The sequence below is a fragment of the Drosophila subpulchrella genome, chromosome X (assembly GCF_014743375.2).
Source record: "Drosophila subpulchrella strain 33 F10 #4 breed RU33 chromosome X, RU_Dsub_v1.1 Primary Assembly, whole genome shotgun sequence".
Classification (NCBI taxonomy): Eukaryota; Metazoa; Arthropoda; class Insecta; order Diptera; family Drosophilidae; genus Drosophila; species Drosophila subpulchrella.
The window spans coordinates 14,005,669-14,121,466 of NC_050613.1; the positions used below are offsets into that span (position 1 = coordinate 14,005,669).

Consider the following 115,798-nt stretch of genomic DNA (forward strand, 5'->3'; position numbering starts at 1 on the left):
TGGCAAAAAGGCCCCAAGCCGACACAATTAATTTCGGGTTAAATCATTAGAAAGAAGTTTGGCTTTTGGCCCGCAGGCACAAGAAAATGAGTGGTTTGTTTATGGAAACTTGAACGACTTCAGTAGCTTGGATGCTTAACAGATTAATGCAGTTAAAATATTTGATGATAACAATAGTACACAAATATCTATATTTTAGTATTGTATTTCTATTAATGCTAGAAACTCTAGTTCGTTTGGGATCTCTGGCAATTAATCCTCAATTTATTTTGAAATAATCTTAATTTTCAATTCGTGAATCCCCTTATCCCAATATAGTCCTTACTTATATAATTTCCATTATAAATATCTCCCCCATTTCGCTGTCTTCACAGATCGCTCTCAGATTTCATTCGTTTACTTGCCAAGGAGTTTCATTAAATTCCCGCTTGACTTTTATCTCATGGCTAATTATTCTTCTTGTTCTTCCTACTCCTTTGCTGAAAATGAACTTGGTGTAGAAAGAGAGGGGGCTAGATGAGTAGAAAGAGCCGGGGATATATAGCGAATCTAGGGAGCTCCTCTCATCTGTCTCATTTCGCTGTGTTTTCACTTTGTTTTTGTTTGGTTCCCTCATAAAACTCAAGTTGAAGAATCCTGACAAGATTGGGGGCTTTTCAAAAGAAGTAAGATATGTGGGGGGCGGGGGGATTCAGAACACCCCTCTCCCAACATTGTGAGAATGAGAAAGGGGGGTTCTTTGAGTGTCTGCCTCGATATTTACGACATGGCTGAGATTTCAAGTTGGCCAAAAGTTTGCCTCAAAAACTTCGTTGCCTTCAATTGTAGTTGCTCGTTGTTGTAGTTATTGTAATTGTTGTAGTTGGAGCTGCTTCTTTTGTTTTTGTAGTCTAGTTTAAAATTGTTGTAGCGACAGGCTTTTTGGTGTATTTGTTGGAGAGGAAGTTGTTGTTAAAAGTGTTGTTGAAAGTGTTGGTGTAATTGTTGGTGTACTTTCTCTTGTTGTTCTTGTTTTATCACTCGCATATGTTGTTGCTATATTTGTTGTTGGTGTACTTTTTGTTGTTGTTGTTGTTATTCTTGTTGTTGTTGTAGTTTAAATACTCCTTGTCTGACTACAAAGTAAATGATGCCTCCTGCTGCAATGGAGCCGCCAAGCCGCAACTTGTCGTTCATTCTCTCCCTTATCATCATGTTTTTAATTGTCGCACATACTATATATACATATTTATTTTTATAAATATACATGTCTGTGTGCGTTTTTCGGTATATAAAGCATACACCAATCCATCCCTGGCCACGCCCACACACATGTAATGCCATACGCCCACTTGTTTACCGCTCGCTGGCATTTTATTCGCCTACCCGTTTTCTGCATCTCTCCGCTTTTCTTCGCCGGAATTTTCTTCCTGGAATCAGGAGTGGGCGTGGCACTCCGCCCACCGCCCACCACCCTACGCCCCTCGCCAAGAATCTCAGTGTCTCAGCATGTGTATTTGCACTTGGCAACTTAACGCTGAGGTTTCGTTTTAATAAGTTTAACAAGTTTCTTGGCATAATTTGCGGTACGTCCTCCGCGTCACTCCTCCATTTTCTCTCAGTGGGCAAGACTTTCGCCAGCTCCGCCATCCACATCCACATCCACATCCACTTCCTGCTCGGCATTGCATTTTCCTGGCCCGCTGGCCGCGGGCTGCGAACTGTCGGAGGATTCTGCAACAGGTCCCAGCTCGAGAACCAAGTCTTGAGTTTCTCACGTAGCCAAACACGCCTGAAATGCGAGACCAGACTGGGAGGGAAAAAAACCAGAAAAACAATGGACACCACTGTGGGTCGAAATTAATGCTAAAAAAAACCCCAGGGCTAATGGAACTCTAGTGAGTATTATATGTCCTACCTTTAAGGGATTATGTTTGCACTGGATAATTGGTGGTAGTTCAAGCGGATTTTACATTTAAGAAAAAAACTAAAATACATTTTTAATATACATACCATAATTTTGGTTGATTAACTTGTAATCATGTGTTCTTTCAAAAATGCAGCGAACAAAGACCGTCATATTTTGACTTTGATAATATAATGTTGCATACTTTTAATCAACTTTATAATAGTACATAGATATCCTATTACTTGCCTACTTTTAGACACAATTGTAATATAAGTAGTAATAGATTACTTTTAGACACCTACCTTGAGGATACTATACAACCTGACGCTTTCTTTGACTTTTCTGTGGAAATCCTAAGCCTGCGGTCTTACTCTGAGTACCCAGCCTTAATCTCGCCTCTGGCCACACTGTGTTGGTGTTTTATAATTTGAAAGACGCTACCACCACACCATCCTTGGCTGTTTTCCCCTGATCCCGGATCCTGGATTCCTCACTTCCTCCTCCCTATTCCACTCCTTGTCGAACCAAGGGAAATTCCATGCGGCGAGCATACTTTTGTTCTTATCAGGCTGTCGGGCTGCTTTGAAGTCGCCTCCGCCGCCATAATTCAATTAAAATGGCAGCCGAGGTCCAAGGCAGCCACATCCTGTTCCATGCGACTACTGCTCCCACTCCTAATGTCCCGGCCCACCCACTCACTAGTACTTTGTTCCCGGCGAGGACAATGTTGTCGGCCGTCGGCAGGCGATTGGCTTTAAGTCTTTAAACCAATTGCATGAGGGGGCGGGTGAAGGGGGCTTCCAGTCGCACATAGGCTGCTCGGAATTTGCATGCAAACAATGACATGCATAAACAAGTAGCAGAAACAAGGACCAACGATGATGGGACGCCGACATCCTCATAACGGAGGAGCCACGCTCGGACACGCCGAATGCTAGATGGTGGATGGTGGATGGTGCATGGTGGATGGTGGATGGTGGATGGTGAAAGGTGGATGGTGGCTGGTAAATGGGAAATGGGAAAAACAGGAGGGCGGCTGGCGAAAGGAAAAGCCGGTCGGAAAATGGGGGAAAAGCGTCTGCATCGCATTTTGGCCATTGTCCTTGACCACACGCTCGGAATGGGGATGTGTCGAATTGCGGGCATCGCGCTAATCACAATTTTTCAGCTCCGACTAGAAATCACGGTGACTTAAAGTGATTTTGAACGGATTTATAAGGCACACATATGCAGCATATAAAATGCTTAATAGTTGGTACTATAGCCAACATTTCCATCTCCTATCTCAATAATTTGTATTGCTTTATTTTAATCTGGCTTAATGTTTTTAAAATATAATGCAAATAATCTCAACAAATGTAAGCTATATTTCCAAACAGTTATGTGCATGAATAAACCAAAAGATGTATTAATTTTTTGTATTTATGGTGAACATGATTTGTGGCTTATCGATAATATAAAATATAATTATGTTCAGCTGGTCGCAGTTTTCCGCTCTTAGCATCACTATTGGTCATATCTGTGCTATAGACTCGCAACGGGCCTATCAGATTCCACCCATCTTCCCTTCAAAGGCCCGGGATCGAGATTAGTTGGATGAATGATGACATCGGAGGAGGACACCTTTGATTCAGGTGATTGGGGGATAATGATAATGACGGCGGGACATGGATGGAATTCGATTTCCAATTTGGTGCGTCTGATTTCAGCCAGGGACCGTCGAAACAAAAGGATTGCAAAAAATATTAAAGCTTTAATTAAGTAACGATGTAATTTATCGGTCTATTGTAACAAGCAAAAAAGAGTCAAATAATTTCCGGTTAATTTTTTGCAGTTTTTGTTACTTAACTTTCTTCCCTCACTCACCTTTTTTCACATCAACTTTTCGTTATTTCACTCATTGCACTTGGAAAAAGGCCCCCACAACTTTCAATTCCCCTGCGAAACTTGAAGAACTTCAATATAAAATCCCTCGGCTGCCATGAAATTCAATCAGGACATCGGGGGGTGGGTTTAATGGTTCGACGGGTGGTTGCTACCTCCCAAAATTTCTAAGCCAAGCGGAACGCGCCAAAGTCGAGAGCTTAGCGAGAATTCAAATATGCGAGCTGCATACTTTTAGGGGCAGGCAAACAGTGCTTGTGAAAAAGCAGTGGCGTCGCTGGAAAGGGGGTGTTGGAAACGAGGGGGGAGGGGGGCAGGTGGAGCAGCAGGTTGAGCGCAATGTTTTCGGCATTAGAAGGCCACGTGGCCGCTGTGATTGTTGTTGCTGCGATTTTCAAATCAATTGGCAAACAGAACAACAAAAGCGCAAACACAAACAGGGAATTTAGTGTGTGCGTGCATGTGTGTGTCTGGCTGAGTGAATACTATTTGTCTGTGTGCGTGGGCACTGCAAGAAACTACGGGGCAGTTTTCTATGCAATTCTTTGTTATTTTCCGTATAATTTATTTATTTTTAATTTTTTTCTGGATGAGTGGCGTAAAGGTATTTGATATTTGTAAATAATTTACTTAGTGGTACTATATTTACAGTAGATATTGCTTTGATTTGAGGAATTAATTATATAGGTTAAAAATGGTGTACCAGTGGTGTTGTTAAACATTGTCTTAAAACCACAAAAATTTCATTATTATAAGCAAAATAAGTATGTTAAAACTTTAAAAATTTGTATAAAAAATGGGTATGTTTTTAATTTAACTCAAGGTCTCTAAGACTTGAATTTTTTGTATGTAGTTTTAAGTCATTTTAATTTTCTCCCAATTAAAATTAAGAAAAAAAGTTAATATTTTTATTGTGTTTATTTCTCTAAGCAGCCCAAACAATATTTATAAAATTATTGTATGCATTTCCTCGCTTACCTTTAATATTTTTTAAGTTTCCCTTCCAACCTCCGGTTTCTCGCAGTGCCGTGTGAGTTGTGCTTTGGCGGCATTTACTCGGTGCAGTAACATAAATTACCGCAGGCGGCGACCGCAGCGGATTCCCCTCCGCTGACCCACACGACATAATAAACGGGACAGGTCGCGACCGCCGAGGAGGGCGGCGGTGGGCGGCGGCGGGCGTGGGGGCGTGGCGGTCGAAAGGGAGGACCGCAGACGAGCCACTGCAACATTTTGCGGCTTGCAAATTATTTACTTAATTGCCAACGAAATGTGTCTAATGAGCCAAATGGCGAAATGCAATGAATGCCAATGCGAGGTCCTGGAAATGAAAATGGCACAAAGGATTACCGATGCGAATGAACACGGCCATAAAAGTCGGTCTGAAAAGTGGCCCGAAAATCGGAATTGCAAGGTGGGCAAACTTGGACCCTTTGAAATTATTATTTCGACTTTGTTTCGAAGATGATTCGATGGGTTTTGATACACCTATTAGATCAATTGATCTTTAATTCTTCTATCGGAGGGCATTTAAAGTTCGTTATTTCGCTGGCATTGTTTCGCTTTTATTCTTTGCTTAGCTGCAAAATAATTTCCGGTAGACAATGGACAAGCGAGAATCGAATTTTTCGGAACGTCAACGGCAAGGACGATATAAAGGAGTGACCAGTGGGGGACGGGGTTGCGGGGTTGCGGGGTTGGGGGTCATCGGAGCAGGACGACGTTCAAAATGGTCATGTTTGCATATGTCGCTTGCGCCCCTGCTGCACACAGGGGCGGCGAAAGGGGGGGTTTGGGGAGGCCTGCCGAGGGCGTGGCCATATCGAACATTAGCTAAAACTCAAGTGAGCCGCAACGAATTGAAACGAATCGAATTTCTAGCCGGGAACGATGCAAGGAATGTGGGGCACACCGAAAGAACCCCCCTCTTGAGCCCCTCTCAAATACCCCCTCTAAGCGCTTATGCACTGGAAAAAATTTCCAGCTTATTTACTTTAAAATAAGTTCAAGGAATTATATATCCTTAGCTTAATAATATTTTGTTACTCTGAAAATTAATTTATCACTTAAGTTTTTTTATATATTTATTCAGCATTTAGAAGGGTATTGTTAGAATGTTTTAAGATTAAAAACAATTCCCAGATGTATTTGAATTTTATATTATTTTCTTTAACTTGTGAGCTTACTTATCGTATACGCAATGTTAATGATTAGATAAGTGTTGTCTGCTAATATTTCATATACAACAGTTGGTGAATATATAAAACATAGCTCGCTTGAATTGCCAAGCTTATTTAAGGTAATTGAAATATTTTCTCGCAGTGCATTAGTGGGGCGCAGCATTTTGCGGCGTGTTTGTGCAGTGACAGCAACAGCGACAAAGTTGATTTATCAGTTTGCTGGCCATTAATCATCGCAGCGACAAGTTGGACAGCCAGCGGACCAGCTGGGGTCAAACACGCCCCCCTTTTGAGCCCCCTAAGCCCCCGCCTTAACCCATGTTGCCCATGGTCAACAATGTCGCTAACGCTTCAGCGCTTTGCCATTCTCCAGCTCGTCTTGTTTCCTTATTTTTTTCACCAAAATTTGGTAGATAATAAAACAAGTGCTGGTAGATAGATCGATTGGGGATTTTCGGGTGAGGCGGATGGCTTCCTAATAACCCAGGAGGACACTGGCTTAGCAGGTGACACCGCCAACGGCCCCGCCCACTTTTCCACTTCCGCCTCTCCGCCCATCGGACTGGCTTTGCATTAAAGCATTTTCTTGGCTGCATTTCAATTCACAGCACATAAATCGACAAATCGCCACTGGCTGCGAAACTTTTGCGGCAGTTAGAGGAGCCCTTCCTGCCCCTGAAATCCTTTTGTCCGCAAAATACCCTTAACCCAATGTGATCAGCAAGCTTTAAGACATTTTTAGTTCTTAAAGAGCAGACAAAATTCTTTCTTTCCAGAAAAACATTTTGTGAATATCAAGAAGACAAAGAACATATGTTGATCCTTGTTAAATATTTATAATTAAAAAGAAAGAAAGATAATTATGAAATAAGATTTAATGCCTAATTTATAATATTAGAACCACAACATATATTATTTGATTTCATAAAGATTTTTAGTTTTGTAAGCCTATTTCATTTGCTAAGTTAGGGCTTGAATAAACAATGACCGAAAATCGATGCAAGAATATTTGAAAATTGGCTAAACGGGTTAAATATCCTTCGTGTCGTATCCTAAGTTCTTGGCCATTTATCTGAGCTGCACAGGTGACACGCAGTGGAAAATGTGCAAAATTGCTGGACATATATATTGATCTGCTACGGCTGCTGCTTCTTCCCCTGCGCCTTAACCCTCTGTTGCCCCAACCCGAGGCGATAGATGTTAAACGGCCAAATCGATGGCAACACATGCGAGCCAAAAGCCAAAGGGAATTCGCTGCCATGGGAGTCGATTCCTTAGCTTGGCTTTCGCCGACATCCTGCTGCTTCTGACCCCTTCTTTTTCTGCCTTTCCCACCGTCCCTGGCAGCCATGCCCATGCCCAGGCCCCTCCCCCCGCCGGCAATTAAAGCGCCGCCAGTTAAAGCCGACAAAGCGAATGCAAACAAGGAAACCAGCCAGCGATCTTGGCCTAAACGGTATGGGAATGCTCTATATTTAATATGCGCTGACACTTATAATATCATTTTATAATGTTTTTTATTGTAATGGATATTTACCTACAAGACTTATAGTACTTGTCTATAAATACACACAAATTACAGTTTATTACTTACCTAAATAATACAAAAATAGAAAAAATAGTGGTTGCTTTACTTCATATTCCACAAAATATGAAAACTTTAATTCAGGAACTTAATTCCTATAAAAGTATTTTGAATTTAAACTTAAGAAATATATATTGTAATAGTATGCTACAATATGAGCTATACATATATATATATATAATATTGTAATGCATTTATATAAGATAATATAATTATGGCATTCAAATAAAAGAATCAAAATAAACTAAAGAAAACATGTACCCTGAACATGTACCGATCTTTGCCATTTCTTAGGGTGCTATAGTAAAGACCCCTTCTATAGGGCATATGCTAAACCAGCTCATAAACCATTTGTTATTCGTTGCCTGAAAAAATGTGGACTCCGAGTAAGTTATTTGCCACCCAGCGAGGGGCTCTGGTTTTAGTCAGTTAGTCTGGTGTTTGTGCTGTGTGCCGGGCATAAATAGCACATGGCTATATGTCCGTGTAGCCGTATAGTCGGGACCCATGGCTATCCTATCCTATGCCATCCCATCTCCCCTCGGCTGTGTGGATATTGCGTATGTTTACACAGGGCCACAACCACCGAAAAGGCAGACGAGTGGTGCGATTGCGAGTGGTGCAAGTGCCAGTGGGTTAGTGGAGTCACAGTCGCAGTCACAGCCAAATCTAACACCACACTTGGGCACTAGCTGCGTGGAGATGTATCTTTTGTGTGCTTTGTGTAATTTCAACTAATTGCTTAATCAATAAATACATAGTTCAATTACATTTATGACAGCCAGCCAAGAGGCCCGTCTCTGGGAATTCGCCCTATATCAAGTATATTTGGAGCTGTTTGTGATATAGAGAAGGCTCCCTGTTGATGTGTGTACAAGTCGATTTTCCAAGATAATTATAATAATAACAATAAGCCTGAATTATTCTCCCTTTTTAATGCCAACTATCCCTATATTAATATTTTTTTGGTATATAACATATGAATTTTATGATGGCATCATTTGATAAAAAACCCATTAACCCTTAAATTTTTTTTTTTGCTGTCTAAGTTGAATTCAATAATTCCCTTTATTTATAATATATGAATTGATTCTCTTGGTAAGGCACTAAAAAATATTTGTTGATCAATTACAATTATTTTAGTTTAACAGAATTAGCTTTCTGCATTCGTAGAACTTATATACTCTTATGTATTTTCATCCCAAATTTGTTGGGAAATTTGTTTACTATTTTATTTTTAATTTTAAAAAATGTCAATGGGCTCGTTGTATTTTTGTGCAGTACATGAAGCTGTCAAAATTTTAAGCTGAGCCATCTTAATTTTTGCCCCAGGCGTGTTGCCTTTAATTTTGGTAACGGTTTTAGTTATTTTTTTGCATTTGGCGAAGGGCGGACAAGGGGTTTTGGCCGTGTTTTTGGTGTGAGGAAGTTTTGGTCAAGCTAAGCGGCTTAAAATTTCGAGCACACCAGTTGGCGACGTCAAATGGCTGCCATCAACGGGGATTTTCGGGCCCGCGGACTTACCAATTCAATGAACCCGCCTCCCCCCGCGAGCCGGAATTTTCCAGCCCCCGGAAAATTCCCTAAACCCCCAGAGCAAGCCTTAGCCAAATGCGATCACACAAAAACCCAATTAAAAAGTTTGCATTTTTATGCCTCAGCCCCGCGGAAAAAAAAAATTGTTGCGCCAAAAGGGAAAAGCAAGGAAAATGAAGGGAAAGCGCCAGCGAAAAACGCGTGCGGAAAACTGTTTGTCAAATAATTTTTCACAGGCCAATCGAGAGCTTACGCTGGGGATGTGGTATGCTGATAAGGCGGCGAAATGATAGAGAGACAGGAAAAGTGCCGGAAAAGCGAAAAATGGGCGGCCCATTAGGTGGGCGGGGCCCAGTCGAAGAAAATATAAATACGAAAAATAAATGGAATTGTGACGTTTACGCGTTTTGCCAGCTTAGAGTGAGTTAATACTTTGGCACGTAGCGCGGAAAAGCGCGAAAAATGGTTGAAAAATCATGGGGGGGGGGGGGGTTGGTTTTGGGGGGGTAAAGCAGCTGTCACCGAGGCAGGCGGAAAGGCGGAAAGACATCTCCAACTTACTTTTCCCAATTTTAATTATTATACCCGTTACTCGTAGAGTAAAAGGGTATACTAGATTCGTCGGAAAGTATGTAACAGGCAGAAGGAAGCGTTTCTGACCCCATAAAGTATATATATTCTTGATCAGGATCACTAGCCGAGTCGATCTAGCCATGTCCGTCTGTCCGTCTGTCCGTCTGTCCGTCTGTCCGTCTGTCCGTCTGTCCGTCTGTCCGTCTGTCCGTCTGTCTGTCCGTCCGGATGAACGCTGAGATCTTGGAAACTATAAGAGCTAGGCTATTGAGATTAGGCGTGCAGATTCCTGAGCTTCTTACGCAGCGCAAGTTTGTTTCAGCAGAGTGCCACGCCCACTCTAACGCCCACAAACCGCCCAAAACTGTGGCTCCTGCAGTTTTCATGCTAGAATAAAAATTTTAACTGAAATGTATTATTCTCATCAATACCTATCGATTGACCCAAAAAAAGTTTGCCACGCCCACTTTTACGCCCACAAACCGCCCACAAACTTCAAAAAATCGTAAATATGAACGCGGATATCTCGGAAAATATCAAAGATAAGTAAATGGGATTTCAGATTTAGATTCCGTAGGCTTGAGCGCAGCGCAAATTTGTCACGCGAATATGCCACGCCCACTCTAACGCCCACAAACCGCCCAAGCCTGTGGCGCCCACAATTTCCATACTAGATAAAAAATTTTAACTGAAATGTATTGGTCTTGTCAATACCTATCGATTGATTCAAAAAAAACTTTGCCACGCCCACTCTAACGCCCACAACGCTTAAATCTGTCTACCGCCGGTAGGTGGCGCATTTCAATCTCGCTTTGCTGCTTGCATATCTCCATTTTCCTTTGGTCCCTTTAGCTGAGTAACGGGTATCTCATAGTCGAGGTACTCGACTATAGCGTTCTTCCTTGTTTTTCTTCTCGTCTTATTATTTTATTTTCGTTTTTTTGCCTTTTCATTTCATTTTGTGTCTTGTTTTATTTTCATTATTTTTTGTAGTGTTGTTTTTTGGGCCCTCGCTAGTTGTGTATTTTATTTTTACATTTTTAATTAAAACGCAATTTGCACTTACTTAGAAAATCATTTCGACTCTGTTTTCTTTGCTTTGTTTTTTATGTCTTTCATTGTTTATTTATCTTAGCTGGCTCACTTCGTCGCCAATATCCTTCTTTTGCTTCTTCATTATTTCACCAGAGGATTATTTATCCCTTGATTTTGCCGTAGGCATTTCAGAAAATTTAAATTTAAAGAATTTAATTTAAAGAACTTAATATTATTAGGTAAATGGTGTAGCTTAGAAATCGTAAGGTACGCAACCTAGAATTATAAAATCATAGAATGTAAATAGTAGATATTTCTAAGCTATTTTCAATGGCTTGTGATTTTGGCCCACAATTTGTTAATGAGCCATTTTAAGCATGGCAAAAATGTAGGGTGTTGAAGGCAGAGCCCAGTGGGCGTGGCGGGGTAATCACAAAATTGGCAAATGCAATAGAGGAAATTTCCAGCGGTTTATTACACTATTGGCCATCAAATAATCACAAATGCCAACAGCTCCATTCCCAAAAATGTTGGCCTTTTAATTGTTCGTTTGCCGAAAATGGTAAAATGTTTGAACACTGCGAATTTAGCGCTGAATGCGAGTGCATAATTAATATCGAGAGTTGCCACGGAAATCGGGGAATTCGGGGGCTGTCGCGGAACTGCGGACCTCTCATAATTCTCCTAATATATGGTCGGGTCTGTGGGTCCATGGCAATTGGTATGTGCCCCTTTGTTTTGCTGTATACATTATAAAATATATTTTATCTCATTGATCTGAGCATGCAGGCACGTCAAAAAATATATTATAATCTTAAAGTAGGGATTATAGTATGGAGATATTTTACAGATTTTATAGTCAAAATACTTTGTATATTTCAAACGGTAAGCAACTATATAGATCTTTCCTTTAAATTTTCCTAGCATTTTAAATATTTTTAAATATATAAAATTTGTATTAGTGTATTTGCAAACAATGGAAAATACCAGAGGTAAATTCCAAGGGGAAAGGTGCTATTCTTGCTATTCAAAATATCCGCGAACAGTGAAAAACAGGGAGAGTACGGAGTAAGTACAGATAGTATGATAACAATGACGCAGACTGTACATAACCGAACAATGGAAGGATAAACGGGGAGTTGCGAAACATGGAGGCACAATAAGAAGAGAATGAAATACAGAAATTAAATTTGAGTTGGAAAAAAATAGGCTGAAGTGTTGGGAACAATTGAAAAGCTGCTTTGGTTAAACTAAAAACAGGAAACGTTTATTAAAACTATGTTCTACACTTTATTGAAAAATACAGCATAATTAGTCCTTGGAAATATGTCAATCCTACTTTATCCTAGATCTATCCTCTGCTTCATTTGAAAAGCAAGCCAAGTCCTTTAAGCCTCTATAACTTATTTTTCTCAGCAGCCCTCTTAAGGGTTTACTTTCAAAATAAAGTAAATCCCTCTCATAAAGTGCTGATGATTTTCGGGGATCGTTCGCGAGGCGTTCAGCTCGGCAAACAATTTAATTAAAATATGTCAGTGAGCCAACCGAAAGGAAAGGCCCCACAACACCCACCCAGAACACAAAACAAGACGGGACAAAACAACAATTGTCGCTGGGATAAAATGGCAAATTGAAACATTTTGCAGCCGTGACAGAAACTGGTGACAATTTTGCGACTGGACAGGACGAAGGCCTCCTTTCGGTGTTGCCATAAAACTTTGCAGCCACTTGCTCCACATTTTGAGTTGAACCCCCTTCAGAGGACCATCCAACCCCCGTCTTGCTCCCCTCTTACTGCCGAATCACCATCAAGAAACCCCCTTTGTTTTTGCGTTTTTAATTTTGCTTTGTAACAATCTCTCTGTTACTTCCCAGGATCTCCAGCTCCTCATCCTGCTCCGCATCCTTGGCACTTCTTTATTTTTTCGCAATTGTCAACTGCCTGTCGGAAACGCCTTCCCTCAACCCCGCCCCCCTTCGACTACACCCTTGTGTTGTCTTCATTTGTGCAATCTTTTCTTTTTACTTCGCGTCGCCATTTGATAAGTTTGACAGCGGCTACTTCTCGGCCTCCCCTCGCTGCCAGCCACTCTTCAATGGCTACACTGGCAGAAATCGCAGAGTTGGGGGTTCTTTCAAAAGCTAGTTATATGTGCTTAAGATTGATGAACATCTTTCTCAACAGATTTAAGTCGACAGGATCTCTGAATGTTTTCCATTTATTTTTTTTATTTTTGTTATCCTCCTAAAATAATATAATAATAATATTTAAATTTATATTGATAAGAAATTAGCATACTAATTTCTGTGGAAAATAATAATATTCCATATTCCATCTCAATCTTTTAAAGCCACATTTTCTTTTTGGGCTTAAGATACATAAAGTACCTATACTAAAAATAGTATAACTTTCCCTTTAAAGATATCAACATAAAACTTATCAAATACTATTTTATCTTGTGCATATCTTCGTCAAAAAAAATCTTTCACATCGTATTACTATATCCAATATTCGTTATTAGAACAATAGAGGAAAATATGCCAAACTGTAATGTTTTTGATATGTTTTTGCTTATTGTTTCCTGTTTTATGTGTTGTATTTTTTATTTGCACCATTATAGTACATTTTAAAATGTAAAACATCGGCTTGCATTTTTGTTTATTTTTGTTGTTGTATATATTACGATTTTTTTTCAGTGCACCATTCGCTTTTCCCCCCTTGCAGTGCCGTCCCTTCGACACTCTTACTGCTGTGTATTGTTGTGCAAATAAGCAGCGCTCAGGCGTCAAACTGAAAATAAATGAGCCAAAAGTGGTGAGCGGCTAAGGGCCAAAGAAAGTGGCGGAGAAAGGGGGCCAAAGGGGTGGCGAAAGAGGGGTGAAAGCGGGGTGAGAGCGTGGTGATAATGGGGGACCGGGCAGCCAGGGGATTGTGGATGATATTCTTGTTGCTGAAGTGAAAACAAATTAACTATCTCACGCTGGGTTTTTGTTACCAGTCGGGAGACTCTGAGAACAAGAGAATAGGACGGGAAGGACGAGAGAGGACTTGCCAGGATGCGGGGACAAGGACGCCATCACTAGGCTCAGGAAAACAGGCAAACACTCGCCGAAATGGCTCCGAGGATTGTCCAAGATGACAGCTCTGTTGATTCAGCATTACGCTCGAAAAAAAAGAGACCTTTTGAGGGCAGGAATCCTGAGAATACGTCAATCTTGAAATATATGGATAATGCTCTCAGGACCAAAACATTTTAGCCAATGCCTCAAGTCAACAGGGATATAGGATAACTATAGCTGAACACCTATGTAATCCACACATAAGTTACACGTCATATTTGATCACTTCTTAAAAGGCCATCTAACCATGAATAACTTACTTTGAAATCATATTTGCATGACTGAAATAATATCTCAATTCTGCAATATATGTTCTATTATTATTGTATTTCATTTTAGTTAACACCAAACTACGTATCTAAAACAAGTTTATATGTTTTATACTTTATTATTCCATATTTATAAGCTAATTCTTGACAAATCTATTATCTCAAAGATTCCTTTTCTGCTAAATTTCAGTGTAATCTTAACATCTTGGACAGTGTTTTTTTTGCTCGTTCTATCACTTTCATTTCGTTTGTCTTTGGCACTTTGCCTCATTGCTCTGAGCTGTCGTATTACTCTATTACTTTCTTGAGTCCATAAAAAAGATGTCAAGAAATAACAAAGAAACTACTACATTTTTAAGTTAATCTTAACTTTAAGAAATTTATAACTGCTCAAAGAACTTGATAGAATTCTATCGATATGTAGTATTTTTATTGGATAAGCCTGTTTATTTTCGTTATAAGGGCATTTACAATTTGGTTTTGGGCCTTGGCTCGTCACTGCTCTTCTTTTGTTGTTTGCTGTCCAATTTCGGCGTTCGCGATTCGGTTTCTTTTTGTACTTTTTAGGGACTGCACCTGTTGATGAGCTGCAAATGAGATTTGGCAAACACTGAGGATGATGAAGCGAGTCCCAGGAACAAGATGACGAGAAAGTAGAAGTGGCAGCTGAAGTGGCGCTTTATGTGCACAATTTTATGCTAATGCCTTGCCATGGAATTAGCAAACAAATCCACGCACAACTTTAAGCCAGTTGACACACACACACATTTGTTGAGGGGAAAACGAGGGAAAATATAGGGTGCATGAAGGAGAAACACAAATAGAAAATATGAAGAGTACACGGAAAAAAAGAAAATTTAGTACTTAAACGATTTAAGCTATTAAAATAATACATACAAAAAATGTTACTATATTTAAGAATATAATGCTAAAATCACCTGGGCTTCTGAAATCGTTTATATAGGTGTCTAAAAGTATGCAATGAAAAATGAAACTTTGTCCGTACCCAAAATAAGTTGTTGCATACTTTAGGACACCTTTGTAAGGGATTTGAAAGCCCTAGTGATTTTTCCAAGAGACCCTAAATATATTGTTGCATACTTTTAGATACCTTTTTAAGTGATTTCAAGACCCTAGTATCTAAGCAAGACAGAAATATGTATTCATAGCTGCTTTTTTCCCATGTACTCACACTTTGAACTCAGGACTGCCGACTATCCAAAGGGGGATTTTATGGACGAGGGTGGTTGGGTGGTTGGGCTGCTGGGTGGTTGGGTTGCTGGGTGGTGCTGCCACCCACCCAAAAGACGAAGTCAACTCGCTAAGCCAGTTGGCACCAGTAACAATAACTTAACAGCCAGCAAACAAGGAAAATCTGCTACCGAGCCACCCCACCCCCACCCTCAGCACCACCCCCTCTGTCCCCTGCCCCACTTTTCCCCCTCGAACGTAACATTTCAATTGAAAGGATTTACATTCTGTTGTTATGCTTTTCAACATTTTTGTTTTACAGCTAAGGTCGCCCAAAGACAAGTCATAATTGTGTGGTCTGCAGTTTCTGTATCTGGATTTGGATCGGGATTAGGAGGGGCTGACTACAGCCAACAAGACAACCCCCAAATGGAGGGTTTGTCAGCCAGTTGTCCTCGGCTCCATTGTGTGGGTGAGAATATTCAAAAGTAATTGGGCAGTTAAGTGATGTCGAAGTGAAGTGCAAATAAATTTATTTAAATTGCAGGGGGACCCTAAGAGCCTGGAAATATGAATAGAATGGAAACTTTTAATGGATTTGCTCTATAAATATGTGATGGAAAAAATCGCATGTATTTTGTAAGATTCAATCGGCTTACTCATTTAAAAAAATATTATAGAACTAAACAGCTAACAACCAAATGAAGATATGGCCAACCAAGCAAAATAGGCCACTACTAAAACATCCAGTCCGTTGCCATTCGCACTTAATTTTCGAGTGATTCGACAAATGATTTAAATCCATTTTTCGACAGCTTCCGCGCTCTGTTGGCCATTAATTTGGCTCAGAACGGCTCATCCCATCCCAGTTCAGTTCAGCTCGCCCGGATTCATCCGAACTCGGCTCGAAAATTTAGCCCCGGGCCGCTCGACTGATTCACTCATTTATGCAGTTGCTTGTCTAATGGCATTTTAATTGTCTCATGCGAGTTGCCAGTTTGCCATGGCCACTGCCATCATCATCGGCTTGCGCCACCTAGCGGCGGCAGTCCGCACTCGCACCCGCACCCGCAAAAGTTCCGCCCACAAGTTCACAACCAGAAGTTTTTATTTCGAAAATAAACTCATTTTAAATACTTTTGCCAACAATTTGCCATAATTTGGCTCATTTCCTACAACACACGACGCTGCCAGCTTTGTCACCAGTGGTGGGGTTTCAGTGGGTTAAAGGGGGGCGGGAATGGGAAAGGGGGTTAAAGCGGTGACTACTGCAAACTTTTGCGTGTGCTGTGCCAGGGGGGGGCGTGGCAGACCCGCCACTCCGCCCCCTTTTGTTGCCTGCACATTTTGGCATTGTGTGTTAAGTTCTTAAGCGCTGCCAAAAACTTGAGCCCGTGCAGGCAACCCTAAGGCGGCAACCCCACAAATGCCACGCCCCCCTCCCGACTGCCGCCCCCCGTCGGTCATAAAATAGTTAAAATGCGACAGTTACGAGTGGGGCAATACCGACCCCGCGGAGACCCTCTAGAAAACTGGAGAAAGTCAGTAATTACTCGAAAATTAATCCTTTACAAATTACTTTAAAAAAATATTCTTTAAGACTTAAATATTATTTATTATTGCTTTTAGTTATAAATAATGGTTCGTTTTTTTGGCGAAGAAGCTATATTTTAGGTTTTATCATTTATAAATAAGCAACCTTTTTCAAATACAAAATAACTATTTTGTTTTTAAAAACCACTAATATTTCCAAAGATAGTCTTAATATAAATGAGTGTAGTTTGGCTATATAGACTAGAATCCATAGATTTTACCTACGAATACATAATTTATTAGTTAAATTTCAGCCAGGTGAACTTGGGCAAATATAGGTAAATTTATTACGGCTTTTTCCAGGGTATCGGGCATAAAAAGTGCCGCCTATGCAGTTATAACAAGGTGGGTGGCTGGGTGGTTGGGTGGTTGTGCAGTTGCTACTTTATTACAGGGCAAAAACCCAGTCCGGCGGAAGGAGCAGGAAGAGACATCTCATTCTTGTCTAAGGTTCCGTCGTTTTTTGGCCTGTTTGCATAATTTCCCAAAGAGAAGCAACAATTGGGGGTGGCAAGGGGTTAAGCCGGGGCAAGGGTGGGTTAAACACAGTGAGGAAATGTAGAAACATATGTAAAATATGGTTCATGAGTATATACTTTAATTGACTTTTAAACCACATTTGCGTTTCATAAAAAACGCCATTTTAATATTAACAAAGTGAGTATTAATTAGAAAATATTTTACTTATATGAATCGATAATTTATTATTGACATCAGCTATATTTGGAGCCATATAAGCTTTAAAACAAATAAATATTAAATGCAATTTCTAAAACAATTCAATTCAGCTGCCTTAACTCAAAAAGTAAATTGTTTTCCGTGCACTTGACTGGGTCTGGCTTTTATATATATATATATTGAACCATCTATCCAGCAGACACAAGGGTTCACTTCGGAAGAAGTTAGGAGCCCAAGTTGAAAGGAATAAGGGACAAAGGGGAGCAGGAAACAAAACGCAGGATAAGGGCAGGGATAACGAAAGGGGAGGGTGCTCCACACAATGGACTCCCTTATGTCTTCAAAAATTACATTTTAAGTTCTGAAATTACAATACAAAATTGAAATATCTTATTTCAGCGCTGCAGTTGGAGGCAATTTTTCATGCGTATAAAGGGGGAAGGGGGCAGGGGGAAGGACGAAGGACGAGGGACGAAAAGCTAACGAGCCGCATGGCAGACAAAACTTTGCTGAATTTATCAACGAGTGTGTGTATCTGTATCTTTTGCATTTATGAAAATGTAATAATAACAAAAGACGCAATGCAGACGCGGCAGAAGTAAACTGGAAACAAACACAGGACTTTCAGGACGACGGCGAAGGGGCGGCAACCAGGATGTGCGGCATATGTGTGCGTGGCAACCCTAGACAAACATATGGCTCACCGAATGCACAATGTATCTGCATCCGCAACTGCATCTGTATCTCTTTCTGTCTCCGTGTCGCCATCTCGCCAACTTCTGCTAACGAAATTTGCAACTTAAAAAATTTGTCAAAACAAATTATCATAAAAAGCTCATCAGTCGGCGGGAAGTAAGACAAGGGAAGGGAAGGTATCTCCAACAAGCCAAACAAAAGAACAATTAAGCCCAGTGTGTATGAGATGTAAGGTTCCCCAGAAAATATCAATAAATAGATCTTATGATAATCCTACAATAATTTCAGTGATCAAAAATTTAATATTATGTAAGGTGGCTTATACTTAGGAGGTAACAGTAGTAAATTATTAAATCATTAAGAAAGGTATAGTAAATTAATTTACATTAAAAGGAATATTGAATTATTTTAAAGAAATTCTAATTTTAATTTCATTAGGTATATTAATTACACACATTTACACAATCTTCACTCTTTAGAACATTTTAAATCTTTAAGATCTGTGACCGCATCCCAACTTCGGTTCTACTTGGAAATTTCAGCTAAAGGCATTAGGTGGGAATGTAATTAAATTGAACTTGCCCTGAAAGGGAAGCACTCAGAACGCAGCCCCAAAGTGAATTCAAATAAACCAGTGGGGGGGGATTACCTCTGCCCCCCTCTCCAGAGTTCGTATATATATATTTGGGAATATGTGATATCCCCTCGAAAGCAAATGAAACTTCAATTAGCAGCTCAAATCAAAGTCAGACATGTTCGGTCGAAGGACAAGCGGCATCAGGAACATCGGAGAATGACCCAAGAGGCCAAACCAAAAACAAAATATAAAAAAATAGTTACCTAAAAGTTAAAGCCGCGTGTCCAGAAAAGTTGTGGGCATTAAATTGATGGAAAAAAGAGGGGCACAAATGGGGGAAAAACAATATAAATGGAAGGGGTACTTTGGAGGGGGGCTTGAGAGTCTCGCTGCGATATTTTGCCTTTGATAGAAAAACAATTTTTCTACTCCATTTCACGCGTTCAAGGCAGAACCATAAAAGCTGGCCAGAAAGAGAGGGGGAGTTTGGCAGGAAAGAGAGGGGTATACTGGCGGAATCGTCAGCGTAAAGATGCCGCCAGAGCGATAAACGCTAGAAATGAAATAACAATAAAAACCACTTTTTTATATCGAACACCAAACTGAAGTTTAGTCCTCTCTTTCCAACACAGGCACACTCGCTCTTTCTCTTTTCCCCTGGCGAAAGTTGGTGTGTGTGTGTTGACCCAATTTACTTTGGCCTTGTTGTTGTTACCGTTCACTGGTTTCTTGCAGTGTACAAATTTCGATTTGCAAGCCAAATATCAGGCAGAAAATATATATATCACGCCATTGGCCACAATGATTGTAAGTTAGGGATGCGAGAAACGATCGATAAAAATGTCAAACTAATTGTCAAAAATGTAAATAAAATACTAATAATAATAAAACACTTCAAAAAATTCGAAAATATTAATACAGTATTTTTTTGATATCAAAATATAATATTATAAATTGATTAATAAATAATTGAATAATATTAATAATTTATTTTAATTTCCTTCTAGTGTGTTTACAATAATTATTAAAAACAATTTCTTGAAAGTCGTTTTATTATTGTTTCCCAATATTTGAAATACACCCACTGTACAAGCTGTAAGTCCCATTGTCTTGCTTGTCATTAGCAGCTCAATTAATTCATAAAGGGAAGCTGCCCACCCGAAATATATGTATCTACAAGTTCATTAGTTAGAACCTGCTGGCTTAATATTATTCCACACACTCACAAACGTTGTTCTTAGGACGGGTTTTTTCTAGCCCCTTCCACCCGAAAAGAGCGCTAAAAACTTTTGTCAATAAAAGAAAACATTAACAAATACAAAAAAAAAGAAGAGTTAAGACGGGTTTTTTGTTGATGCTTCTATTTGTTTGCCTGTTTGCCGACCAATTGTGGAGGCTGCTGTTTTGGCGGGGCTTAAAGGGGGTTACAAGTGGCCAAAAGCGGGGTGGCAGATGTCCAAAAAAAGCGGCAAGAGGGGCGGAAAACGTGGCGCCCAACGAGCGAATTCCAATTGACCTACAGCGCGTTCATTTGAAGTTCAAAACTTGACCATGAAGTGGCAGATGCTCAGCGGAAATCAAAACCGAAACTATGAGCCGGGGATTCATTCGAATAGCCACTTGTGCTAAGGTCGATGATGGGAATCACCCAGAAAAATTAGAGTCATTGAGAAGATCTAGCAAACAACTTTGTCGGGTTTATTTATGGGGTGTTTCAAGCGGGGTTCTTATAGACACGGCATTAGCCAGAATTTGTGTGTCATTCTGGAAATTGTTTCTCACTTTTTCATGACATTTTGAATATATTATTTTTATTTCACTAAACTATTCTACGTAGAACTTTTTTATAATATATTGATTTTTAAAAACACCTACGTACTTTAATAGCTTGATGGTACGAAGCTTGATAACCCTTTTAAATAGTGTTGGAAAATATAAAAAACCATATTCAAAAATATTAATATTATATTATTATATTGATTTTTAATATATTAATATTGATTTTTATTCAACTGACAGGTGGTCAGCAGATTGTCTCAGCTTAACTATCGATTATCTAAACACCATTTCACCGGCTGGCTTTCTCTGTTCATAAATTTTAAGTAATTCAAATACATGCTCGGATAATCAATAAGCCTTTCTCCCCGTGCCAAAAATCCCCGCGAAAGAGAAACCATCTAATGAGGAGGGGAGGCCCAAAAAAAAGATAGATTCGAATTTGTGATCGGGCAGGAAAAAACCAACATCGAAAAGTGATCAGTGTTTGTTTATTGTTCCCCGAAACGAGTTAAACGTGATTTCGGTTCTTTTTTCGGGGGTCTGTCGCATCGAACAATAGGCATATTGACGGTTGGGCGTCAAGTCGGACGTTAATTATTGATTAGTTTAAAGCCCGATTAACAAACCGGCATCGGGGTTTAGAACGAATCGGAACGTCCGACGCCCCACAACTTCCATCGCGCTCTCCGAAAAAGGTTAAAAACAAGAAAAATCAAGACAGGTACACGGAGAAAAATAGCCTATAATTGGAAATATTTTTGTTTTTAAGATGGTAGTGTTAAAAGTGTCCTTTGTAAAAAATTCCGGAACTGACAGTTGCTTATTAAACAAATAATACAAATGTAAAATTTATTTGAGCATGAAATATCTCTATATAAGTCAACTGTATTAGTATTTCCATTAAATTTTAAATGTTTTTTAGTTGTGCATAATTATAAATGAAAGCTAACAAGATTTAAATAAAAATAAATTGATTAAAAATAAATAGTATACCAATAAATAATAAATAATACATCATACAAAAGTATACAAAATAATTTAGAATAGAAAGATAAAATGACATTAGACTTCTCTAATAAAATGCTTTTTCAAAAAAATTCCATTAGAAAAATACAGTAATTTCCGAAATTTTTTAAATATTTTAATAATTGTAAAATTGTATATTTTTATATATTTTAATTAATTATTTGAATTAGACTTACAAATTGTGGATATATAAAATTCATTAATACTAAACAGTTATTAGCCCTTTTTAGAGCCTTTGAAACATTATAAAATCTAATTTTTTGGCGCGGGGATTGTGATAATTTAATTAGAGGCGAGTGCAGTTTTTTTTTCAGTGTGACAAGAGAGGCGGAGCTGCGGAGAAGAACCGGCGGAACAACAAACTGAACAGCGACACCGCAAAAAAAACACGGCGGAGAAACAATAAAAGTCGGCCAGCGGCCAAAAACGCGCTCATTGCGTGCGCTGTTTTCGCAACGGCAACGGAAAATTAGCCATCCGGTTGAGGTGCGAGCGAGACAGCGAGTGTACGGCAGCGGAATACGGATTGCCAGAGTAACGGGAAAAGTACGGAAAGTGCGGAACACCCGGAGGACAGGCGTACGAAATACGGAACACGGAGTGCGGATACGAAGTACGGATACGAAGCCAGGATGCGACACGCATTTGTTGGATTAATTGTGTGCTGGCTGGCAGTTTGTCAACCGCAAGGTAAATATTTTTCGAATACGCCACGGCATTTGCGGGGGATCGGGCATAGACAGGATAATGACAGGATATATACCCCACGCACACACACACACACACACACACGCACCTACACCCACATTAAGGCGCACACACATGGGGCCTTTGTTATTACAGTAATAATTGCAAAATTATCGCTGGATTTTGCGCCTACGTGCGTTGCATTGTCAACAGAAAAACAGCGAATAGTCTTTTGCAAAAGACGAAAGAGACAGAAACATTGGCAAAGAAAGGGATAGCAGAGGTGGAAAAGGAGGCATCAAAGGTCTAAGGGCTTATCCATGTTGTAACCACATTTTAAAGCTTATTATCTGCGACTTCGAGGGGATCAGAATATTTTGTACATTTATATCTGATGTAGAACCCATGTTGAGGACTTAGCACTTCAAGCCTTAACGACACAATTGGTTTTTAGTGTTAAAGTCAATGTTTTAGGACCTAGAAATATTATATTACCAAGTATTGAAAAACAAATGTTCGCTAATAAACAGTAGATACACATATTATTATCTGCGCTTTCGGGAGGATCACTCAATTCGATATATGTTCAAATTTGTATCAGTACATAAACATAATAGATTTGTCTGACCAAAATTCGTTACATCTTAGTATATCTAGTTTTTTAGTATTTTAGTCTGTTGTTATAGGACCTAAAATTATCATTTTACCAAATTCTGCAACAAATGGTTTTTTTTTCAAAAACAGTCAGCTTAAATGAATTTATCTTGTAGAGCCAATAAAAGACAATAATTGATCAGATGTATTTTTCAGAATATATGTATTTATAATTTATGCATGAAAAAATACTCGTATGAAAACGACAGAGATGCCAATACCCCCCTTTTGTTAGATATTTTAACATGAACACCATCTTTCGAGATGTACACTCAAAAACCAGTTAGAGATCTTTTCAGCTTTCGTCCCTTTCTCGCAGCTAGCCATTTCTTTCGTTTCTGTGCAATCTCACAATTTTTAAAACGAACAATGCTGAAAAAGTGTCGTGGAATAAAGTAGAATGGAATAAAATGTGTGGAAAAAGTTTTGCGAAAAGATTATAAATGCATAGTGTTTGGGGGATTTTGTTTACTTTTGACTGCTGTCAGTGCAACTTGCGGAACTTTCCACTGATGTTTGTTACCACTTTTTCACGCTCGCTTAGTTGCAAGTAAAAAACGCTGAAATGTCTTTTGCACTGACAATTGCATGAAACTCGAAAACCGATTACCCTCTGATGGATTTACTTAGAATTTGCATGCTTTTTGTCCGGCAATTTTTTATGAAGCTGTTTTAAGCTGCGAAGTGCATCATGAAAATTGAATTGGCTTTTTAAATAAAGTTTATAAAACAATTTAGATTGCTCATAAGATTTAAAAGCAAAACATTTGTCTCCTCCCAAGAAAATATCTCGAGCACTTACAAGTTTGATAAACAATCAACATTTAAAAATTTAACAACGTGTTTAGTATTGGTTCTGCTTATTATATTTAGTATTATATACAAGACTGATTATGTTTAAAAATTAAATACAAATTATGTGTTGTACTTTTATGTTTATAGTCAAAAGTATTATCAAGGTACAGCCAACATGGCGTATGAGCGTTAAATATTGCGTATACGCAAAAAGTTTCTCTTTAAAAAAATTAAGAAATGTTTTTATTAAGGCCTATATTTTTCCATTTTTTGTTGAAAAATTAAAAAGTGTTTCTTTGACTGAAAATATTTTAATTGATTGTGTGAATGTTTTTTATTGTTATTTAATAATATTGATGTTTATTATTATTTCATGTCTGTGCAGCTAACTGAATTGGTGATGTGCGAATAAAATCATATTTTCAGGGGTGGCCCACAAAAAGTGATACATATTTGTAGTTTGATATATTTTTAATAACATTTTGTACTTCCCCTTTCAGCTGAGGCGCAGTTCGGGGGCTTTGGACCACAGCAGCAGTTCCAGCCGCAGTACCAACAGGTATACCGCCAACCGCAGTTCCAACAGGTGTACCGCCAACCGCAGGCTTACCAACAACAACCTCTGGTCTATTACCAACAGCCCCAGCAGTTCCAGCAGCCCCGCCAGCGGCAGGGATCCGTCTCCAAGGCGAACACGAACGCCTACGAGCGGCAGGTGGACTTCGGGAACAACCTGGAGTACACCCAGGGTCTGTCCAATTCGCGGGCGGTGACCAAGCAGAATGGCCAGCGGTTGGTGACCAACAGCCAGGCCCAGACGCAGGACGTGGACCTGGGTGGCCTGCAGCTGGGCAATACTTTGACGAGGACCAGGACTAATGCCAATGGCCAGGTGTCGCAGGGCATTGCCGATCAGTTCCGGATCGGAAACCTGGGCCTAGGCGCCTCCCTGTCGCCGCAGAATCTCCAGAATGGCTTTGGCCTGCAGCGCGGTGCCGACGGTGACCTCCGCCTGGGTTTGGGGCTCCTCAATCTCGACCTGGACCGGAATGTGGCCAACACGAACACCCTGTCGCAGGCGCAAGTGAATGCCCAGGGCAAGGGCGCCAAGGCGGGATCGAGCAGTAACTCACAGTCGAATACCCAGAAGTATGGTGGTGTCACCGTCACCGACACACGCTCCAATTCGAATGCCTTTGGCAAGACCAGAAGGGGTCAGACCTCGGCCTCCGCCGGCGGATTTGGAGGCAATGCGGCCACCAATGGCCAGGTCTTCGGCGGTCCCTTCCAGCGGGTGGTGCGCCAGAGCAGGCCAAGGCCCAAGAGGAGGGCCCAGTTCGTGCCCTTTGGATATCCCGGTGGCGGTTTCGCCCCACGACCAGGACCCTTTGGGGTGGGTCTTCTGGACAGGCCGAGGAGGCAGTTCGGCGGGTTTGGCGGTTTCGGAGGTGGTCCCGGCTTCGGAGGAGGTGAGTTTTTGGTCATTTTTTATTAAATAAATAAAATATTTATAAAATATATTTTATTATAATATTTAAAAAATACATTGGCTTGCTTACCCTCTATTTTAGTTATGCCCCTCTTTCGATACCTTTAAAAATAGTTACATTTTTGTTTGAAAAATATATTTATATCTTTATTTTAACATCCTTTGCCAGACAAAACACTGATTTTTTAGGGCGAAAAGTAAGATCTACATAGTTGTGTTAGCTGAGTAACGGGTATCTTATAGTCGAGGCCTTCGACCATAGCGATTGTTCTTGTTTTTATATTAAGTAATGCAGTTGAAATGTTTTGTGTATTATAGTAGGTTTTTTGTATTTAATTTAATAATTATAATGAATTATGAGGAGGAAGAAATATAAATAAGGAATTTTTAATTCAGTATTACGATAGTTATAAATATAATAAATTGTATACTCCCTTTTTTGTGCAAGTGTATATTATTTAGCAATTGATAAAAATCATTACTTTGTTTCAGAGCATTTAGATGTTAACTTGTTATAAACAGTAGGAAATTGTATTCCTATTGTATAAGGAAGATAAGACAACACTGCGTCTTAGATATGTTATAAAATGTATTTTTAGCATTTATACATTTAAAATAGCTCTCGAAAAGTGTCTTCATCCCAGAGTTTCTCACATTTTAAACTATTCTGTAACCCACTCAGGTCAGGAATTCGGCGGAGGAGGCGGTTTCGGAGGAGGACCTGGCTTTGGCCAGGCTCCCCAGTTCGGTGGCTTCTACCAGCAGCCAGAACAGCAGCAGCACCACAAGAAGAAGGGCAACAAGAACCAGGCGCACGGCAATGCTAATGCCCAGGGAGGACCCGGGTTCAACCAGCAGGCCTCGACCCAGAACCACGCCAGCGACGGGAACACGGGGAGCAGCTCCATCAGCTCCAATCTGGCCCAGGACGGCAGCAGTGGCCAGGTGAGCTCGGCGAACACCAACACCCACCAGGGTCAGACAGCCAACGGGGGCTACGAGAGCGACCAGAACTCGCAGAGTCAGGCTCTGAACTTCAAGCCGGGCGAGCAGCAGGCCTCCAGTGCGAATGCCAACACCCAGCACACCCAGCAGGGCAACCGGGACACCTACTCCTCGAACAGTGGCTCCACCGCGACAAACAACAATATGTTCGGCTCCTCCACCAATACGGCCAACACCAACTCGCAGGTGGTGCGGGATGGCAACACCCAGGACGCGACCAGTGATGCCAATAGCCAGAGCATCTTCCAGGGCAACAATGGCCAAGGAGACGCCTCCGCCCAGACGAATGCCCAGACGAGCAGCCAGCAGGGTCCCAATGGATACGTGTCCAACTCGGCCTCCAGCAGCGCCACCGCCACCGCCCAGAATGGCCAGTCGGCCAATGCGAATGCCAACGCGAATGCCGGTGGTGCCGGTGGTGCGGGAGCGGGAGCCAATGCCGGTAGCTTCGGGGGCGGCGGTGGTGCCAACTCCGATGCCAATGCCGGTGGTTTCGGCGGCTTTGGCGGCGGTGCAGGAGCCAATGCCGGCGCCAATGGCGGTGGCTTCGGCGGTGGTGGTGCCAACAGCAATGCCTTCGGCGGCTTTGGCGGCTTCGGATTCTATGGACGTTAGTTTTAGGCATTAACTCTCCCTTAAAACAGCACACACCCTTTTTTTGTCACCCACGAAAAGCACGAGAATAAAAATGCATTTTGTTTATTTATACCACTTTTTTGAGCACCACGTTATTCCATTTTTTACCACAGCAGTTACACTTGTCTGCATATTTTTTATGAACCAAGTTTAATATTTCTGGGAATTACAAACAAGACAGTAGATATTCAGCTTTTAAAAAATACACTTTATTTGCATGAAAAGTTTTATTTAAAAAAAACAAAACTCACTCTATAGATTACAAAAAAATGTCATATTGAAATTCCAATAACATCAAAATGACCTCTTTAATATTTTCAATTTATAATTTCAGTTTTTAAAATTTATAGAAAATCCAGATGTTTCTTTTCAAGCGCTAAACAGATTTAAAGAAGTTGAAGTCTACAGTATGTTTCTTAAATGTTTTGTGCGTACTATTGTTCTCATTCAAGTCACATTTTATCTAGGTTTAAAATGGATAAGAAAGCACATTGTTTGGAGGATTGCACGAAAGTCACTTATGATAAATTTATCATATTCTTATTTAAACAATTATATTTAAATTTCGTAGTTCACCAACGAGCCCAGCAACAGATTCGCTTGCAGCGCTGGCAGCCACGCCCCCAAAATGGCAGTTCATCCCGGAGCTCCTCCTCATCGTCCTCCTCCTCGATAAACGATAACTTTGAGTACGTGTACTTCAACCACTCTTCGTCCCGCCTCGAAGATCTGCGGCCTGAGAATTCTGGCCAGGATTTGGGTGGGGCAGGGCTACCGCTTAACACCTCGGTGGATGCCTTTGGACCCTACGATAGTACCCAGCGTCAGGGGCGGACCTTCAACTTGATCTTCGACTGGATCAGTGGACTCTTCAACTCGTGCGTCTCGCCCTGCACCTTGGAGGCCTTCCAGAAGCAGACCTGCTGCGAAACCTATGTGGTGGATCCCTCTTATCCACCACCACCGCCTCCGCCTCCTCCACCCCCTCCTCCACAGACTTGCTGTGTCCCTGTGAGACCCAACTACCCCCCGCCACCCAGGCCATTGCCCCCTCCTCCACCACCCAGACCCCTGCCCCCTCCTCCACCACCCAGGCCACTGCCCCCTCCACCACCACCGCCCATGCCCTACCCCTACCCACCCAATTATCCCAATAGGAACACGCCCGTGGTGGTGGTGGCCACGCCCATCAACTGCTGCACCGTGTGCACATTCACCTACTACGGACCTCCGCCCTGTGGGCGGCTCTACAACAACAACAGCAGCAGCGATGGGAAGAGGGTCATCTATGTACCACCTCCCTACTATGGCTAAAAACATAAACTTACCCATAACTATGTATAAGTATTTTTTTCCACAATAAAACAAAAAATTAAGCCAAATATAATGATTTAAAAGATTTGTTTTTTATAAAAGAAGTGGTTGTGCCACACAAATCACTCGGGTTTTAAAATCACTTGTATAAGTGTCTAAAAGTATGCAGTGAATAATGGAAAGTAGTCTTTCTAAACGAATTCATATAACGTCTGAGCTTAAAAAATAGTGTTGCATACTTTTAGACGCCTAAAATGAAATTTGAGAGTTATTTCAAAATCGTTTATCACTTTTTTAATATTCAATATTTTTTATTTGAAAATAAAACTAAAATAAAGCTTTTAAATGGTGATTAAATGTAGTAGAGATGCAGACAGCTTTTAAATGAAAAATGTTTATAACATATAAACAGAACTTAAGATGTATTTAAGAAACCCCAAAAGTATGCTGTGAAACAAACCAGAAATAATTGTAAACTTTAAGTATTGAGATTGATGACTTTGAACTTTCTGGAACACCCTCTTCTTTGAGTGTAATTACTATTTTTAATTTAGAGGAAGCCATGGGGTCTTAAAATAGAATACAGTCGAGTGCTTTTTTAAAGTTTAAAACGGAAGGCTTTTGAGTGTGGCAATATTTTTACCGTATGTCTGTCCCATGAGGTTTTGTCCCTTTGTTTTGTTTGTTCTATGCCTGGCTAATTCGGAAAACGCTTGCATAATCTCCGCTGGGAGGGGGGTTTTGTTGCTTGGGGGAATCCTGTCAAAAATGCGGCAAATAAGACACACGACTGGGCCAAAGGGAGGGGAGGGGCTATATAGGTAGCTGCACTGTAAAAGAAGTAATGTCTAAATACCCTAACCATGATATAGGTCCCCTTGGAGGTTGCTGCATTAAAATATCTCAAATCGATTCTAAATGTGCTGGTAATTGTATATGCCTCATTTTATAAGATAAGTTTCATATTAAAATTATAAACTCATACATACTCATACTTAAATAATTTTTTTTTTGATTAGGGGTATTATTTTTAAAAACATTTCTTGATGTTCAATTAATTTTTTTTGGTCTGGATTCTTTCTTGATTCAATATATGAGTTTTTTAAACCACTGTGAAATATCTTTGATTTTCTTAAGGACATTCAACATTCGTGGTTATAGCTCAAAAGTGGCAGGTTAACGTGTCCCATCTTTCTGCCGCTTTTGTTGTGCGGCTGCCTTTCTTTGGGCCTCTTGTGCCGTTGACTTTTGCGCCTAAGCAAAATTTGTGCCATGTGTTTTGTGGCTGCTTTGTTTGTTGGCTCAAATTTGCTGGCAGGCTGCCACACGAGGACTCTTTGGGACTGCGATTTGGACTGGGATCGGTGCACCGAAACTGAAACTGAGACTGAAACCGAGGATGGGAATGGGGATGGGTATTAAGATGGGGATGAGGCACAGACAGGACATGTCACGTCAGCGGCACAAAGCCCGAGCACAAAGGCCTGATAACTGCAGTCGCCTGATAAGCAGCGCCCCAAACAGGGACCTTCCGCCCACTGAACGACACTCGAAAAAATAAGTGCACATTTTTCACTCACTATTTAGAATATAAAGCACAGAGAACGAAAATTGTTAGGATATATTGATCATTTTGATGAAATGTAGAATAATTTCTCTCTTTTCCTATTTCGGAGGGTTTATAATGATGCTGTCTTGCACCCAGAGTAATTCTGGTAATATCTTTATCTTTCCCCCATTTTGAGAGGATTATTAATTAAAGGAAATCCAAGGAATACCAATCCCTAATATTAAATTTGAATTATTCATATAATATCAAAATGATCCCTTTTTCTGTGTGGTAAGAATTATGGAAAAACTTGTGCCAAAGATGGGGTAAGAACGACTTAGTATTTGGGCACGGTCTCGGAGAAGGTTGTCTGATTTTTTTTTGTCAAACGCTTTTAGTATGCAATACAATGATTTGAAAAACTAAAAAAAAAAAGCTTCTGGCATTTTTTGGAATTTTTCAAATAATAAAGAGTTCTTTGTGACTCCAGTAGCGCCTCTATTTTAATTCAAGGTCCTACTGTTTAAATAGGTCGTATTTGTTATTAAGGAACCTTACTCGCCTTGCAGACTGATACTTCCCCAGCCAGCCCCAATTTCTCCCAGTGTGGCCTTTTTTCCTGGAGACCCACTGGAGACCCTTTGCCACCCGGAAACACAAGTCGCCCCTTTTGTCATTTCGCTCATAACGTTAATTTATATTCAGTTCAGTCTAAAAAAAAAAAATAAGGAATAGCCAGTGGTAGTGGTAGGTACAGTGAAGCCCGTGTGACAGCCATCGAGAGGAGGAGTATGGAAAGTGAATAAGTTAAGTTAACTTTAGGTTTAAGTTTAGGACTAGATTAGGGAGTCCTAGTTGTAGAACTGCTGGCGACGACGCAGCGCAGGGGAGGCGGCCACGAAGCGGCGACCCGAGCTGCCCACCGAGTGTCCCGCGGAAGAGGAGCCCTCGTTGGCGGAGTACAGGAGCAGGGGGATCTCCTCCACGCTGGTCTGCTGCTGCTGGGCGGAGTTGCGGACGCCGGAGCGGAGCAGCTCGTCGGCGGACAGGCGGCGCAGGGAGGGGGCGGCTGGGGCGGCGGCAGCGGGAGCGGCGACTGGGGCGGCGGACACACCCTCCAGCAGCTGATCCTCGTCGTTCTCCGGCTGCTCCAGCACCAGATCCTCGGGCTGGGCCACCGCAATGCTGTTGCCCACAGGAGTCTCGCTCTCATTGTCGGCGGCCGAGATGGAGCTGCTCTGGAGCAGGGCCTCGATGTTCTCCAGGTTGGACAGTCCGTTGATCTGCAGCTGGTCGTGGAGCTCGGCGGGAATGGCGATGGCCTGGACATCCTTGTGGCCCGAGATGCCGTTCGGAGTGGGGATGAACTGGACGTTCTCGGGGATCTGGTCGGTGGGATACACGGGCACCAGCTCGGCCTCGTTCTCGTTGCTCGACTTCAGCAGGATCAGGGAGATGGGCACGATCTTCTTGAACTTCAGCAGGACCAGCTTCTTGATGGCCACCGCTCCGGGGAAGACGCGTCCCTGGGGACCACTGTGGGGCTTCGATATGAGGGCCCGCTGCTCAAAGTGCTGTCTGCGATGGCCACTCACATGACGGGCTAAGGGATAATATGGAACATTTATGGGATTAGAAGGGAAGTTGATATATTTTAAGGTGACCTAGTATACCTAGTCTTTAAAACCATAACATTATATAACTAAACAAATAATAATGTATACATATTTTTTTACTTTATACAATATATTTTCATTATATATCACTCCGTTCAAAATTAGATTATTTATATAAAAGTTACATTACATTAAAGTTTCAATATAAAACCTAACTCAAATTGGAAAAATATTTTAAGTACCTCAAAATATTCCTTGTTTTTGAGAAGGTTTGGTAAAAAGTTTGACAAATTTTACAAATAGGTATTACTTGCTGAAGAACAAACCTTACCAGTTATTAGTAAGTAATCGCTAGATAATTATGGCCCTGAGCAAATAATTGACAATGATGGAATTAAGAAGAAAGAACCAAGATCATTATAGATCGTATCACAAACTCACCTTCGCACACGGCCAAGATTGCCAGGCCGATGGCCAAAAGGGCTACCATCTTAATTGCCATACTGGTGGGATCTGGGAAATGTTGAGTGGACTTAGGATTGGAAGACTTGGACTTGGACTTGGGTCTGTCGCTGGACGAGGGCCACTATTAAATGGTCCAGCAAGTGCCCGGCAAAGACATTTTATACAGGGGAGGAACGTTCACCTGGCCGCAGAAACAGATAGAAAGAAGGCGAAACAGCGGAGACACATAAAAATCACCCGAAAAACAAAAGAAATTAGGTAGCCGGGCAGCAGAACAAAGTAAAATGTGGCGAAATTTGAGGGGATTTGGATTTGGAAGATTGGCAAATTATTAAACTATGCAAATTCCCGTCTACTGATTTATGCACAAAAACCAGAAACAGAAAACCCAAGACCATTCCATCCCAGAGGTCCCAGAACGTTGACTTTTGGTAGGTTCATCTCCATTGCCATTTCCATTTCCAGTTGCAGTTGCCTCTTACCAAAGTCGAGAAATTTGCATTTTGGGTCGTCTCAAAAACTACGGAAAAATACAAAAAATACAAAAAAACATGGCGAAGAGAAGAGAACGAACCGTCTGGCCAATTCTTGAGCCAATTTTGAGGTCAAAAGTGAGATTTTCAATAAGTCAGGCCGCTTCCATTTGTCACTGTCCGAAGTGGGCGAGGTCCCACTGTTCTTCCCCCCAGATGTCAGAGTTCGGGCTTATTTGGGCCACATGCATATATGTTGTATATGGCTGGGGCCAGCATGTGTTCCCCATTCGGATCGGACAACGGGCATTTAAATCAATCAAACGGATCGAGTCCATAGTGCGAAATTTATTCTTTTCTCCGCCATTCTCCCCTTTGAAAGTCGGTCCAACTTAGTGCCAGAGATTAAATCGTTAACCCATCGAACTATGAGTTGCGAACCAGGCGAAATAATGGCAAGACGGATTATGATTTTATGGGATTTATGGCCGTTTGCTAACTATTTTAGTTCCCCCCATTGTTTGCAAATTTAAATCAATAATCCATTGTTTGCGGGGCTTTGTTTAAAGCCAATTGAAATACAAGAGATTATGAGGCCGAAGAGAGTATATGGGTCTTCATATAGCGTTAGGCAGCGCCTAAAACTTTGCTGTAAAACATGATTACATTAAAGACTTGATTAAGTAATTTTTTATCACAAGAGAATATTATAAAATTATAATATCGATTTTTAGGAAAATGTATCTAGCTTTGAAATACTAATTAATTTTTATTCATTGAAGATCAACATATATGTATATATATATACACAAATGGGAATACCCATCTATTGCACTGAAAAAAAAAAATACATCTACGCTTACATACTTTTTTATTAAGGTATACCCTAAGCTACTAAAACGGAAACTCAGGAAATTTGAAAAATTCTAACATAAAGATTGGTAATATTTCAATGCAGGTTAGTGGAGAATTTAACAAAATAACTAAAAGGCATGCCATTTTAAGATCGAAGTATTTATAATATTATACATTTCTTTCTAATTTTTTGAAAACAAAAAAATAATTACAAAAATTGTAATGCTTCCTTTCAATTTACTAGCGTTTATGTTTTTTCCGAAAACAAAATTTTGACATACCTTTTATGATCCTTCCTATAGCAGCTATATCATATATTCATCCGATTTTTACATAAAGAACAAGGAAGAACGCTATAGTCGAGTACCTCGACTATCAGATACCCGTTACTCAGCTAAAGGGACCAAAGGAAAATGGAGATATGCAAGCAGCAAATGCGCCACCTACCGGCGGTAGACAGATTTAAACGTTGAGGGCGTTAGAGTAGGTGTGGCAAAGTTTTTTTTAAATCAATCGATAGGTATTGACGAGACCAATACATTTCAGTTAAAATTTTTTATCTAGCACAAAAATTGTGGGCGTCACAGGCTTGGGCGGTTTGTGGGCGTTAGAGTGGGCGTGGCGTATTTGCGTGACAAACATGCGCTGCGCACAAGGCTACGGAATCTAAATCTGAGATCCCAATTCTCTATCTTGGATAGTTTCCGAGATATCCACGTTCATATTAACGATTTTTTGAAGTTTGTGGGCGGTTTGTGGGCGTAAAAGTGGGCGTGGCAAACTTTTTTTTGGGTCAATCGATAGGTATTGATGAGAACAATACATTTCAGCTTAAATTTTTATTCTAGCATCAAAACTGTAGGAGCCACAGTTTTGGGCGGTTTGTGGGCGTTAGAGTGGGCGTGGCACTCTACTGAAACAAACTTGCGCTGCGTAAGAAGCTCAGGAATCGGCACGCCAAATCTCAGTAGCCTAGCTTTCATAGTTTCCAAGATCTCAGCGTTCATCCGGACAGACGGACAGACGGACATGGCTAGATCGACTCGGCTAGTGATCCTGATCAAGAATATATATACTTTATGGGGTCGGAAACGCTTCCTTCTGCCTGTTACATACTTTCCGACGAATCTAGTATACCCTTTTACTCTACGAGTAACGGGTATAAAAACTAAGTTCTAAAATCATGTAATAATGATATACCCCAGAGAAGAACGGAAGCTCAATTTTTTTCATTTTTGTCCGATCCTGTGACATTCTTATGATATAGTCTTCCCTTTAAAATCAAGCTTATCTACAATTCTAAAATCGTAAGAAGGAGCCTTACCCCAGAGTAGAAAAGAATAAGAAGCCAGAATCCGTTTCTACGCAGAATTATTAAATTGAATTATTTATTTAACGTTTTCGATTTCGGGCTTTTGATAGTTGGCCGAAAGAAGGTACACTTGCCTCACCATTTCGTCCACTTCATCCGTGGACATGGCATACCCGGTGAACAGCCCCGACTCATGGAGTCTGGCTGCCACTCCGGGCATATTCTTGTTCACGTAGTGGACAAAGTTCGTATCATGAAGGCATAGTTCCGAAGAAGGAGAGTGGGCCTTACTGAACTCCTGCAAGTCGACGCTCCAGGGGAAGAAGGCGCCGGAGTAGAGACGCAGGTGTAGCAGCGTGTGACTCGGATCGAGCTGGAAATTCTCCTTGCCCATGGTCTTGGCTACTATTTCCTGTAGGGCTTCGACTAAATCGTCCTTATTTCGCCCGTCTATTATCATGACCGTGCCATTATCCCAAATCCAGCCTATCTGCGGGGCCTCGAATCTGACTTCTATCACACCCACGTCGCTTCTGTAGATGGCGTTGTCGAGGCTCCTTACGGCCGTCTCAAGATCCACATGTCTGTGCATCTGCAGGGTACAAAACAGTCTGCAGACCGTCATTTCCAGGCGCAGGCGCACGGGCTCGCTTTGGCGTTCAGTGGGACGTCCTAGGATCCCTGACATCTGGAGGCTCTGCTCCTGACGAACTGGCAAGGGCGCAAGCACCAACGTTCTGTCCAACTCCTTTGCCGTCTCGGAGCCGTACATCTCATTCCACTTGTCCAAGAGTCGATTGGCCCCGGGATCCCCGTACTTCCAGGTGTAGTGGTCCACGCTATCCTCCAAGTCCCCGTTGCGAAGTAGGTAGCTAAAATGCCACGCGTTCTCCGCGGCACCCACCACAATCCCAGTCTTTCCCGAACTTCGGGGCTTCATCTGGTCAACGGATCCTGGATCTACGGAAGATGGCTTGGCACTCTCCTTAATTACTAGATGTAGCAGTTGCTCGGAAACTGTCTTATTGCAAGCCTGCAGCCACTCCTGAGTCGCGGCCTCATCCTGGGGCCTTGGAGGGACGGATCCCATTCGAACTGGCGTAGGATCTTTCCTTTGCATTGCACCCACGGACTCTTCGTCGTCTTCAGATTCTTCGTCTTCAAATTCTTCGTCTTCGGATTCGTCGTCTTCGGATTCGTCGTCTTCGGATTCGCCGTCTTCAGATTCGTCGTCTTTGGATTCGTCGTCTTCATTTTTCGGGATTATTTCATCGTTCGGCTCCACAGTATTCATTTTAGGTCGGGCCTTGGGTACAATCCATGATTTTGGTGGAGGCATGAGCTCCGCGTCGGATTTCATGTGGATGGGTTCGGTGTTCCCCTGGATACCAAAATATAATACGACACCCTCAAGACAAAACTGGTCTGGCCATGGTTCTGAAATCGGGGCACTACAATGGGTTTTAGCAATACAATGATTTAGCTAATTTAGTAAAGAGGGCTTACCAGGACGAAAGAAGTTCCGAGGGGGAGTCTTTTTGCACGGGTTCATTTATTTCTGGACGTTCTACAGGCACTGGGGCACTAAATATATGAAATAAGTGTGTTTAGCTTGAAATGAAATTATCTGTTTCGTTTCTACCTGTCAGAACACTCGGAATTCCTTCTGCGCTTCTTCCGGCCCTTCTTGGGAGTACAAAATTCGACTTTCGACCGACGTGGCATCGTGTGAAGAAAATTATTAATTCCGGATAAGTCTTAATAGTCTTAGATCAGGTTGATTAATGACAAATATCGAACTGAATTGTCAGATATAACAATTTTCAAGAACTCTCGGGTTGCTGCGTTAGCCATTGCCGTTCGAAAAATCCTATCTGCTGAAAAACAGAGTTGTTACCCTACTTCATTTAAAAGCAATGGCAACTCTGTAGCATTTTAGCGTCGCCAGTAATCAATATTAATTTTAAAATCAATTTAGACAGTATATTTAGGTTATTCTTACTCTATTAAAAGCTTAAGGCATTTACTTATACCAAAATATTGAGTGATCTTACTTCCGAATATTTTGATAAAGGTCGTTACCTCAATTGCTGAAATCTTCTGTTGAATTTTAAACAATTTTGCAATTCAACCGTTTAAGAAATATCCAGGGTTTTTTTCCTTAATATGAGTTTTTATTTTGTCTTGGTGTTTAAATAAATTTTTTTTAAATGTTAAGCTATATAGCCCATGCGATTTATCAACTTATGATCTGTAACACCTCTTGTCATAAAAATACCGTTTGGAAGTTATTGAGCTATAAAATTGCAACCCGATTCAGTTCAGTACGAAAAACATTTCATGCTTACCTTGAATGCCCAAAACGATGCATCATTAATTTGATGACACAAAATTCTTATAAGATATTTTACAAGTTTGTAATCAACTACATTTTTTTGTAATAAATGAATTATTTAAAGCACGAAAAATGTTGTTGGTTAAATTTCCATACTTTATTTAAATTCCTAGAAAAAATGTTTCTATAGTTAAGTACGGAATACAGTAACAAGGTGAACGTGGCCTTGCCAACGGAAATATATCTTAATGCTATAACAATAGATCATATATGAGTTATACTGCAAAAGCGAACATAGCTCCTATTTTATAATTGATTCTTAAAACAAAAACTTCTTGTATCATATAAAACACCTCTTAACGCGGCCGTGACGATCGCACCTTCAACTTACAAGAGATCTGATATCAACTTTGTGACGAAAAATGCTTCTTCAATGCAATGATGCAATGCAATGAAATAGCTTAAATATTTTGCTGAACGAAAAAATCTAAAAAAGTGTATAGATAGTTTTTAGTTGATGTTACATACTTTCCGACGAATCTAGTATACCCTTTTTCTCTACAAGTAAGTAATGCTCACTTTCAATTTACTAGGTTTTTGTATTTTTACATTAATTTTCGATTGCTCCTATAGCAGCTATATGATATAGTAGTCTGAGTAGTTAAAATAAATTGAATTCGTAATAAATGTTATATAAATGTTATGTTAAGAAAGTCATACATTTATGTCACGCACGTTACATATATTTGTGGACAGCAAAACTTTCCCAAAGAACAAGTTATTATTATGGGGCGTTTTAATCGAAATCGCATCATTACCGATACCGTTCCCCTGGCCTGAATATTAATTAGATTCCTTGAACAACGTATGGAATCGGAAACCCATCGATTTTCTCAGCCCGATCAAATTCCGATTTCGGGCCACTGACCACGGGTGGTATGACTAATTTACGTTCTGTGTTTTCTCGTGCCCCATTTTTTTGCAAGACTCGACGATGGTTTATCTAATTTATGTTATTGCCGCGGCAATTATTTAAATTTTCCACAGCTACCGCGGGCAGTTCGTTGTAACGGCAAGGGCGGTCTGGGAAAAAAGGAAATCATATTTGCGGCCCATTAAGGGCGACATAAACAAATGTTTTAATAACCAAATTATGCGTGGAAGAACGCAGTGTATTTATTAGTTTTGAGGCCTGGACGAGCAAAAGAGATCCGAGCCAACTTGGCTTTTGATGCTAATGGAAATGCATAAAAAAATCATAAATACTCATTAGCAAATTTTTTTTTATTTTTTCGTTTTATTTGAGTATATGACGAAGAAGAAAGTTGCCCCCAAGTGGGGGTCATCTCATTTCACCTCATCATTTGCGGGGTCAACATATTTGGAAAGTTGCTATGCTAGGGAAAGTTCTATTTTTGGAGCATGGCTAAGAAAGATTCCCGGAATTGGCACAATGATCCACATTCGCTGAAAAGAAATCGCCGAGCGGAAATAATTAGTTAATTCAGGGAATTTACTTGACTTCGATCAATCAATGTCTTTAAAAAGCCCTCAAAAATAATGGAAATAACTGAAAATGTTTGGGCAATGAAATTCATCAATTAACTTAATCATTTTTCAAAATTGTTATATATTCTTGTGTGTTATTTGAGCAGCATATAAGTGGACCCTATGTGATATCCTTTCTTTCTTTGATACGCAATATAATCTTTTTTTATGTACGAGTGCACGAAAAAAAACATTTCTGCACACATGTTGTATAATTAATAATATTAATCCTTTGTTTATTTAAATTGTAGTTCAAATGTTTTATTTTACTTTCTCTTTCACTTCAAAGAGCTCTGAAAAGCTAACTTTAATTAAATAAAATATTAATCACAAGAGTCAGGGCTGTGAACCCATATAACTTTGGCTTGGATCGGGGTTCGAACCTAAACGTTTGCTAAACCAGGGCTTAGAAAGAAAATTTTATTAATTAAATACTATGGCCAATTTTATTTTCATTGCCTTTTGATTTCCCTCTATGTTAATACAGGCACAGAATTCCCCAAAATATTGCAGCTTTGTCCATTAGTATAAATAAAACGCGAAAAAACAGTTATAATTTTTACTTTGAAAATCGATCGATTAAAGAATCGTTTTCATTACGTTTGATTCATAGGTCAGGACTAAAAAATGTATTATTCAATGACTTTTAAATTAAGAAAAACCATTGTTCTTAGACTGGCAAAACAAAAGTCTGAATAACTCTTATGAGTAGACTTTTATTAAAAAAGTCATCAACAAATTTTTATTTGGTCACCAAAAATATAAATGTATTTTCATAAGAGTTAATTATCATTTTATTTTTTTATTGATCCCCGGCATACTTTTCTTTATATCTAGAGAGTTCTCCTGGAAAAAGTTGGGATGTGCGAATATTTGACTTGTGGGTTTTTTAAACTTTTATTTATGTGGTTTTGAATAAAAGTTACGGAAAGAAGGGCTTTTTTTTACACACAAAGACTATGAATCTTCTGATCAGGGCTGACAATGAAATGAAAAGTTTTTAAGAAATGCTTCAGATCTTAACAAATATAAAATTTTCCATTAAATAAATAAAGATATAAAATTAATAAGACAGTTAAATTTTATGTTAATTTATTTTGCGATAATAGTATTTTAAAATCATGAATCCACTTAAATTTGTTCTGCTTTGTGGTAGGCTATGTAAATCCGTACCCAGCTTTTTGACAATAGAATAAAAAAGCCTATAGGAGTGGCCATTTGACCCAACATATTTATGTGTCTGGGCCGGAATAAGTTATGCAGAAGTAAAAAGTCTTAAGGCCCAGCGAGACCGTTTAGCCAGACGACCTGCGACCCGATCTTTTTGGGCCAGCGGTCAAGAAACCGCAAATTGATTTACAGCATGGCCATAGCCCCCAGTGCGGGGAAAGAGAGAGCTTTGGCTCTCCGGATCACTCGCTCTTCTTTGGCCGAGACGGGCTTTTGGCCAAAACCGTTTGTAGACGGCACATAAAAAGCTCGGGTCGCGTCGCTCCCCCAACAGTTCGGCAAAAGAAACCTCTGTCTGTGGACCCCCAGAAATCGAGGGCTTGAGAACGATAGATAGTAAAATAGAATCCCAGTGCGTGCGTGATAGATAATCCCGAGACCTGACCATGACCAAGTTCGTGGTGGTGGGCCTGTGCCTGCTGATGGCCTTCGGCCAGATGGCTTCCGTTTCCGGCGTGACCGAGGCTCCGGAGGTGGAGCAGTCGACGGAGTCGCCCATCGCCGACATGGCGCTGATTGGTAGGACCATGGACCCCCTAAAAACCCCCTGAAACCCCCTGCATTCCCCCAGAATCCCCATCAGAACCCCCATTAATCTCTGCCTGTGTTTCTCTTTTTTTTCATGTGCCGTGTGTTTTGTTTGTTTGTGATTTAAATGCATTTTTTTGTCTGTGATTTGTGTGCTCGGCTGGTGGAGCAGAAGATTTGGCGCCAATGGCACCCAAAACGCCCACGGAGAAGCCGCCCCTGGTCCAGGATGCCCCAGTGGCTCCAATGGCCGTAGTGGAGGTCCAGGAGAAGGCTGCCCCACAACCGCACACGGTGGCCGATTTCATTATCCACCCACTGATCGCCTTCAAGCCACGTCAGGCCAGCCTGGAGGAGATCCAGGGCAAACAGGCACAGGCGACACCAGGCTCCTCCTCGGGCACACCCGCCTCCCCGGGCACCTGGCTCTTCGGCATGAATCCCGCCCAGCAGCTGGGCTCCTCGTTCTCCTCGCTGGCCGGTTCTGTTTCCGGTTGGTTCAACGACCGCCTGCAGCTGCCCGGTCTGGTGGAGACCCCGGTGAGGGAGTCGACCAGCACCAGCAGCACCACCTCCACCACCACCCAGCGACCGGATATCGTGGTGCGGGTGCAGCAGCGTCCCCAGCGGAACGGCAACCGCAATGGCAACCGGAATGGTAACCTCAATGGTGGCAATCTGAACAACAGACGTCGCCAGCAGCGCCCCAACCGGTTCAACAACCGACTGGACTCCTTCGAGGACGACTACTACGATGATGACTACTACCAGGGCAACCGATTCGATGAGGAGTTCGACGACGACATGGACGAGCAGAGCCTGGAGCAGTTCGAGGATGATGACTCCCTGGAGCTGCGGCCCCAGCAGAAGCCCAAGAGGAAGCAGACCCAGGTGCAGAGCCAGAATCAGCGCAGGAAGTTCCAGCAGGAGGAGGAGCAGCAGGTGGTCAGCCAGAAGCGTCGTCAGCCCCTGAACACGCAGAACAAGAAGACCAAGGTGCAGAAGAAGCCAGTGCAGCCGGTGGTGGAGGAAGCCCAGGATGAGGAGGAGCTGGAGGATGAGGATGCCGAAAACGACGACGAGGAGGAGCAGGAGGATCAGGCCCAGGAGGATGACAGCCAGGAGCAGGACTTCCAGCCCGAGCCCGTCTTCGGTTCCACCTCCTCGACGAGGCGCAGCCAGAACCAGCCCAACTTCATCCAGCGCGGCCAGCAGAGCATCATCAGCCAGATCCGCCAGTTCACCAGGGGTCAGACGCCCGGAGAACTGGCCACCACATTGAGGAGGACCCCCGTCTCCTCCTCCGGTTCCTCGAAGACCCGTCGTCCCCAGCAGACGACTCTGTTGGTGAACCGCAATGGTCAGACTGTTTACTTGGCCCCCGAGCTCCTCAACCTGAACTCCCCCTATCCCTACGCCTATGTCCAGGGACAGACCAAGAAGCAGCGCGTCCCGGTCAGCGGAGCCTTCCCCCAGCCCCCACTAACGGTGCCGGTGAGGCGTCAGGGTCGTCCCACCCAGTACATCACCATTCCCTGGAGCCAACTGGGTCTCTCCCCGCCGGATCAGCAGTCGATGGTCTCCCTGGCCGAGGGCATCCAGGCCCAGCCCCTGATCCTGAACATCCCCCAGAGCGCCATTAGTCCAGTGAGATCGGGATCCTCCGGTGGCCAAAAGAAGAAGCAGCGACCCCAGTTGACTGCCTCGGCTGTGCCGCTCCTGGCCGATGCCTCCCTGATGGACATTTTCCAACCGCCCCAGATTCCACCCTCCAGAACCGGAGCTGCCACCTCCTCCTCATCGTCATCCTCCTCGGGATCCGGAGCTTCCATCAAGCCCATCTCCGCCCAGCCCGTTCTGATTGCCGCCAAGCCCGTGAAGGCCGGCGGAGCCAACGGACTGCTTCCCACTCGCATCCGTCCGGGAACGATTGTGGAGAAGGCCCCCGCCATGGAGGAGAAGCCCATGGAGGCCACCGAGATCAAGCAGGAGCAGGAGATGATGGCCAACGAGGCGGCTGCCCCCATGGTGGCGGCCAGCAGTCCCGAGCAGCAGGAGTTCATCCTGGTCGGCGATGATGACGAGCCCGGTCTCTCCCGACATGTCCAGCCCGCTTACGGGGATGCCCGCTATGTGTCCTACGGCGATTTCCATCCCTACTTCGATCTGCTCACCCAGAACAGGCGATTCGCCCTGAGGAAGACCGGTAGGTCCTTGGAGAACCCCGAGGAGCAGGCGCCAGTAATCCCTCAGGAGGAAGTTCAAATGGAGGAGGTTAAGAAGGAGGAAGTGGAAAAGAAGGAGGTTGAGAAGGAGGAAGTGCCAAAGGAGGAGGCTAAGAAGGAGGAGCCCAAGAAGGAAGAAGTTCAAATGCAGGAGATTAAGGATGAGCCCAAAAAGGAGGAGATTAAGATGGAGGAGCCCCAGAAGGAGGAGCCCCAGAAGGAGGAACCCCAGAAAGAGGAGCCCCAGATGGAGGAACCCAAGAAGGAAGAAACCCAGAAGGAGGAGATCAAGAAGGAGGAACCCCAGATGGAGGAACCCAAGAAGGAGGAGCCCCAGAAGGAGGAACCCCAGCCCATGGAGCAGTCAAAACTCCCAGCATAATTTTGTAAAACAAAAAACCCTCCCCAAAAATCGAACCCAAACGAAATAATGAACATAACAAAAAAATAATGACAAACAAAACCAAAACCAAACGATTTTCAATCCCCGTGAAAACCACAAAGAAATAAATTTTTTTACCTTTTTTTTGCGTGTGTTAATGCCTGACCAAAAAGTTGAAAAGCCGGCGAGAGAGAGAAAAAACTATTAGCATAACTATAACTCTTTTTTTTATTGTTTCTTTCGACCAGTTGAAAGTTCAAGTTTTCGTATGCAAGATTTGCGAGAGCATTGACCCACGAAAGACCAGAAACCTGATCTCAAGCCACAAAAACGATGGCTTATTAATGAGGCCCGTGCGCTTTGACCGATTTAAATATGTATATCTACCATTTTCTAACGCTTCTTTTTCGCTGGCCTTTCCATAATTAATATACGCCCAGAGACAAAAGAAATTCGGTGCTGGGGCTGAGCAAAATTAGCTGCCTGATTAACGCCTGATTAATCGATATGCAAATTGGTTGACCGATTAACGGTATTTGGCGTAGGTACAGTTGCTTGAGCAATTTAATCGGTCGAAGGCAACTCTGCGCAGGGGTTTCATAGCAGCTAGCTTTTTTTTTGCATTTTAGAAAGTTTCGAAAGTTCAACAGAGTCTTTTTAAAATATTACAGATCTGTGAGCTTGAAGCTTAATGGAAGGACACTCAGTTATTGTAATAAACTTTTATAGAAAAGTATAGATATCATAAAACTAGAAAAGGATCTTGAAACTTAAAGCTTTCTAGATAAAGATTCCTGAACTTAAAGCTTATATTGAGGATAAAAATACAGAGGTCTTTAAAGTTCGATTTAAGATCAGAGAACTTTAAGCGCTTAAAGCGGAACACATTTAAAATATTACCAAAAATCGAACAGTTTTTTAGCTCTGAATGGTTAAACCCTCACTTTTTCATTAATTGTTTGCAATATAATAGATGCTAAAATATTTTTTTTCGATTTTGTGAGCTCCCAAGTTAGTGACTTGAGAAAGTATTTGTAGGTTTATTTTAAATTCCAATGGAAAATATACTCTTGATCAATATTATCCAATTAAAACACAGGCTGGCAGTTTCAAAAGATTTTATAATATTATTTGTTTATGGCAAAAATTGTTTTTTTTTTATTTTTGTATTTAGTCAGTAAATATATCTTAACCGTTTTTGATGGAAGCTTAAGGAATCGGCATTGGGACTTATAATTTTCAGACAGCATTCATTGTGACTCATAACAAAGCCCATTAATTATTTAATATTAAATTAAAATATATATAAAATACAGAAAGAAAAACAGCCTCCAAGGGATCACATTCAGGTATTCAATGTCCGAAACAGTGCTGTTGAAAGCCCTTTTATAAATCTCTCCCAGGCGCACTCGACTCTTGGTTAAGGCAAATAAAACATACCCAAAAGTTATTATTCCAGCTTGAAGACCCCGGGCAACGTTTAGCAAGTCAAGCGGATCGGGTACCAGCGATAACGATCCATTCCAGATCGATGAGATGAGATGCGATGAGATGGGAATGCGAAGCTGCCAACACACTTTGGGCCCTAGGGCCAAAAGGTGGAAATTTGCATAATCATCCCGAGAAGAGCGGACACTCTTGGGCCAACATGGGAGCACTTCAGTTCGGCCGGTTGACAACATTATTCCAGTACTATTCCGATCGTTAATTGTTTCCAGCGACAAAAGGCCGGGGTTAACGCTCAGCCAAGTGGCCAAAAATGGTGACTAGAAAAAACTGGACAGAAAAGCCCGGAGAAAGAGTTTCGAATGCCTATTCTCCAAATCAGGCGTGTGTGCAGAAATTCGGTCGTAAATTCATAAATTCCCCCCCCCAGGCAAAGGTCAGCACCTGCCGAATCGGACTTGGCCATATAATTAAGGCCCGCGAGAGGAACCGAGGAACGGGCAATGAACTTTCAACTCGATCGGGGCCCTGCCCATAAGTCGGACTTAAGACAATTTATTAGCCATCTGCCGGAGTTGGCCAAAAATCAAAAACTGGACAGCAGCTTTCTTTGTGCCGTTGCCTCGTTTGAATATGATTTTATATTTTGTTTTTCGGCCTGACCCCGTTGAACTTCTCCCTCGGCACATTCTTATGGAAATTAAGTTGGCGTTTCTTTTTTTTTTAGAAATTTTTCGCAGTTTTCGCGACTGTTGCCAAGCGGATTTTACTGCGACTTCTTGAATGTCTCTAATAAAATATGTTTGAATTTAAAACTGACCCAAGTGCGTTTGGATTTCTTTTTTTGGGCGGAGGGAAAAAGCGATCTTAAATTAGCGGATTTATGAAACAAATTTGCACCGTTGGGAGAATTTCTCCAATCCATATATGGTAATATTTGCTGACCTAGTTTTGTCTAACAGTTCATCAGAGTTAAAAGTTGAACGTCATGAGAGAACGAAATTAATTTATGCGACCTGCTGAATTATTTAAATTTCTAAACTCCTCAAAAAATACAGATCAGTTAAAAACAGTTATCCAAAATCAGAACTCATTGAGCTTTAATTAATATTCTTTAATAAAGAACTTTGCCATCCTTACGAAATCCGCTAACCTATTAGAGTTTTTATTTGCATTATGAATATTTATGACATTAGGTAATCTAGGAATATGTTATAAGCAGAATGCCTACATTCCTGAAGTGAATAAACTAAAAACACCTCTGACATCTTTGATCTTCGTTAAAGATTTGCCGAAGAATTTTGACTGGAAGAACATGAGAAAAAGGAATGAAACAAATCGAGAATTTATATTTATTTTCTGATTATCCCAGTTTTGAATTTCACCATAAAATATAAATGGAAATCAAAACTGTATTTCAATCGAAATCTATTTTAATCAATTAAAATTACAAAAAGTGTATTCGGCTTTTCGTATTTATTTAATAAAATTTTCATTTACTTAGGTCGAATTTGTTTAATTTTTTTTTTATATTGTTGAACTTTAAATTGATATTTTTGGTAAAATAATTAAAAGTTAGTTCGATTTTAGAATAGTTACAGTGACTTCTTTTTAAAAGAAAATTCTGATGCCTGAGACTTAGACTTACAATTATTTTAGTAGCATCCGCCTTACAAGTCACTTTGAAGTCTGAAATCTGTGAACTTGAAAAAACCAAGCAGCAAAAAAAACCAAAAATGAGCGAAGTGCTGAATGGCACCACCGAGAAAGTGGTGATCTATGAGTTCGCCTGGCCCCTTTGGGTGGCCTTTTTCGAGGTGAACCTGTACAGGATCCTCCTGGAGCTGGTGGCCCACATCCTGCTGGTCGTGATCACAGTGGTGGTGGTCAGGAAGTCCTGGGGAATGGATGACCTGCGCAGCGGCCAGCACGCCCTGTACTCCGTGGTGGGACTCTTTTGGTGCGTGGGCGAGGCCCTGTTGGTGTGCCACTCCTGGTGGTTGGGTGACCTGACCACCAAGGAGCGGCTCAACCTGCTGCACATGGTCCTAGGAATGGTGGCACTCTGGCTGGGATTGGTGGGCATCTTCACGAAGAGTCTGGCCAAGAGCAGGATACTCGAACCGCACTTCAACTCCAAGCACGGACTATGCGGTCTCCTGGGATTCCTGCTCATCGGTGGATCGCTGGTCAGTGGATTGGTGCTGGTATACATCAGCCACCTGGCCCTGCATCTCACCCACCGACTGATGAGTATGATAGCCTTCATCTTCCTCGGCTGCAGCCAGTGGTTTGCCCTCAATTTGGGATTCGCCCGCCGGGAGTGGAGCACTCGAAAGATCCAGTGTCTGAAGATCGCCACCCTGGGAGCCACCATTTCGGTGGCCGGCTACGAGCTCCTCTGCCTCTCCAGGGACATCGTCCACCTGCTGCCCAGGAACTGGTTCACAGCCATTGGGCTGAATATTAAGGATAGCCTTATTCTAGATTGAATTGCTTTGCAGATTAAGTATATACATAGAACTACACATGTAGTATTTTAATTGTACATCTTTGACTTTATTATTAAAATAATGATAATGATAAGTAAGAGAAAAGGTAATTTTTATTATTCTGTTTTTAGTTAAAAATTTATTTAAAAGAATTTTGAATGTATAATGCAGAATTGCATTTTTTGCGTAATACAAAAAAATACAAATATGTTTATTCTATTAAGGGCCGGTTTCTCGAGCCCCTGACAAAATTCCATATAGCTATCGGTACAAAAATGTCAAAGACCAGATAAACTTGCCGTAAAAGCAATTCGCTTTTCTTGACTCTTTTATCTTGTCCAAATGAGAAACAATGAAAGAGTGCTATTAATCACAAAATTAAGCTGTAAGGCTCCAATGCAGCTGTATTAGCTGTTTAGGTTTGTTTGCTTGAAATTGGAAAACTTCACCTTAGTAGGCTTTGTGAAATCAGCTGTCATTTTATCTAGCCGAAAAATACTTGGCAGGGATTCAGAGTCTTCAGTGTTATCAGTGTTATCTCTCTCATTGACGCTCGAGAAAGCAAGGAATTTATCTGTCCGAGAAATGCGCCCTTAGTGGTAATACAAACTGAGTAGTATAAATAAATATAAAGAAAGACCATCTCAAGTCTGTAAATTAATCTCATGATAAATATTAGCCAACTTTCAACTGAACAGTTTTTCCACTCGCAAATATATTAATGGCGTAAGGGCAGGTTTTGAGTGTTATTCCTTAAAGACTACTATGATTTGTACTAATAAAAAAAAACTATATCTACGCCTGTCCATAAGGGCTGTAAAAATCCGCAATGTACTACAACTAAAAATTAACAAAAATAACACAAAGATTGATTACTTAAAATCCCTTATTTAAATAGGATGTAAAGGGTCTTCAAATGCAAATGCAAATGTAACAATGGATTTTTACTATTAATCAATAGGAAAGAAATTAAACAGAAAATTAAATTACTTTTTTAATTGCCTCGCAATCTCTAAAACTTATTATTGTTATTTAAAACGGAATAAGTAGACAAATATGTTGCAGATAAAAAATGTTTTGCAAGTTCAGGTAGTATGCAAATTGATCAGTTTTCGCAAAAAAAAATTCTTCGGTGACCTATTTATAACGAGTCTTAGGATACAGAGCTTCGTCAAAACGGGTTGATTATTATGATAAAAAAATTGAAAAATAAGTAAAGGTTCTTATAAACGAAATAGGTATATCTCTGTATTCTCCCTCTGAATTTAATTGGTATGAAAATGAAAAATGCCTGGCAAACTCGGCTAGAGTCTGCGACTTGATCGCATGTGAAACATGAACCATCTTTCAGTCTTTCACCTGCAAAATTCAGAATTTGGCCGGTCGCGAAGCCACTTTGCTGGCAAATTAATCACGAGAACGAAGCCCTAATTCGGGGTCTATCAATCAGCGGTGCTCTAGGCCCCATACCATCGCACCTACGAGGTACAGCTACCCCACCCATGGGAATCCACACGGGACATTGGGTATATGACCGGTGGCCGGGGATGGGATGCGACCACTTCGCATGCGTCGCTGACTCCGAGAGCAGGTCCATCGTAAGTTCGGATCGGATCGGCATCGGCCCTTGACTTCTTGACTTCTCGGGTTGCCAGCCAGTCTTTCAGTCTTCTGGTCTCTTGGGAGCCTGGGTTCTTTGCGTGTCTCTGATTGTTTTGTCATTAGCATGACCGGCGCGCTTTTTTGGGCCTTTGGTGATCTTCGACTTCTTGATTCGGCGACTGTTGATTTATTCAGCACTCTTTCTTTTGTCCCGCCGGCGGGTCACTGACTCTCGTTTCTATTTTTCTATTTATCTATTTTTTCACCATATCTATTTTGTTGAAGACTTTTTTCCACAAATTTCGCCACTTGAAATTATGCCGACATCGACCGCAATTATGCCCAGTGTTCTTCTGGCCCGAGTGGGCTCTCTCTTTGTGGCTTTCGGTTGGGTTCTAGATTCTAGATTTTGGCCAGAACTTTTTCGCATAAAAACCTAATGCCGCCGCCGCAGATCGTACAGTTCGGTTTGGGCCTTGCTTACAATTAGGATCCGGTCGCCAGTAAATCTTTCATTTCTCTGTGCACTTTCAGTTGAGAAAAGTCAAACAAAACAAGATGTCCAAGTTGGGAGCTATCTTGGTGATGGGCCTGTGCCTGTTTGTGGCCTTGACCTTGGCCGAGCCACGCCTTCAGCGGGGTCAACAGGGGCGGGGTCAGCAGGTGCAGTTGCAGGGCCAGAGGTCGCAGCACCCCTACCTCTTCCTGACCATTCCCAAGGGCCGCGCCAATGCAGGCGCTGTGGTTCAGGGCTTCGAAATCGTCGAGGAGGAGGACGACCAGGACCAGGATCTGCAGGATGACGACCATGAGCAGGAGCACGATGACGTTGAGGAGGACGATGATGACGAGGAGCCGGAGCACCAGCTGGGCCTGAACTTTGCCCGCAGCGGTTTGGTTTACCGCAAGAACCAGGCCATCGATGACGAGCAGGATGATGACCAGGATCAGGTGCCGGTTCAGGCTCAGGTCCAGGGACAGGATCAGCTGGCCAAGAAGCAGATGATGGTGCAGCGTGACCAGGCTGGCGCCATTATGGTGCCCGATGGCATCATCGAGATCGAGGGCCAGAGCGTTCTGGACGAGAAGACCGGCAAGGCGGCCCTCCTGGTGCCCCGTGCCGCCCTGGACGCCATTCCCGATGGCGCCGTGGTGGCCCTGATGGAGCGATCCGCCTCCGCCGGCGACGAAATCGAGGAGGAGCGCGCCAACCGCGTCGTTGTCCGCCGGCGCAAGAACAACGGACGCCGCAACATCCGTCGGCGGGGCATCAACACCAACAACGTCCGACGCCGACGTCGTCCCGCCCAGCGTCGCCGTCGAGCGGGCGGCAACCGCCGGCGCAACGTTCGCGTCGTCCGCCCCCAGGGCGGCAACCGGAGGCGTGGCAACCAGAGGCGCCGCGGCCAGGTCGTCCTCCAGGGCTGAGCTACAGGAGACGGCTGAGGTACCCGTCACCTAGTTCTATATAGTATTATAGTTAAGATCCACTCCCGATCAGGACACGAACTTTGAGAAACTCGATAACGATGCGACAAATAAAATGTGATATAAAAAATATATTTTGTTGTTTTATATGGGTGTATTATGCGAGGGAAGCCATGGTAGGCCTATCACTTTGCCAATAAAATTCTAACTCCTTCCTCTTCCTTCATTCTATAAAGATGTATTGTTCCTCTGATATGATACATTTTTCAAAATTAAGATTTTGTATAGATAGATTTTGCAACACATTTTGTTATACTAGAGCAAGGTACTTAAATTTATAATATGTGTAGTTAAGATCCACTCCCGATCAGGACACCATCTTTTAGACACTCGATAACGATGCGTCAAATAAAATGTGTTAAAAAAAAACATATATATTTTTTGGTTTTTTTTTAGGATTGTTGATGGTAATTCATTATTCTCAAAAACATTCATAGATCCTCTAGAAATATTTATTTCCCCAAGATTTTTATTGAATAACATTTTAGCGAGCTTATTATTTCGCATTTAGAATTCCAAAAAAAAAATCTTTAACCCATATACTCTAACATTGTAAAAAATGATAATATAAATGAAATCACTTATACCCTAGAAATATTAATTTTCCTTACTTGATCATTGATATTTAATGAATTTTTTACAAATTTGTTCTTTTATTATGCTCCTAGCGGTTAGACAACCGCTTACCTGACAACCTAGATAACTAAATTGACTTCATTTCCATTACAGTGAATATTAAAATATACTGTAATTCCCCAAACTGTTGAACGGCCCAGTTGTAGAAAGTTCAACAAAAAATGTTAGCAATTGAGAGAACGACCCTAAATTATTCCTTTTGAATTTTCAAACAGTTGTGACGACAGAAGAACAAAAATATTATTTCCAAATTGATTTTAAAATAAATAATGATTTCTGGTGATTCTAAAATATTACATAGTTGCCATTGCTTTTTAAGGAAATAGGGTGACAACTCTGGTTTTCAGCAGATAGGTTTTATCGAATGACAATTGCTAACTCAGCAACCCGAGAGTTCTTGAAAATTGTTATGTCTGACAATTCAGTTCGACATTTGGTATTAATCAACCTGATCTGAGGCTGTTAAGACATCCTGAAATAGTAATTTTCTTCACACGATGCCACTTCGGTCGAAAGTCGAATTTTGCACTCCCACGAAGGGCCAGAAGAAGCGCAAAAGGAATTCCGAGTGTTTTGACAGGTAGGAACGGTGCAGATAAATCAATTTTCAGCTGAACAACACGAATATTTTCCGTACATACTCATGGGTTTTCTTATATTTATTTTATATATTTAGTGCCCTTGTGCCTGTAGAAGGACCAGAAATTAATGAACCCGTGCAATCCGACACCTCCTCGGAACTTCTTTCATCCTGGTAAGGCCTCCTTAGTATATTAGGTAAATAATTAAAATTTTAAAACCCATTTTAGTGCCCCGATTTCAGAACCATGGCCAGACACTTTTTGTCTTGAGGGTGTCGTATTAAATTTTGGTATCCAGGGGAACACCGAACCCGTCCACATGAAATCCGACGCGGAGCTCATGCCTCCACCAAAATCATGGATTGTACCCAAGGCCCGACCTAAAATGAATACTGTGGAGCCGAACGATGAAATAATCCCGAAAAATGAAGACGACGAATCCAAGGACGACGAATCTGAAGACGGCGAATCCGAAGACGGCGAATCCGAAGACGACGAATCCGAAGACGAAGAATTTGAAGACGAAGAATCTGAAGACGACGATGAGTCCGTTGGTGCAAGGCAACTGAAAGATCCTACGCCAGTTCGAATGGGATCCGTCCCTCCAAGGCCCCAGGATGAGGCCGCGACTCAGGAGTGGCTGCAGGCTTGCAATAAGACAGTTTCCGAGCAACTGTTACATCTAGTAATTAAGGAGAGTGCCAAGCCATCTTCCGTAGACCCAGGATCCGTTGACCAGATGAACCAGATGAAGCCCCGAAGTTCGGGAAAGTCTGGGATTGTGGTGGGTGCCGCGGAGAACGCGTGGCATTTTAGCTACCTACTTCGCAACGGGGACTTGGAGGATAGCGTGGACCACTACACCTGGAAGTACGGGGATCCCGGGGCCAATCGACTATTGGACACGTGGAACGAGATATACGGCTCCGAGACGGCAAAGGAGTTGGACAGAACGTTGGTGCTTGCGCCCTTGCCAGTTCGTCAGGAGCAGAGCCTCCAGAAGTCAGGGATCCTAGGACGTCCCACTGAACGCCAAAGCGAGCCCGTGCGCTTGCGCCTGGAAATGACGGTCTGCAGACTGTTTTGTACCCTGCAGATGCACAGACATGTGGATCTTGAGACGGCCGTAAGGAGCCTCGACAACGCCGTCCACAGAAGCGACGTGGGTGTGATAGAAGTCAGATTCGAGGCCCCGCAGATAGGCTGGATTTGGGATAATGGCACAGTCATGATAATAGACGGGCGAAATAAGGACGATTTAGTCGAAGCCCTACAGGAAATAGTAGCCAAGACCATGGGCAAGGAGAATTTCCAGCTCGATCCGAGTCACACGCTGCTACACCTGCGTCTCTACTCCGGCGCCTTCTTCCCCTGGAGCGTCGACTTGCAGGAGTTCAGTAAGGCCCACTCTCCTTCTTCGGATCTATGCCTTCATGATACGAACTTTGTCCACTACGTGAACAAGAATATGCCCGGAGTGGCAGCCAGACTCCATGAGTCGGGGCTGTTCACCGGGTATGCCATGACCACGGATGAAGTGGACGAAATGGTGAGGCAAGTGTACCTTCTTTCGGCCAACTATCAAAAGCCCGAAATCGAAAACGTTAAATAAATAATTAAATTTTCATAATTCTGCGTGGAAACAAATTCTATTTTCATATTTTTTTTTTCTCTGGGGTACGGCTGCTTTTTACGATTTCAGAATTTCGAATAAAATTGATTTTAAACGGACGACTATATCATAAAGCTGCCATAGGCTCGGAAAATAATTGAGAACATAAAAAAAGGGGCCCTGTTGTTTTTGATCATTCTTCCTTCTACTCCGCATTATTTTGAAGATTTTAGAATTAAAAATTTTTCATAGAAACTATCGCTATTCTTATATTTAATACTTTTGATTTTAGGGTTTCCGTAACATAAGTATGATTTTATTTGCATGGCTTAGGCTGGAAGTTTGGTTCTCAAAGTAGTGTCCTTTCTTGTTTTTCTGTAATTTAGTAGATTTATATTTTAAGTATAAGAAAATGTTACAAGGAAATGTAAAGTCTTTTTACGTGTATTTGTATTTACTGGCAACTAGAGTTTAAGTTTAGAGGCTAATGAAAATTACTGATTGTTAGTTGCATTTCCAAGCAAATACTTTTTGTAACTCCAGTTAATTACTCCACTCTGTGGGGAGGAAATGCCGTTCGCAGAGTGTGAGCTGAGGAAAATCGAGAACTGACAGCCAAAGAACTTCTGTTTTGGGCCAGATTCCGGGGGTCAATCTCGACTTGACGTCAATCAATCATCGGCTGCTCGGCGATGGATGGAAGAATGTTTTTGGCGAAAGAGATGGGAAATTAGCATAAAATTCGTACGCTTCTGACCCGCGACCCGGTTCACTTTGACCCCGGGCGAACTTTGGCTAATAGAGCTGGCCCAAGGAGGGGAAGCTCAGGGGCTAATGGGGATGAGGGGCGGATTTGACAGCTATCGATCAGCTGGACGGGCTCCCAAGTGGCTATATAATCCCGGGTCGGACCATCAGTTGTCAGTCAGTTGTGAGTACAAACTCAGAGACAACAAGTGATTTAGCCTCGATCCAGATTCAAGGAAACCGCACTCGTAATCCCGAGAAGGAAAGCCATCTGCAAAATGCATTGCCTGCTTCAACTGAGTCTGGCCGTGGCCCTTTGCGCCCTCTTGGCCCCATCCGCCACCTTGGGTGAGTCCTCCAAAATCTGGTTAATATATCGAGAAACAAAGGGCCCAAGCCCTCTATACCCTATTAAAAAAGAACCTTCTGATCTCTGCCATCTAAAGCGAAGACAAAGCCACACTGTGACAAAAGGTGCTGGTCTCTGACATCATTACTATCTGTAAGATAAAGTGTCTTTTTTGTGTGAATCGTTTATGGGGTTAACACACATTTTCAAACTAAAACCATATTTTTCGAAATTTAAAAAAACATTAAAAGTTTGGGATGTATTAAGTTGCAAAACATCTGCATTTTAGAGCTAGCAAAATACTTTCTACTACTACTATATGCAAACATCTATAAGATCTTTTCTATAGCAGAACTATTATTCATTTTTTATTAAGCACATTTCATCAAACCCTTTATTTGAAGGACTCTGCTATGATTTGTTAGCTAAAAAACATTTTCAGAAATTTCAAGTACTATTCATTTTGGAATTAAGTAATTGCAAACATCAATACACACTTTCCCATTAGCAGAACTATTTTTTTATTGAGTAAACTACATTTAAGCTTGCATTTATGGTTCGTCACTTAAACTATACCAAAATGGTAATTATTTCCTTCAGTCTAGTGAGATCATTCGATATTATTTCGTAAGCATTACTAGCCTTACATATATTTTTCAAACCTTAAAATATAACTTCATTCGATGTCCAGGCGAACGCCGCAATGTTTACCGCCTGAGTGGCCAGCGCTCCTCAGAGCTTCCTGCGGAGGCCCGCTTCACCTCGTCGATCGCCAACAAGCTGACCGCGCTGAAGGGCGGCACCTCGTCGACCACAGCGACACCCACCTACTCCACCTCCTATACGCCCACCACCTACACCACCACGGAGACCACGGAGCCCACTGGACCCACCACTGCGTCGGGAACCTACGTCACCACCACAACGCCCACCACCGATACCACCGATACCACCAGCGACGACAGCGCTCGCGCCTATGCCCCTAATCAGGATGAGGTCAACGACGAGGACGACGAGGAGATGCCCCGATCCTTTGAGGAGGATGACGACGACGATGCCGGCGGCCTGGAGGACGACGACAACGACGAGGACGACGAGGAGAGCTTCTACGTGGCCGCTCCCTCCGCCGGCGGCAGCAGCAACGCCGTGCAGCAGCCCTCCTCCGCCGACTCCTCGGCGGTCCGCCCCTCGGAGCTCCAGTGGCGCCAGTTCCAGCAGGAGCAGCGCAACCGCCGCCGCATCCAGCGCCTCCAGCGGGAGCACAACCAGAGGATCAGGGCTCTACTGCGGCGCCAGCGGACCGCCGACAAGCGCAGCCAGCAGCGATTGCGCCGCCAGCGCCAGAAGAACCGTCGCCGCATCTCGCAGCGGCAGCGACGCAACCGCAACCGCTCAAGGGCTCAGCGCCAAAGGCAGCGCAGGAACAACATGAGCCGCCGCCGCCGGCAGCAACAACAACGCCAGCGCAGGCACCGCCAGCAGCAGCGACGCCGCCTGATGCGCCTCATGCGCCGCCGTCGCGGCAACCGTCGCGGTTAAGGATCAGGATCCCGGTGCCCATCCAGATCTAGATGTATTACTATTTCTAGATCCCGAATGGACTCGATCCCGATCTCGATCCCCAATCGATCCGAGAACCCCCGAATAAACTGACCTTGTATGCTAAACAAAATCTTTTTTTTTCAATTATTAATCATCATATGTGGGAGAGGAGTGATCCTAACTGGGGATTATCAATGGTACTAACATTGAAAATGCTTTATTTCAATCAAAAATTATGAAATATGATAAGATCTATAAAGATCATTGAAAGCATATTATCCAAAACTAATGAGGATGGATCATGACAAATATAAGGTAAAGTCTGCTAGGATCATTGTAAGTAAGCAATGAACATAAAGAATGAAAAATATGGAAATAATACAAGCCATGGGTCTTTTGGTTCCTAAGTTAGGAATCCCAACATTAGGAAGAAATTCCTAAAAACCACCTAAGAATGTTGATACTTTATATCTGAATTGTTCGATATGTTGAGATAAGCATATGAACCTCAAAGAAAAGCAGTCTTTCAGAGAGGTTATTATTTAAAAAGTCTGCCGTTCAATGGAATAATATTTTCTAAAATCTTATTCTCTGTTGTTGCATATTTGATATTTATTGTATAAATTGCTAGAAATCAGAAGCAAATCTCTACACAGAGAAAATTCTGACGTTCTCATCTGAGTTGAAAATGTTCTTAAAAATAGAACGACATTTTTAAATAAAAAGGTTTTTAAGGTTTATCAAGTTGAATTGGCGGTATTTAAGTACAATGTATGTATAAATAAACCATTAGTTCCTTAGTGTATACTTATAAAAAAGTTGTTAAATAAACTCTATTTAACTTTTCTCTTCTCACCATTTCGTTCTACTATTGACACCAAAATGTACTTACAGGGTTTTTAAGAACGAATGTTCTCAATTCAAGGACAATGTTCTCAATTCAAGAACAATGTTCTTAGATAGTTTTCTCTGTGTAAGTACATAAAGATCACTGTGCGTATGGTAAGAACAATATTAAACAAGGAAGAACGCTATAGTCGAGTACCTCGACTATCAGATACCCGTTACTCAGCCAAAGGGACCAAAGGAAAATTGAGATATGCAAGCAGCAAATGCGCCACCTACCGGCGGTAGACAGATTTAAGCGTTGCGGGCGTTAGAGTGGGCGTGGCAAACTTTTTTTTTAAATCAATCGATAAGTATTGACAAGACCACTACATTTCAGTTAAAAATTTTTATATAGCATGAAAATTGTGGGCGCCACAGATTTGGGCGGTTTGTGGGCGTTAGAGTGGGCGTGACATATTCGCGTAACAAACTTGCGCTGCGCTCAAGCCTACGGAATCTAAATCTGAAATCCCATTTCTCTACCTTTGATATTTTTCGAGATATCCGCGTTCATATTTACGATTTTTTGAAGTTTGTGGGCGGTTTGTGGGCGTAAAAGTGGGCGTGGCAAACTTTTTTTTATCAATCGATAGGTATTGATGAGAACAATACATTAAAGTTAAAATTTTTATTCTAGCATCAAAACTGTAGGAGCCACAGTTTTGGGTGGTTTGTGGGCGTTAGAGTGGGCGTGGCACTCTACTGAAACAAACTTGCGCTGCGTAAGAAGCTCAGGAATCTGCACGCCAAATCTCAATAGCCTAGCTCTCATAGTTTCCGAGATATAAGCGTTCATCCGGACAGACAGACGGACAGACGGACGGCTAGATCGACTCGGCTAGTGATCCTGATCAAGAATATATATACTTTATGGGGTCGGAAACGCTTCCTTCTGCCTGTTACATACTTTCCGACGAATCTAGTATACCCTTTAACTCTACGAGTAACGGGTATTTATTATTTATTGTACTCTGTTGCCAAAAGTTTAAAACTTAAGGTACAGGGAGGAATCGGCCATAGTTGCTAAGACTTTCGGCCGGACTAAATTGTATTTACAGGTTTACTTAATAACTAGAATTTTACATATGGGTGGGAAGAGAAGGAGATTAACAATTTAAATGAGTTGAAGTAGGTTAGCTGATTTGAGAAAGTTAAGAATTTGCTGGATATTTTCATATGAAGGGTTAATTAAGAGATCAGATAGTTTTATATTTGAGTTACTAGGTCTATGTGTTTGAAATGCGGTGCAGTCGTTGAGGATATGTGAGATCGATATGGCGTCTGTGGTGCAGAATCGGCATTGGCTGTTTATTGGCTGGGAGAATCGGTATTCGTGTGTCAGTTTTGTGTGTCCTAGCCGAAGCCTAATGATCTTGGTAATTTCTTTCCTTGGCAAGCTGCAAAGTTGTGTGTTTTTGGCGTAGTTGTTGATGCTTATCATCTCTGGGTTAATGGCTTGGTACCAAGGGGATGCTTTCTGTTGTAGGTTTGTGTTGTTTTGAAGTATATTCGTTTTTAAAAGTTTGTTAATGTCCGTGCGGTTTAGATTTGGGATGGAAATTAGGGGTGATCTTGTTGCATCTTTCGCTGCTGTGTCGGCGCATTCGTTACCTTTGATCCCAATGTGACTAGGGACCCAGAGTAACATGATTTTTGGGGAGAGTTTTATGATTAAGTCCCGGATCGATGTAGTGTAAAATGACACGTTGTTACAATTAAGGACAGCTTCCAAGGTTGACAGTGAATCGGAACAAATGCAGGTTTTACCTCTTTTCTTCTCGGCTATTTTAACAGCTTCCAGAATCGCGATTGCCTCTGCTGTGTATACTGAGGAGTAAGTTGGTAGGACAGCTTGCTTGATAATTTCCTCTTCTGTGGTAACTGCTAGCCCTATTATTTCTTTGTTTTTGGACCCATCGGTATATAAGAAGGAAAATTTCTTCTTTATAAGGTTGTGTTTGATGTCCAGGAACTTTTTCAGGTAAATATCTTTGTTCGTAGTCGATTTTTTGGCACTGCTTAATTGGATATCTATTAAGCTTGTGTCCATAAGCCAGGGTGGTTTTATTGATTTGGGCTTGTAAGGAGCTTGGGTTGGGATATCGAGGTGTTGGCAGCTATTAATGCATTGGTTGATGGTAGAGTTTCTGTATTTTTTATTTTTGTTTTTGGAGATCCGCTGTATGATTTGGTTGAGCGGGGTATCTTTGGCCTGAAGAATAGTGTATAATAGGGTATAAATATGGGTTGTATAACAAATATTACAGTACTTATTCAAAGTAATCAAAATTCAGTTGCCCATGTAAAATCTACAACTTTTCTTCACGACGTAGACCAAACCCCTTAAAGTCTCGTAATATCGGAAACTTCTTTACTACAAAACGTGCGAATTGTAGCTCTTTCTCGGAATGGCTTTCTTCGCAGAATTCCCCGTGGGGTCAGTGCTTCGGTGGTTCATTGACACCTCGCCTCCACTTTCGCCCTTTGGTACTGGTACTCAGAATCTGAGATCAGAATCGAATATGAATATGTAAATGCCGCCGATTCGCGAGCTGTATGCAAATGACTAGCGGCGATCGATCGGAAGATGGCTGGGGTTACGGGTCAGATCGCGATTATTTATGGCATTATGCAAAGCGCTTACAACGCCAAAAAACAGGCCCTTTCTGGGCCCTTTCTGGGCCCTTTCTTCGTAGGCCTACAAACTAGCAACTAAATGGCCAAAGACTAACTTTGTCTCTCTTTCTCCACTGTTACATGTCTTTTTTTCCGCATGTTCCTCTCTTTTTACAGCCGGCCCCCTTGTTGTAACCTCTTGTAACCCGAAAAGGGCCATGGTTACATATAAATATGCCGGGTCTCGACCCAAGAAGTCAGTCACAGCAGCCCAGCCATCCAAGAGATACTCAGATCCCAGCCAAGCTAAGGATACAAGGAAAAACCTCGAGATGCATCTGATGAAGGGACTTTTAATGGTTGTGTGCCTGGTGGCCTTTGCCAGCGGTGGGTGATCTTAGGGATCTTTCCCCTCTTTTTAAAAGCAGTTCAATAACAATAATATTTAAACCCACAGCCAAGCCCCAGCAGAACTTCCAGGTCTTGGGTCGCCAGCGGGATGAGCCCGCCGCCCAGGGACGCCTCAGTGCCACCCAGCTGACCGATCTGCTAAGCAGCCTGAAGGGCACCAGTAGCTCCACCACGGCGGCTCCCACCACCACCACGGTGCCCAGCACCACCACGGTGACCACCTCGCCCACTGGACCCACCACCTCGACCGGAACCTCGACCAGCACCACCACACCCACCACCACCCCCACCACAACCGGCCGCCAATTCCAGCCGATCGAGGAGCAGGAGGACGACGATGAGGAGCAGGAGCAGCAGGTGGACCAGCACCGCTTCCAGCTGGAGGATCAGTACGAAGACGAGGAGGAGGAGCAGCACCACCAGGTGGCCCGCTCGCAGGCCAGCCGCCGCCGCCAGGTGAACGCCCGCCGTCAGCGCCAGCGGCTGCAGCAGAAGTACCGCCGCCGCCAGCAGCAGCAGCGCCGCCGTCGCCAGCAGCAGCAGCAGAAGCGCCGCCAGCAGCAGAAGCGTCGCCAGCAGCAGCGCCGCCGCAAGCAGCAGCAGCAGAAGCGTCGCCAGCAACGCCAGCGCCGCACCAACATGCGCCTGGTCAGCCGCTTCCGCCAGAGCACCCCCAACCGGAACCGCGTCGTCCGCGTCGCCGCCTAAGTCCTTGAATCCCCCTGTACGACCCTGAATAAACTGCATTGATACCATAGTCATTCCCGGCTTTAAAAACGGATTAGGGATGGGAAGCTGGAGTCGGGGTCACCAGACTTTACTTACAGGATGGGATCGAGGGCACCACTCCAGGTTACCAATCTATACAATCAACAACACCTCTTATGAATCATCTTCTATGAAATGGGATAAGAAATGAGGAAATAGGAGTCGGGGTCACCACTACAGGAAACTAAGCATTACTACCAGGAACATCTTTTATAGACCATCTTTTAATACTAATCTCTAATATCACGAACATCAGTTGTGGAACATATTTTATGGAATGGGATAAAAAATGGTAATCGGTGTCACCACTTTATGTTACTAATCTTCAGCATCAGGAACATCTCTTATGGATCATCTTTTAACATATATTGTATGGGAAATAAAATCGGGGTCACCTTACTTGACTTTACTTATAAGAACATCTGTTATGGAGCACCTTTTGTTGAATGAGAAGGGAAACGGGAATCGGGGTCACCTCTCCAGGTTACTAAACATAATATTCATAAGCTTCATTTATAGATCATTATTTATTGATAGAAATGAGAAGTGGGAATCGGGGCACCACTCCAGGTTACTATACTTAAATATCAGGAACTCCTTTTGTGGAATATCTTATAATGAATGGGATGGGAAATGCGAATCCGGAGCACCCCTTTTGGATAAGTAATCTTCACCATCAGGAACATATTTTAGGGATAATAATAAATAAATGAGATGGAAATGGGTATCGGTGTCACCACTTCACTTTACTATGAGGCACACCGTTTGTGAATCACCAAATATTAAAAAAACGACAATCATATCTCATATCAGCTTAACATTCAAAATATAAAAATCCATTTTATAAATCCATTATACAAACGTGCGAGTTGAATTCTTGGAAGAATTTCCCCATTCGGTAGCTATATGAAAATCTATAAAAATTGGCTTTATTTCCGGTACTATGCATGGACCTTTTCTCAAAGAGCTATGAAACGATGACTAACTGTTTTTATCGGCCTCATTTTATTATAAGTTTTTGTAAATGTTTTTATGGGTCTTTTTGTGGAATGAATCTATATAAAACTGCTGGGTCTCGAAATCCCAGAGTTGAGTCATAGCACCTCCGCCATCCAAGCTATTATTTGGACCTCGGAAAGCCTAAAGGAAATAACTAATGGTTCTGTGCTCAGTGGTCCCAAAAATCTGCTTGAGTCTCTGCCTATTTCACAATCCAACAGTCGAGAACTTTCAAAATAAATATTTTAAACTATCACACAGCCACACCTGTTATTATGACAATGAATGAAATACAATTGACAATATTTATGCCATTTTATGAAATGGACTGGGGTAGGGATATTTTTATTTGAGTAAATATTGATCAAAGCTCTCCTATTGGTCTCGTACAACAAAATATTTACTTCCATAAAAAAATTGTCTCTATAAATTGTAAATAAATATATTTGAAAGGCAGCTGAACAAATAAAAAAAAGCAAATACTTTTATAAAATAAAAATATTATTTTTATTATTATTATTATTATACTGATGGTATATATTTAACCGATCTTTAATAAAGTGATATATCAAACATATACCTTTGTCATTATTTAGGCAAATAAAGGTTGAAATTTTAAATAGAAACAATATTACAAAATTAATATGACTCCATTTATCATATCCCAGAGCTTCTAGTTGCTTTATGGAAATTAAAGAATAAACATAAATCATAAGAATAGGATAATTGGAATGCTTTAATCTTTGTTATTCTTCATTGATGTTCCGTAAAATGTGCCACTGCACTCAGTTATGAAATATTATACTTTTTGTTGATAACTAAGTTGTTCTATTCAGAATCGGTTTTTATCAATCACCTGCAAATTGATGCGAAATACTACCGCGAACTTTGGCTAAAAAATGTCGCGCGGGTCAAACTAGTTCAACGATCGCCGAGCGGTCAACTAAATTTATGCAAAAACTTTGGCGAATGTGCAAATTTGCGAAAAAAGAAATGATAATGAGAATTATGGTCGCCAAATCTTGGTTGGGTTGTTGTTAGATCAGTAACTGGAGCGTTGGGTATATAACCCCGGCTGGCCGCTGGCAATATCACAGTCCACCGGCGACCATCCCTCAGGCACAGTCCCATCCAATCCAATCGAGTCTCAAGGCCTAGTCCAGTTAGTCCCAGGAAAGTCTCAGGAAATACTCAGGAAATCCCCAAGATGAAATTCTTCTACGGAGCTCTGCTTGTGCTGGGCACAGCCATTATTGCCCAGGCGGCTGGTGAGTCAAGATTTCCATTAAAGGGTTCTCTAAAAGTGCCAGATCTTTCGAAGACACCGATGAAAACATTTCAAATTAGTTCAAAATATCATGGATTATTGTTAATAACAATCTCTATTTAGTGGCCCGATCCAACGATGAGACCGACAAGGAGTCCGCCCAGCAGACCAAGTACCGCCTGTTCAAGCAGCCCGTGCAGATCGAGGCCCGCAGCTTGCAGCAGCTGATGGCCCTGAAGCAGCCCGCCTGCCCACCGACTGAAGAAACAGGATCCACGGAGACCTCCACCCCCGAAACCTGGACTATAACGACCAAGCCCACAGGACCCACCTATAACACTGCCACCTACAGCATAACCTCCGAACCCACCACTGATTGGTCGAGCGAGGACGAGACCGCTCGTAAAGCGAGCTACCACAACCAGGTGAACGAGGACGATGACGAGGAGTTCGATCAGGAGGAGGAGGAGGAGAAGTACCTCAAGGATCACGATGACGAGCTGGAGGACGAGCACGAGGATGACGAGAACGAGGGTTTCCAGCTGGCGGCGCCCAAGGCCTCCTCATCCACATCGGTGCGCCGTCGTGGTGGCTCCACCTCGGGCTCCTCCAACGATAACCTGTCCAGCAGCGAGTTGTTGCGCGAGATCGAGCTGCGCCGGCAGAAGGAACTGAACGAGCAGCTGCGCAAGCAGCTGAGCGCCGCCCGCCGCCGCTCCGCCAAGAACCGCCGCCGTGCCCAGAACAACCGCCGCCGGGCCATGCGTCGCCAGCAGCAGCAGCGCCGCCAACAGTCCCTCATCAACCAGAGGCAGCGCCAGGCGCTGAACCGTCGCCACATGAACGCCCAGCGCCGCCAGCGCCGCAACAACCGCCTCAACCGCCTGCGCCAGCGCCGCCGCCACAACCGTCGCCGCAACTAAGCGAAGACCCCTGACCCACGACCCGAATGACCTCCATGACAATCGGTTTCAATAAAGCAAATTTATAAAAAAAAAAGAACACTCCCTTATCACTTTCCGAGGGCTCGTCAAGAAGTCCTTGACAGAACAGCATCCCAAACCAAGCACTTCTCATTATACTAAATTACTCACACAAATGAAGGACAAGACTGAGGCGTACATGGCTAGATCGACTCGTCGGGATCATTAACATACTTCATGGGGTCGGAAAAGTCTCCTTCATTTCGTTGCAAACTTCTGACTGAAATCAAAGGGGATAAAGTTGGTATATATATTGTAAGGAAATAGATTAAAATAAATAGGTAGGACTTTAAGTTTGTATGTTTATTCATTTTCAAGACAAAGAACTGTCCGTTTTTTTATTTAAAGTGTAATAATTGTGGTGATTTGTCAGGTAAGGGGAGTACTGGCGTGGCGTAGAGATGACTTATAGGCATAGTTTAAGTTTGAGAAGGATCCACATCTTTGTCAAGGCGAGCAGGAGTTTGGCGATGACTATCTCCTGGTCCTTGTCTTATGGATCCATTAGCTTTGGTTTCTTGGCCGGTGTAGCGAGCGAATCGTTGTCCGTATCCTGATATTTGCGCTTTGGCAAGGAATTTCCCTCAGATTGTTTTTGTTCCTCCTCGGATTGGCGAAGAGCTTCGGGAGGAGCTTGTTCCTCCAGGCCCAAGTCTTCGCCCAGCTGACGGGTGTTGTTCTGATCCTCGGATTGGGGAAGAGCTTCCGGAGTAGCTTGTTCCTCCAGGCCCATGTCTTCGCCCAGCTGACGGGCGTTATTCTGATCCCCGGACTGGGGAAGAGCTTGCGGTGGGGCTTGTTCCTCCAAGCCCATGTCTCCGCCCAGCTGACGGGTGTTATTCTGATCCCCGGATTGACGAAGAGCTTCCGGAGGAGCATGTTCCTCCAGGCCCATGTCTTTGCCCAGCTGACGAGTGTTATTCTGATCCCCGGATTGGCGAAGAGCTTGCGGTTGTTCCTTCAGCTCAGGCGTAACACTGACCTGCTTATCAGAGTCGGGTTTCTTGGGGGATTCCCCGTCCTTCGAGTCCTTCTCGAGGCCCTTCACATAGGAGTTGGAAGGCGGTTCCGCCTTGATCTCCGGCTTCTCACCCTTGCCGGAGGTAGCCGCCGTCTCGGGAGCTGCAGGTCCGGGCTTCAGGGACCCGGTGGCTATGGGTATTTTTGGAACCGCCGCGTTCATGGTTGCTTCGATTTCCTCCTGTTCGTCGATGGACTCGTGGCTCTCGAGGTCGGGCATATCGGCCATGTCGTTCAAGTGTGCAAAGTTTCTGCTGGATGAAATTTTTGTAATACGTCGTCTCGGTGCTCCTTGCCGCTGCTGAAAACCACTTAACACCTTGATCCAAGACCCCAAATAGGTTAATTAGGGTTAATTCAAGTTTATAAGCGCTTACTTTCAGTGAAATCCAATTTCCAGTTGAGAAAATAAATTTGGCATTCAATATCTTGACCGACTTTTGACAGACACTTAGTATGAACGCACACGATTGGGGTTTGCCAGAATCAGGGTTGCCAGACTCCTGCAAGCTGATAAGCTTTTCGCTTATACGGGCACACTTATCATTTCAGTAACGATTCTTTAAAGCAATCCCTTGACTGGCCTCCACTCATCTTCTGCCTGGTTTGACAACTTGATGAATGGTTTTCAGCGGCTCTCCAAGGATTATGGTAGAAATCCGAAAAGTGTTCGATTCCAATGGGATCGTCGCAAGGATGTTTTTGGGGTGGCTTGTTACAATGCCGAAGCCACCCATGGAGTCGCTGCTTCATCCTGGGGCCTTGGAGGGATTGATCCCAAACGAACTGGCGTAGGATTTTTCAGTTGCGTTGCACCAACTAACTCTTCGTAGTCTTCATTTTTGGTGATCATTTCATTGTGCGACTCCACAGCATTAACTTCCCGTCGGGCCTTGAGTACAAAACATGATTTTGGTGGAGGCATGAGCTCCACGTCGGATTTCTTGCGAATCGGTTCTGAATTCCCCTGGATGCCAAAATTCAATTCCACTCCCCCTCAAGACAAAACTTGTCTGGCCATGGTTCTGAAACCGGGGCACTAAAATGGGTTTTAACAATTTTCGATCGATAAATCCTCAAGGGCTTTCAATTTAACTTTTTATATTTACTTTATCTTATTTAATATTTCCTTAACTTCCTGAAATATGAGAAAAAAAGAATTTTCAGGTTTGCACGCCCATGGATTGCAAATTAAGCAACGAGCTTTAAAGCATTCAAAAAACGTATTTTCTAAGGCAAATAAATGGGATTCAGATTTTGTCAAAAGTACAAGAATCAGTTTTTAGTTAAAAATACCATTTTTCTTTCCCGTTTTTCGATCGTAGTTTGGCCAAATCAAGGCGTACAACTAAAAGAACGACTGTTTTGAGCAGCTTGCTAACTATGCTAACGATCGCCACCACATTAGGGAACATTTATTTTTTGACCAATTTTCGCACTTTTTATGGGGCATCGGCATCATGTTTTTTTTGTGAAAAATGTGAATAAGTAAAATTTTCCAGGCTTGAACGCCATTGGATTGGAAATTTAACAACGAGCTCAACGATGTATGACATTCCTCGTTCTGACGTTTATTTTCTTTATAGCATCAAAAAAACAGATTTTTTATGGCAAAAAAATGGGATTCAGATTTTGTCAAAGATACGAGATTCAGTTTTTAGTCAAAAATACCATTTTTCTTTCCCGTTTTTCGATCGTAGTTTGGCCAAATCTGTTTGAGCAGCCTGCTACCTATGTTAACGATCGCCATCACATTAAGGAACATTTATTTTTTTTACCAATTTTCGCATTTTTTATGTGGGGGTGAAAAATTAAAGATTTCCAGGCTTAAACTCCAATGGATTGGAAATTAAACAACGGCTCAATAAATCCACAAATTGCATGAATTTGTATATAATTTTTCAATTGCGTTGCAAAAGTGTAAACTTTGTAAGTTTGCCAGACGAGAATTGTGAACGCCCTCTATTTCAAAACATCGTTGCAGGAAATTGACGTTCAAAAGAAAGATATCTTTTAAATTTTTGTATTGCTCCAACATATAATCTAGGACTTTATTAACTTCGCTCTCAGACCATCGCTTAGTTTTGAGATCCCTGGCTCGCTTTCTTGAGGGTTTTTCATCCATTGAAATTGTTATTCAATGATTTTGTTTTATAGAAGACAAATTTTTTTCTTTTGCATTTAAAATTCAAATTTGTTTCTTTCTTTATGTTATCCAATATAGTATGTGTATATGTTATCCAGTAGAAGGTAATTACTATGTTTATATTGAAAAAACTTGAAAAAATCCGACAAAAAACGGAGACATGTACACTTTTAAAGTTGCCAAACAAGACATATTTGGACGAAGTCCATGGTAAAAAAGATTAAGTTTTATTTATAGTGGCTTTGCATTGTTAGGCCGTTAACAGAACTGCGCCTGAAATTTGAATTTCAGTTCTGACCAACGAAAGTAGGTTCATGTTATTCGCTCAATTTAAAACGCTTCAATATGATGTTTAATATTCGCTAAAGTATGTCGCCAATAACATATTAACTTGTTGAAGAATTAAAGCCAACATAGGTTGTCAATTTCTTAATGTCAATTCTTTTAACGGAGTGCCGATGTTCTTGTTTAAAAGACTGAAAATTGATAACGTGCCATATAAATTCTTAGATATTTGGCACCAATACGAAATTAATTGTCTTTGACCTACCTTTCCATGTTCTAAACTTCAAAACTAGAATGAATTTCAATATGTATGTTCATCATATAATCAAATTATATTTGAACGAATATTTATAAATATTGTTTCATAATTAATATTTTTGTTACAATATACAGGTACCTTTTTAAAAACCTTCAAAGTCGCGAGGCACAAGTTTTGGCACTTTGTGGGTCACTTTCGCAGGCTGTGAACCACCTTCGACCCGGCAGCTTCAATTAGAAATCAATTTCAATGGATTTTCACTTTTTTTCAGCCCACTCCAGCGAAAGCCCAAGGCGCTGCAGAAACCAGAGAATCCGAAAATCTAAAAACCCAAAACCCAAAATCCAAAACCGAAAACCAGAAGACCAAAACCCAAGCGTTCCGCTTGACCAAAAAGCCCATGGGATGACCGGCAGAATGATGACGGCGGTGAATTTGGAGAATATACAATATAGCTGGCAGCGATTTGCCGATTTGAGCCACCACAGCACAGATCAATTGAATTTCAATTGTGTACACAGCTTTACCGTTTGGCACTTACGGTCATTTGCATTCCACAGCGTCCATTGGATTATGCTGGGACTATAAAAACCCTCATTGCCGGCCGATAGAGTATCAGAGCCTGATTGTCCAGCCAACGGCGAGCAACGCAACCATCCAAGTGATTTTGGTCCACCCCGAAAAGTTCTCTCCCCAGCCAGAGTAGTTTCCAAGGAAGCCAAATCGCAAGAAGCATCTTAGCAGAACCAAGATGAAGTTGAACGCCATTGTGATCCTATTGGCCTGCTGCCTGCTGTTCGCACAGGCGGCACCCGAGAAGAAGAACATGTCGCAGAAGTCGCGCCTGGTGGAGCAGGATGCCAAGGTCGGAGGAGTGGCAGGAGTGGCAGGAGTGGCCGGTGTTGCCGGTGTGGCTTCAGGATCCTCCGCCACCGCCGCCAAGGATCCCTCCAGCGGCCGGCTGTTCCTGAAGAAGTTCCTCACCTTCAAGAACCTCTTCAGCAGCAACAACCAGCCGGTGATCCCGATCATCATCACGGGCGCCGGGACGGGATCGGGCACGACCACGAGTCCCGGGACCTCGCCCACGGTGACTGTGACCTCGACGGGCACCATTCCCTCGGCCACAGGCACCATCACAACCTCACCCACCACACCCACGACCGCAACATCGCCGACGGCGACGACGACGGCGCGCCGAACGGTGATCAAGGGAGCCCGCTATGGCAGCCAGGATGACGACCAGGAGCAGGAGCCGGAGAAGGACCAGGAGCTGGAGCAGGAGCAGGAGCAGGAGCTCGAGCAGGCGGCCCAGATGCCCGCCCAGGCGTATCCCGCCGACCTGATGGACGAACAGGCACTGCAGGCCGCTTTGGCTGCCGGCGCCCAGGAGTACGAGGTGGTCACCACCGGGCACGAGCTGCAGGGCACCGGCGGAGCCTCCGGCGAGGGGGCCAAGGCCACCCAGGGCAGCAACACCATCAGCCTGAGGCGCAAGGGCGCCCGCCGCGGCCAGGTGATCAGCGTCCGCATTCCGCCCAGGTACCGCCGCTACTTCAAGAACGGCCAGAAGGTGATGCTCAACACCGGCCGTCGTCCTGGTGGCAAGCGCCGCGTGGTCCGCAAGCGGGTGCCGGCCAAGAAGGTCAACCGCAAGAACAACCGGAGGCGCAACGGCAACAAGAAGAACCGTCGCAATCGCAACAAGAATCGCCGCACCCGCCTCACCGCCGTCTAAGGATCAGGATTTCAGGACTCGAAGAGGGGGATCAGGGATCGGGATCTAGATCTTGACCGCAGTATCCGGCCCTCCTAGCAAGAGCATTTTTTTTTTCTAATTTATTGTAGCCTAACTTGCGACTGCCGCACTTCCTGCGACAGGATATACCTAAATAAAGCCCTTTTCAGAAGTATACGATCTGTTTATTTATCTCTTCTTAGTCTCTGGTGATTCAAAAGGGATTTACACACATAAAAGCTTAAAAATTCAAAGTTGAAATTAGTCAATAAATAATAAATCACATATTTATTTGTATTAATATTCAAATAAATTAATCAAATATAAATGAGCACAATAAATAAATATTTTCCAAGGTCCTTAACAATAATATTATAATTTAAAAATAATTGAAGAAACTTAAATCGTTCTTTGAATATGTAAACCCAGTTAAATACAAAACAATCTCCTGATATTTTCAATTACAAAAATACTAGTGGTTTGAAAATGTGAAAAAAATAAATTAAAGGACCTGGACTTTAACAAGCAAATAAATTCAAACTCATTTATACATAACCACATCATCAAAAAATCCAAGAAAATTGTAGAATAAATTACGAATAATAAAACAATAATAAAGAAATTTCTAAACCCAATAAAACATTTCAAATTTGGGAAATGCTCATAAAATACAGTCATTTTAGAGTGTACGTATTTTTTAACTTACGAACTTAATTTGTCAAAGAGAATATTATGTTATTATCAAAAAAAAAGTTCTCCGAATTAATTGCCAGTCCGTCGAGGCCTACGATCCCTGATAGGTAACAACAAGTTATTTTAAGCCACAATTTAACCCACATTTGCGCACATGATCTACAAGATCTGGGGTTACAGCGATCAAGTACCCAGCCGAAGATCAGCGATCGTTGATCTCCAGAAGCAAAAAATAAAGGCAAATATAATTGTTTCTTCTTATTCTTTGGCCAATCTCCTTTATGGGCATAGATTCAGTGGAAAAATGTAGTGAAATGTGCGTACTTGACCCACATTTCTGGGCACAGATCACCAAAGAGATCTGATCGTGACGAATGATGGGGCACATTTTTGGGTATTTAAGCGGCAGTTTGGCCCGGGGCAATGGTCAAACATGGCTGGACAGCGATTTCTGATCGTACTGATCACGGCTTCGATCTGCTGGGCCTCTTCGATTCCGGGGATCTCGGCCAAGAGCTGTGGATCGAGGCTCCAATTGCGATCCCAAAATGATCCCATCGATCTCAGTGGGCTGAGCGAAAAGCAGCTGCAACAACTCCTCCAGCAGTTGGCCAAATTGCAGACAACGAAGGAGGATGGGGATGATGCGGATCTGGCGGAGGATGAGGAGGATCAGGATAAGGATCAGGATTTGGAGGACCCCGAGAACGATCACCGCGGTGGAAGTCGTCCGTGGAACCGAGTGCAGCGCATCATCCGACGACAACTGGTGAGGATACCCAAGAGATATCTGAAGAAGTTCCTCAGGCAGTTCGGATTGGCCAGGAGTATTGGTTATAGCGATCTCAGGAGCACCAATATAATGCCACAGCCGGAGGAGTACTACCTAATACCATTGGAATGAAATAAATGAGAGGAATATACACGCATCTTGAATATAAAGTTATTTTCGTGGCACTCTTTTGGGCATTATTTTAGATCAATAGACTCGCAAGTCTTCAGAATTCATCTGCCGAAGCTTTCTTAAAGATCAAAGCTATAAAGTAAAATGTATCTTGATGATCTTTACTTAGAATATTTTATTTAAACAAATATTATTTACCTCTCTTACGTATAATATAAAAGTTTTCTTTTTATTTTCCATTTCCATCCTTAATTGAATTTGATGGATCTTAAGTATTGTCAAATATACCTTCTTTTGACAGATATGTAAGCCTAAAACTATGTTTTAGAGATGTAAAAATAAATTGAATCTTGTTGTATAGCTTTTTTATGATCTTTGGACTTGTCGAAAGTTTTTTTTATCAAAGATATTGTGTTGGTTCCACCGAAAAGCTCTGCCAACGATCATTAGGTTAAGCTTTTCACCACTAATGTTTAACTTGTAGCCCATCAGCTTTTGAACAGCTGTTTACCGGCGATAATTCTCAATGACTTTATAGTTGTCACACGACGATCAGAGGGAAAACAAGTGAAAACTTCTGATTACGGAGTTATTTGTGGATCAGCATTGGAGGCAGAATGTCGGCGGGAGTACTAGCTGGAAAAGTGGCCTTGGTAACAGGTGGGTGTGGGCCCCATTCCAGGGGAACTCTAATAATTGTAACTCGAATCCATGTTTATAATTGAGGTGCCGGTTCGGGAATCGGACGAGCCACCTGCCGCATTTTGGCCAGAGATGGAGCCAAAGTGATCGCCGCGGACCGCAATCTCCAGGCGGCCCAGGAAACCGTCCAGGAACTGGGATCGGATCGTTCCGTCGCCCTGGAGGTCGATGTCTCCTCCGCCCAGAGTGTCCAATCCTCGGTGGCCGAGGCCCTCAAGAAATTCCAGCAGGCCCCCACCATTGTGGTCAACTCCGCCGGTATCACTCGCGATGGCTATCTCCTCAAGATGCCCGAGAAGGACTACGATGACGTGTACGGGGTCAATCTGAAGGGCACCTTCCTGGTGACCCAGGCCTTCGCCAAGGCCATGATCGAGCAGAAACTGCAGAACGGCAGCATTGTGAACCTCTCGAGCATCGTGGCCAAGATGAACAATGTGGGCCAGGCCAACTATGCGGCCACCAAGGCAGGCGTGATCTCCTTCACAGAGGTGGCCTCCAAGGAGTTCGGAAAATTCGGCATCCGGGTGAACTGCATCCTGCCGGGCTACATAGACACGCCCATGGTGGCGGTGGTTCCGGATTCCGTGAAACAGGAGGTGGTGAAGCGCTGTCCACTGGGGAGATTGGGCCAGCCGGAGGAGATCGCCGAGGTCATCGCCTTTCTGGCCTCTCCCCAGTCGTCCTACGTCAATGGGGCCGCCATCGAGGTCACCGGGGGTCTCAAGTGATTGGGGAAAATGGAAAACAATACATACAACACCACTTTTATAGCTCGAAGTTCCCTGAAACCTTACCCATATAAATACAGGTAAAATCAATTCAAAATACAGCTGGAGTTCCGAGTTATGAAAGATGGATTGTATATATTATAGGGGTGGGGCCCAGAAAATTGCATTTACTTGTCCAGCCATCCGGTGAAATTTTTTTTGATTCTAAATATATGTAGCAATTATAACAGGTGTTTTTATTTTCCATACTTTTGCCGAAAGGAATACCTTATTACATAGTATATGGTTTCCAAGTAACAGAAACTTAAGCCGAATTATTAAATAAAATCTATAAACATGTTTGCCAATCAGAACTTTGACCCTATACCTGTATCTGTTGTCTCCGAAATATAACTACGCCATCTATGGGTGATCTTTGTATTGCATAGCAGAGCTTTTTAGCCCAACGATACTATCGTTTAAAATATTTGACATTGTTTTATGTTATCAAATAAATTTACATTTAGTAGAGGCTTGAAATAAATTAAGTTAGTTGCAATTTAAAAAGGTTCTGTAGTATAAGAAAATATACATATGGTACACCTTTAAAATAAATTCTTTAAGTTAATTTTCCAAAAGGTTCCTATATTTTAAAACAGCACACCATAATCAGAATTTAATTTCTTTGACAATGCCTAAAGGTATGCCAGAAAAAATTCCCAAAGCCACTTTAATGAAATTTCTTGTGGTAGCCATTTATTTGATTGATTATCCCTATCTCCATGTGTATACAGTTTCGATCAGCAGTTCGGAACCAGAAATCTATGCTCCACTTGGCGAAACCACCACGATATCCCGTTCCCATTTCGATTGACCACAAAGGACCATCGAAGTGGGAAACGGAATTTGCGACACGGCTTGTTGTGGTTTATCGACGGGGCCTTTGGGTGGGTATTTGGTATTTGGACCCACCGAAATGTACAATATTAATATATTTCACAATTCCCCAGCTGCTAATTAACTACGTCGCTCACATACTCACACACACAACACACACACAGTCGCACGGGGAGATATATGCATGTCAAGCGAACCACACACACTCACACATATGGCTGAGTGGCTGGGTGGTTGGGTGGTGCAAAGGGTGGGTTTTCCGCCTCTGTGGTCGTGCGTGCAATTTAAATAATGAAGACATTTTATTAATTCAAGAAATTCAACTCTCCCATACTGGCCACGCACACAGAGACACAAAAGCACCCACACACTCACACATAGAGCAGCAATTACAGTGGCCACCCGACATTAAGCAACCTCCAACCACCGACACCACCGCACAAAGGGGCACACAAAACTTGCCAGCCATTCCGGGGTTAGGGTCTATGGGCGGAAAGGCCACCCGCCACCCACCGAACCACCCAACCACCCAACCACCCAACCACCAGCTGCTAGCTGGTGCGTTTCCCATTTCCTTTGGTTTTTAGTGCATAGTGAAAAACAAAACATTTGCTAATCATATGAAGCGACCCTGGGCTGACGCTCTTCTTATGCACTCAAAAAATTTACTTATATTTATCACAGTTAACAGATGCGCATGAAAAGTAAGGAAAACGATCCCTCTTCAGGGAAAACTATAATATATACATATAACTATATATTGTTCGTTATGAAAATGATTGAATTGTTTAGTGTATTTTCTTAATATTTTATAACAAGCTTTTAAAAATTAAAATTGTATGAAATTTAGATTCTTAAATTTTTCCTTATATTATTATATTACAATTTTTATAATTGTTTAATTATAACTTTTATAATATCTAATGCTGTTTCCATTGCTTAAACTTTAGAGTAAGCCTTACCAAAAATATATGGATATAAATATATAAGAATATAAAAATACCTGAAGTAGTGTCTAATTGGACTATAAGATAATTCTTGTTATTGCTACTATAAATGTAATATTTATTTACTAAGTGATTGCATTACTTATATTTGTACATAAAAAATATGATCTTTTTGATCTGTAATTTCCATTACTCAAATGATTTTTCCGAGTGCATTCAACCACCTGTCCCTGTCGCTCCTTCGACCACTCTCTTTGTAGCAATTAACAACGCAGTGCGACACAAGCGGCGACGACAAGCCAACACTTGAGCCATAAACCAGCCCAACACGACCCCCGGAACGACCCCAAAAAACCCGAACCAGAGCCCCGAATCCCCATAACCCATAACCCATATCCCACAGCCCACAGCTCACATTCCACAACCCCACGCCCAAAAAAGACCATCGACTTCGGAGCGACCAGCGCTTTGGCACTTGCCATATCTCATGTTAATGAAATCGTAACTCTTCGGGCGCCTCGTGTCCGTTTTTTGTCCTCCCCGTCAACAAAAAAAAGGCATCCAAAAGGAGCCGAGGGAACCGAAAGACCCGAAAGGATGTTGGATGTTGCCGGCAAAACTCCGCACGACTTCACGGACAATGGAAATTGGAGTTCCTAAAGGAGGTGCTACAGACCTTGGCCAATTGTCAACGGGTTGGCGGCGAATGAAAACGTGATGTAGCCCCTTTATAAAAGTGCGAAATTTGGGAAAAAATTAATTTTTCTTTAGGCCATGTGAATCGTTGGCTCAAAACAGTCAGTCTTTTTGATGTACGCCTTAATTTAACTAAACGACGATTCACATACCGCAAAGCAAAATAGTAGTTTTGACTAAAATTCCATAAAAACATTCATTTTCATTCATATTCTCATATCACAAAGGGCTCTAGTCAGAACTGTGAAAATGATCTATTTATTTAACTGCGTAAACATCGAACAGTTGTTTTTATGTGAGTCCTTGGGTCTTCTTTTCTTAGATTTCTCGTTCATCAGGGGCTTCCGATATCCGGCAGAAAGCATCATCATTCCCATCTGATAGAGTCTAGATGACACTCTGGTCATTTCCTTGTCCAGAAGAAGAGTTGGTAAGAGCTTCACCTACTTTCGAGGAAGATGCCTCGGACATCACGCATTCCATTTCTTTGGAGGGTGGAGATTCTGACTTCTCCTGACTAGCCATAGAACTCCCAGGACCCTCCGCTTCCGACGGCTCCACCACACCATTGAAATCCACAACCTGGATATTGGCCGACGGTTCTAAGACCGGGGCACTGAAATGGTTTTAATAAAATTAAATAATGAAATTTGGATTATTTGCCAAATTTACTCAAGATGGCTTACCAGGGCGAAAGGCCTCCAGAGGAGGTGTCATTACGAAATGGTTCATCTATCTCTGGATCTTCTGGATCTTGTCCACGTGGTAGATAAGTAGGGCTTGTAGGATCTTCACCTACTTTCGAGGAAGATGCCTCGGACATCACGCATTCCATTGCTTTGGAGGGTGGAGATTCTGACTTCTCCTGACTACCCATAGAACTCCCAGGACCCTCCGCTTCCGACGGCTCCACCACACCATTGAAATCCACAACCTGGATATTGGCCGACGGTTCTAAGACCGGGGCACTGAAATGGTTTTAATAAAATTAAATAATGAAATTTGGATTATTTGCCAAATTTACTCAAGATGGCTTACCAGGGCGAAAGGCCTTCAGAGGAGGTGTCAATACGAAATGGTTCATCTATCTCTGGATCTTCTACGGGCATTCGGGCCCTGAATTGAAGAAAACCCATGTTATAAGTACGTAAAGCTGTCTAGCTGGTCAGCCTTGAATAAAAAAATCTCTTTCCGTCCTACCTGTCACGAGACTTGGACTTCTTCTTGTGCTTCTTCTTGCGCCTGCGGCTTGTAGAGGGACCATCATCCATAGAGTTGGTAGGATCTTCACCTACTTTCGAGGAAGATGCCTCGGACATCACGCATTCCATTGCTTTGGAGGGTGGAGATTCTGACTTCTCCTGACTAGCCATAGAACTCCCAGGACCCTCCGCTTCCGACGGCTCCACCACACCATTGAAATCCACAACCTGGATATTGGCCGACGGTTCTAAGACCGGGGCACTGAAATGGTTTTAATAAAATTAAATAATGAAATTTGGATTATTTGCCAAATTTACTCAAGATGGCTTACCAGGGCGAAAGGCCTTCAGAGGAGGTGTCATTACGAAATGGTTCATCTATCTCTGGATCTTCTACGGGCATTCGGGCCCTGAATTGAAGAAAACCCATGTTATAAGTACGTAAAGCTGTCTAGCTGGTCAGCCTTGAATAAAAAAATCTGTTCCGTCCTACCTGTCACGAGACTTGGACTTCTTGCGGCGCTTCTTCTTGCGCTTGCGGCTTGTAGAGGGACCATCCTCCTGCTCTGCGTCCTCCGAAGAGGACTTCCCTCGGCGCTTCTTCTTGCGCTTGCGGCTTGTGGAGGGTTCTTCTTCCTCCTCTGATTCCATCGCATTAATAAACTCCATCATTTCATCGCTGAAAAGGAGATTCTTGAAGTTCTCGTTTTCCTCTTCAGATGAGTCTTCGAATTCCTTTTTCGGCCCTTGTGCCATTGTAGGAGATGAAAATATTTAATCAGGACAAGTCAGCGTCAACTCCCTTTTATTAATACCAAATGTCGAACTGGATTGTCAGACGACAACTTTTTCAACAAATATATCGGGTTGCTGCGTTAGCAATTGTCGTTCCATAAAACCTATCTGCTGAAAACCAGAGTTGTCACCCTATTACCTTAAAAAGCCATGGCAACTCTGTAATATTTTAAGACCACCAGAAAGCAATATTTATTTAAAAATCCGTTAAGTAAGTATATTGTAAATCTTCTTACCCACTTAATAATTTTAGGCATTTAGTTATTATGAAAAGTAAAATATCAAGTGTTTTCAATTTCGAAAAATTTGAAAACTACCTACAACGGATTGAAGCCATTTGTTGTGTTCGAATGGGCTCTTTCCGACTTATATACTACCTGCAACAGAAAAATACTTTTGTCTTCGGTTTGTTCAAGACAACTTTCTTAAACATATTTTTATTAATTTCAAAATGTAAGTATGATTAGTCTTGAACAATGAAGAAAAGGTATTTAACAAAATAGAAAACAGGGGGTAGATTTCCACAAGGGGTGCCCTAAAGAATTGCCACTAATGTCAGTTGCTCTGGCTTTACTTTCACCAGTCTCTTGACATTTCCCGACTCACGTTAGTTTCACGTTTCGAGAGTTTCCTCTCCGCTTTGCCAATGAAAAAAAAACGCTAATTAACACAGCCAACCGCAATTGCAACTTCCTTCTGGCTAAGTGCACGTATGTTCGAGCCACCCCCGACCCCCCACCGAGCCACCCACCCCCCGAAGCCACCAAGCCACCCAATCCACCCCACCACCGCCCCCAGCGAGCCACGTGTGACAGCGAGGGTCGTTCGGTGACAAAGGGCAACTAATTTAGTTTAATGGGCGTCGTGCGCGACTTTGTTGCCCACAGCCGCAGAATTTCTTGCGGCCAACACTTGCCTCAAGGGGCGGCGAAAAAGGGTCCTGAAAGGGGGCCGAATGAACGGTTATGGGGCGGGGAAGGGGTAGTGAAAGGGGTCAGGGGCCAGCGGGTGGATTGGTGGGCGGTTGGGCCACCCTTACGCACTCTCATTAAGCATTTTTAGTCGAGCTTAGCGAGCCGTTTGTTTGCTCTGTCAACTTCACAACTCTGGTCAACTGCACTGAACAAAAAACAAGGAAACAGAAATATTTTGTGAAATAAAAAAAAAGTTGCTTAAAACTTACCAAAGTTATTCTGTCTGAAAAGTTCCAGAAAGCATTGAAATAAATACCATTCACATTTTAAAATACATCGAATTCGTTTTCATTTTCAAAAATTTTACTCCAATTAGATTTGCGGATTTGTAAATACGTTGTCGGTTCTAAAGGATGTTTCTTAATTTTATACCGGTTCAGGTGGTTTATAAATATTGATAACAATTTTTCAAAGTTGCTCAAAATGGGTTTTGAAGTCAATATTGAAAATATACCTCAAATATCAATTTTATCGGCTGGCAGTAATTTTTTTTTTTATGAAGCTTGAACTAAACTCTTATACCATTTTTTTCGTTTTTGCTTGCCTAAAATTCCCAACTTGCTTTTCGCTGTGGAAATTGTCAAGGGATTTATGTATGCCATTGCAATTACTTTCCTTTTCTGGATTTTAAATACAATATATACATATGCATAGCATTTACAAAGTCAATTTCGCTGAAGAGAAAACCTTTCCTTGGACGAATCCGATTTCTAGCAGTGCAGTATCGTAACGCTGACTACTCCGAGGCGACTTGCCATAAATTAACACACATGACTGGCGGTGGCGGTGGTGGTGCAGTGGTGCTGTGGTGCCAGTGGTGGAACATTTTCATTTTACTTTTGTTTGTTTGATTTTTGGCTTTTTGCAGCTAGCTGACAGTTGGTCCTTTCGACCTGGGCAAATTAAAAATGTTTTTTGCCACCCCCTCACTCCAACCCGTTTATTTGACTTTCGTCTTTGATGTCCTCCGTTTGCAATGCTCTTTTTTATGTTTTGGTTTTCAATAAATTTTTATTCAGTTTTTTGTTTTTCGTGTTTAACTTTGTGTGTGTTTTATGCTGCTTATTTGCTTTTATCATTTGCATTTTGTAAACAAAAAAACATTTGTTCGTTTCGCGCTTAATTGGCGACACTAATAAAATACCCACAGCTAATAAATATAGCAAAAAGAGGGAGTAATATTTAGTTTTCTGGGATTCCTTAGATGAAATACGTTCGCTTATCAAAATATAATGCTTAGGGCTATGAAAAAAAATGCATGTATACATATATATCTAGGGCTAGGTCTATATTTGAAATATGCGTGTGTATCTTTAGTTAGGCTACAACTAGGATAATTAGACCGTTATACACTTAGAAGTACACTTAGCACAATTGAACTGACGAATTGAATACGTTTACGCTCTTTGTTTTTTTTTTTGTTTTTCTTTTTCTTCTTTTGTATTTTTTCATGGGCGATTTGAGATGTATGGGCTTGTCATAAGTTAAGGCGACTGTCAAGATCTAGCTTCTATATTTATTTAACCATATAGCGCACTATCGAAATCTAAGTTCTAGCTTAGAGTTCCGGGCGAGAAAAGATAATGCTACATAATTCAGAAGAAGTTGATGGGGGCTGGGTATTACCGATCTGAAGGGCAACCCACCCCCGACTTAAATACTATCAGGTACTTTGGCATTTCGTTTGCTTACTCGCTATCCATTCAACCGAATGTCTTTATGCTCGTATATAGATTCATTAACATTTAGCATATACTATATCTGTGTATACATAATTGAATTTGTTTTTTATATTTTTTGCGGCGTTTTCAGGGGCAGTTGTTTTGGGAAAAGAAAAGATTTTAAAAGAGCTTACAGTTAAATAAAAAAGAAAATAAAATATAGATGGATAGATATTTTTAAAATGCATATAGGTGAATTAGTTTAAGGACTGGTAATTTGAGAGTTGAAATCAGATTGAATAAAACAGAAAAAGAATTGTATGTATCGCAAATAATATTGAAATGAAAGCCGAGAACAAGTTTAAAACGGTTCTCACTTCCCACAAACAGCCCCCGGAAAATCCATTTTTGTAACTGGAGGTTAAATCACCAATCAGTTAACCATTACATTAAGGCGTTCTCTCAACAAGCAGTAAAACTCTCTAATCATTTAAGTATTTTGTTTTTTTCTTCTGTAAATGCCTAACACTCATTCTTTGAAGCTTAGTCTCTCTCTAGATCGAACTGGGGATTAGCCTACTACATGACCCTTAGGCTAAGAACACAAAAACGACAAATACAAAAAAAAAAGAGTACCCTAGACCTAAGGACTAAAGAAATGATGATGCTACGATTACGGCTATATAATCAGATGTGTGTGAGCTAAAAGCCTAAACCTAAGCAATTCGAATTTTTGGTAGCTGAAAAAACGCGCCACCAACAGTGATACCCCCCTAAAGCGGCCCCGGTTCCTTGTGAGATCAGTCTTGGCGTGGCTCAGTGGGTGGGGTCGTCGTCGTTGGCGGTTGGCGGTGGTGGGGCGGCGCCCGCACTGGTCCACCCTAAACGGCGGTGGGTGGTGGCATCAGCGAGGAGTTGGAGGACCGCAGATAGGGATTCCCATAGATGGCGCTGTAGCGGGGATCCACGCTCAAGGCCATCGAGCTGGGCACCACCACGTGGGTGGTGGTGGTGGTGGCTGCGGCGGTGCTCTGGTTGCTGCAGCTGCCGTTCGGCGACGAGCTGACCACCGAGGCGGTGGTCGACTGCAGGCTGGGCAGCCCGTTGTCCTGCCGGATCTCCCGGGAGCCGATGATGCTGCCGGTCAGGCTGCCGCCGCTGCTGTTGGTCAGGAAGGTCATCGGCAGGGTCGTCGTGGCGGTCATGGGGTTGGAGGTCTGGTGGTGGTGGTGGTGGCCCTGGTGGCTCTGCTGCTGCTGCTGCTGCAGCTGCATCTGGTTCTGGTGGTTGTTCTGCAGAATGGTCGAGCTGCCATTGGACTTGGTCGAGCAAGTGGTCAGATACTGCGGCGGCGGACTGTAGTGCGTACTGTAGTCGCCGTAGGGCACATAGCCGCCCGAGATGTCCACCTTGAGGTCACTGTAGTTCGAGGTGCGGTCGCCGGCCTCCAGTTTGCAGCTCACGCCGCCGTTCTTGGTGATCTGGTGCTCGCTAATCACATCGGCCGGTGGCAGCTTGGTGCGCTTCTTGCACTTGATGTAGACCACCACCAGGATGGTCAGGACCAGCAAGAAGGCCACCACCGAAATGCCGCCCACAATCGTCATCAGCAGAGAGACGCTCTCTGCGAAGAAAAAGAAGGGAAACGGGGGATGGTGGGTTAAAATTGGTGATATAAAGCAATAAGCTATAATGGTATATTAGTATACTAAAGGTTATCTCCTAAACTTCATGTTAAATGAAGTATGATATGAAGTATTCGTAAATTTTACTATCTGTCGGAAGTGTGTTGAAATTGTAGTGATACACTTAAAATATTAAATTGGAAATTATCCCTTTAATTTAAATAAATACCCCAAAAGCCCAAATCCATAGTAATTCAAAGTATATGTGAGAAAAATATCAATAATAAACAATATTAATAATATTTTTACACCATAAATATGTTGTTATAAATTATATAAAATCCTCGACAGATATTTTTTGCATCCATCTATTAAAAAAAATATTATCCTAATATATATATTAATACCCGAATTTTAGAAACAAAATCTAAAACAAGTCCTATTCATATTATTCAAGTTCTCCAACCCAAGCAATGCCAGATATAAGTACACAACAATCTAAGGGATACTCACTCTTGGCCTGCAACTGAATCTCGGCCACGTCGTTGCCATAATCGTTGACCACTGTGCAGTTGTACTTTCCATAGTGATAGGCCTGGCTGTCCCGGATGATCAAGGTGCTCTTGACGCCCCCGGGCACGGCATCCACCAGGATCGAATAGTCGTGTCCCGACTCCGAGCTGATCTCCTGGCCATTGAAGGTCCACGACACGTGGCGGGCACGGGGAACACTGCTGGCAAAGCACTCGATCCGGGCCGTATCCCCCACCAATCCGTACTGCGTCCTCTGGGAACCGATCGCGGGCGAACCCTTCAGATAGACATACGCATCCGCCGATATCTCAGCGTATCCGGGAACATTGGCCTTGCAGTAGTAGCGTCCGGCGGTCTCGTTGCTCACGCTGAATGTGAGATTCGTGCTGGTGCCCACCACCCGGTCGCTGGGATGCTGGATCCACACGATCTCCGGCTGCGGATTGCTGTCCACCTCGCAGCTCAAGGACACCACGCTGCCCACGTCCGCCTCCATCGATTGCGGTCGCTGCCGGAAGCTGGGGGCATCTGCAATTGGAGTGGGGAAATTATAATACATTTTAAGTAATACATGTAATTATTGTAATTAAATTTAAATATTAAATAGAACAGCCAAATATTTAATATTTATAATAAATCTAAATAAATAGCAAGTAGACTCGAATAAAAAAAGGTAATAAGCTATCTATAATATTTATAAAACTCAATTAATAAAATATATGTAAGGATATAAATATATTAATACATAAGAAAATAATAATTATATTAAAATAACCTAGCAATATTTTGATGAAATAACAAAAAGTCCATAAAAGTACAAGCATTATTTGTAAAACAAAATTCACACATTAAATGTGCTGCTCAACAATATTTGCTTAATAATTTGTATAACAAAAACACACTATCAAAAAAATTGAGCCTAGGGAAAACTAATATTTTAAATGCTTTTCCCTTTTTTCCATATTATATGTTTTTTTTTCCATTTTAACCAGTAAAAACAACTTTAATTTGAATATGCCCATAATTTGATGCCCCAAGCAACGCGATGTTGACTTATGGAAATTAACAAATGTTCATTTGTAGGTGTAAAATATTTTTGTGAGGTCTATAAATATTTGTTTTAGTTTTATTTTTGACTTTATTGGCAATGAAATGCCAGTTGCAAAAGTTTGAGTTATGGAAGTGAAACTCAGTTTCAGAAAATAAAATATATAATCGGCTGTTTTTTTACTGTTGATTTATTTAATAAATAATTTCCTTATGAATGGTACACGCCATTAATGAAGTTAATTTATATTGATAGTAAGCAATTGAATTACTATAAAATTGGGGATTTCAATAACTTTAGGATTACTTACAGCTTATATCAAGGGTTTCGCTGTCCTCACTTTTGCCCACGGAATTCTGCACCTCGCACTTGACAATCGCGTCGTGGAAATTGCGCGTCACATTGCGAATCACCTGGAACGAGGGGAAAAACAGGAGAGAGAGAGGGTCGATCCATGAGTTCCAGTTGCGATTAATTGTGGGAACGTTAGGCCTTTCCGGTGGCTATCTAACTGGTTCCAATAATTGCCAGCATTATACAACAGCAGGGGCAGCATTTTAATCGCAATAGTTGCTCTAATTATGCGCCAGCCTGCCAAGTGGAATGCGAACCAGTTTTTCCCGAGTAAAAATCTCTGGAGAGATGCAGGAAAATCGGAGGCCGAGGAGAAGGAGCGCCACTTACCATCTCTGTCTTCTGGCCGCCAATGATCGGCTCGTCGTTGATGAACCAGCGGTACCGGACATCGCTGGGATTCGCATCTGCCCGGCACTCCAGTCGCACCTGCGAGTGCTCCACGATCCGGGAACCGGTGCCCAGGTGGACTCCACCGCCCGCCCCACCGGCGGATGCACCAGCACCACCTGCACCACCGGGCAGCGAGCCCATCACGTTCACCTTCACCTTGGGCGCATATTTCACCTGGAAGGGGGGAAAATATTGGAGATATTTAGTAAGGTTTTAGGTCTATCTTGCTTCTAAATATTTACAGTATTTTGTAATTATTCCTATCGTCTTGAGAGGGAAAATAAACTTTATCCCTTGAAACTTATTACTAATATTGTGACTGTGATTTTATGGTTTTAACAAAAGCTTTGGAAATTTATAAGCTAAATATAATTTTTAAAAACTACCACTCTAAGACAAATGACTTCTTTGATTTATCGTTCTAAGAAAGATTATAATAATAGGATAATAAAAAAATCCATTCATATACTAAATTTTAAATTAATATTTATCTGGTATTTTTTGTTACGAAATTTAGGTACAAATTGAAACACATCTTGAGGACAACAAAAATTTTGTGATTCCATTGAAGGGACGAAATCCTTTTGAGCTGGAATTTTTGAAATTTCATTGCAGCTACACAATTGGTATCTCATGTGCCCGGTGACCAAGGAATAGCCATGCATCGGCTCCAAAAAGGCCCTCATTCAGGTCAATCAGCTGGGAGTCCCGACACTCCTTGGCCCGACATCTTCGTCAGGGATTTGTCAGCGCCATGGACATGTGACTCCCCCGATACTCTCCCCCTAAAACCAGGCCAATGACAAGTGGGCTGGGGTCAGGTCTTTGTTGGCTCCTCACTTTCACACTCCTTGGCCAAATTGGGGGTTCGGTGCTCGATGCTCGGTGCTCGGCATTCGGTAGACGGGATTTGGGGTAACCCATGATGGGCGCCTTTATGTCCGGGCATGAATTAGCCCGTCAGTGTCGTGCCATGTCCGGCACAAAAGCCCATTCAAAAAATACTATCCCCCGGCGTGCAGCTGTCCTCGGGAAAGTCGGCAGAGAAGGGGACTTACACTTCCGCAGCGCCTCGCATCACGTAAAACTGATAGCAGGCTCTCACACTCTCTGCTTTGCCCCTTTCATACTATAGATAAGGTAACCTCAGCCAGCGGTAGCAGGATACACTCAAAAAAAAGCAGTTGGAAGATATTAGCTATACATTTTAAAAAATAAGTAACACCCTCAACATAAACACGGTTTGGCAACTTTTATATAAATTAATAGGACATCATGAGAGGTTCCTAACAAAAATTACATAAGATCCTTTGATATTCCAGCCAAATAATTATAGGTTTCAAACGGAACCTAAAGCATTTTAATTCTTATAATTATATAGGAACACCAGTGACTTCCGTTAAACTTTTGAACAAAATCACACAAAGAAATGTTTCCCAAAATCCTTTGATATTCTGAAATTTTTCCAGTGTTGTCATGCAAAACCTGCAATGACCTGTCAGCAGGACAACCACCGGGGGGTCAGCTCCTGGTTTTGTTACCCGGAGGACTACTACTCACCTCGACACGTATTTTCGCCGAGCGATAGGTGCGGTCCGCCGTATTCTGCGCCTGGCAGGTGAAGTTCGTGTTGTGGTGCTCCTTTTTGGGGGTCAGCCGCAGGACGGACTTGGCCGTAAAGCGCCGCTGATCGGGCAGCGGTATCACCGTGTACTCAATGTTATCCGTTAGCACATTGCCCAGGCCATCAATCCAGGTAATCTGCGGGGCGGAAGAGAAGGCGTAGAGTATGGTTCGATTAGCTGCCAAATAATGGTCCAAAAATATATACATTTTCAACACTTAAGCCCCGATTATTGGGATAAAAAAGAAAAGGGTGGGATCAAAAGTGAAACAAAATGCATAGTATTGAAAATAAATCACAAGTACTTTAAAATCACTTAGAAAGGTGTCCAAAAGTAAGCAACATTATATTGGAGGTCTTCAAAACCGATGAGACAACGTTTCTTTTTTACTGCATACTTTTAGACACCTTCATAAGTGATTTATGAATTTTTTTTTAAGTTTTAACTCATTTAGAAAAGTGCTCAGAAGTACATATGCCACATTATATAGGGAATTCTGAAGTACTTCGCTTTTTTCAATGCATTCTTTTAAAATTTTTAAGAAATACTGAAAGCACACTCACCTCAGCAGCCGGCTTTCCGCCCACCGAAACGCACTCGATCTCCACCTTGCGATCCTCGGTGGCATAGATGACGTCGCCCTGGGTGATCTTGGGTGCCTCGGGCGGCACCAGCACCGTCAGCCCGGCGAAGGTGGACCTGATGGCCGGCTGGGCCTCGGGACCCGGACTCACTTGGCACTGGTACCGCGCATCGTCGTCGAGCATCACCGGGTAAATGTCCAAAGAGTAGTCGCCCTCCTCGTCGCTGCCCACCATCGCGTACCGCTCGAAGCCACTCAGATCCCGGGAGGTGCCCAGTCCGAAGTCGTCCTTGGTCCACTGCAGGGTACCCTGTTTGTTGATCACCCGGCAGGGCAATGTGACCCTGGCCCCGACCACCGCCGTCTGGTCCTGCGGCTCCATGGCGAACCTCTGGTTCTGGTAGCTCGTGTACGGCGAGCTCCTCACCATCCCCACAATCGTGGCCAGCAGGAGCAGCTGCATCGTCTGCAACATGGTGCTGGAAGATAGAAACACTCGAGTTAATATATGTACATCAAAGTACCACAGTCAGGGATATATATAATTATAATTTATATTTCTATAAATACGTTATTTCAATGGTTAGTACCCACAAAAAGTTGCAGTCATTATCATTTATTTTATTATTTTATATACAAATTCTTCGGTATAGTAAATTAACCTTGCTTAAAAAATATTTTTTTAGAGCAGATACAATTTTTTTATTTATAGAAAAAATTCTCATTAACAACAAATTTATCAAGTACATAAGTACATGAGTTAATGTATTACAATTTATTAATTGTTTTACCATCGATTGATCATCTTTTTTAAAACTCAATTTTTTTGAAACTTTTTTACAATATGCTTGAGGGGCATATTGTCTGTAATTTTATGGTTATCTTACATAATAATATTAATATTATTAATAATATTAATATTATATTATTATTAATAATATTATTTGATAATTTCATTTCCCAAATTCAGTATTTGTTGTGGTATCTCTATTAAAGATAAACTTCCTATATCGATTGGCGAGGCGAAACACCTCCAGTGATAAAATGTCCTTCAATTAGCTGCGATTTTGGGTGCAACAAAGGCCGGGGTAAACCGGATTGGATTTCTTAGGGGAGGCCTTGAGCAGGCGCCAATACAAATTTAATGGAGCCCCAATCAAAATTGTCTTTTCTTCTTGTTCACACATGTATCTATTTGTTTATTTGCTGTGCTTTTTATGCGCTTTGTTTTGCTTTGTTGCGTTTTTTGGTTGTTTTTTTATCGCGTTTTGCTGAACAAATTTTTCGATGGGTTGGGGGGCTACAATTGCCTCAGGGTCTTATTACTTATTATTGTTCGTTTATTGTTCGCTGTTGGCGCGCGTGTTTTTTTTTGTTCCAGTACCAGTACCCGTACCCATACCCATTTATATTTTCATTCGCATTTTATTCGGTTTTATTCATGTTTTCCAAGTGCAGACAGCCGTACGTGAGCCCCGAAAACGAATTACATTCAAATTAGTCAAAGCAGCAGGTTGGGCGGTGCAGGGTGGTGCAGGGCGGTACACAGGCAGCCACCGCAGAAAAAGGCTTAAGCCGCGGGGCAATGCCACAGTTTACGACAAAGGGCGCCCATAAACGAGGCAAATGTGGAAAAATCTTGCGAAAATATTCCACAAAGTGCCGGGCCAAAAACACAAAGCACAAGTACTAAAAAGAGAGCATAAAAATGAAAGCAAGAAAAGAGAAAATATAATCCAAAACTTTAATTGATTTTTTCGAAAAATTTGTATTCAATCCTCAAAGTCCATAAAAACGTATTAATAAATTTTAAATGTTGAATAAGTATCCTAAACATTAGTACATTTTATATGTAAACGCACTCTTACAATTCAGCTATTTGCTGCTCTGGCCACACTAATTGCTTTGTGCACTGACTAGACTCTCGTTTCAATACCAATTTATTGCTTTATTTCCTCCGATTTATAGAAATCACTTGGGCTAAATTCCTTCTGTTAACCACTTAATTCCAGCCAACAAGTTTCAATCCCCACTTTCAGCTCGAGTTGCGTTTGAGGAGATTTGCCTAATAAATTGCAGCTACACTCTGTGTATGTATGAAGCGCAATCTCAACTCTAAGTACTAAACTACACTACTCTCCCTTTCCACTTTTCCGCTTTTCCGCACCTTTCGTTCCCAGACCACTTTTCCACTTTTCTAGTTCGACGTGCAGGTGCCGGCTGCCCTGGAATTTTCTCACGCATTTTTCCCAGTTGTTGGGTAACTATTTTACTATTTCTGTATATTCTCTGGGAGTTTAGGATTTCTTCTATTTTATTTTTGTTTTCGTTTTTTTTTTCGGCTTGCTTCCGTCTGTCTAATTTCGTTTTCTTGTAGTTCGTCGCTATTATTTGTTTTTATTGCATTTATACGGAAATTGGCGCCTCAAATTAAACGAAATTATAACAGAAACTGAAAAATAGAAGAGGAGAAATCCATAAAAAAATAACCCAAAAAAGATGCAAAGGGAGGCAAGAGATTAGCGGGCTTCCGTTCAGGAAAAAAAATATAGAAAAAATAAAGAAAATACAAAACGGAAGGGTTCGGAATCCGGGGGCGGGGCCTGAAAATTACTCAAAATTAGAGTTGTATCCGAAAAGCAAAGCACCGCGATCCAAAATCCACTGGAGGCTGTGGGAGAAACTCCACTCGATGGAAATCTCGAAATCATCACCGACTTCCAGCTGAAGATGATAATACTGCGTTTGCTAAGCCAATTAAAACCGATTTTGGACACGCTCGCAGGGAGTTTTTTCCCCTTTCTTGGGGCCCTGCCTTTTATGGGCGATAAAGATTCGGTTTCATTTGTTTTAAGATATCGGTTTTTTTTGGGGAGAAAAGAAATCTAAAAAGAGTGTTGATGGGTCTGCGTATCGATGGAAGAAATTGGCTTCATTGCCTTGAACAATTTTACGGCCAAACCTGATCTTGTAGCTGAGAATTATATTTGTTTTATATATATTAGCATAATTCCAATTAGTAAACTAAACAACAGAAATCACGTAGCTAGCCTTCCTAAATAGTTTTTAAAATTTATTTGAAAGAAAGAATTTCGCCTGTAGAGAAATATAAAAGATTCTGTAGTTTATCCAGCTTTTATGATTATTACTTTTCTTCTTTTAATATTCCTTACAGTTTTTTAGACCATCTGGGAGTACAATGGCTTGCTCTCTGTGCTGTTTTGATCATGTTTTCCTCTTGAAATTCTTTCACTTTTTGGCTTTTTTAATTTGTTTTCTCCATTTTGCTGTCACTGTCTCAATATCCAGGGCATGTCATACACGAAAATTGCTCCGAATCTCCGCCCGGAAAAGTGTGGGTGGTGCAGGGTGGTGCTTCGAGGGGTGGTGCAGGAGCGGCGGTTGGCCAACAATACAAATCACTCCACTCATTGGCCAGGTCCGAGACTTAACAGTAGCAGCTGCCATCTGGTTGGAAAGTGCCTGGGCATCTCTCTTTCTCCTCGGAAAACTAAAGCTCACGTGGGGTTCCTGCCCCCCCCCCCTGGATTTTCCACCCCCCTCGCCTCACCCACCTGCCGAAAAACTTTTGCAAGAGAAAGAAGCAAGGCGAGTGTTCGATATAAATTTTTCAAAGTTATTTGTACCAGGTGGGCCTTTCTTTATTGATTTATGAGAGCCACTTCGACGTGCTTAGAAGGAGCAGCCGTAGAAACTTCAGGGGCGTCGCTGACGGGGGGCTGGCGAAAGGGGGATAGATAAACCGTAAATGACAAAAGTCTCGAAGGAAGCCGCACATCCGCTGCAGCTTGCATCTAATAACCGAAGCGAACTGGCGATAATAATGCGATCGTGGAAACTGGTTTACGTTTTTTACACTGGCCAGCAGGGAAAATAATAAATAATTAGCGTAAGTGGTTCGCGGAAAGTGTACAAAATAAAGGGGGTTTTTATTAAAATTATATATTTTCTATAGTTTTTTTAAAATTAAAATAAAATAAAAAAGTGTTTTCTTTTGGTATTATCTGGTACTATCCCTTGATATAGTTCTATCTTTTTTATTTAATGATTAATTTCTAAACTCCTTATAAATTACGAAAGATTTCTAACCAGACTTACTATTCATATTATTGGGGATATATTACTATCTTTTTTAATAGATTTTTTGAGATATTCACAAATCAAGGCAACCCTTTTTTCTCGCTCTGGGCTGACAACTTGATCTCGGGCGTCGTCTTAGCACCTGTTCCCCCGATTCCAGTTGCAACTTGCAACTATAAATATCACAACAGATGCTTGGGCTGTGGCATTAAAGGATGCTGTTGGATGTTGGATAAGTGCAGCTGCATCTTGTGGTCAGCAGGGGCCAGTGGCGTCCGACAGGGGGCTCTCTGGCAAAAAGGGGGGCCCGAAAGGCAGCTGCAGAAAGGAAGCCCCATGGCCGGGGAAGTTGCTGCCAACTGCCAACTGGCAAAACTGGCAACTTCCAACTGCCGACCGCCGACTGACTGACAAAACAGGCAACCATCTACCCATATAGTCCACAGTATCGATTGGATTGGATGGAATGGGATTGGATTGGTTCGGCTTGGTTTGGCTTGGCTCAGATCGGAGGGCCGGGGAGTCGAGATTTATGTGTGATAAGCGTCGCCTGAAAATAATTACTGTATCTCTGTGTTGCTGGAGCTGCGAAAATTGAAAACTGGAGCGGAAAGCGTTCGCAGCGGAAATGTTTTTCTTGCCATCGGAGTTTTACTGTTTGCCAGTGATTGGCAGCGTGGGGTTAAGAGCGAAACACTGAGAGCGATGGAGGGAGATGAGGGGTTAAGTCTCAGATTGTGGCATTGAAATCGGGGGAATTATCCTCACCAATGGCGTGGCAATCTGCTTTTGTCCATCTGCCGAATAAGATGGGTTCCAGCGATCTGCTGGGACCAAAGGCATATATGTATGTGAAGATATTATTCAATTTATTTGCCAAAGAACCCAGAGAAAGTGAATTAATTGAGCTCAACATGTTCGATAAAATTCACTCACTTTAATTTGAAAAGGTACAGTCTCGTCTGATTTCTGTAGCTTTTAAGATTTTCATTTAATTAGGGGTTTTCAATTGAAATAAAAAATTTTCCAAATAGGAAATCCAAGTCGTTAAACCAAAAGTCAACTTTATTCACTGCAAAGTAAGTGAATATGTGGCTCACATCCTTTGGCTTGCTGTTTGCCTGAGTAAGCTGTCCCAGCAGCCTCGAAGTTTCCAAAAACAAACAGAAAACTCAACTTTAACTGTCAGTTAAAGTGTCGACTGTACTTGAGGGCTCCTCCATCTGTCTCTGTCGCACCTATACCTCTCTCTGTCTGCCTCTCGCTTTCCCTCACACATGCCAGTGCCCTTAGGGACCGGTTAACCCTTTACCAACAAAAAAAAATTGGGTAAAAAGGAGATGGAAGTAAAAAGCTCGGCCAAAGGAAGGCTACTTAAAGGACTTTTGCTGACAAAATGGAAAAGGCAACAAGCGGAAGGGAAAAAGGGCGGGAATCGGGGTGTTTGGGGATCGGGGATAACCGGAAAAGGCATACAGGATATTGGTCGAGGTCCAGGGTTCAGCAAAGATTAGGACAATTAAAAAAGGGAATGCTTAACAATTAAAATCAATTTGTGCGTATGCCTGTGCTGGATCCCCCTCGTCTCTCCTTTCCTTTCTGTTGACAATTTGTTTGCTCGAACAATTCAACGAAAGGGCAACGGCTAAGTGGCAAAAGGAGAAAGCCAACGGAAAGTCAAAGTCAAAGGATGATGATGACTGCCCGGTATTCAATTGACCCTCTCTTTCCTGCTGCTGCCATCTCTGATTACGACACAAATGTGTGACCTGGGGCAAAAAGCTGGGGCACCAGGCTCCGGGTTCCGGGGTTCCCATCCCATTTCAGTGTCAATAAAAAGGCAACTGGCCAAAAATAAACTTAAATCGCCTATTAATGGGCCACACACCAGAAGTTTTTTGCCAAAGTCAGCGCAACTTAACGGAACAGTAAAGGCAAGCTAAAAAGGTCATCGCTTATCCCCAAAAAGAGCCACTGATAATTATCAATAAAGAGATGGGGTAAGTGAAACGTTAAGAGCTAGTTAAGTCACTTTGATGAATGTGACAACCAGTGTTGTTCAATGATTAAAGGGAGCAGTGTTGAACAGCACTAGTTACACATAACTTGGAACATTTGGGAATTATAAGAACATGAGCTGCGTTCAAATCGTTTGTCTCAACGCAGTGTACTTATATGGCTTCCAATTTTGAAGATCAACTTTCAGCTGATCGCAAGCAAAACAGTAATTAAAATGTTATAAACCAGTGTTGCCTAGCAGTGACGCATTCACAACACCCGGCAAAAACGTCGTCAGAAATGTTTTTAAAAATAATCTCCCTTAGATCAATAAACCCAAAACGAATCTTGAAGCCAGCTCAGATTTCATAACACTAATCGAATCAACCCGCGACTGCTTCTTGCCTTAATATAATAACCAACTGCAGCTCACCCAGAAGAACGGGTTAAGTTATTCATCAATTCTTCAGGCTCCGTGCGGCTAAGAACCGGCGAAGGGGGTGAAAAACTTGTTAGCCGTGTATAATTAAAGCATCTGGGTTCGATCGGACTCTCATTAGCATAATTCTAACATAATTTCTGACATGGCCAGGCATAAGATTATGAATCGAACTCCCAGCAGCCGAAACTCCAAATAAAATCATAAGAAAGAGATATATGTAAGGTAAGGTTAGTATATACACATGTATAAAGGAGATGGGCTTGGGGAATGGAGCAGATCGAATGAAAGTTGCTTGGCCACATCGAAGCAGAATTTCAATCAGTAAATTGAACACCTGAACTTAACTGATTTCGTGGTTGTGGCCGTTGTTGTTGTTTTTATGCTCTTTTGTGTGTGTGGTTATATTATTTCGATTTTTTACTTCTTTTTTCGGCTGACTGGAAAGGGGAGAAGCTGCGAAGAAGCAAAACAAGTTGAAGTCGAGCAGCAGGAAATTAAGCCAGGCCAAGAAAAGACACTGCAACAATGACAAGCCAGCTGGCTTCGACTTGGGTCTTAGTCGGGGTTTCGGTTGGGGCTTTGGTTTTGGTTTTGGGTTCCCCATCGACCGCAGCAGCTTCTCCACTTTACGTTTAGCATTTTTTTCAAATTCATGTTTATGGTTTTGTATTACAAGCGATCGACACACGGCCAGCCAGCCAGCCAGCCAGCCAGCCAGCCATCCAGCCAAGCCGGCCAGCCAGTCGAGATTTGTATAACTTTAAGCCTTATTAACATATTTTATGCTCCATTCGAGTTCCATTCCAAGTCCAAGTTCGCCCACACACCGACATTTTTTCATTTCATTTCCAAGCATTTCGTTTTACTTCTCCCCGTTTTCGTGTGGGCCGCCACTTTGACATAGATCGATCCAATCCGAAACCCCAAATAAAACATTTACAAAAAATAAACGAAAACCCACCAGAGAAGCCCATGCGATTGGCAAAGAGTGAAAAATGATTTCGAAAGCGGCACTTGACCAGACAGTATTTGAATAGACGTCAGATGGTAAAGCCTAGATATTTACTGGGCGACTAGTGTGGGGATCTCACAGAAACTCTTGGTAAGTTATTAGTTTTTAATGAGTCTTTCAATAAACGAAATTTCAGCTGGAAAACCCAATGAGATCCTAAGTTACTTAGGGTTAAGTGGATAGATTGGAACCATTATTATGTTCATCAAGACTATTCTTACAAGTAAGTATATAATGCAGTATATCTTTGACATTCTTATCAGTTAATGGATGTGATCCTTGTGAATTTATTGGTATTTCCTTGTGGCAATATATGATATACCATATTATGTAAATCTCTCCATAAAACCTTTGCAGCAACTCCAGTTCCATGAGGTTACTTTCCAACACCAAGTGACAAACACAACTAGCGTCACGCACTTGTAAATGTACCAGCTAACTAAACACCATACCACGTTTCATTGGACTAACTGCACAGCAAACCGAGTTCCCATAGGCAATGTTTTCATTTCAAATTATCATCCACAACGACAATTGCCTGACCAGGAAAATAAAAAAAAGAATCGGTGAAACCCTCACCTGACAGCTGTCACTGTATCGGGCACGGCGACGGGTACCTGTTCCCCAAAAACCTAACCGAACCCAAAAAATAAACAATCTCCGCTGGCTACCTCATCTCGGGCTTATTCTTTTGTCCGGCCGTCAGTATCCCCCATTTCCTTCTCCCCATGCAGCTAATTGAGTTATATCCCCACCACATGACACTGCAGCAGCGTTGCAGACCCCGAAAAACATAAAAAAAAGAGAAAAGCGATGCAGAGGCGAAACCTATTTTAAATCGTCCCAAAAAAAGAAGAGAGACTCCACACAAATACGAATCAATTCAATAAACAAGAGCGGGACCTTTCCCATACAGGTTTCGAGACCCCTCCTCTGGAAACCCAAACGTGTTAGAATAGAGCAGTAATAATGAACACGAACCGAGAGGCGCAGAGATACAGATACGGATATATAGATGCAGGTACGATCCAGAGATACTGGGACGTTTGCAGATATATAGTACCGATTCGGCGACCCACTCGGCGCTGTCAGTTTTTCTTTCGTTGGCTTTTCCATTTGATTGCCTTGTGGTCGACCGTTACACGATTGGGTGTGTGGGCGGTATACCCATATCTATATATATATATATATATATATATTCCAGTTTCGGAGCACGAGTGGTGGTGGTGCAACCACTATGGCAACAAAAAAGATACAACTACAACTGGCGACACCTTCGCTCGCTCGCGTCTAACTAAATCCGATTATAACTAATTATTATGGACGCCGAACCCGAACCCAAGCCCAATAGCAAACCCCTGATAAAAGAAGGGGGTACGGGTGCACACGAATGGCAGGAGGGGCCAGGGTTGCCACACTACCAAACTACCATTTATTTGCGGGCTTGGCGTGGGCCATTCTTTTGTATCTGTATCTCTGCTCATTGTATTTCTTGGCTTTATTTTATTATTCTCCTCTTTTGAGGTTGCGACTTGAGTTGGGTTTTGTTATGACCATTGTGTAATGTCAGTCATGTGTCCATATGGAAGTTGTTCAAACTGGTGGTGTGTGCATATGTGACTACGGAAAGGGAATCTTTAAAGTTTTATTACTGAGATTGTTAAAACGATTTTATTGTAAGCCAATATAACTTATGTGTCTTCTTCATTAATATTATTATTCTATCTTCCAATAAGTTCCCCTACTACGATTGGTAAAACGATTTTATTGTATACCACTATAACTTATTTACACAGCTTTGTTATTAATATAGTATTCTTTCTTTAAACTAAACCAATTTAAGTGAATTTTCCTTAGTTTTCCGACTCACCTGTAACACCGTTTTTACTGGGAGAACACAAGTCTCAAGTGTCACTTTCTCACTTTTCTTTTTTTCCCTCCTTTGTTTTTTGTTTGTCTTTGGGCCTTGAGATCTGCAAAAAGAGGGCAAGAAAGGGGAAAAACATAAGTAAGATTGTTAATTCAATTTCTTTCTTGTTCTTGTGCCGCTTCATTTGTTTGCCTCTGTACGTATTAATTGTTCTGGCTAATGCTTCTGTTGGCCCTAATGTGGCTCGTCTTCATCTTGGCCATAAACACGCACAGGCCGTGTTTGGCAGCGACGTTCTTCCGCATTCATAGCTCTTTTATAGGGCACAAAATGTTTATTAGACATTATGTACCCGCAGTCCTCTCTACTACATTCTACATACTACATACTACTTTCATCCTGGCCGAAGGCGAAAAACTTGCAGGGAATCACGCATATTTCGCATAAAAAGTCAACAATTGACATTGTGTGTACTTCCTTCTTTTTTCGGGGCCCTATTTTCCCCCATGGGTGACAGTCCTTTTCTACTTAATTTTCTATTATGATCTTTGGTAATTGTTGCAATGAAAATTTATTGCGGAAAAATATTTCCAGAGAACTGCCGGCCATGGCAATTTATTAGTGAAACTTCTCGAATAAAATGGGACTAAATATTGGAAAAAAATATATTCCTGTTAAATTACGTAATCATTTTATTTTATTTAACAATTTAGTAAGAAATTATGTTGTTTACCACTCTAAATTGCAGGAATGAAACCCCGTTAAATCGAGACTGTTATTCCCAATATTTTCGACTGGCATGCAAAGACTCCAAACAAATTGAAAAATTGATGCCTGCATTAGGGGGTACTTGCAACCCCATCCTATATGCCACAGACCTGAAAATATAACCACAGATAAGGGGGAGCTCCCTGCCCCAAAATCCCCGCTTGCACCCCTTTTTCCACCCCACCTCCATGGCATTTTGAACCCCCTTTTAGTTTGATAAAGCGGCGGACATGATTCATGAAGGGTTCCGTTGGCTATGCTCTCGATTATATCCTTGCATGCCTAAGGTTTATCGGGGGGGAGAAGGGGCTGAACCCCCTTCGTTCAGGGGCGGAGGTACACAAACACAGACAGAACATGCAATACAATACAAATAAATACACAAAAAATGAAAAAGTACAAAACGTGTGTGGCACGAAAGCCGAATCAGGCGATTGTCTCTCTGTGTTTTTGTTATTTATATATTTTTTTTGGCTACGCCAGGAGGAGGGCGGTCTTGTTGGGGGGTGGTGTCCTGGCTTTGAACGCACTTCAGGACACAGGACTTTCGGGACAGGACAGCTGGAACGGAGCTGAATGTGGCAACAAGCGTTAAGTGGTTGCCTGTTTGTCGCTCGTGTACTTGGAAATGCTTTACAAATTCAGCAGCGTGGATAAAAAATGGAAATAAATAAAGGGAATATCGAGAAATCCTGTCGAGGGGGGGGCCCAAAAACGAAAAAGAAAAGCACCCCGTCAGCTGTTTTCTCCGTAGACCAAAGTCAGCTGCTAATCCTCGGCGGGGGTGTCCTGTTTTCCTGCCAGATGACGATGACTCATAGTGCGATGGGGTGACTGCGATTCCTTATTTTCGGTGGTTGTCCAAAAAAAAAAAGAAATAATAAAATCGAAACTTAAACTAGAGCAGCCGAGGGGGTGGTTGCATAATGACTCATAGTCCCACACAAATGAATAATTTATTAGAAGCCCCGCTGTAGTATCCTTTTTAGCTCCCCTAACTGAGTTACACAAATTAACATTCCATCGATTTTATTTTTTATTGTTTGGTATTTCATTTTAAATATTTATTTCCAACCTTTACCTTGCGTTTTCTGTTCTATCCATTTTCCACTCCCAAGACTTTTGTCTTTGTATTATGAAAAGTTTTCCGAATTCCTGCCCATTCCTTGAGCAACTCTTCCCCTGCATCAAATAGTTAATTTTAACCACTATGTTCTCTTACTATTTTAATTGTAATTCGAAGCGACTTGGCATATTCCTGACTGGATTTTCCCAAGATCTCGGCAAAGTCCCTCCCATTCCTTGACCATCATCCCGCTATCATCGCTCTGGCATTTTCATCTTGTAGACCACAAGTATTTCACATGTAGAAGTAAAAGTAGAGAAGTAGAGCCCCCACCTCAGAACGTTGTCCAAAGTTTTCGGGCTTATCTAAATGCCATTTTATTCCGGCTTGTTCTGCTTCTTGGCTTGTTCTTGTTTATCTTGCAGATACATCTGCGAATCTGCGAGGATGGGAACATTCTGCGGTCAGAAGTTGTCAGTTGATAAAAATGCCCAAGCCCGAGCAGAGTCAACGATAGCCCGAAATCCACTTTGGCTAAATGTAAATATTAAATTTGCGCATAAAAATAATACGGCAAAAAGCAGATAGAGATAGTCAAGCCAAGTCGGCAAACTAAAGTGAATTCACAAAGGAAAAAGGAGAGCCATAAAAAGCTGACTGCGGCAGGACTATGAAGTGCCAGTGGAGGCTAAGGTCCTGGACTCGAATTCTCAATTGACGCGCCACGTCCTCGAAGGCAAAAAAAGATACATACATATAACCAGATACAGATACGGAAGGGGTAGGGAAGGGGGAAGCGAGGAAGCGAGGAGACCGTGGAGGACGACTCCATAATAATTTTATGCGCTTCCAAAAAACTTCCGTTCAGTCATTGCGTTGTGTTTCCGCCCAGAAGACGGAGACGAAGACATCGCACATGGTTACTTTTTTTTCCCTTAGAGGTGCCAGCGTGAGTGGGCCACATTCATAGTTTCGATGGACGGAATGGGGTAGTTTTAACCTATTTTAACAGTGCTGTTCTTATAAATAAACTAAGACATCTTAGTTAATTTGACTGTTTGGAAAAAGGGCAACCATAAATTAGGATGCTCAAGAATTCGCGTTCCCTTTTTTTGATCTGTTGATGTGTGTGTGTCTAAAACTTTCCACAACCAAATTATCGCGAATTCTGAAGGATCACTCAATGCGGATTTAATTCTAGAACAGTAGGCATATTACATATTACTATTAGGATCATTCAACAAGTTGAATTTCTAAAACTAAAATCACTGTAAATGATCCTGAAGAATTCGCGATGCGTATTAGCTGATATTGCTGATGAATTCCACAAACATAAGTCAACACGCCAGCATCTCTAGATATTTCTCACGTTGCTGGCCAAATTGGCATAGAAATTTCGTAGGTTCTTGTATTTTTTGCGACTGCCTCGCTTTTCCATTATGGTTCCCGTTCGCCGGCTGCCTTGCTTGATTTTTCCCCTTCCGCGGGTTGCTTTTTGGGTGGGTGCTCGGGTTTGGGTCTTGAGTGCTGGCTGAATGAATGAGCCGGCGAGCGAATGAATGAATGAATGAATGTTCAACTGTCACTTCCGCCAGGCGGGCCAAGCGGAGTCAGGACAAGAAAAGGAAACCCGCACCACCCACATGTCGGGAAAGCGGGTGGTGCGGTGGTTGGTTGTCGGGGAGGTGGGTGAGTGGGGCGACAACGCGTCAACATTGTTGGGGAAAATGCGGGGGCCAAACGAGTAATGACATATTCAAACGCAGCGCGAACTTGACGACGCCCCAAAGGAGTGAAGATGTTCTACACTAAGAAGACGCTTAGTGGGGAAAATCGGGGTGAAAAGCAGGGGGTAAGCCGGGGAAAAACCAAGGGGGAAATGTGCCCAAGAAGCGTTGCCAGACATTCTGACAAAGCTGGCGACAAGGACGTACACTTGTAATAACACGAAAAGGATATTGTAAAACATTTTCATAAGTTCGCTCAATTTCTGAGCGCTTTTTTCTTCCAGCTCGCGTCGCGTTCAATTGCTGATGAAAATGGTCCTTGGAGGAGGGTAAAAATCTGGGGACTTGGCGAGGACTCAAAAGAAAGTACTGCGGATTAACTTAATTAGCGCTAGGAATCATTTTAGGAAAGAAGCGGACGAGTTTTTCATATATACTTTCAGTTTCTTTTAGGAGAATGTCATAGTACAGTCTTCGCTAGTAGCAGCTAACATAAGGAAGCTGTAAACTTCACATAGTTTGTAATAGTGTCTTAAAAAGAATAAAGAAATTGAGATTTTTAAATATTAGAAGCCAATTAAAACGTTCAATCAAATAAATCTTATTTTATATCTAAAAAGTTTTACAGGCATGACTATCTTCTCTTTATTTTATTTTTTTGTCCAACTGTTAACTGAGATACACATTTAGCTATGCCTAGTTGCCAACCCAAATACAATTTAATTAGGCCTGAAATAAAATTGTTATTCCCATTTCAGACACTTTTATTCCCCTCAAAGTCGACCAGCTTCCGATTTACCTTCTGCATTCTCGGAAATTCCCCTTCTTCGATTTTTTTTGTGCCATATGGCATTACGTTTTTCAACTTTGTCTACTTATTCCAACTATTGTCCGGCAATAAGGAAATTTTATGCCCATTTGAGTTCGGTCTTCCGATGTCTATCCCCCCTGCAAATCACCCTCTTTCATTTTTAGACTAATTTGATGTTTGTCCCCATTTGAGATACGAATTTCTTGGGTCTTTTCTTTTTTTTTTCCTTTTGGGCTGCCTGCCAACCACCGAAAAGTCAAGGGAATGGAAACACACATGGCCGCCCGTTTTCCATTTTATCCCCCATTCCAGGGGGATTTTATCTTCCACACCCCCCTGCAATTTTTCCTCCCCCTTCTGTGCCTTTTCAAGGCGACGGCACACTTCAGTTCCCCTGCCTTTCCACTCTGGATTCAACTTTTCCCATCAATGACTATTAATTGGCATTCTCGATGGGCGGAGGGTGGTTGGAAGGGGGGGGGAGTAACCATGGGTGGGGGTGTCCCAGCCCCCAGTCCCCCTGCATGCTTCACTTGCATTAAGGCGGCGCCATTAAAGCTCATCAAAAATGCAGGCCAAAGTGGCGCACTTTAAAAATGCCGCCTCTCATAGATTTTCATTTTCCATTTCCATTTTTGCCTCGCACAGCAGAGAGCTGTGTTTTTGGGGTCAGAACCCCCCCCCAATAAAGCCCCCACCGCCCCGCACCACCCCCTCCTAATGATGATGGCTTGACAAATATTTATTGCTTAAGCATTTGAGTGCAAATATTTTAATTAGTCTGGCGACAAGACAACAGATCTGGAGATCTGGAAATATAGATGGAAATGGAGCTGGATTCGGAATACTGAATACTGGATTCTGGACAACCCCCCATTTCTCAAACGCTGATGAGGCTTAATGAACTGCAAAGCGGCTCTCAATTGTCTTCAATTAACCAAATTAACCAAGGGATAAATTGTTTGCCTTTTTGAATGCCCTCGTCTGCTTTTCTTTTTAAACGAGATGAGAAATTAGCTGCTTAAGGCAAAGATGCCAAGATGAAAATGTACTTTTTTTATTATTTAAAAATCTTAAAAAGATATTCAATACCACGGGGGCAAAAAGGATGAGTGATGCAGTCAAATCAGTGGAAACGATACGGCAGAAACTGTCAAAAAGCCTGACAGCTCCGCTCTCAAGGTGAGCCAGAGGTGGGGCAAAAAGGGGGCTAAGGGGGTGCCGAACATAATTTGTGGCATGCAAAGAACTAACAAAACGACAGGCAGGCAACAACAAAAAGGAGTACAAAATCGCAGGGCGAAATTGAAAAGGAAAAATAAGTTTCGACATGCTGACGAGGACGCGTCAAAACGATCCAACAAATGCGGCCTCGTCAATCGATAAAAAGCTGCAAGAAACAACAAGAAGCACCGGGAAAATAAGGCAACAACAACTTGCGACATGAGCATGTTGCACTTCCTGCCACGCCCCCCTGTACGCCCCTTTTTTCCTCCTGTCGATTGTTCAGACGTTTTTAGCAATTTGCAATGCCAGCAAATTGGGCCAAATTATAAAATCCAAAAAATACACACACACTCTCATATACACTTAGGGAAATTTAATAGCATTCGTGTATATTCAAGTTCGAAGTTCTAGTTTACTTTTGAAATTTTTCTTCAAAAATCGTATAACTATAAAATTAGAATAGTTAAGGACTTTAAATAAGATTATCCTAAAAGATCTATTTAACTTTAAGACTTAATAAAAATCTTTAAATAATAAAATCTATCCAAAATCTTAGGTACTTAAGCAGATCAAAGTCTAAAAACATTTTTTTACTCAAAAAAACTTAGAGATCAGTACATAACATAATGTTATAAAATTGTTTTTTGAGTTTTACGGTTTTGAAAATGGGGTTTTGTAACCACATTTGCTTAGTAAACTTAGTCATACATCATTTTTTTGCGTTTATTAATCGACTTATGTGGAAGAGAAGGAAGTAGCATCATAAGTAAAAGCTAAGATTGCCAAAGAAGAAGATTGAAACTTTGCTTGTTTTTTTAATGACAAGGGACAGGTGCGTGAGTCAATACTGAAGCTGTGTGTGAGTATCTGTGTGCACTTTTCGATGTATTGGTGGAGCTTCTGGGCCTGCAGCTTCTTCAACTCGCATCAGTGTCTTTTACACCGATGCTGGCAGCAACTCACAGCTAGAGGCGGTGTCTTTTTGATTACACAAAAAAAATCCAAATCGAAAATTTAAAAATTAGCCCGTTATAAAATTATTATATAATATGTTTATAAGTTTTAAGTATTAAAAAAACTTGAAAATAAAATCGTTTAAATAAATCGTTAAATAAATAAAGGCGTCAAGATCACACATGAATATGCGAAGTTAAAAATTATCATAAGGTAAAATACTCATTTGATTTAAATTGGCTATTATCTTGATAAGAATTCGAGGTTGTGTTTTGTATTCATTTAAATTAAACGTATGCCATTAATGATTTAAACTCATTGCTAAATTTTGCCAACGCTTAGCATATCTGAGCCTGTTTTAACTCTTTGCCAAACAATGCTTTTTTTAATTTAAAACAAAATAATTTCAGTGCAGGAAAACATGTTTTCTTTGACCACATATATGTATACGTTTTTATTTTTTTAATTTTCAACGAAAATGCTCAAGGAATGCTAATCGTTCTCTTGTTTGTTACTCTTCAGTTTTAAGTTTTTTTGTTTAAAATCATAATCATAAATCATGCAAAACCAAGGAAAGAAAAGATAGAATCAGTTAAGCAGAGCACTTTTTTCTGAAGATGCTCTGGGGTGGAATGGTCAGAAGAAGTTAATTAGGTGTCCAAGGTCTGGAGAAGAAGATCTATTATTGCCGAAGAAAAAGTATAGATCCAATTAGTCGAGTTTCAAAGTGCTAAGAGTATGATTTTTTTAAATGTTCACTTATCAATAAGCAAATAACCAAGAAAAAAATTATTTGAAAAAGTCGTTGCGTTAAAAACTTATTTTATATATATATGAGTATTTTCATAACATACGTTTTTTTTAAATTAACTTAAAGTTTTTTTTACAAAATTTTTATAGACATATATATAAATATATTTTTTTTAGAAATAGTCATTTAAAATTTTGTATCATAGTATTGTATTATAATGTTAGCCAATAGTTTTTGAAAATGAATAGCACCATAATATGTTTTAGCCTCCATTTCAACATCAAAACTCTTATTTTTCTTGGACAACAACACAAAGACCACCAAACTGGCAACCAAAATGTCAAAGTGGCCAAAAGCTTAACTTTTGTGGGGCCAAAAGGGGCGGGTATTCGGCGAACTGTATTTTATAAACAAAATCAAGCGAAAAGGTCAAAGTGAGGGAGCAGCTGTTGCAGTCGGCACACGAGCAAGAAATAAACCAAAAAAATGGGGTTTTCTTTACATTTACTCACAGTTTTTGTATGTTCAACTCGGGCTCCTTAGTCCTATAAACTGCATATATATTTGTAACCGATTCTGAACAATCACAGGCACTAATCCATAACCGTTGTGTGATAATAATCAGCTTGTTTGGTTTTGTTTGGGCTGTTTTTTTTTTTAATTTGTATCTTTGTTTAATCCATCTTAGCACTCACTTTTCCACTGGTAATCCACACCAAATTGTATTTCTTGGCTTGCGTTGGCACCAAAAAAAAAAAATAATGTATTTGAAAATATTTCGATTTTTTTTGGGGTTTTATACTGAGAGTTCTTCTCGGGCGATTATTCGAATTCTCGTCTTCGGGTCTCGAGAAGTATCTGAGAGATACTTGGTATTCGAAAGTACGGAGTTTCCGCCGCTGCGAAGCGAACGGTAAGAGCGAACGGAACGAAGTGCGAGCTCGATCCGCAAAGGCGACTTCCTTGGCCACGCCGGCTTCCCTCGAACAAAACAAAGCGACGCAACATGTTCGCCGCCGTCGCAAGCGGGTTAACAGCAAGCAACAGGGCTAACAGCGGGGTTCGATGCAACCAATGCCCTCCTTATTCTCAATATTTAACTCTGTTTTCTTTATAAGGACGTCTGTTAAGATCGAAAGAACTGAAAAAATGAACTTTTTTAAAGATTTTCGAGTTACAACTAGCCTATTCATTTATGTGGCAAAATTAAAAGGTGACATTATAGTTGTAAACTAAAACATATATCACCTAAATTGGTCAGGTTTAACTTGAGATATAATAAAAAACTAGGAGATACAAAAAAAATATCTTTTAATCTTTAAAAAAGTATCCTAAAAAGACTACCAGGAAAGTCTATGCCGGTATACAGCCATTTTAATTATTTCAGAATTACGAATAAAATTTGATAAGATTCGGACTACTATATCATATAGCTACCATAGGGTGGATCGGCAAATTAAAGTAAAAATAATTTTTAAATCGTTTTATTTGACTTTCGGCACAACATATCCCTAGTAAATTTAAAAGTAAAATTTCATAATCTTAATATTTCTTAGAATATTTTTGAGTTTTCTTAAATAGGATAGCTCTGTATATACATTGCTTCCATGGTATCGACCTGCAAGGGTATATAAACTTCGGCTTGCCGAAGTTGTCTCCCTCTCAGTAAAAATAAAAGAATACCTACATATTATTGAAATCAAATCCATTTTTGAATATTTGATTTTTAGAATGCCAAAATTAAAAGGCTAACAATAGTGTTTCATGAAAATGTTAAGTAATTTTTTAAAAATTCGTATAAAAACCATATAAAAATAATATATTTACCAAAAAAATTATTTTTCATTTTACAGCACTGTTGTTTTGGGATCTTCAATTTTTAAACAATGAAAGTAAATAAAGTAAATAGACGAAAGATTTCATACATCAAAAATGTTGTTTATTTTTTCGGAATAGTTAACCGAATCTCAATTGCCTTTAATATTTCTTTCTGTGCAAGCAATTTTGGGAAGATCGCCGGCCCAAGTCTTTTTTTGCCATCTGCCTCTCGGCTCACCTTAATTGCCCTCTGATTTGCTGTTAGCAGCGCCACCTTCCGCCGAAAGTGTGGACCACCAACTGTTGCCGGAGAAGATAAAAAAAAAGGCAAAGATTAAATAAAATATAAAACCCTTTAAGAGCTGCAGATTGAGATAAAGTTGGGGAATTGGCCGTCGAGAGGTCAATGCTGTCGGGACAGCAGCTGTTCTCCATCTCTCCTCTTTCTTCGCACCCACAATTCTTCCTGCTTTGGTAGAAATCTGCGCAGTCTTTCTTCGGTTTGTGGCATGCCAAAAGGGCTGCGAAGAGCGACATATGGTCCACTTCAGCGTTTGGATAGCAATTTGGGTAAAAGTCTTAAACTTTGATTTGACAAAACGGAGGGAGTCCCATGGGAACCAAACTGAGCCGAAATAGTTGGCTCAATGAAGTGAATATTGGGCAAAGAAATACATTAAAACCAAAAATTTGTAAAACAGATTAAAAGATCACTCAACCAATAACTTTTGGATGAATGATTTTCTGAAATTGGAGTAAAATTGATCAAGTTATGAGCACTTCTGAGAGGGCATTTCTGGTTTGAGACTTTGGTTGATCATAGTTAAGTTACTAATTCACATTAAAATAGATTATTTTGAACTACTTTCCCTAAGAAGTTTCAAAACTATCATAAACAAAAAGGTATGATTAAAAGGACCCTAAATTGATTTAGATAACATTTGTTGGAGGTTTTAGTATCTTTAATATTATTTTGAAGACCAAAATCTTTATTAGCTGTAAGTCTAACGTTGTGGGAGACGTTTGCTGTGTGCGACTTGTTAATCAATCGACTGCATGATGGGTTGATTCTACAAATCCCCATAATTGAATCGATACACAGGCAGCGCGATCCACGAGATGCAGAGACACAAAGATACAAAGATAGCGGCGATGAAGATGGACTGCTGGATGGGAAGATTTCGGCACTGGAGACATGCGAAGACCAAAATAAACAAGTTTCGGCTGGAAATTTATGGCACGATTGCTGCGAACGCAATTTAAACTACGCATGTGAGGGAGGCACCGCCGGAAAATCGGAAAACTCGCAGGGATAGGGAGTGATGAAGTGTCGGCTCTCTTCCAATTTTCCGCTTACTTCTCTTTCTCTCTCTCTCTTCGCGCCTACATCGTCGCTTTCTTGTCTTTTCCGAGGGGAGATTTTTCGAGCACCGCTGATTTTCTACGGTTCCCCAAGTAATTGTCGTGTAATTTATGGCCCCCGTATGGGAATATCAATGCATTACGCTCTAAATTTACACAAAACCGACAGATAAAGAGAACATTGGATAGTTAGGTTAGGGTATTTCCTCTACTTGACTTTCACATGTATACGCCTAGTGTAGTTGAAAATTGTTTATAAACACCCCCAACGAACAATAACAAAAAGGCTTTTCGATAAGAAAGATCATGGCGAGATCCCATAAATTCCAGTAGCGATAGGGTTTTTTTTGGGCATCTTGTAGATTGAAACACTATAATACGAATTAAAATCGTAAATTTCCACACACTTCTGGTCCTTTAATATTTGAGATAGTTCCTTATCTCGGAATGAGTTTTTTAACCCTACGAAAAATTAGTTTCAGCTAATTTGTGGTATGTTCATTTTTAAAATTCAAATATGTGGAGTCCCCTGGGCTAGTCTTATGAGTTTACATCCCTACTTTCTCCCGTTTCCTTTTTTAGTTGGCATTAGCCTATTTTTAGCAAGAATGTCTTTAAATTCTCTTTTGAAGACAGAATCAATTTCCATGGCACGGAATCAAATCAAAATGCGATACCTTCCGCCCCATCTCTCTCTGTCTTAAGTTGACAGTTTTGGCTGCTCATTAAGGTGGGGAAAAAGGCGGAAAAGCGAAGGAAAATAAAAGTTGGGGGCAAAACTGGCCATGGCAACTGCAGATGCAGACGTTCATTGCCATCCCCATTTGGATTTTCCATCATTGTTGCCAGGCAGCTAAATATAAGCACTCAGACGTGTAAGTTACAAGTCCCCCACCACCGATCCGAAGTCCATATCCCGTATCCAGTATTCCGTATTCCGTAGCCCCCACTCCATCACCATCTCCATTTCCATTTTCCGTCTCCCGGACAGCTGTACTTTGGCACGCTTCTCCGTTCCTGGTTCTCCGGGATTCTCTGATTCTGGGATTCAAGGGCAGAAAGACACCGCCAATCTCCAGAAGCGTCGTCCTTCCCCCGGGATTCTCACAGACTCCTCGAACTATTTTTGAACGTCCGGCCGTTTTTACTTGTATTTTTTGCACTGCGCCGTGTTCCCCTGGAAATTCCCGTGTTGTGTGCCTTTTTTTTCGGGTTGAGCACCGTGGAAAGTCATGGCTTTATCGACAGACTCTATAGTTTCGTAGGTTCAAAATTTAAATAAATCTTTGATTGAGTATTGCCAAGCCTTCAGTAAGTATAAAAAATATTTGAGTATCAAGCACCCTAATTTTATCAATTTATTATTTGATCAGTTTTTAAGAAAAAAGAACATAGAAGTTCTATTAAGTCTAAATTGCATTTTTTAAAAGCTCCTAATAAATTGGATAGGTTTTTACATATATCTTCAATCAAATTAAAGTTTACTTTTCAATGAGAATCCCAGCGATCGGGTTTTCCTTGGTCTAATCCCCGTTTATACACCCCACAATTCCCCCTCAGTACAGGGGCCAATGCCAGCGTCTCTTTTTATGTGTGTTTACTGTGAAATTTATTTTTAATTTCAACGACGCGACCTGCACTGCGCCCTCCTTTTCCTCCGGTTTTATTTTCCCTTTTTTTCGCCTGACTGTAAAAAGATGCCGTGGAAAGGGAAAACATTTAAACAGGATGCAGCATTTCCAGGCGGGCGGCCAGGGAAAAGGGGGGAAAATGTCCCACCCAAGTCATGCTGAAATTGCTTAAAAATTGCCAGACAGTGCAAATATGTTCCAGCCAAAAAAGGGGGCACACCAAAAAGGGGGGGGATGCTGACTCAAAGTCCCCCGATTACCCCGCCCCTGAAGTTGACAGCAGCGGCAGCAACAAATAGTTTTCAGCCCTCCGCAAAAAAAAGAGGCGAAATAAAGTGAAATAAAAATATAACAAAATGCAAAGCGAAAGGGATCAAGACCCCCCTCCCCGCTGGGCAACCCCCGCCCATGGCTGTCAGTCTGGGGCGCATTAAAATGCAGAATGAGGAGCATTTCATTTGCCGCCGTCGCCTGGCGAAATTCAAAATCAGCAAATTACGTGCTGGGCCAGAATGTAACTAACACTTTGCCAGTCAAGCCCCTTGGCCAGCCCCCCTCCCTCCCCCTTTTCCAATTTTTCCGCCCCCCGTCCATGGTATTTCCCATTTTCCAACCCCCTTTGCGCGCCTAAGACGACATGTAATTATCGTTCAAAGGGATAGTTCGCAGCGGGTGACAAAAAAATAAGTTTCTTTGAATGGCGGCCAGAAGTAAATGAGTCAAAGGTTAAGCAGTCACAGTGACTGGCAAAGTCCCGGGTTTAAAATTGGAAACTAGAAATTTAGTATAAAACATTAAAACAACCACACAATTGATGTCTTGAGTACTTGGATCTATAAATAAATTCCGAATTTCATAATATTTTATCTTTTCTTAAGACATTACATATATCTTATTTTTTAGAAGAAAATAATAGGTTTATGTTCACTTAATTATAATATGGCCAATATATAAATTGAAATATAACTACATTATTTTAATTGATACTTATATATAAATATACCAAAAATATTTACAATTTAAGGCTTTACAAATTACTTATCTATTTTTATTTTTAGAATGCATGACTTTTCGACAAAGTATCGTTTCGCTTTTTATTCCTTAACCTGTAACCTAAGAAGTATTTCTTACCGACCAGACGAATCCCACCCTTTGCATCAGTTAATTGGAAAATGGTCTTAATAAGGCCGGGTGAAAAGCGACTTCTTCGATTCCTGGGGGTCATTGGCAACAGCTGTTGGTGGAAATGGTAGATCCCCTTTTTCCTTCACCCCCCTCCCACGACGAAGTCTTAGAGTTTCGTTCGCGAAAATTGAGGGAGGAAAACTGACGGTGGGGAATTTTGGTTCCGTCCATTGGCCTCACGTACGAGTGGGTTTTTATTTTCCCCAAGTTCATTTAAATTTCCACCGCCTGTCCATCTGTCCGAGCCTCTAAACCAACTCGTTGCCGATTACTTTCGCTGTCTAAATTATTTGCGCAAAAAAGTGGGGGCCAACTCTTGAAACTGGAAAGCCGAAGCCGGAATACCCTAAAATAAATTAGTTGTATCTTTTATAGTTGGAAAACCCCTTGATGAAATTTAAGAAAGTGCAAGTCTGGATGGTTTAAAATATTTTGTCCTTATTCATAATAATAAAGGAAATAAATTAACAATTTTTGAATGGAATACTATTTTTGGTAATATTTCTTAGACAAGACTAAGTACATCACAACCTCCGTGAAAAAGATCTGAAAAAGAGTAGGCAAATAAATAGAAGGTGGTAAAATACGGTTTTGGGTGTTGGGAGCGACGGGCGGCTCAAGGTGAATGGCGCAACGGTAATTAGTTAAAAAGCAGCTGCCTGTGAATGCGACTGTGACTCGATGAATCGTGAAAGCACTGAGAAAAAATAGCCCTTATAAAGAATTTGTAAGCATTAAATTATCAGCTCAATACATGTTAAATTAACTAAATAAATTGAAAAAATAGAAACAATAATGTGTTATAAACTTCAATATATATACAATTAAATATTTTTAAATAAGCATCATATTTCAGTTAGCAAATGAGTAATAAATATACATAGCTGCAATTTTAAATAAAGTATACTATTTTCACATTTTTTCACAGTGCAGCCGTAAGGCTCGACCGTCAATGGAGGATTCCAATTGGAGGGGGAATGGGCAGGGTGCGTGCACCGGTTTATAGCACGTTTGGGAGCTAACCCATGGGGCGGGGGCGTGGCACAGGCAGGGGCGGACTTCGAAGGGGGGCGCACTTGACCGGCTGCCGTTCGCTTGACAAAAGTGAAATGTAAGTAATTAAAATTGCCAACGTTTTTGGCCCCGCTTCATTTGTAACTCGAAACTTGGCATGTATTTGCCACCCGTCCACGTCCTCCGGGGATCCACTGTACAGTATGTCTCCCCCGTCGCAATTTCGATTTTCCATTCACTTTTGCAAATTGAGGAAAACTGCAGACCGTGCTGATATAAAAATATCTTTGGATTGGCGTTATCTCACATTGTTTTTAAATGGTTAATTGCGTCTACTTTTAGTGAAATGAATTTGAATTTTTATATTTCCCTCAACCTGATGCTCGTACTTTATCAGGTCTTCCCTTTCGAGTTGATGCCCTACCATCCTTCAGATACGTCCCCCTTTTTATTGTGATTTCCCATTGTTGAGCTTGTATTAATATTATTATTATGATATATATTTTTTTGGCTACTTGTTTGTTTTGTCTTTTCTTTTTGCCTTTCTGTTTTTCATTATTATTATTTTTGGGCGGCAGAAGAGGCTGCAAAATCGCTGAAAAGGCACGTAGCCCATTGATGGAATGAAAAGCGGGGAGCGGAGACGCCTCTGGGGGGCAGCAGGGGCGTCGCAGGAACGGGGGGCTCGAGACAGGGTCGAGGCACTTCACCACGTCGCCGCCTGGCACTTGGCTTTCATTTCAGAATTTTATTTGGACTCTGCGCCCGGTTCTCAACATTTCCCACTTCGATTTCCCATTTCTGTATGAAAATTGCTGATAATCAGAGGGTCCCCTTCATTTCCCATCCTCATTACCCAAAGTGCGAGCAGATCACTCGAAGGGGGTCCGCTGATTGTGATAAGCGTCGAGAAAACAATTGTGGAGGGGGATTCGAGAGTCGGGAATCGAAAGTGACATTCGTCGATGATTATGGAGGAATTAAATTAAAGCCCAAAAGTTCTAAGTGCTCACCTCTAAACTATTGGTAAATAAATGCATTTTCTCATTGCCCAATCAATCTTGATAAAGGAAGAAAATATTTTATTATACAATTAAGCAAGGAATGTAAAAGTAACCGATATGAATCCTCTGCCGAACTGTACACTTTCCAAGTGAATCACTCGCCAAAACAATCATTTGTTTTCGAGTGCGATGAATGATTGATCAAATTAATAGATAACTCAGTCGGGCATTCATTAGATGAATGCGCCAAGCAATTTCCATCATTTTTCCTCAGCTTGAGCTTGAGAGATGCATCTGCATCTTTTACCCTTTTGCTCCTGCTCCGGGGGACATAAGTATATACGTCCATACATATATGTATAAGATATATGTGCTCAGCCATTGTGACACTCGCTGTGTAAAAATCATGTTAAATAAATGAAATTGTCATACTCGATGGGTTTGATGGGGCAGCTGAAAGCGAAAAGTGAAGACGAAGACGCAGACTCAGACACCCTGATGATGATGATGATGATGGGATGGGATGGGGGACTTGGGATGGGGTCTTGGGATGGGGTCTTGAGATAGGATGGGGATGGGATGGGCTGCAGATGGATTCGAGATGGGTTGCCAATGGAGTGGATGCTGCAGGCTGCAGCCTGACAATGACGTTGACGTTGTCGCCCTGATGACTTTCAATGAGTCAACTCCAGGTTCCCGTCGCCGCCACCCCTGAAATTCTGGGGCCAAAGTCCCCCCGCCCCCTTTCATTTGGTTCCGAGAAAAGTCCCCGGCTCCGAACCAATCACAAAGTCTTTTTTGAGCCGTAATTATTACCCGGCATTATCAGCATCTCTCTTGCAGACCGACTGATAAAAATAAAGTAATCTCCCAGTCTTCGAAATTGTCACCAACTTAAGTTTTTTTTTTCAAGTTTTAATACACTTTAATGGAGTATAATAACTAGCAGATAAAAATATTCAAGCTTTAAGAACCAAAGGAATTAATAAAATACAATCAGAATGTCATTGGAAAATTTAAAATATTTATAGATACATATATTTGTATGAAATCATTTAAATAAGCATTTATAATTGATAATATAGTTTACAAAACTAAAATCAACATTCGAGAGTATTGCCAACTTCGTCATATGAGCCAGCCTTCCTTTCGTTTCCATTTCATAAAATCGCTTCATGCACAAAATTTATTGTTATTATTAGGAGAGCAATCGCCTCGATTGATAGGGGAATTTTTTTAAAAGAGGGGACACTCTCTGTTATTTTCATCAAAAACATATACATTCGGTTTTTCTTTTTGGCCGGGGTTGAGTAAAAATTTATGTGAAAATTCATAATTGGATTATGGCACTCGCAGCTCTTGGTTAGCGGTCGTCGCCTTTGAGGAGGTCCCCATTTCTCTGCCGACAAGTGACAATGAACTTGAAAATGGAAAATGTGGAAAAGCGCTCGAGGGGCAGCGTGACTTGGCATTGTGGTTTTCGGATTTTCATCGCCTTTTTCTCTTCCATTTTGCCAAGTGCTCAATTAAGTTTTTTCCCCCGATTAGCAGGGGATTTATTAGCCAAGTGACGACTGTGTTTGATAGTCTGGTCAGGTAGATGGCTTTGTTGGGCTTCATTGGGATGTTAATGGATTCCCTACTACTCTATTTGTAATGTTTCAAGCATAAAAATTAAATTAAAAACTGGTGTATGACCTCTTATGTTCCCAATAAATCAAATGAAAACTTATATAGTAACGGGTACAATAATCTCATAATTTTTACGAGTTTAACACATAGAAAATCAATGAGAAAATCATGGGTTGAATTCGTTTAATGACTGAACAAACAGCTGAGTTTTATGTTTGGGCGTTTTGTACACGAATCCGGGAACAAGATTTTACATATATATGAATAGGAAGCACTACAAATATGTCCAACCTGTTCGCTGACCTGTCAGAACCCTGTTTATAAATCGAAACCCATCATCGATTACACCCCTCTCTTTGGTTTTCCAGATGAAATATGCATGTATTTAAATGCGTTACAATAAATTTTTGATTTATTTGCGACGCCATTGACTGAATTTAAAATGACAGCGATTTATTTCAGATTTATACATAACGAAAAAGCGATGAGAAAAAAAATTAAAGCATCTGCAGGAGCTTTTTTTTAACGGGGGGAGATGGGGTTATCAAAAGGGTTTTGTATTTGCGAATATTTTGGCATAGATGGGGGAGTTTTTATAACCAGATATCCAATGTGTAGCTCTATCTTTGTCCATCAGTTCATGATGAGGAATCGGTCAGCATTTTTCACATGTTTCGAAACTTTTATATTCGTTAGATTTAATTCGTGTCAACTCAATTCACCTTTTTTGGTGTACTCCATATTTTTCTATCTGATTTCGTTTGATTATTCTGACGATTGAAAAGCCTCTGAAAATGCATCAAAAAACTGCGTCTAAAATGGTTTAAAGTGCTAACTTTTCTACCGACTTAATTAAGCATCGTAGTCGAAAAACACCTAAGCGCAGCTTTTACTTTTGGCCTGGGAAACTGGGAAACTCCGTGTACTTTGCGCAAGTTTCAATGAAAACAACAAATTAACTGAGACAAAAAGCGAGTGGTGGGAGGGGGAGGGGCTTCTCCCCTCGGAAAATACAAATTATCAAAGCAAAAGGCCTTTGAAAAACAGACTTAAAGAGTAGCTGGGGCCTCGTAATTATGCCGTCTTACTTCTGTTTTTCGTTTTTTGTTTTTCTTACCTCCTTCAGTTTCAATTTCACATGATAAAGCTTAGAGCTTTACTCCGGTGGGGGCTCATAGAGATTAAAAACATAAATTAATTCCGAATCATAAAGATAACATTACATAATATAATATCATTATGTTTGGCCACAAACTATGAATAAAATATCACAATTTATATTTTTAAGAAACCTATGCAACATAAAATGTATCTTTTAGATATTATAATAATACAAGCCGAGTAAAAATGCACACATTCAGTAGATATGTTCCCCATTAGGAATGGAATTAGTGAAGACAACGACCCCCACATATGCCCCCCCCCCCATCCATCCGCCCCCACACACAGAGAAATCCTGAGTGCATTGTCTAAATATACGATTGACAGCCGAAGCCGCGCTTGCCTGACGCATAAATCCCGGAAAATCTCAGACTATATAGTTTATTCCAGTCGGCCGACTCACTCCCTTAAACTAAAAATAACTGCAAATTGTCTAGAATTTACGGAGCACGGGAAATGAAGGAAAAAGGGAAACCGAGAAATTTTCTAACTTGCCTGTTGAGTAATTCTACGAAAGATCGTCTCCGTCTGGGAATTGGTTTTCCCCGTTTGAAGAGCCCTAAAGACGTCTAATGAGCATCATTAGGTCGTCTGTATCTTTGTATCTTGTATCTCGTGGTGTGTGTACATCGAGAAAATAGGATTTGTTTATAATGAAGTCGAAAAGGCACGGACGTGACTGAAAAGGATGGCTAGAGAGTGCGAACGAGAGCGGGATTCAAGGTCCTGAAGACCTTTTTTGGGCTAACAAATTTCTAATCGATCTCTGGATTTAAGACTCTGATGGAAAGTGTTGGGTATTATATAATAGCAGCGCAAGTGAGGGAAATAATTTTTGAAATTATGATCTTAAAATATAATAAATAAACAATATTCCAAAATTAAAATTTGATTTTATCATTTTTAAATCTAAGTCTCTACCGATTTAAAGAGTATTTCAGCTTAAACCTCTCTTGTTTATCATGATTTTGATGTGAACTTTAAGGTTTTTGAATAATCAATAATGATCGATGGTTCTGCGATTAAATCTTTGGGTTTTTGAGTGGGTGTCTGAACTTGGCTGGTTCGTATCTCCTTTTCCTTATCTGCCTTTCCTGTCTTGTTTTGGTCACCTTTGACCTCTGCCGCCCCGAATTCCTCTTTCCCTCCTTTTCGTTCTGTTTTCGGGATCGCATCTTCCGGCCCGCTTGACATTTTTATGATCGCCCTTTTCTTGTTCTGGAATCTTTATTGTCTTTGGTTATGTTTTTGGTCTCTCGCTCTCACACACAATCCTTGATATTTTCATTAGTAATTAAATAAAATTTACAATAATTTCTGTTGCACCTACCGCCTTCTTTTTTCAGTCCACTTTTCCCTGGAATTTGGCTTTTCTCACACGCTTAACCCTCGTGTCTCCGGGGGGCTATTAAATGCCATCTTGTTGCCACTTTTACTGCTCATTATTGTTGTTGTTACAACACACCTAGCGAAAGAGACAGGTAGTGGGAATAGAGAAAGAGACCGGGCGATAGCATTTGAAATCTCATTTCACGTCCAGCTTCCGCAGCCGTTAAAAATAATGACAATTGAAATCTGGGAAATATCTGAGGCCAAAGAGGAAGTCGAGATCTGCTTAGGCATAATTTTGATGAAATATTATTTCAAAATATATTGAAAGGTCGGGGGGAGTTTGAGTTCTGCTTGAAATATACTTGAAATGAGAAATGTTGGATACATGTGGCATCATATTACAGAATACTTGGGAAGCCATAAAAATAAAAATATTTGTAAAAGCATAAAGGAATACAATGAAGTGATTTTATTACTTCGGAATCATAAAATAACCTCACAGTAAATACTTATAATGATTTTCCGTCTATATATGATTTAAATACCGGTTTCAATGGCCCTTTTCTTATACATAGATTCATTCCCAGCCCATCCATCAAAACTTAGATGTTTCTGTTTCTGTTGGCCGCATTTCTCCGATTCTCCAGCTCTCCATTTCTCCATTTCTCTGGCTCTGTTCACAGTCAATTGGCAACCTTGTCCCGCTTGAGAATGGGCACTCGAATGGATCTTGTTGGGAGCAGTAAAAGTTATAACATTTCTGCATAATTTGTAGGCCAGAGAACTGGGAAACTGCAACGGCAACCTTGGCCAAACACAAGAACCGAGTCAGTGGCGTGTGGGAAAAGATACTAAAGTATCTGCGTATCTCCGGGGAAGTAACTGAGTATCTGGAGCCGTGGAATCTGTGGCCTGGCTAATTGCAGTTGCAGATTTTGCCCATCGCCGGGGTGTCAATTAAATTCACTCGCAGTCGGGAGGTGCAACATCGCAGTAGCAGCAGCAACAGCAACAGCAGCAACATTGCAGGCACAGCAGCAACATTGCTGCCACGACAGCAACACATCTGCAGCCCAGCTGCTACTCAGAGTTCGTCTGAGGTCACACTGCGAAAAACGATGAAAAAATAAATAAATATGAGGGAGCAGTGCGACAAGTGCAATGAAATGATGGCATCCCGTCAATGCACTTTATACCATTTAGTTTTCCATTACAACATTTTCCTGGGCTCTCATTTTTCCAGCATTTTCTGCTCCGCTTTTGCGATGGGAAAAAATGCAGACCAGCGACAATTTGTAATGCGATTAATGCGGCTGATTAAGTTTTGGCTTTCAAAGAATAGTAACTGCTGGCTGCACAGTGGGTCAAAGGGGGCGGAAAAGCTATTAAAATTAAATGACCACCAAGAAATTAATTAAAAGTAATTTAAATGCACTTCCTTATTTAAATATAAAGCTAGATATGTATGAGATAAAAGCCAAATAAGCATTATTTGTGGGTGTCTTTTAAATATACTAAAAAAGTTTGTTGCTATTATTGAATTTATATTACGATTTAATGGAAAACGATTGTATGAGCTGCAAAAATATACTTCATGAAATTGTATATATTCCGAACCTAATCAGTGAAATCCTCCAATTAAGAACTGCACATCCCTTGAGCAGAACTCCCTCAGAAAATAATTCGATATTGCCTTGCCCGCTGATAAAATCACTCGATTTCGTCCGATTCCCCGGCAGATATATATTCGAAACATTGGAACCCGAGACAGCTGCGGCTCACACAAATCAGGGAGTGAAAATAAAAACGAGAAGCGGAGTAAAAAATGCCAGAACAAAAAAAATACATGTTGGGAAGCCAGGAGAGTGGAAAAAATCGAGTGCAAACGCACGAACCGCATTCGTAGCTGGATTTTCTGGTGGCCCCCGCACCCTAGAAGTTGATATTGCTGCCGGGTCGATGATGTTGCTGCTGTGGTGCAATGTGCTGCATTTCCGGTAGCCGCT

General features: G+C 41.7%; 16 protein-coding genes across 18 annotated transcripts; 11 read left to right on the forward strand and 5 right to left on the reverse strand.

Moving 5' to 3' along the window:
- The first annotated feature begins 21,209 nt into the window (after positions 1 to 21,209).
- LOC119557791 (glycine, alanine and asparagine-rich protein) lies at positions 21,210 to 28,190 on the forward strand. Of its 3 annotated transcripts, none has more exons than XM_037870691.1 (5): positions 21,210 to 21,305; positions 21,913 to 22,300; positions 24,247 to 25,215; positions 25,939 to 26,850; positions 27,448 to 28,190. In XM_037870691.1, the coding sequence occupies exons 2-5, from the start codon at positions 22,243 to 22,245 to the stop codon at positions 28,188 to 28,190; spliced, it is 2,682 nt and encodes an 893-aa protein (XP_037726619.1). In that variant the 5' UTR covers positions 21,210 to 21,305; positions 21,913 to 22,242. The 3 variants fall into 3 exon arrangements, with proteins under 3 accessions (XP_037726619.1, XP_037726621.1, XP_037726620.1); XM_037870693.1 differs by lacking the exon at positions 27,448 to 28,190 and having other exon boundaries at positions 24,247 to 24,305; positions 24,387 to 25,215; positions 25,918 to 26,951; XM_037870692.1 differs by lacking the exon at positions 27,448 to 28,190 and having other exon boundaries at positions 25,918 to 26,951.
- Positions 28,191 to 30,590: 2,400 nt separating this feature from the next.
- Positions 30,591 to 31,857, reverse strand: LOC119558056. Its single transcript, XM_037871206.1, has 2 exons — positions 31,797 to 31,857; positions 30,591 to 31,342 (listed from the first exon to the last, which is right to left on the reverse strand). Exons 1-2 carry the CDS (start codon positions 31,855 to 31,857, stop codon positions 30,591 to 30,593), a joined length of 813 nt encoding a protein of 270 aa, XP_037727134.1.
- A 2,679-nt stretch (positions 31,858 to 34,536) lies between these two features.
- On the reverse strand, positions 34,537 to 35,820 carry LOC119555856. Its single transcript, XM_037867497.1, has one exon. It carries the CDS (start codon positions 35,818 to 35,820, stop codon positions 34,537 to 34,539), a length of 1,284 nt encoding a protein of 427 aa, XP_037723425.1.
- A 4,139-nt stretch (positions 35,821 to 39,959) lies between these two features.
- Positions 39,960 to 42,708, forward strand: LOC119557852 (bromodomain-containing protein DDB_G0280777). Its single transcript, XM_037870840.1, has 3 exons — positions 39,960 to 40,092; positions 40,274 to 42,360; positions 42,406 to 42,708. The coding sequence occupies exons 1-3, from the start codon at positions 39,960 to 39,962 to the stop codon at positions 42,706 to 42,708; spliced, it is 2,523 nt and encodes an 840-aa protein (XP_037726768.1).
- A 3,182-nt stretch (positions 42,709 to 45,890) lies between these two features.
- LOC119557709 lies at positions 45,891 to 46,668 on the forward strand. Its single transcript, XM_037870590.1, has one exon. It carries the CDS (start codon positions 45,891 to 45,893, stop codon positions 46,644 to 46,646), a length of 756 nt encoding a protein of 251 aa, XP_037726518.1. The 3' UTR covers positions 46,647 to 46,668.
- Positions 46,669 to 47,155: 487 nt separating this feature from the next.
- Positions 47,156 to 49,676, forward strand: LOC119558040. The gene is made up of 2 exons (XM_037871187.1): positions 47,156 to 47,245; positions 48,783 to 49,676. Exon 2 carries the CDS (start codon positions 48,807 to 48,809, stop codon positions 49,674 to 49,676), a length of 870 nt encoding a protein of 289 aa, XP_037727115.1. The 5' UTR covers positions 47,156 to 47,245; positions 48,783 to 48,806.
- A 1,148-nt stretch (positions 49,677 to 50,824) lies between these two features.
- LOC119555858 lies at positions 50,825 to 52,565 on the forward strand. Its single transcript, XM_037867498.1, has 3 exons — positions 50,825 to 50,952; positions 51,049 to 51,126; positions 51,182 to 52,565. Exons 1-3 carry the CDS (start codon positions 50,870 to 50,872, stop codon positions 52,563 to 52,565), a joined length of 1,545 nt encoding a protein of 514 aa, XP_037723426.1. The 5' UTR covers positions 50,825 to 50,869.
- Positions 52,566 to 53,590: 1,025 nt separating this feature from the next.
- Positions 53,591 to 55,200, forward strand: LOC119555859 (trichohyalin). Its single transcript, XM_037867499.1, has 2 exons — positions 53,591 to 53,660; positions 54,353 to 55,200. The coding sequence occupies exons 1-2, from the start codon at positions 53,591 to 53,593 to the stop codon at positions 55,198 to 55,200; spliced, it is 918 nt and encodes a 305-aa protein (XP_037723427.1).
- A 3,839-nt stretch (positions 55,201 to 59,039) lies between these two features.
- On the forward strand, positions 59,040 to 59,826 carry LOC119558168 (probable serine/threonine-protein kinase irlA). The gene is made up of 2 exons (XM_037871431.1): positions 59,040 to 59,094; positions 59,165 to 59,826. Exons 1-2 carry the CDS (start codon positions 59,040 to 59,042, stop codon positions 59,824 to 59,826), a joined length of 717 nt encoding a protein of 238 aa, XP_037727359.1.
- Positions 59,827 to 62,071: 2,245 nt separating this feature from the next.
- Positions 62,072 to 63,075, forward strand: LOC119558059 (stress response protein nst1). The gene is made up of 2 exons (XM_037871210.1): positions 62,072 to 62,153; positions 62,276 to 63,075. Exons 1-2 carry the CDS (start codon positions 62,093 to 62,095, stop codon positions 63,073 to 63,075), a joined length of 861 nt encoding a protein of 286 aa, XP_037727138.1. The 5' UTR covers positions 62,072 to 62,092.
- A 377-nt stretch (positions 63,076 to 63,452) lies between these two features.
- Positions 63,453 to 64,605, reverse strand: LOC119557297 (retinitis pigmentosa 1-like 1 protein). The gene is made up of 2 exons (XM_037870005.1): positions 64,533 to 64,605; positions 63,453 to 64,474 (listed from the first exon to the last, which is right to left on the reverse strand). Exon 2 carries the CDS (start codon positions 64,382 to 64,384, stop codon positions 63,629 to 63,631), a length of 756 nt encoding a protein of 251 aa, XP_037725933.1. The 5' UTR covers positions 64,385 to 64,474; positions 64,533 to 64,605; the 3' UTR covers positions 63,453 to 63,628.
- A 2,874-nt stretch (positions 64,606 to 67,479) lies between these two features.
- Positions 67,480 to 68,583, forward strand: LOC119558034. Its single transcript, XM_037871178.1, has one exon. The coding sequence runs from the start codon at positions 67,597 to 67,599 to the stop codon at positions 68,581 to 68,583; it is 987 nt and encodes a 328-aa protein (XP_037727106.1). The 5' UTR covers positions 67,480 to 67,596.
- A 1,126-nt stretch (positions 68,584 to 69,709) lies between these two features.
- LOC119555860 lies at positions 69,710 to 70,180 on the forward strand. Its single transcript, XM_037867500.1, has one exon. The coding sequence runs from the start codon at positions 69,710 to 69,712 to the stop codon at positions 70,178 to 70,180; it is 471 nt and encodes a 156-aa protein (XP_037723428.1).
- A 503-nt stretch (positions 70,181 to 70,683) lies between these two features.
- LOC119557940 (estradiol 17-beta-dehydrogenase 8) lies at positions 70,684 to 71,840 on the forward strand. The gene is made up of 2 exons (XM_037870952.1): positions 70,684 to 70,840; positions 70,907 to 71,840. The coding sequence occupies exons 1-2, from the start codon at positions 70,798 to 70,800 to the stop codon at positions 71,611 to 71,613; spliced, it is 750 nt and encodes a 249-aa protein (XP_037726880.1). The 5' UTR covers positions 70,684 to 70,797; the 3' UTR covers positions 71,614 to 71,840.
- A 2,597-nt stretch (positions 71,841 to 74,437) lies between these two features.
- On the reverse strand, positions 74,438 to 76,090 carry LOC119555863 (RNA polymerase-associated protein CTR9 homolog). The gene is made up of 6 exons (XM_037867514.1): positions 75,828 to 76,090; positions 75,667 to 75,744; positions 75,333 to 75,596; positions 75,171 to 75,248; positions 74,819 to 75,100; positions 74,438 to 74,748 (listed from the first exon to the last, which is right to left on the reverse strand). The coding sequence occupies exons 1-6, from the start codon at positions 76,088 to 76,090 to the stop codon at positions 74,520 to 74,522; spliced, it is 1,194 nt and encodes a 397-aa protein (XP_037723442.1). The 3' UTR covers positions 74,438 to 74,519.
- A 2,276-nt stretch (positions 76,091 to 78,366) lies between these two features.
- On the reverse strand, positions 78,367 to 102,570 carry LOC119557494 (irregular chiasm C-roughest protein). Its single transcript, XM_037870265.1, has 8 exons — positions 102,166 to 102,570; positions 94,350 to 94,452; positions 84,907 to 85,405; positions 84,279 to 84,479; positions 82,656 to 82,892; positions 82,282 to 82,384; positions 80,903 to 81,451; positions 78,367 to 80,388 (listed from the first exon to the last, which is right to left on the reverse strand). Exons 3-8 carry the CDS (start codon positions 85,399 to 85,401, stop codon positions 79,646 to 79,648), a joined length of 2,328 nt encoding a protein of 775 aa, XP_037726193.1. The 5' UTR covers positions 85,402 to 85,405; positions 94,350 to 94,452; positions 102,166 to 102,570; the 3' UTR covers positions 78,367 to 79,645.
- Between the last annotated feature and the right edge of the window lie 13,228 nt (positions 102,571 to 115,798).

What these genes read in the sequence shown, in the direction of transcription:
- LOC119555858 (XM_037867498.1), top strand. Translation starts at nt 50,870, where the DNA reads ATGCCACTTCGGTCGAAAGTCGAATTTTGCACTCCCACGAAGGGCCAG. An exon ending in AATTCCGAGTGTTTTGACAG is followed by an intron (nt 50,953 to 51,048) that starts GTAGGAACGGTG and finishes TTATATATTTAG; the next exon opens with TGCCCTTGTGCCTGTAGAAG. An exon ending in TCGGAACTTCTTTCATCCTG is followed by an intron (nt 51,127 to 51,181) that starts GTAAGGCCTCCT and finishes AACCCATTTTAG; the next exon opens with TGCCCCGATTTCAGAACCAT.
- LOC119555859 (XM_037867499.1), top strand. Translation starts at nt 53,591, where the DNA reads ATGCATTGCCTGCTTCAACTGAGTCTGGCCGTGGCCCTTTGCGCCCTC. An exon ending in GGCCCCATCCGCCACCTTGG is followed by an intron (nt 53,661 to 54,352) that starts GTGAGTCCTCCA and finishes TTCGATGTCCAG; the next exon opens with GCGAACGCCGCAATGTTTAC.
- LOC119555860 (XM_037867500.1), top strand. Translation starts at nt 69,710, where the DNA reads ATGGCTGGACAGCGATTTCTGATCGTACTGATCACGGCTTCGATCTGC.
- LOC119557709 (XM_037870590.1), top strand. Translation starts at nt 45,891, where the DNA reads ATGAGCGAAGTGCTGAATGGCACCACCGAGAAAGTGGTGATCTATGAG.
- LOC119557791 (XM_037870691.1), top strand. Translation starts at nt 22,243, where the DNA reads ATGCGACACGCATTTGTTGGATTAATTGTGTGCTGGCTGGCAGTTTGT. An exon ending in TGGTCCCGGCTTCGGAGGAG is followed by an intron (nt 25,216 to 25,938) that starts GTGAGTTTTTGG and finishes TCGGCGGAGGAG; the next exon opens with GCGGTTTCGGAGGAGGACCT. An exon ending in CGGCTTCGGATTCTATGGAC is followed by an intron (nt 26,851 to 27,447) that starts GTTAGTTTTAGG and finishes TAAATTTCGTAG; the next exon opens with TTCACCAACGAGCCCAGCAA.
- LOC119558168 (XM_037871431.1), top strand. Translation starts at nt 59,040, where the DNA reads ATGCATCTGATGAAGGGACTTTTAATGGTTGTGTGCCTGGTGGCCTTT. An exon ending in CCTGGTGGCCTTTGCCAGCG is followed by an intron (nt 59,095 to 59,164) that starts GTGGGTGATCTT and finishes TTAAACCCACAG; the next exon opens with CCAAGCCCCAGCAGAACTTC.
- LOC119558059 (XM_037871210.1), top strand. Translation starts at nt 62,093, where the DNA reads ATGAAATTCTTCTACGGAGCTCTGCTTGTGCTGGGCACAGCCATTATT. An exon ending in CATTATTGCCCAGGCGGCTG is followed by an intron (nt 62,154 to 62,275) that starts GTGAGTCAAGAT and finishes ATCTCTATTTAG; the next exon opens with TGGCCCGATCCAACGATGAG.
- LOC119558034 (XM_037871178.1), top strand. Translation starts at nt 67,597, where the DNA reads ATGAAGTTGAACGCCATTGTGATCCTATTGGCCTGCTGCCTGCTGTTC.
- LOC119557494 (XM_037870265.1), bottom strand. Translation starts at nt 85,401, where the DNA reads ATGTTGCAGACGATGCAGCTGCTCCTGCTGGCCACGATTGTGGGGATG. An exon ending in GCGGAAAGCCGGCTGCTGAG is followed by an intron (nt 84,480 to 84,906) that starts GTGAGTGTGCTT and finishes TCCGCCCCGCAG; the next exon opens with ATTACCTGGATTGATGGCCT. An exon ending in GCGGCCAGAAGACAGAGATG is followed by an intron (nt 82,385 to 82,655) that starts GTAAGTGGCGCT and finishes CCCTCGTTCCAG; the next exon opens with GTGATTCGCAATGTGACGCG.
- LOC119558056 (XM_037871206.1), bottom strand. Translation starts at nt 31,857, where the DNA reads ATGGCAATTAAGATGGTAGCCCTTTTGGCCATCGGCCTGGCAATCTTG. An exon ending in AATCTTGGCCGTGTGCGAAG is followed by an intron (nt 31,343 to 31,796) that starts GTGAGTTTGTGA and finishes ATTATCCCTTAG; the next exon opens with CCCGTCATGTGAGTGGCCAT.
- LOC119558040 (XM_037871187.1), top strand. Translation starts at nt 48,807, where the DNA reads ATGTCCAAGTTGGGAGCTATCTTGGTGATGGGCCTGTGCCTGTTTGTG.
- LOC119557940 (XM_037870952.1), top strand. Translation starts at nt 70,798, where the DNA reads ATGTCGGCGGGAGTACTAGCTGGAAAAGTGGCCTTGGTAACAG. An exon ending in AAAAGTGGCCTTGGTAACAG is followed by an intron (nt 70,841 to 70,906) that starts GTGGGTGTGGGC and finishes TTTATAATTGAG; the next exon opens with GTGCCGGTTCGGGAATCGGA.
- LOC119557852 (XM_037870840.1), top strand. Translation starts at nt 39,960, where the DNA reads ATGACCAAGTTCGTGGTGGTGGGCCTGTGCCTGCTGATGGCCTTCGGC. An exon ending in CGCCGACATGGCGCTGATTG is followed by an intron (nt 40,093 to 40,273) that starts GTAGGACCATGG and finishes CTGGTGGAGCAG; the next exon opens with AAGATTTGGCGCCAATGGCA. An exon ending in CAGTAATCCCTCAGGAGGAA is followed by an intron (nt 42,361 to 42,405) that starts GTTCAAATGGAG and finishes GAAAAGAAGGAG; the next exon opens with GTTGAGAAGGAGGAAGTGCC.
- LOC119555863 (XM_037867514.1), bottom strand. Translation starts at nt 76,090, where the DNA reads ATGGCACAAGGGCCGAAAAAGGAATTCGAAGACTCATCTGAAGAGGAA. An exon ending in TCTGAAGGCCTTTCGCCCTG is followed by an intron (nt 75,101 to 75,170) that starts GTAAGCCATCTT and finishes AAACCATTTCAG; the next exon opens with TGCCCCGGTCTTAGAACCGT. An exon ending in TCTGGAGGCCTTTCGCCCTG is followed by an intron (nt 74,749 to 74,818) that starts GTAAGCCATCTT and finishes AAACCATTTCAG; the next exon opens with TGCCCCGGTCTTAGAACCGT.
- LOC119557297 (XM_037870005.1), bottom strand. Translation starts at nt 64,384, where the DNA reads ATGGCCGATATGCCCGACCTCGAGAGCCACGAGTCCATCGACGAACAG.
- LOC119555856 (XM_037867497.1), bottom strand. Translation starts at nt 35,820, where the DNA reads ATGAAATCCGACGCGGAGCTCATGCCTCCACCAAAATCATGGATTGTA.